We start from the raw sequence: 144,179 nt of genomic DNA on the forward strand, positions 1-144,179 counted from the left end.
AAAAAGACTTATTTGAAGGGGAAAAAAAGGGCATTTGAAGGACCTCACTACTTATAAGAAATGTATCTTCAGTTTAGAATCTACCAGCTCTTCTGCATAGTGGAGAAGCCTTTGGAAAGCCTGTATCTATTTCTCTGTTCTATGCCCCACATGGCATTAGTTATCAAAGATTCATTGAACAAAGCTACTTTTAAAGGAATCTTGTATAATTGTGACACACTATACAGGAAATTCCATGGAGTAGACACTTCAGTATGTCAGTTTGATTTATCAAATACATTTATTTCATGATCAACAAACAGTAAGCATAGTGAGATGTTGCATTCATCTTTCAGTCCACCATGTGAATTCCAAAAGCCTTTTTGTTCTTTTTTCTTGTCTTCTTAAGGATGCCCTTGATATTTGTTCTCCTAAAGTTCTGGTCAAAATGTGAAGAAGGCATGTAGGTCAGTAATTGTAGATATTCTCTCAATTCCTCCTTTTTTTTTGGAAGGGGGGAGATAAGAGTATTATCTGAAATTCTATCCCCCATAAACACACACCTTTCACATCCTCCCATTTTTCAGATACCTTGAGACCCTCCATCAAACACCCTCAAAATTATGTTGCCTCCAAGAAAGACCATTGGGGTATATTCTGGGTCTAGTCCAACTGATTTTTTCCATCATTAATTTTTTTTTCTTTTCTCATTGCCATTTCTGCTTTTCCTTATAATCTTGTATCTGGAACTGTGATGATAGAATCCAAATGTATCAGCTCCACTGTCGTTGATAGTAACAAGAATTTGATAGAAGCATTTTCACAAATGTTTTTCATCATCTATTTGTTGATGTCCTTCCAGATTCTTTCATAAGTGCCCTCAGGATGACTTCACTTAGTTGGACTTCTTGCCAAGCTTTTTTAAAAAATGATTTTTCCCTTCACTACTTGTCACTTTGTATTGCTAGCTTTTAGCAAAGTACCTGGCACATAGAGCTTAATAAAAACTTGTTGACTGATTGTTTTATGAGGCTCTTCTGCTTACAATTTTCTATTATCCTTTACTGTAAGATTTTACAAATTTATATTTTAAACAGATATATTTCTGAACTGTCATATCCCTCTGCTTTGCAAGGGAATGAAGTACATGTTGACTTAAGACAGTTCCTAGTCCCTTTTTTGTCTCTTCATTATAACAGTTGACTTAATTAGTTAATTTAGTTAATTAATTTACCTTAATTAATTACAGCTAATTAAATTCTCTTTCTTTAGGGAATAGTTATAATTTATGTCAATGTCCCTTCTTCCTTCTGTTTCCTCTTTTTTTAATATCACTAGCTAGTTTAAATAGGTCAGGTTCAAGTTTTTTTTTTTTTTTTTTTATTACATACCATATCTTTTTTCTCATTTTTATTCTTCAAGCTTTATATTAGTTTTGATTTTGCTCTATTTAGTGTTCTGATTTTACATACACCAAAAAAACCTGTTTAGAAGATGACTGGCTGACATATCAGTAACCATTCCTCTCTCTTCCATTAAAATATTACCAATTTAATTTTTTGTAATGTTATTTGGCATTTATCATGTCTTGACTCTTGTTTTGAAGATTTATGATACACGACATAGACATGAGGTTCTTGTGTGGACTACAGATCTTTGACCTCTTTTGTTTCTTACTTTTACATATTTCAGCATAGTTTTGGTTCTCACTCCATATGCTCACCTTTTTATTGGAGTCAGTGAGTATAGAAGTATATGCTGATTTAATCTGGAAGCTTTCTTTTTATCAACTTCTTTGCATAATTTCTCCACTTCGTCATCCTCTGCAACAGAAGTTGGCATATAAACAAGTTGATATTTTTATATATACTTATCATGAGCCCAGGGATACAAGATAACCAAATGTCCCATGAATTGAAGTTTCTCACTGCTTCTGAATGAGAGATAAACCAGCCCTGCCAACTCATTTAATTGCCTCTGTGAGAGAAACTGTGAGCCATCTTTCCACTTACATTTCATTTTTGTCTTCATTTCATTTATAGAGAAAATATCAATATTGATATGATTCAGCTTCTTCAGTAGTATAATCCCACTAACTGGTCCCCAAATAAGGGTCGCACATTTTGAATAACAACAGATTAGCTCATTTTATAGGTGGTCTAAAAACTGGGTCACTCTTAGGGCTCTCTTCTCTGCTGTCACTGTGGTTTGTGGTAGCCAAAGAAGCAAACAAATGAGATCATAGCTACATTGAGACAAAATGTTTACTATTATCAAAATGCTAGTCTTACTTCCTTAGGAAAGCTAATGGTATAATGGTTAGAGCAGTGGTTCTCAAAGTATGGTCTAGAGAATCCTGGGGAATCTCTGAAACCCTTTTAGAGGATCTACAAATTCAAAAATAGATTTTATTTCCAATATGGTAAATGTCTATAAATATAATCCAGATAAACAAAAACACTTTGGAGAGATCCTCAATAATGTTTAATAGGACAAAGATACTGAAAACAAAAGTTTGAGAACCACTGTTTAGAGTGCTGTTAAACATCCCCAGTTCCTTCAAGGGGTCCCATACAAAATGAGTTGCTGTCTGAGAGGAGATCCATACTGAGGTATGTGTGGACAATATATATTCTGAGGTCCCTTTTGACTTTCAGATTCTTTAAGTCATAGAGGAATTCTTTGTACTGCAGACAGGGGTGTGCTGTAAGCAGCGTGAACTAGCTCTCAAGGGCAGAGTGTTAAATTTTCATTAGGAACATCTACATCAGAAATTAGCAATGCTACAGATCAGGGTTTGATTTTTTGTTTTGTTGATTATCTAAATTTAAGAAAGTGATGGGACAAAAGGTTAATCCTGAAAATTAGACTTAAAAGTAAATAGTACAGGGGTTTTTCCTTTTCTTTTTTTCTTTTACTGAGGAGCTGGTTGTTAAATGTTTACTGTCACAGCCTTGCCTCAAAGCCTGCAGTAGCATCTAGTACAGACTAGGTGCTGGGTTATAGGAAACATGTTTCCTGAGATTTATCTTCACCAAGAACCACCTTCAGGGCTTTGCTATCTGGGGTCTTGAGTAATATTCCCAATTGGTTTGAAAATGGATTAACCATTTCACCGAGTCTCTTGTCTTTGAGTAGCAAGCCCTAATATCATTAATTTCCTGTTTTAAAACCTACTCAGAACTAGGAGTTTGTGAGTCCAGCATGTAAATGGAGGGGAAACAAGACTCTCAAAAGAGAATCCTGGCACTTAAGGGAAAAAAAAAAAAAAAGGTCCAGCCCTGCCACATTGGCAAGGCCGGGGTAGCTTTGCCTAAGAGACCAGCCCGCTTCAGTGGTTTGAGTTAGTGGAGTGTTTATGGGAAGGTGTGAGCAGCCTAGGCAGACACATGCCAGTTTGTCAACAAAAGAGCATTTCAGCGGCTGAGCCCTCCGGCGAGTTTATGATCTGAATGTGTGATCTTTCAAACACATTTCAGCTTTGTTTGAATTCCACTTGGAAAAGCAAAACAAAACAAAACAGGAAACCAACAACTATCAGGTAATGAAACTTCATTAAAATCAGAAGCAGTGGGTTTACAAGGAAGGGGGCAGAAGATTAGCAATGGTGCAAGAACATTCGGAGAGGTTGCCTCCCCAGCCCCCACAGCTGGAACCGGGCCATATTGCACATCTGCCTTAATCCCGCGGCTGCTTTTCACAGGAGCCTCTTAGGGGGAGGGCCTTATTTTGGATGCTCTCAATCTGAAGAACCGTGCCAGGGGAAACCCGGCTCCAGTCAGTGGCTGTTTGGTGAATACAAAATAGTTGCACCCTCCCCTACAGTTTCTACAGTTACTGTGAGCTGGCCAGAGAGAGGTGGTGGACTCTCCAAGCTACAAATGAGGAACTCGGCCTTCAGTGTCACCTTGAAAATCTCTGAATAGGCCCAATGCATATGCAAATTGGACACTTATCTAGATAAGGCTCCTGATTGAAGAGAAAAAAAATGCTAATAATAATAAAAACAGAGGGGCTAAAAACTGAGAAGCCAAAGATATGGAATCAGGGCAGTCCTCCAATTCCTCCAGAACCTATGGTCTAGAAGACCTAGATGAGTATCTATCCCCATGCAGTATCCTGAGGACTCTCCTGAGTAAAAATGTCAGAAAGAACTTCCTCATAAAACAATTAATGTTCCCTAGCCGAGCAGCAGCCAGGTGGACAAAGGTTGGAGCACAGTTCCTGAAATAAGGAAGATTCATCTCCTCTTCCATTATCTTCTTGAGTTCAAATGTGACCGCAGATAAATTAACTAGCTGTGTGACCCTAAACAATTCACTTAATCCTGTTTGCCTCTGTCTCCTCATCTATAAAATGAGCTAGAAAAGGAAATGGCAAATTAGGCCAGTATCTTTGTCCAGAAAACACCTAAAGGGGTCACAAATAGTCAGGTGCGACCAAAAATTACTCAACTACTAGTAGAGGAGGGGCCTATGGATAATGTTCAAGGCTGTATGATTGTCTTTTCCTGGTCTTCTCCTAAAATAAAATATGAGGCATTTTACAAGTGGAATATGCAGTCCAAATGGAGAAAATATGGCAGACAATTGTATGATCATCAAATGATCATTTGCATATAAAATCTCATCAATCCTCTTAAATAATTGTCATTAAAATGTTTAAAAATTGGACTCGCTGGCTTGGATTAAGTTTTCTCTTTCAGTTTCTCTTTAATTTAATTCCAAATAGTATGTTTTTCTCTGGTATTTGCTTCTTTTTACTTCCATCGCTGGAGGTCCATTTCCCTGAGTTTGGCTAAAAGAAATGTATCAGGAATGTGAAAATTCATCCACCCCCAAACTCTTAGGATGTTAGACCCCAGTGACTGACATGTTCTTTTGTGTTCCAGATGTTAGGTTGTGGAGGGGAGGCACTAACAACAACCAAATCTCTCTTTTCCTCCTGGTACCAACCAATTTTCAGAACCTCCCTGAAAACGGTCCCTTTTTGCCCCCAACTCTAAGCCTTTTTTCCTATCGACTTTTAGCCAACCTTTATAACTTACTTTCTATGCTATTTTATATAAGTACATAGGTTTTCTAAGTGATATTGTGAAACGTGGTCAAAATTTAAGGCTTATTGCTTAAAAGAAGAAATACTTTGTTGTTGAGGAGTTAGGAAATTGGAATTAGGAAAACCTGGGTTCAAATTCCTCTGCATACATTTATAGGCAAGTTACTCTTTGAACCCAAGGTTTGCCTATCTATAAAACAGAGATAAAATAGCACTCACTCTAAAGAGCTATTTGTAAGGATCAAATAAGTATATTCTAGAAAGCACATTGCAATTTTTAAGGCTACCATATAAATGTCAACTATTATTTTTCTAGAAGATGACTCATGCTAAAAAATAAAGAATCTATAATTCAGCATGGCCAAAACCCCTTAAAAGTGGTTCTACACTCTGCAGTAGTTTTACCCTTTACTTAACCTGAACTAATTTTTTATGTAATTCAAGTGGCACTTTTATTTTTTGGTAGATGATGCCAAAATCTTTTCTTCTGGATTTAAATCTTGGGCCTCCCTGGCTCCATAATATTTCTTTATCAACAGTAGGGTTTTTTGGTTTTGTTTAGTTTTGTTTAGCCATTTCTGAGATCTTTGGGTCAAACTACATTCTGCATATGTCTGAAAGAAATGATGAGGCTTTTTTGGGTGCTGATCTCTATTATTTGGGGTTGTTGTTACTGTTTCTGGATGCCCTGTTAGTATTCTTTAAGAACCTCAGATGGCTCTATAAACAATTTAGCATAATAAATTTGATTCGAGATGAGGCCTGATTATTACTTTCCCAATCTGAGACTGTAGATTTCTGACCTGTATTCTGGGTTCAGAGCAATACAACTACAGATTTCAGGTATTCCTGTATAGACCTTAACTCCCATCCTCCTTCCCTGGATAAAGGTTACCCTGAGTTGTCCCTAGTCCAAGAGCTGGAAGGTTTCTATGCACTAAGTTCCTAACCAGGGATTTTCTGGTTGGATCTTTTGCCCAAAACTTCCAAGTCTCTGTCTGCCTCTGTGTGTGGTCAGGGCTAGAAAAATACCCCTTTAATTTATTTCTGATCAAAACTGATCTGGCAGGTTTTAGGGTTTTTTTTTGTTTTTGTTTTTTTCTGTTTTTATATCTTTGCTGGAGCAGTTGTGAAAGAGCTGGGTTGTTTTGTTCTATTAAGTCTGCTATCTTGAAAAGAGTTCTTATCTATTTTTTTTCCCCTGCCACCAAGAATATCCTTAATCCAGGGTTCTAAAAACAAGGTGAGAAAGATGAAGGTTTGTCACTGTATTTCTGAGATACTACCTCTCATCTCACACACAGTAAAAAATGTATTGGAAACTCAGCATAGAAAAAAAAAAAACCCAAACTTAGAAGATTTGGAAAGGTTTTTTTTTTTTTTCTTTACATTTCAAAATAAAATAGAGTAGCAGCAAAGATAAAAGAGAGGAAAAAGCAGAAGTGAAACTTCAATAAAATTCTGAAACAGAATTAGAGAACTGGGAAGGCTTAAAATGTAATGAAACAACCAACAAAAACAAATCTGTTTTTCAAACGTGTCAGAGAGGGCATCTCAGAGAGTATAATAGCTTTTGCCTCCAATAATGAAAAATTCAGGTGGTCTTCTTGAACTTTTTGCCCTAACACCTTGAAAGTCAGCTACATATCTGGTAACCACTTTTGTATCTCTAACTGATGGCTGCTAGAAAGCTAATGTGTGTTACAAAAAGGTGCTTGATGCTCTGGCTGGGACCAAGAAATAAGAAAATGGTGAAAAGGACATGGCTGAATATTCCAGATTCTCCAAACATTACAATAATATAAGACTTTAGTATATTGGTTCAAAGAGTAAATAGGGGAGAGTTTTGCTTTAGAACTTATAAACTTATTTTTCTGTTGCAGCCAACAGAACAATCAGGTATTTCTGCCAGACAATGCTGTTATTGAAGTGAGTGTATGCTTCGGGGCATGCATGTAAGTATATATCTGTGTATGGGTATGTAAGTGGGAGGGGAGTAGGGGAAGAAAGAACAGATGTATAGATATGCAGCTGTGTGTGAGGGGGTGTAGAGATTTATTTACAGTTTCATTTAATATTTATTTTATTTTTTTCTTATATTTTGATCCAACTGGTTTTCTTCTTTCCCTCCCAATCCCATACTAAAGAAAACCAACATTTGACACAGATATATATGTGAAACTATATAATTCATAGTTCCATAGATCATTCTTTTTCTGGAGGTAGATAGCATTTTTCTTCATAAGTCCTTTTTAGTTCATTTAACTATTTCTATAACTCAGAATAGTTTAATCATTTAGATTTACTTTTTTAAAAATATTGCTGTTACTGTATATAATGTTCTCTTGGTTCTGCTCATTTTGCTCTTCATTATTTCATGCAAGTCTTTCTATGTTTTCTAAGATCAACTTGTTCACCATTTTAACAGCACAGTAGTATTCCATCACTATCACCATATTTAGCTATTTCCCAACTGAGAGGTATCTCCTCAGTTTCCAGTTTGTTGCCACTACAAAGAGAATTGCTATAAATATTTTAGAACATGTAGGTTTTTTTTCTTTTCCTCTAATCATTTTGGGGAATAGACCTAATAATGGTATCACTGGGACAAAGGGTATACACAATTTTATAACTCCCTAGATATAATTCCAGATTGTTCTCCAAAATGATGAATCAGTTCACAATTGCATCAATAGTATATTAGTGTCTCATTTTTTCCACATGCCCTCCAAAATTTGTCATTTTCTTCTCCTATTATTTTAGCCAATCTGATAGGTATGAGATGGTATCTCAAAATTGTTTTAATTTGCATTTCTCTAATCCATAATGATTTAAAGCATTTTTATATGATTATATGTAGCTCTGATTTCTCCTTCCAAAAGCTTCCTGTTCATATCCTTTGACCATTTATCAATTAAGAAATAATTTATATTCTCATAAAGTTGACAAAGGTCTTTATACATTTGAGATATGACTTTTAATCAGAGAAATTTTCAATAAAACTTTCTCCTCCAATTTTCTGCTTTTTAGTCTTGGCTACATTAGTTTTATTTATACAAAATTTTTTAAATTTAATGTAATCAAAATTATCCACTTTACATCTCATGATGCTCTCTATCTTTTCTTTATTCCTAGGTTCTTCTATCCACAAATTGGATAGGGACATGTCCCATGTCCTTCTAATTTACTTATAATATTTCCTCTTTATATGTCATGCATCTGTTTTGACTCTATCATGGTAAATAAATATATTGGTCTATACTTTGTTTCTGCCAGATTGCTTTCTAGTTTTCCTAATCATTTTTATCAATCAGTGAATTTTTATCCCAAAAGCTTAAATCTTTACATCTGTCATATACTTAATCATTTACTACTGTGAAAACTTTATTTACTCTATCTCACTAATCTACCATTCTGTTTCTTAACTAATTCACAGATAGTTTTGATAATTTTATAATTTTTTTGCTACTTTATAATACTGTTTGAAGTAAAAGGCATCCCAAAATATCAGAATTTGAGAGGGACCTCAAAAATATTGGAGTACTAGACAGGTGTTGTGAGGTGTCTCAGAAGAATTTGAAGGTTTAGATCCATCTCCAAGTTATGGAGCAAAATTTATTGTAATTATAATGCTAATTAAAGTGGGCTAAATTCCAAAAGAGAAAGATGGCAAGGAGCAAGCAGGTAAATTTATAGAGACTGGTATGCTAATTTTATGACTTAAAGATGGAGTTGAGGAGTGGTCAGGTTTTTACTTTGTGTTCAGGTGCCTCCCTACAGTTTTCTGGGCAGAACTCCTGGATGGAGGGGAGGGACAAAGGTGTGTTTTTAGGCCTGAAACATCACTAAGTCAAATGGCACTTTAGGTACCTCATTATTGATGCTCCTTAGCTCCAAGCATCCCATTATTACTAGCTAGCAGACTGACAGCCTACAATCTTTTGAACTTAGCATCCTTGCCCTTCCAAGGTAAATTAAGGCAAAATAGCCTCAGGGAAGAAATACAACATTCCTAAGCAAAGATACTTGGAGGTTATCACTACATCACTTCTAAAAACTGCATTACATCAGTACGTTTTAAGATCTGGCACTATTAAACTGCTTTCCTTTATATTTTTCCTCCCATTAATTCCTTTGATATTCTTGCCTTTTTATTCTTCCAAATTAATTTTGTTATTATTTTTTTCTAGCTTAATAAAAATAGTTTTTGGTTATTTATTTAAACAAATTAATTTAGGTAGAATTTTCATTTTTATGATATTGACTTGACCTACCCATGAATAATTAATACTTTTCCAATTATTTAAATCTGACTTTATTTGTATAAAATGTGCTTTATAATTGTGTTCCTATTTTTTCTGAGTTTTTTGGGGGGGCAGGTATACTCCCAGATATTTTATATTGTTTAGGGTTATTTTAAAAGAACTATATCTTTTTGCAGGGCTTCATAGTGATATATAGAAATGTTAATGTTTTATGTGTGTTTGGTTTATATCTTGTTACTTTGATAAAATTATTGTTTCAACTAATTTTTTAGTTGAATCGCTAGGATTTTCCAAGTAAACCATCATATCATCTGCAGAAAGAGAGAGTTTTATTACTTCATTCCCCATTCTGATTCCTTCCATTTCTTGTTCTTCACTTATTATTGCTAGCATTTTTGATACAATATTGAATAATTCTGGTGATAATGGGCATACTTACTTCATTCCTTACTTTACTGGCAAAGTTTCCAGCTTATTCTAGCTTTAATAAAAGTAAATGTTATATTTTATCAAAAGCTTTTTCTATCAACTATTTAATTATTTCCCCCACATTTCTGGTACAAATCCCATTTGATCATAATATATAATCTTTATGTTATATTGTTGTAATCTCCCAGTTATTATTTTATTTAAGATTTTTGCATCAATATTCTTTGGTAAAATTGGTCTATAATTTTCTATTTCGATTTTGCTTTTCCTGGGTTAGGTATCAATACCATATTTATTCCATAAAAGGAATTTGATATGATTCTTTGCCTATTGTTCCAATTAATTTATTTAATATTGGAATTATATTTATGTTTTAAGTTAAAAAGGATATTTTCTCTTGAGTGAAATGATGGTGGTTCTATCAAGTAAGCCTATGAGTAAAGTTCTGGAGTAAGATTTGCAAAGTTAAAATGTAGGGACTAATAAATCCCCTGGAGCTATAATATGGTGATAATAGCTTATAGTTACAACTACAGTGATAAACCATCATCATTATGACTGAGCCAGTTAGATCTATGGGACTTTTCTAGAAGCTCTGCCCAGATAGGTTAGGAGAGTTCCCCTCATTTTACTTCAGAAGATTTTCTCCAGAGTCCTTTCTTTATCTAGGACCTTATCCAGTCCTGGAGACAAGGTAGCTTCATTGCCTTGCTGTTCTCTCCTGGGAAGCAACACTTAGGCTACTTTGTGTCACGTGTTTTTAAAATTAGATCCTAGTTGTTTTTGATATTTAACTTATTATGATGTATGTTTTCTTTAGTAACGCCCAGAGCACATTTTAACAAAGGGCACAATTTAAAAAAATTATAATAAATTAGGCCCTGGAGGTTGACAGCTACATACTTAAGAAATGCATTTCAAAGGTATCCTCAGTCCCATGACTTTAGGAAATATCTGTACATCAGTACACCTGTCTGGGCAGCTGGTGTTGAGATGAATCAGGCATCTGGAGTTGCCGATGGTGACAAAGCTTCGCTCCCCTCAGCAAAGAATGGCCGCTGTGTCTTTTGGGTCTGAAATAAGCAGTTTCATTTGGAAGCTACAAACTAAGTGATCCAGGGACTATGATTTTCCCCAACTATTAAATGGATATAGCTTGGGAAGATGCCAGATACTGGACAAAAGAAAGGCTTCTTTCTGAGTCTTTTTGCCCACAGAAGCTAAAAAAATGCCATCTTTTTTGAAGTATTGCTGTTATTTAGTAGTGTCTGACTCTCTGTGAATCCATGTGGTGTTTTTTGGGCAAAGATACTGGAGTGGTTAAGTCATTTTACAGATATGGAAACTGAGGCAAACTGGCTTAAGTGAGTTGCTCAGGGTCACATAGCTAGTAAGTGTCTAAAGCTGGATGTAAATTCAGATTTTTCTGACTCCAGTCCTGACAATCTACATACCTGACAAAATTTTCTTCTTATTCTACTCTCAGTTTTATCTTTCCCTTGTTTTGCAGCATGGCAGGGTGTAGAGATTTTTAGCCTTGGTGTCCCCCCCCCCCCAAAAAAAAAAGATTTTTGGGTAGATTTCAGGGAGTCATTGAACTTGGAACTTTAAATAATTGGGTTTTCTTTATAATACTATGTATTTTATTGTATTCATTTAAAACTCTTTTGGATGGGGGGGAGAGGAGGAGAGAATGTTTCTTTCTGTCTCTTCCAGGTTGGAAGGACAGATGCCATCTATTGTAAGATCCTTAGACTGGTTAATACAGAAGCTTGGACCTGCTCTTTCCAAACTGGATTAGTTTGTCCCTGCTTTGGGGCTGCCACACTCTTGCACCCTGATGGTCACCTGAGGTGCCAAACAATTCAGATACCCAGTTTTAGTCTGCACTTCAGAATTCTCAAAGAATCCAACAGCCTCAGCCTTTCCAAAAGGCAGGGATCACAACAGCTAGAGGTTGCACCAGAATCTATCCCTGGTAAATATAAATTAATTTTACAAACTTCGTGACCTTGGTCAAGGCATTTGGTCTGAGTCTGAGGCTCAGGCAATCTTCCTTGAGGACGAAAAAGGTACCCCAAACAAGTTACATTTTACCATCCCTACTTTATAGGGATATGGTGAAGAAAATAATTTGTCAACTTTAAAGTGCTATATATGTAAGTTGTTTAAAGTGCTATATAGAAAGGTGTCAGTAATTAATTTTTCGTTAAAATAATGGGTTCTTTCTGTTAAAAATGAATGAGCCTACCCATGTGATTTTCTTTTCTTTTAAATTCAGATTGAACTCTTGCCTTTGATTTAGGTATAATGGCCCAAAGTAGACTTCAGTCTTATCTTTTCACTAAAACTCAGACTTTTTAATTAAGAAGGACTCTAAGGTTGAGTGAATTAATTAATAGTTATTGTCCAAAGCTAAAGAGGTAAATGCAGGCATTGTATATAACACTGTTTCTTATTAGCATGCTAAAATTTGTCAGAATACTCTAAAGGAAAACTCTACTGCAAGAAATCAATATTTTCAGCATCTGTTGTTCTTCTGTGACTTTCCCCCCCAATCTGTCCCAGTTACTAAAACTGGGACCCCAGGTGGGGACAGTCCTCACCACCTCTGCAATTAGTAGGAGGAACCATGTACCTCTATGAAGAAATGGGGAATTTGCTTTCCTTTAATTTATTCAGGACAAGGTTGAGATTTTTTTTTAGAGAAACATACAAAGTCATAGAAATGAATGAGATGAGAAAAAAATGGGATTGTTTGTTTTTAAATGCTAAAACTTTCAAATAACTCCAATCTAGTTAATTTGGTTTGTAGTGCTACTTCTGTGATCAACACTATTGTTTTCTTTTCCTTACTCTACCTGAGAGAGTGGATCAAGGTCTGATTCTTAGCCCAAGGTAGATTAGGTTGGGTCATTGACAGAACTGGTGAGATTCTTCTAAAACCTTTTTACTCTCTTAATTCTATGTCTGGGCCTTTAAGTGAATGCCTCTGGTCCTGGACTATTTTGTATTTCATTCTGTATTCTTGGTACTTACAAATCCAATCCTGGTGCCTCACTCTTGGGTCAGAACAAAGATGCTGTCCTATCTGGCTTCAGGAGAGCCTCCCTTAGGCTTTTAGATCATCATATAACAAGTCAACAATTGCTCCTTCTCCCTTCCTGAACATCTCTGTAAATCGCCCAAGCTGCCCCCATCCATCTCTTCTGATCAGTTTGCAGAAAATATAGCCCTGAGATGTTTGTGAAGGCTGGCTTTAACCTCGTGGTAGGCAACATTTCTTAGGTCTGTGCAAGCCCTGTGACACAGATAGAATTTCAAGGGGGACATCCCCAAACTATGGGACAGATAGGATTACAAGCCACGTGAGAATTAGGACACGCTGCTGGCCAGTTGCTCCAGCAACATGGGCAGCTTGAGCATAAAGCTTTCTTTGTTTCATGCATAATGGACAGCTTAATATTGGCGACACGGCCCCTGCCATCACTTTGAGCTTAGCTTTGAAGACCATTAAAAAAAGTGTTTATATATATATATATATTTGTTTCTTTTTGTTGTTATTACTGCTGCTACTGCTACTACTACAAGGACTATGTTCACCTCCTTAGGTTAGGAACATTCTCTACACCATACTGTTTATGTGCACTACCACTCCAGTGTTATCTCTATTGAAAAAAAGAGAGACCAAGGGGAGAGTTTTCTTGTCCTAAATTTAGTCCTCAAAAGTTAAGCAAACCTAAAATAATTGTTTGGACATGTATACTTATATTATATTTAATTTATACTTGAACATATTTAACATGTATTAGTCAACCTGCCATCCGAGGAAAGGGGTGGGGGGGAAGAAGGAGAAAAGTTGGAAAAAAAGGTTTGGCAATTGTCAATGATATAAAATTCCCTTGCATATAACTTGTAAATAAAAAGCTATTAAAAAAAAAAGTTAAGCAAACCTGATTTTTATACCTTTTGCTCAGATTCTTGCTTTCAGGACTACTAGAAGCTCCTGAAAATACTGTATTGTTGAAATTCAACTTAAAGCTTACTTAAAAATATCTAAATCCAGTCTCCCTTTTGGCTATAGAGTGGCATTTATCTTTTTCTGGAGCATGTCTGCACCAAGTTTGTTTACTCTGATGCACAGACACTTATCTCCTCTTTCCTCCATTTTCCAATTATGTGTCCACTGTGGAACTCTTATTTCCTGTTTGTGAGAGATCTCTAATTCTCCATTAACTTGTGGTATAGAAATGACTGTCATATCCTGAGAGCAGTGAATAGTCAGGATTTTCTTAGCTCAGGTCATGAACTAGAACCACATCTACAGGTTCTTTTTTTTAAAGATTGATCATGTATTATATTGTATTTAACATATAATTTAACATATTTAACATGTATTGGACTAGGGAGGGGTGGGGGGGAAGAAGGAGAAAAGTTGGAACAGAAGGTTTTGCAAGGGTCAATGTTCAAAAATTACTCATGCATATGTTTTGTAAATGAAAAGTTATGAAAAAAATATTGATCATGTATGCTCCCTCAAGATAATATTATCATTCTGTTATTTTTTTGTATGTGTATGAGTTTATAATTCTAACATTTAAAATATATCTCAAAGAAAGAGCCAGGCCAGGTTCAATCCACAAGTAGTTTCTTACAGTGGCATATTATTTTCCAAGCGTGGTGGATTTTAATAACATGACTTAAAAAAAAAAGTTATTTAAGTCTTTTCTTATCACTACAAAAGTAGGACCTGTGATTTCATTGATTCAAGAAGTGTTTAGTAATGAAATAACCCTTTACCAATGGAGAGCAGCAGTTATTCTGCTTTACTTTCTTGGTTCACTAGGTGATTAAGTGGCTTGTCCAGGGTTTTATGGATAGTGTCAAAGGTTGGGCTTGGGCTAGGGAGTCACTTTAATTCTGAGACTGATTCCCTAGGCACTACCCAACACTATCTCTCATTATAGTTTTATTTTTTTCAAATTTGTTTTCCATGAAAAATCTATTCTATCCTCACCTGTCCTCCTGAAGAAAAAAAAATTTCCTATAATAACTATGCATAGTTCAGTGAAACAAATGCCCACATTGGCCGTGTCCAGATATTTGTGTAAGTCTGCTCCCTAAACCCTCCCTCTGTCAGAAAGTAGTTAGGTTAATTCCTTATGCTTTTTTAATACTGTAACATGGGTTTGCTCTGGCCCCACTTTCTGAAGGCTGGTCTGTAGGTAATAATTTGTTCTCCCAGGTTTCATAGGCTTATAACAATGAGGGAAGCACAACAGCTCTGTAGACCTTCAGTTTGGAGGTCAGTCTAATACCTCTCCTGGTCCACATTCTCCTAAGAAGCTTCCCAAACACTGAGCTAGTTCTGACAGAGTGTGTCACTTGCAGGAAAACGCCATGTCACTGAGCAAGTCACTTAACCACTGTCTGCCTCAGTTTCCTCACCTGTGAATTGGAGATAATTATAGCCCTTGTGTCTCAGTTCTGGGGAAGGGGAGTGACATGACCATCAGTTGTAGTTGACAGAGCACATGTGCCTGACAGAAGGCACACAGAACAGGGGGTGGGGGGATGCTGTGCTGCTGATGGGGCTGCTGAGAGACCTCTGTAATATGGACTGCAACGTCGGTGTGCAGGCAGACTGCAGCTGTTTGTCTCAGTAGTGAGGATCTAGAAGCAAGAAGTAGGGCATTTGGGTGAGGGGGCTAATTTCAGAAAAACCTTGAAAGACTTGTATGAACCGAGGCTGGGTAAAGTGAGCAGAAACAGAAGAACATTGTACGTAGTAAGAGCAAGATTACATGATAATCAACTAGGATAGACTGGCTCTTTTCAGCAATGTGATTATCTAAGACAATTCCAATAGACTCGGGAGGGAAAATGTCATCTGCATCCAGAAGGAGAACGATGAAGACTGAATGTGGATTGAAGAGTATTATTTTCACTTTTTTTTCTCATGGTTTTTCCTTTTTGTTCTGATTTTTCTTTTACAACGTGACTCATGTAGAAATACATTTAAAATGATTGTACATTTTAACCTATATCAGATTTCTTGGTGTCTTGGGGAAAGGGGAGGTAAAGGAGAGGGGAAGAAAAATTTAGAACTCAAAATCTTATAGAAATCAATGTTGAAAACTATCTACATGTCATTAGAAAAATAAAATACTATTAAAAAAAAAGAAGTAGGCTATTTGGAGCAAAAACATCGTTTGGCTACATTTGGAGCTCTCAGACATGCCATTGGGGTGATAGATCGGAGTCTCGGAACAATTGTTATATCTGAAAAGCAGCCTTTGCCATCTCAGATTTGCTCATACTGGAAAACTGACTCCCCTCTCACAGGGAAAGGAACAAGCCCAGCCATACAGCACAGAAGATATCTAAGGGAAGAAAATGCAGAGACAAAGCGCCCCTGGCTGCTTTCTTTGAAGTTATAAGAAAACCCAGAGCCATGTCCACGTACCAGAAATATTCCGGGAAGCCCAGACACAGAAGTCATGCCCTTCTTGCACTTTGGAGACTTATTAAGACGATTGCCATTCTGACTAGCCAAAGCTGCTCAAAGGTAAAAGGTTATTGTGTTCAGTCTAATCATTCACCAGAAACAATCACCTCCCTTCTTCCTCTTCAACTATCTCAGCTACGTGCTGCCATTGTTCTCCAAGGTTGCTGTTGTAAGAAATGACTATGTAGTCACTTGCTGCTCTCTGTACTCTTGCTCTTCGCTATTAGGCTATCGTTTAACCTGTGTGTCATTCAGGTCCTAAACCCTAACCCTTTGAACCCAGTTTCACTTTTGGCATGTCTCAGACACCTCATGGACTCATGCCCCAACCCAGGATTTCCCCTAGAAACTCCCCTCCCTCTCCAGGTCGATGACTCTTCTTCTTTTGGGGAACCACGGGGATTGTCGTCCTCCCTCCAGATCTTAGTTGTCCAGTCTCTATCCTGAGCACGAGATTGCAGCTCCATCTTCCCCCCCCCCAAATGTCTCTCTCATTCTGGGCCTCCATCACCCTCTGGTTCCTCAATCCTCATCCCTATGGGGGCTGCAACGATGCGTCCAACTGTGTCCCTGGGGATTCAGGTCTTTCTTGGCTCTGTCTCCTGATCATTAACACTTATCTTTATCTTCCCCTTTAAGGGCCGGGCCCAGGGATATAATTTACTGAGCATGCTTGGACAGGCCGTCTGCATTCTCCCCTAAGTTAAAGAATTTGCACCACCTGCAAATTATACTAGTATGGTGGCCTTTGCACGGACGTCCTGCCCTTTCCTGAAGTCACTGGGGGATCACCTCATTGCTCACCAATCCCAGGACATCGTACATCAGGCAGGCCCGCAATAACTTGCTGCTTCTTTTGGATCCTCAATTAATGACCAGGTAAGCAAAGTTCATGAAAGGTACATTGAGTGGAAAAAAGGGACAGGTTACCATCTGAGGTCAATGATTAGGGGTAAGTTATAGTCCATCTTCCAGTTAGCACAATTACCTTTCTCCCACCCACAAAGGCATCCAGTAAGTCTTTGCCAAACTTACACCACCAATGAATCAAATCTCTACCTTTTGCAATAGCTTCATTGGCAGCTGTCTCCTTCCTTTTAGGCTTTGTGCTACTTAGCTCCAGGGCTCATTGTCTTTGTCCTATAAGCCAGTGACTGCTGCTGTCTCCCAGCATCTGTGTTATTTCCTGCTTTAATTCAAATACTCACTAGAACTTACTCAGAAAATGCTGTTTCTGCCACTACCAAATTCTATCCTTCTTCACCATGCAGCATGGAGATCCCGTCTTCCTCCTGGCTATTGCATGTGTAGGAAAAGACCACCTAGTTTCCTTTGGAACAGCCCCCTGCTACACCATCCTCCTAGGTCATGCTGTCTTTTCTCAAACTTCAGCAAAGCTATTGCTACCTCCCTGGTACATCTGGTGAAATCTCCTGTTCACAGAAAAAATCAGTTATTTTCAGGTAACTACTATGGATAGTTCTCTAGGCAATAATATCTTTTTCAGTTGATCAAGTAACAACATTATCACCTCAATTTATATAAAAAATAAACAATTTCATAAGCATCACACTTTCTCTAGATCCAATTTACACAGGAGCAGGAGGTTCTATCTGCTGCTATGGAAATTTAAGGGAATGCACTGGTTTGAGATGAGATATGGTAAATTGGGAAAAACCTTCCAGATTCAAAATCATCTAAACCCACAGTTTATAGTCATAGAATCATAACTGGCAAGGGCCTTGGAAGTTATCTAAGCCAACCTTCTCATTTACAGACCAGGAAACTGAATCTCAGCATTGCTCAATGACTTGTCCAAAAAGTAGCAAAATATCAGAATCCAAGTCCTCTGACTCCCATTCCAGCACTATTTTCTCTATATCACATTCACTGAGAGGGGAAAAATAGGCTTGAATAGTTATCCTATAAATTTTAGTGTGGTCTGAGTACTAAGAGATAACTGTAATCTAGCCTGGTCGAGTCTGTGAGTTCCAACAATGGAGCCTTTGTTCTTTTTCAATCCCCAATTGTCTTTCCTGATCCTGCCTTCTTGTTTGCTGAATGGCCCAGATTTTCTCATCTTCAGGTGTTTCCAATTAATCATAGATGCCCCATACTGAGTCATGAGGCAGCCTGGGAATCAGAAAAATATATGTTCACTTCCTTCTTCTGCCTGATACTAGCTGTGTGATCCCTGGGCAAGACATTGAAGTTTTCAAGACTCATCGTCAGTCATTAAGACCATTAAGACATTGCAGAAGGGTTCCTGATCTGCATTGGTAGAACTGGGGGAGGGAGGGGAGAAGTTTCCTACATGAGTAAAATAACAAGTCTTCTCCCCACTGCCCCCAGCAAAAAAAAAAAAAAAAAGTTGAATTTCTGGTTTGTTTACCAGGGAAAAACATGGGGAGCATCTTATTCAGTATATAGACTCCCAGAAATAGTTTCCAAAGGTGGAATGTATTATGATATAATTGGGAAAACTTTAAACTCTATTTAACCCCTTATCTAATCAAATGTAATCCCTTATCTGACCTTAAATCCATTCTGAGGGAACATAACTTGTTCTCTCTCCCCTGGGGGACTAAGACAATGGAGAAGGGGCTATGTCCAAGAGAAAGGCTTCAATCATCAACTCTAATAGTCGGGAGACAGATCTGGGACAACTCAAGGGAGCGGTTTCTCCTCTGTTCAGTGTACAGACTCTCAGAGGTAGTTTTCAAAGGGAAAATGTATTGTGAGATAATTGTGCCTGGTCCCTCTCCTCCCCACTCACCTCCTGGTCTTGGGAGCTGTTACTGTTATCTCTACTCCTTCGCTGGGAAAGTTTCCTAACTCCTCCTCTGCTCTGAAATCCCCAAAGGAAGACGCGAGCTATGGAAAACTCAGTGAGCACAGCACACCGAGGTGTAAACTGCGGGTGGACAAGAGACTGGGGAGAAGGTGACACTTCCCCGGGGTCCCCCTATTTTAGCTTCTTACCTAGATCCACTGGAGTGCATTCACCCGCCACTCACTGATCACCGGCTCTAGATGTAGTTCTGATTATCCAGGCATTCTAGTCCACAGACCTAAGTCCTGAGTCTGAAAGATAAGTATAACTCTGAGAGGCTCTGGCTATTCTGACCCAGGCTTTTCTCCTTGTTTCCCATGTTTGTTTGTTGGCTTGGGGGGAGCTGAGCTATACTATTTTTTGTTGATGTTCTCAATAAAATTTTTTAAAAGATCATAAAAATCAAAGAAAAATCCTTTTCTTATTATAAAAACAATAACCAAAAAACAAATTCAGAAAGAATCTCCTCCAGTGTTGCAGGTAGGAATGTTAGTAAAAGCACAGAAACTGTTGTCCTTGTTTACAAACTCTATGTACCATTGACTTGTGGGGGAGACGAGGCCATGAAAAGCAGTAGCTGAAATTGTTGAGATTGGGGGTGTGTGGATTAGCCACCATGATGAAATATGGGGTGAGACCCCAAATATATTGGGGCTATAGGTGAGTGTTGGAGTTATCCCAAAAGAATTTGTAAGCATAGATTTCCAAACAGAGGGCAAAGATTTTATTATGCTGTTAAGAGCTGGGCTAAATACATAAATCTTTAGCAAGGAAAAAAGGGTTTTAGCATTTAACAAGGGAAAAGAAAATTCCCTAGTGGAACTCAAAATTAATCAGGAGGAAGATAGCATTAAGGGAGAAGACACCACAAGATAGGAGTACTCCATTGACCAGAAGGCTAAATTCATAAAGAAATTAGTTGTAATAAGGAACATACCATTAACTGGTAACAACCAGTCCCCTTAAACCTACTTCTTTCCCTATTTCTTTTGAGGGGACCACAATCTTTCTTGTCACCCAAAATGCAATCCTGAAGACATCTTTGACTCACCCTGGTCTTCCCAAATCTAATCAGTTGCTCTGATTTACCTCTTTAGCATCTCTGGCATCAATCTCTCTCTATTCACAAGTTCACCTCTCACCTGGACTATTTGCAGTAGCTCTTTATTGAGCATTTCACCAAAGCAACCTCCAAAGAGCTTCCAATTTTTTTTTCCCTAAGGCATGAAACCATACCATTCAAAAACTGTCAGTACTTTATACATGTAATTGACATCATATTGCTTGCCTTCTCAAGAGTTTGGGAAGGAATAGGGGAAAGGGAGAGAATTTTGATACTCAAAACTTAAAAAAAAAAGTTGAAAAATTTTTATATGTAATTTGGAAATATTTGATCAAATAAACACATATTAATAATTTTAAAAAAAATTATCAATAGTTTCCTATTGACTTTAAAATAAAATACTAACTCTTCCAGAATCTAGCTTCACTCTCTCTTTTCAGACATTTCATATTTCTCTCCATTATTCACTTTCTGTATGTTCTACAGCAGGGTTTGAAAATTTTTTTCCACTCACAATCCTTTTCACCTAAGAAATTTTTATTTGCAGGTTACCAGATCTCATATGGGATTGCAAACTACCAGAGTTTAAGCTCTGTAGTATCACCCTTTAATGCTACTTTTTTCTTTATTGTGTCTATCTTTTTAGTACTTTTTAAAAATTCCTGTAATCTGAAAGAGTGGCTTCTTTAAGGAACATGGCTCCCAAATATTGCTCTGCCTTAATCTCTCAGGCAAACTAGACTTCTAATTATTCCCTAAATCCAACATTCCCTGTCCTGTTTCCCTCTTTGACTTTGCACAGACTGTCTCTGTGCCTATAATGAGCTCCTTCCCATCTTTCACAATCTTTATATTTTTTCCAAGGTTCAGATTTAGGTAAAATCTCATATGGGATTCCTTTCTCCATCCCACCTCCAACTCTAATTCTTAATACTCTCCTTCTTTAGATTACTTTATCTTTACTTATACGTACATGTTCTATTCATCTCCCTCACCCCCTACCCACACACAGCTCCCTCTAGAATAAAAACACTTTGAAAGTAGGGGCTGTTTTATTTTTGTCTTTGAATCCTTAGCATCCAGCACAACGCCTTGCCCATAGGACATAATTCAAATACTTATTAAATAGAGTTAAACTGAAGCCTACATACCATCTGGCCTTTCATGGCTAAGCACAGCTCCAATGTGGAGAAATGAAGCATCAGTGGCAAGAAGCCATAGTTTATACTCAGAATAATGTCCTAATACAGAGTTAGAAATCAAGAATGCCTTGAAATTCTAGAAAGTATTCTTGTAGTGTTGAATTCTGTTTCACAGAACTTTTCCAGCAGAAGATAGCAGAGCTTTGTAATGGTTTCCTTTTCATGGGGGAAAAATACATGGTAGAAATTCAGTAGGCCCTAGGAAAGAATACTTTAGGACATAACTTTGGAGTGTTGCATATTCCCACGATGTGATGCTGATACAGTAGTCTAAAAATGAAAGCATGAAATATGCATGCTGTATAAATGCCTTTTAAAAAAATGTTCTTGTGGACTCCATAAAGCTTCATTTGACACTATTTTTTCTCTGTTTTAAAGATCTTATCTTTATTTTTGGATCCTTTATTGTGTAGTTTCCACAGTCATGGCTAGCAACATGTAAGTTTTCCTTAAAGGCATGTTCCATCAGAGTCTGTATTGAGCATAGCAAACTGGGGGTTTATGAATAGTCATACTCCTAGTTTGCTTGATCTTTTTTGGCATTTCTGACTTGTTCTAATGCTTTACTATTTCTCTCTTTACCACATCTCTCTCAAATGACACTTTTTATCTAATGATACTGTATTAAGGTTGAGAAAGGGACCCCAAAAGTTTGGGGTCATAAACCTCAGTGTCATGAGGTATCTCAAAAGACTGCAGGCTTGAATCCATTTCCTAGTCAAGGGACAAAGTTTCTTATCATTGTAATGTCATTACAAGTGGGCTGAATTCCAAAAGAACTAGCAAAGTCCCATGAGAGAGGAGACCCCTTATCCAGTTTTCTATCATTGACATGCTAATTCTATGGCCCAGAGGTAGGGCCAGGGCCAGGCAGTGGTCTCCTGATTTTGGTTCTCACTGACCAGATTATCAATCAGCAGTGAATTAAAGAGTGGTCTATTCAGAATCAGACAGATTGTTATTCTTAGATTGGGAGCGGAGAAGTGCCTGAGACAGACTCCAAAGCCAGAAGATTTAGGATTACTGACTTATTGTTAGAACAGAAGCCCCCTCCAAAATCAGGGAATCTCAAAATCATTGCTATATCACATCAATACTACTACTATATTAGTTTAGTTCCTCCTTACTGCTCACCTAAATTATTGGAACTACCTCCTGATTTGTTTTTCTGCCTTTAGTCTCTTTCCATTTTAGTCTATCCAAAACACTGGTTTTGGTTTATTATTATTATTATTAAAGCTTCTTATTTACAAGTTATATGCATGGGTAATTTTTCAGCATTGACCCTTGCAAAACATTCTGTTCCAACTTTTCCCCTCCTTTCCCCCACTTCCTCCCCCAGATGGCAGGTAGTCCCATATGTGTTAAATATGTTAAAGTATATGTTAAATACAATATATGTGTACAATTTATACATTTGTCTTGCTGCACAAGAAAAGTCAGATCAAGAAGGAAAAAAAAAACCTGAGAAAGAAAACAAAAGTGCAAGTAAACATCAACAGAGAAAGAATGCTGTGTTATGGTCCATACTAAGTTCCCACTGTCCTCTCTCTGGATGTAGATGGCTCTCTTTACTGAGGAACATTGGATCTGGTTTGAATCATCTCATTGCTGGAAAGAGCCACATTCATCAGAATTAATTGTTGCTGAGCACAATGATCTCCTGGTTCTGCTCATTTCACTCAGCATCACTTCATGTAAGTTTCTCCAGGACTCTTTGGAATCATCCTGCTGGTCATTTCTTACAGAACAATAATATTCCTTAATATTCATGTACCACAATTTACCCAGCCATTCTCCAATTGATGGGCATCCACTCAGTTTCCAGTTTCTGGCCACTACAAAGAGGGCTGCTACAAACATTCTTGCACATGTGGGTCCTTTCCCTCTTTTAAGATCTCTTTGAGGGGCAGCTAGGTGGAGCAGTGGATAGATCATCAGCCCTGAAGTCAGGAGGACCTGAGTTCAAATGTGACCTCTGACACTTAACACTCCTAGCTGTGGGACCCAATTACCTCAGGAAAAAAAAAAATCTCTTTGGGATATAAGCCCAGTAGAGACAAAGGGCATGCATAATTTGATAACCTGAGCATAGTTCTGATGAGGGGAGCCCTGAAACTCTCTCTCTGACTTGGGAGGGGGCCTTGAGATAGAAACTCCTTGAAGGAGAAAGTCTCCTGGAACCCTCCCCTCTGCAAAAGACCCGCCCCAGGGAATGAAGACAAGTCCTTCATTCTGTTAGATGGCACACCCTCACTGAATACTCACTACTGGTTCCGCACTCTATTGAGCTGGAGATTAGTCCGGGCCCACTCATTCAACTGGAGATTCTCTATTTCAACCCGAACTGCCCCAGCCTCTAGCCAAAGTTTTAATATAAAAAGGGGCAACTGGGCTCATTCCTTGCAGGGACCAAAGCAAAGGTCTTCCCTTGGCCTGGCCGCCTGCGAGGACTCCCTGTCCTCTGAGAGGACATTCTCTTTTCATGTTATTCTCTCTTTGTCTCTCAGACATTTCCCTAACAGGACCACACCCTCTTTACCTCTCTGTCAGGATTTCTCTGATAGGAGAGTTCTCTGCCAGGAACTTTATCTCTCTCTACCAGGACTAGACCTTTACTTCTCTGTTGGGACCTTGCCACTGAGGAAGCTGGCCTGCAAAAGCTGACTTCTCAGTCCCAACAAACTTCTTTTGCTAGTCTAACTTTTCAGGTTTGTGAATTCTTTTACAAAGGACCTGGGCCCACCAGAAGGGGTTCCCACAGCTCTCTGCCCTGCACTGAACCTCATCAGTTCCAAACTGCTCTCCAGAATGGTTGGATCTGTTCACAACTCCATCAACAATGTATCAGTGTCCCAGTTTTCCCACATCTCCAACATTCGTCATTATCTTTTCTATCATCTTAGCCAATCTGAAAGGTTTATAGTGGTACCTCAGAGTTGTCTTAATTTGCATTTCTCTGATCAATAGTGATTTGGAACACCTCATATGACTAGAAATAGTTTCAATTTCTTCATCTGAAAATTGAGTGTTCCTACCCTTTGACCATTTATCAATTAGAGAATTATCCAACACATTGTTGCCAATGTAATGTAATATCCTTGAGAGGGACTGTCTTATTCACTTGAATTATAGCCTCATTGTTTAGCATGGTACCTGGCACATAGTTATGTTTATTTCCTTCCTTCTGTTTTTTCTTCCAGTGTCTTCCTGTTTCCTCTGGGATAAAATATAACCTCTTCTTTTTAAAGTTATTTAAAACAACTTTAAAAACCCTATATAAAACCGCAAAAACCTTGTCCTCCTCCCACACTCTGTGATGGCCTTCTGTCTTTGTGGTGGCTACTCTCCACACCATGTCTGGGGAATACTTTCTCATTACCTCCACCTCAAAAAGTTCTCTTCCTTTAAGAAGTTCAAGAATCAATTTTTGCATGAAGTCTTTGCTAACTCCTTCCCCCCATTCCCAACTGCTAGTTCCTTTCCTCTTAAATAACCTTGTGTTTAACTAATCTGTATATATTTGTATTTTTAAATTTTATACTTCTGGTACGTGTATTTTATATGCATCTTTTATGTTCTCTATTAGAATATAAGCTAATTTTGAGGAAAGATTGTTTCACTCTTTGTACTCATATTCTCAACACTTAGCACAGTACCCGGAACATAGTTTAAAAAATATTTGTTAGGGGCAGTTAAATGATACAGTGGATAGAGTACTAATGTTGGAGTCAGACACTTCCTTCTCTGCCGTTCTGAAGTCATTGTCTGGCAATGACCCCAGTCAAATGATTTCTCTTTCCACCTTTCTTGACAATAGTCCTTTTCTGGCCAATTGTAATTGGTGGGACAAAGCTTTCAATACTGGAACAGTTGATATAACTCTCTGAGCATGGTTAATTTGATGGTGCTTTGTAAGATTTTCACATTTTTGTTTTTATTTTTTGAAACTTAATGGCTGAATCCAATGTATATAGAAACTATAAGTTTCTAATTTCTTCATAAACATCTTGGAAAATTTCCTATAGTTGGCAAATATCTGAACCCCAAAGAATGTCAGCAATATAGTATTTTTTGTTCAGGGCAGTCAATCTTTCTGTTTCATAAATATTTCTCCATAGCAATTCCATGACACCTGGCAACTGTTAGCAGTCTCTTCATTACAATCAAAAGCAACAGCCCTTAAGCCCAGGGTCAGTTCGGGTACAGCAGTGGAATCCATAGTTATTTATCATAAGTTCTTAAGAGTGGAATTACATTGCCTGTGATTATCCAGCTTTAGCTGTATCCCATCCTACTCAACCAAATGAGTGTGTCAGATACCAGTGTGTGTACAGTATGCAAATAACTTTTCAACATGATTGAACTTGACTGCTGTAGACTCTATAAGGTACAAAATCCTGCTTTAAAATCACTGTAACATTAACTATAGAAACTCAAAAATGTACAAAACACAAAGCAATTCAATTCAGTTCAAATTTTAAAAACGCTCATTAAGTCCCTACTTATGTGCCCTGTGCTGAGGATGCAAATAGCCCCTTGTCCTCAAATAGCTTATATTCCACTTGGGAGGATGGAGGTTGGGTGAGGAAGAAAATGTTACATACACATGTATATAGGTAATTATGAAGTCTATACAAAATAAGTATGAAGACATTTCTGTGATGGGAATTAATTGCTAACCAAAAAAATAGTATTCCTAAGTTTCATGACAGTGTGTCCTTTCCCCCCAACCCCCAACCAAAACTCACAGCATAACACAGAACAGCTCTTTATTGGCTGAGTTCATCAAATTTTAGATATAAGTATATTTAAAGCAAAGAAAAAGTTACATAGAGATATAAAGACTATCCTCAAACTCAGGATATTCACTTCCCTTAATTAGCCTTGTTTTATCAAGTAGATAGGGCAAACTTCACATTTATTTAAAGAGGAACTAAAGCCTTTTAAAAATATTTATAATTATGACCACAGCAGAATCTCTGGGGCACAACTGCTAAGTCCTCCCAGTTCTAAGAATGCTGACTCCTCACCACTCAAATCCATAATCTAGCCTTGCAGAGATTTTGACTCTCTGAGGCATCCTTATAAATCTTAAGATTTGAGGTCACGTGTGAGGGCTAGAAGGATTAGGGTGGAGAGCGGGGGTGACCTTTGCAAAGTTTTGCTTTAGGAGCTGACAGTATAGATTTAGGCTATTGCTTAGAAGCCCCAGTGCTGAAAGGAGTGACATTTGAGGAGAATTTTAAAGAAAGATTCACTAAAAAAAATTTGTTGATGTTTTTCTGCCCATTTTATTTATTTTTCTGATACTTTAAGTTCCTTAAGGGCAGGCACTTGTATACCTTCCATGCCAAAAATGTCCTGCCAGTGCCATGCTAGTCACATGATATTTGTTAATAGAATAATAACTCTAATGAGCTGCATTTGAGTTATCTAATAAATAGGCTTTTCTTTTCCTTATATAGCACTACTGATCATTTCACATTTCAGTGTTGTTTCATTCCCAAATTCCTGCAGTCTAGATGCTCACAGATGGAGCTAGTAGTAGATAAAATGCTAGACCTGTATTCGGGAAGACAGACGTACTTGCTAGCTACACGACTCTGAGAAAGTCATTTAAGCAATGCCTGCCTCAGTTTCCTTAACTATAAATTAAATCGATCTATTTCACAGTGTTATTGTGAAGATCAAATAAGATAATATTTATAAAGTGCTTGAGACAGTGCCTGACACATAGTAAGTGCTATACAAATGCTTATTCCTTCCTCTTTTTCTTTATGGGACAATTACTGATAGTCTGTAAATATGATATTTAAGAATATTTATTGCTCTGTTTCTAATAAAGATTTAGAATTCATTCCCCATGTTCTAAGGTCTCAGTTACATTGGTTTAAAATTGTATGTAATCTTTAATAGCTGTGATTTTATTTAACAATGAAATGTATACACTAAAAAAAAAAAAGTTTATTCTTAAAAACACTAGGAAATGTTATCAGTGCTAACAGTTTTTTTTCATCTTGCAATTAAAACTCCTTAAATTCAAGCATAGTTTGCTTTACTGTATTCATTGAATCTGACTCATTGCATAAACATTTTTGGGTGTCATTTTTATTGAGTTCATTCTTAATGTCCCCATAGCAAGTTTTAGAAGAGAATTTGCTGACTTCTTGTTCCTTTATTTGATTCTTGTTACAACTTTTCTTTTAGCGAGTTTTATGATTTTAGCATTCTCCTCTTCCAGAATTCTAATAGCTTTTTTCCCCTTCAAAAATTTTTAGGTCCTATTTTGACCCTTCTCTAACTTATCTAGTAATTATCAATCATAGAATCACAAAATTTGAGAGTTGGGAAGACACCCCAGGTGCTACCTAACCCAACTAATTTCCAAAACAAATACCCATTAGAACACATCCAACAAGTGGGCATCCAAAGAGAGATGCCTTTGAAGCAGTCTATTTCACTTCTGGACAATTTTAGTAGTCAGGAAGATTTTTCCTGACATCAAGCCTAAATTTTTTCCTCTACACTTTCTATCCAATGTGCCTGGTTCTCCTTTTGGAAATCAAACAGAACAAGCTTTGTGCTTCTTTTTTCACACAAGAAGTCTTCAAATACTTGAATACAGATATCGTGTCCATGCTGAATCCAGACTATGATAAATGTCTATAGCATTGACTTTCACTATCTTAGTTGCCCTATTCTGAATATCTGCCAGCAAAACCTATTTCTTAAGCCATGGAGTCCAGAACTGGTAAATCAAGTAAAGCCTGATAAAGCCAGAATATTGTAGGACCATCATCTCTCTGTTTCTGGAAGCCATGTCTCTCTCTTCATATAGCTCAAGATTTTATTAGCTTCATTAGACAGTCATGAATTGATTTTATTATGCATGAAAATTTTGAGATTTTCAGATGAACTTCTATCTACCCATACCACCCCATTTTATTCTTGTAATGTTTATTTTTTTAAATTCAAGTACAAGACTTTAAATCTATCCCTATGCAATTTCATTTCATTATATTCAGTCTCAAACTCTTACCAGTCAAAACTCTTTTGGATTCTGATTCTATCATCCAGTTTATTAGATATTTCTCCTAGCTATATGTCATCTGCAAATGATGAGCATATCATCTCATGACTTTATCATAATCAATAAGTATTTATTAAGTGACAAGCACTTTGCTAAGTTCTGGGGAAACATGGGGAAAATATTATATATTAATTCCTGCCCTCAAGGAGTTTATGTTGCAATAAATACATGGTTAGTTTGGTACTTTGGGCTGTCTTCATCATCAATTATATAATTATTGAACATATTAATTTTATGAAAATCCCATTACATTGTTAAGACAAATTAACAGCTTTACATTGTTGTAAAGTCCCTGGGTTGGTCTCTTTCTGCTTGCAGAAAGCCTTTGCTAGCTATGGAAGACAAAGATGTCACTTCATCATGTTTAACTCTCCTAACGTCTTCCTGACTACAGGAAATGAAGAAAGATGCCATTCCATCTTTTCCCCCACACTGTTTTAAAAAATGTATTTCTTTATTTAAAACTTAAATACAAAATAGAAAATAGGAAAAAAACAGAAAAGAAAAAATTGTGATGTGCACAGAACATGAAAGGATTCAAAATATGTAACAATAAATTTCCATTTCAAGAAAGCATAAATAATGATAGAACATACTGTATTTGATGCCATTCTATCTTTTCTCTGTCTCTCTCCTAGTCCGGTTCAATTTAAGGAAAAAGGAGAATCATCATTTATCACTTTCTCCCACTGATCCCAATCCAATCCAATAAATATTTATTAAGTATCCACTATGGGCAGGATATTGTGCTAAATGCGAAGTTACAATGAATAAAAAATAAAGTCCTTTCCCTCAAAGAGGTTATATTCAAAAGGAGGGGGTAAACACAGAAAAGGAGTAGGGAAGCTGCTGGGAACAGACATGGATCTATCTGATAACAGGAGCATCTGGATTTAGTGGAGCTGAAACCATGTAGAGCAGCAGATGCAAAATGGTATGTGTGGTCATCTCATCTGAGCTGTCTAAAACCAGGAGAGAATTCCACCCTAAGGCCAAACCCCCAGTGATATTGATAATTCACTGAAACTCATTCTTCAATGAGTTTGACTAACAACTACCACCTGGGATTATCTCCCCCATCTCAGTGATACTGAACCTCTCTAGCTATCATCATCCCAAGCCTGTTCTCTGACTGGCCACTGCCAATCCTACTTTCACCCCTCTCCCAAAATTACACTCTAAAGTTATCCACCTCTCCTACCTTTGAAATGTGTGCTCCAGAGGTAACAAACACACTTTTATCTCATATTTTTTCCTTTCCTACCCTTCTATTTTCTGGTTTTCTTTGAGGTCTGTTTTCTCCTTGGCCACCTTTCCAGCACTGGCTGCATTTTCAGTTATTCCCTAATTCACTGATTGAGTAGGGGAGTTGGATTATTCTTTTTTTGCCTCCCACTGCCATTCCCTTTCCTTCCTTTCTTTCCTTTCCTTCCTTTCCTTCCTTTCTTTCCTTTCCTTCCTTTCCTTCCTTCCTTCCTTTTTTCCTTCCTTCCTTCCTTCCTTCCTTTTTTCCTTCCTTCCTTCCTTCCTTCCTTCCTTCCTTCCTTCCTTCCTTCCTTCCTTCCTTCCTTCCTTCCTTCCTTCCTTCCTTCTTTCCTTCCTTCCTTCCTTCCTTCCTTCCTTCCTTCCTTTTTTCCTTCTTTCCTTCCTTTCTTTCCTCGTTCCTTTCTTCCCTTCCTTTCCTTCCTTGTCCTCTTATCAAGCCTCAGGCTTGGATTTTCTCCACTATGCACTGCCTTTGCTGCTGAGCAAAATTTGAGAAAATAATAAAATCCTTCTGACTGGAACCATTACAAATTTATGTTATATAATCTAAGAGGTATTTGGGATGTTCAGAGAGGACCAGCATCTCTAGTGTGAGGGCTTATCATGCCTTTTTCAGGACTGTTTATCCATCTTTTCTGGCTGTTGCCTTTCTCAGTTCCTATATCAATAATAGACTCATTGATTTCCATCAATGTCCCATACTATAAGCATCTGTCTGTTTGTTAAATATTTCTGATGTGTTCATGTAAATAAAAAAAAACCCATCAAAAATGAAACCTGAACTCTGCATCATTATAGTGATCAAATTTGCTCACCAAGAAGTTATAAGAATGGATTTCTCTCCTTTGTAGAGGTGAGAGACAATGGAGGTAAGGTGGTACGCTGTTGGACTTGATTGATGGATTGATTTACTGAACTATTTTTTTTTCCCTTTCTTTTTTCCTTTGTCATAAGGTGGTGGTTCTCTGGGTTTGAGATTGGGAGAGATTACTTTGGAAACACTGGTGATATAAAAATTAAAGATATCAACAAAATGCTCTTGAAAAGAAAGTGCTTTGAATGTTTTCTTGTGCACATATTCACCAATAAGTCCTTTACTGCTTAATCCTTTAGTGCTTTTTTCAGTCCTTATAACTGCTTGATCTCTATAATATTTGATGCTGTTGACCATTTTAAGCATATCTTCTCCAGCTTTTGTGATAATGTTCTCTCCTAGTTCTTCTATCTATGCAAGCATTTCTTAAGCTTCTATATGGGACTGCACTTTATATCCCATCTCTAAAATATGCATTTCATTCCCTAAATATGGGTCCTCTTCTTTTCCTTAAGCTCTTCCTCTCTTCTGCTCTTTCTCAGTGATCTCATCAGCTCCCTTGGGCTCAACTATTATTTCTATGCAAATGATACTCATTATCTCTGTATTCAAACCTCATCCCTTGCCCCCTAATCTCTAACTGCAGCATCTCTATTGCTGATTAAGCATCTCTACCCAAATGTGCAGTAGCCATCTCTTAACTCAATATATCTAAGAGAAAACTCCTAATCCCTACCCCCATTTCTCTCCCAGCCCAGTCTTCCTCATAATTCATGAGGTTGAAGACCATAACATTTTTCTAGTCACCAAGGTTTGATTTCTAGCAGTCAACTTTACTCTTTTACTTTCAGCAATCAATAAATTAACAAAGATTTATCGAGCACCTACTACTGGCTGGGCAATGGGCTGACTAACTGCATGTGGTATTGAATGACAGAGAAGAGCTGAGGATGCCACCTAGAATATTTAGAGATATAGATATTTAGATGGAATTTAGATTCAGGAAGATCTGAGTTCAATTTTTGCCTTAGACACTAGTTGTGAGGTCTCAGGCAAGTCAAGTAACCTCTAAGCTTCAGTTTCCTCAATTATAAAATCCAGATAATAATAGCTCTTATCTCCCAGGGCTGTTGTGAAGATAAAATGAGATACACTTATAAAGAGCTTTGCAAACCTCAAGGTGTTCTATAAATGCCAATTATTTTTATTACTATGTAGGAGGCATTGTATTAAGTGTTGACAATACAAATATAAGTGACTACCACAGTTCTTACCCTCAAGGAGGAATGGTAGAAGACAAATATAAAGGAGATTTAGAAAATAAGGTCTAGGGAAGGAATGAAGAAATCCCAGGAGATGGCAGAGCTTTTGTCCAATGAACCAATAAACATTTATTCTGCACCCTACTATGTGTTGTTGTATTTAGAGCTGGGGATACAAAAAGAAGCGATAGTTCCTCTTCTCAAGGAGGTTGCAATCTAATGGGGGAGACAGGATGCAAACAAACATATACAAAATAAATTACATACAGGACAAATAGGAAATAATTAGCAGAAGGAAATCTAGGAGGTGGCAAAGAAGTAAAATAAATTGACCTGGAGGTGAAGTGAGTTATGACTGTTTTTGGAACTATTACTGGAAAAACTGAGGCTGGCTTTAAACTTAGGTCTTCCTGACTCCAGGCTCAGCACTCCATCCAATATTGTTTTAGGAATATCAATTTGGAAAAATGGGTTGGGGTTAACTAATCAGGAGACTACTGATATGTAAATAAGGCTTGAATTAGTGTTGACCTTGTGACTGTAAGAGATTTTAGACTGGACCTAGGAGCTAGGTGGTATGAGTGTGGAAGATTCCATCATTACTAGATATTTAAGCAAGTCTCCTTGGTCATGTTTGCTTCCCTTTAGCTCTTCAGAGGCAATCTGGAATAATGGAAGGAACGCTAGTTTTGGATTCAGAAAACAAGAGTTTGTATCTCAGCTTTACCACTAAGTAGTTGTCTGACCATAGATAAAATACTTCACCACTGTGCTTTGGTTTCCTTTTCTGTAAAACAGAGAAGATAGTACTATCTCACAGTATTATTGGGAGAAAATCCTTCCCAAATCTTTTGTTGTTATTCAGTCATTCAGTCAGTTGTGTGATTTCACATTTCTGTCCTGTACCATCTCTTGAAGTTTGTCCAAACTCATGTTCATTGCTTCCAGACATTATATATATATCTTCTGCTGTCTCCTTTTTCTTTTGCCTACAATCTTTCTCAACAGTCAGGTCAATTTTTTTCCAATGAGTCCCATTTTCTCATTATGGGGCCAAGATTTTAAGTGTCAGTGTTAGTATTTGACCTTCAAGTGAATAACCTGAATAATTTAATTAAATAACTGACTAATTTGATTCCTTGCTGTCTAAAATACTTTCAAAAGTCTTCTCCAACACCACATTTTGAAAGCCTGTATTCTTTGGTGCTCTTTTCCTCATAGTCCAAATCTCATAGCCATCCATTGCTGCTGGAAAAACTGTAGCTCTGACTCTATGAACCTTTGTTATCAAACTTTTCTTTCAAGGAGAAAGCATCTTTTAAATCCATGATTGCAGTTGCTGCCTGCAATGATTTTTGAGTCCAAGAACATAAAATCTGACACTGCTTCCCTTTCTTCTCTATTTCCTCAATTTGTCAGGAAATGATGGGCTCAGTTCCAAGATCTGAGTTTTTTTTTTTTTTTTTTTAATGTTAAACTTCAAGCCAGCTTTTACACTTTCCTCTTTCTCCTCAAGAGATTTAACTCTTTTTCACTTTCTGTTAATAGACTGGTATCATCTGAGATTGTAGATGTTTCTCCTTGAGAGCTTAATTCTGGCTTTTGATTCATCCAACTTGGCACCTTGTATGATGTATTCTGCATATGAGGTAAATAAAGTGACAATACATAGCCTTGCTGCACTTTTGCAATCCTAAACCTATATAAAGGATAATATATGCTTTGTTGTTAGTTGGTGCTTCAGACTTGTGCCAAGCTGAAGTGCTGGCAAGAAGCTCATGATCAAGGAAGCAGCTGCCTTTTTCTTATAGGGATTTAACCTCTAATTAACTATCCCCAGACCATTTTGCATTATTAGGGATTATAAGACTTTTAAGAAATAAAAAAAGAGCTCCCCATTAGGAAGAGGCTTTTTTGGTATAAAAAGGTTTTTATTTTTGTTTTTATTTCTTAAATTTGAACAGTTTGATGGATAACTTCCCAGAAATGGAATGGCAGAATTTCAAACATTTCTATTTATAACGTGTAGACAGGTTCCTGATTCTGCCTATTTATACAGTAGTGACAGGTCTTTAGACCTTAGTTTAGATTTAGTAGAATGCTCCTACCATATTTAAAATGGTCTTTTCTTGATGAGCAGGTGGATTTCTGGAAAACCTGGAAAGACTTACATGAACTGATGCTGAGTGAATAGTACCAGGAAAATACTGTACACAGTAACAGCAACATTGTACTCTGATCAACTGTGACTAACTTAGCTCTTCTCAGCAATACAATGAATAATCCAAAACAATTCCAAAAGACTCATGACCGAAAAGGCTATCCATATCCAGAGAAAGAATTATGGAATCTTAATGCAGATCAAAACATATTATTTTCACCTTTTAAATGTTTTTCCCCTTTTGTTCTGTTTCTTCTTTGACAACATGACTAATGTGGAAATGTTTATATGATCGAATATGTATAACATATATCAGATTTCTTGCCATCTTGGAGAGGAACAAGAGGAGAGAGAAGAAAAAATTTAGAACTCAAAATTTTACGAAAAAATGAATGTTGAAAACTATATTTACATGCGTTTGGAAAAAAGACTATTTAAAATTTAAATGTTTATTTTCTGGATTTTTTTTTAATCTTTATGTTTTCTTCATCATGCTTCCTACATCTTCCTCCTCCTCCATTCATTTTCCTTCTTTCACTTTGCCAAGAGTCTCAAATAAGGAGAAAGGGACAAGGGAAACAGGTAAAACCATCCTGCCACTAGTCCCTGCATAGACAGTTCTCTGACCTGGACAGCTGGTTTGTAGTGCCCTGGGAATCCTTTACCTATTGGAGAGCTCTATCTGGAAGTGCTTGATTGCTAAGCTGCTTGAAAGCAGCTTTTTGGGAATCCCTTCCTACTCCATCCCTCATGGAAGCCATTACAACAAGCTATTTTGGGTTTGTGAAGCAGAACTCTCCTGAGCCTGGGGATGGGCTTTCTCAGACTAGGGTTGCTGCTATCTTTGGAATTTATTTCCTTGGAGGTCCACGAGAGCCTGAATTTGGCAGCCTTCAGGACAGCATGCCTTCTATTTAGCTTTTGAATTTGCTTTTGTTTCTTTTTTTATCTCTTAAAAATTGGGGCTGTTCAGACCCTAGGGTATATATCTACATTGAGCAAAGCAGCACATTCAACAGAGATGGGGAAATGGCTGCTATTGAATTCAGCAGAATCATGAGCATTGTCCTGGGCAGGAACATATGAGATTTAGAACTGAGCTCATCAAGGCTGGAGAAAATATATATTTTCTTTAAAAGGAACTCAGCTTTCAAATGCTTTTCCTTCCTTCTCCTCCTCCCCTTGCTTAGGGTGGCACGTTTGTGAACCAGTGATATACATACCACCAACTCAAAGATAACTTATATACCATGTTTTGCCACTTTCCAGGTTTTAATTAACAATTCATGAAGCTAACATTTGTAAGAATTTAAAGGATCTGTCTCTGGGTTTTAATTGTAGGAAAACTGAATCTGGAGTTGGGAAATTTCACTCTTGATCTGCTGTGTTGTTTTTGGTGTCATTTTACTTTACCTTTAAAATTGTGATAATAGAATTATCTTCACAAAATAACTAGAGATTGATTTGTATAATATTTTAGCTAATATAGCTATGAAAATCACCAGTGGGCATTAGGGTGCAGAATTAGACAGGCAATTATATAAGGTCAGTATGTTGATTTTTAAAAATTTGTTACAAAAAAGGGCTTCTATTTGGAGAAGAGTATGAGTTACTAATGCTGATAGAGACACTAAGAGAAAGCAAATTTTAAAAATAAAAGCATGAATATGAAAATAAGAAGAAATTTAGAAGAGAACACAAATAAGGCAGTTTTTTTTCAACCTATGGTATTTAATTTTATATACATTTTTAAAAATGAATTGTAAAACAGACATATATAGTTTTATATACCATATTCTTTTTTCTCCTTTTTATACTGAAGTATTTATGTTAGTGATTATTGTTTAAGTTTATTTTTTAAAAGAAAATTTAAGAAAAAAGGTATTTTTCTGATAGGATGGTTAATGATGAGCCCAGAAGACACTCTTTCCTTGCTGATTTCTGCAGAAATAACAATGCTGACCAATCACCACAGCTTACGAATGGCTCAGTCTGACAGGACAGTAGTACACTACTTAAGGGCCCCTTCCCGGTTGACAAACTGAACCGGGGAAGCCAGGACAAAGACCAACTTTGGGAGGCTGAGCTGGTCTAACAATGGCTGGTTCCCTGTAAACCATCCTCATTCCTGCAGGTGAGGATGTGTATGTGTCAACATAAACCAATTCAAATTGCAGGTACAACTGCTTAGGAGTCAATAACAGCATCTTGTTATTATTGGAAGAAGCCTTCCTTAGATCCTGGTGTGTTTCCGTATTCATCTGCGTGGTAAGTTGAGAAGACTTAAAATCTTGATCACAATCTGATTCACAAAAGGAACCTTCTAGCAAGAATAAATTGTTTTGAATTTTCTTTTAATAACAATTAGTACAAGTTAAGAGTAATAAAGCACCCCAGGTCAAAAGAAAGAATTGAGGGAGGAGGAATCAACTAGAATGACAAAAAAATTATGAATGAGAATGGGAGGAACTATTTTGACAACATAAACTTAAAATATATAATCTCTAATGTATAATGATAAACTAAATGGTGTAGTGGATAGGGCACTGGTCCTGGAGTCAGGAAAACTTGAATTAAAATGTGGCCCCAGACACTCACTGACTATGTGAGTCCAGGCAAGTCACTTAGCTACATTTGCTTCAATTTCCTCATCTATAAAATGAGTTGGAGGAAAAAAATTAGCAAACAACTCTAGTATCATTGCCAAGAAAACTCTAAATAGGGTTACAAAGAGTTAGACATGACTGAAAAATTGACTGAAATACAAAATTAAGAATGGAAGTGGAAGAGTTAGGAAGTCTGGGTACACTTGAAAATTTTGTTTACTTCAAATGGTTTATTCTCTTATTGATTTACATTTAGTAAGCACCTACTGGTTATATTTTTATTCTGATAGAATAGTTAGTAGACTTATAATTTCATTGGTATAAGGACAACTTGGGTAAGGAAACTCACTCTACCAATACAGGTTAGCACCTATTCTGGAGCTAACTAGAGGTTAAGAAAGTTACCTAGGGGTACACAGATAGTATGTATCAGAAGAGAGACATGAATCTGGTCTCAGATACTTAATAATTCCTAGCTGTGTGACCCTGGATAAGTCACTTAACCCCAATTGCCTCAGCAAAAACAAAACAGAACAAACAGAAGAGGGACATGAACAGTTTTTCTGAATCAAGCACTCTCAGCACCACACTGTAATTTTATACACACACACACATACACACAGAATATATATATATATGTATGTATATGCATATATATACATGTATAGATAGAATGTATCTATATCTATCTATTTATCTATTTGTCAACTGATCTCTGACTTCCAAGTGATGGAGACATGGCCAGAACAAATAACCACAATACCAAATAAAACATGGAAAGGCACAAAACTCCACAAGAGTTCCTCAGCAAGGAGAGAAGATACTTCAGCAGACTCGTGGCAAGTGTTATAGTGGGGACCATCAGGAGAGTGAGGTAAGAAAGCAGGCAGGTGGGTCAGGGCCTATGGGGCAGTGATAGTGGAGCTGAGGTCCATTTGAGAGAAATTGGGTCAGAGACTCACAAGTGAGTAGGGGTGGAGGTGAGGGAACAAGGACTCTTCCAGGTTATTGATGTTCATGCTGAGGTGGATCCCTGATCATCTGTTTCGTGGAGCTGGACTCTCCTACACAGGTTTATCAAGTATCTGTTTTCTATCATTGTGCTGATTATCCTGTTTATCTCTTTTGCTCTCCCAGCTTTATGGTCAGTCACTTCCTTTACCAACCTTTCTGTAGGTTGACTTTCTTTAGAGTTTCCCCGTCTTCAAATTGACTTCATTCAGTTTCATTCTTGTGTGTAGGTTATAGTCAATCATGACTTGGATGTTAGTTCTTGAATTTTATGGAAGAATGCTGATCCTTCTTGGAGGTTCTGGGTTATTTTACATCCTGCCTCTTGTGAATACCATTTGCATTTCTGTGTCACAGTCAGCCAAAGAGAATGTCTCCATTGTACATTATGGAGGAGAGAGCAACCTTTGCTGAAGGTTGGCTGGGTAAAGATCTGGAAATTCTGGTTGTCTTTTTTTTTTTTTTTTTAAATCATTAATGCCATCTTATCCAGTAAACAAGATGCACTGATGATACAAAGTAGGGGCTTAGAGTTGAGAAGGGAGCCGACACACTAGGCTTGGGCAGGGAGTCCAGAATTGGGGCTTTAGGTTACAAGGAACTCTTTGCCGCAGGACTCGTCCCCAATTTTCCATCTGGTCCCCAACCTTCCTTGCTGAGTTGGGATGGCACTTTGGTTAGAATTGGAAAAAATTAAAGACCACAAGACCTGGGCATAGCTTCAGAATAATTACAAGACTAGGTGTCATAAAGCTTTGGCTATAGACTTTTCCCATGCCCATTTTTGGATCTTGGGCAGCTTTTAGGTCATTAAATTGTAATAACCCTCATTCCTTTCCTATGGGAGCTATGGTGGGGACTTGAGGACTAAGATCTCTGTCTTATTTATTGATCCTCCCTATTAATCACAATGTTTCAGGATCTGCTTGGGTCAGACTGCATTTAACAGAGATGTTTCTCTGGGTGGAGGGTCCTTAGGATGGAACAGTAGCTTGGCATATTTTTTTAAAAGTTTTTTTGGTATTGAATTGGACTTTATTTCCTTGTTAAAACAGATAGTATCTTGAAAAAGGTAGTAAGTATCAAATAAGTAAAAAAATAAACTGGGGGTATTGAGGAGAAATATTGTATTTGATTCTGTTTCTGATTTTTGTGATATTTTAGTTTCTCAAAGGATAAAATTAAAAAAAAATTCTACCCCTTTGTTATTCTTCATAAAGATTTTAAGATTTAAGCTACTCTCTGAAAAGCACTGGAGACCATAGGGTAAAATAAGTAGTTTACTTTCATTTTTAATAAAATTATGAAGTTTAATCATTTTTTTCTTAGAATTTCAATAACTTGAAAGGGAAATGTATAAGAATTCACAAGAAAGGTGAATATATGAGCCAAGGTGCAGATTATGTGAAAGTGGGTGGGATATAATCTGAAGTTCTGAATTCATGCCTCAGAGTTTGTATATGAAAGGATTAGTTAGACCTTGTATCAGGCAATTTTTTTTCTTAGAAAGAACAGCTAAATCCATACCCAGAACTTTACCTTCAGGTGACAACTGACATCCTTGAACCTCTTTTCACAGTGCTCTGCTAGTCTATCCCAGGGCTATCTCCCCTGGAATCTTATCACCACGGTGCCTGAATTCTAACCCCTGCAGTAGAGACATAGGTTGATGTTTTTCAGCTCCACTAAACCCAGATGCTCCTGTTATCAGATAGCCCCATGTCTGTTCCCAGCAACTTCCCTATTCCCTTTCGGTGTTTACTTCCTCCTTTTGAATATAAACACTTTGAGGGTAAGGCCTTTTTTTTTTTTTTTTTTAATTAATTGTAACTTAAGCATTTAGCACAATACCCAGCACAAAGTAGGTACTTGATATTTATTGGATTGGATTGGGATCAGTGGGAGGAAGTGATAAATCCCCCCAACAATTTTGTCCCAGGTACAAAAATTCCTAGGCTCTGTTATTCATTCTCTCTTCATACTGTGTCAGCAAAATTTTTGAAATGGTTTCATTTAGACTAAAAATAACTATTGCCTCTCCTGCTTGAGGATATACACTATCTGCACATGGTTTGGCAGGAGTAGGGGGAAAAAAATGACATTTTTACAGTGGTCTCCCCAGTGATCCCAATATTCTCTCCCTACATCCTTCCCATGAGCAGAGTACAAAGCCAATATGTGGATGGGACAAAGCTGTAGGGAATACAGCTCTGACTTGTCCTGTGTCAGTTTGTCATGAAACATCACTGGCTAAAGGAGTGGGTGGAGATAAGTTCCCATTTAAAAGGGTGCATGTTTTTTCTTTTCCTTACAATTCCAACTTCTTTCCTGAAGTGTCGTCTTGTATAGGGCACAGAATTGTTCAGAGAAGGTGGGATGGTGGTCTAACCATCCTGCATGTTTCTGACAGTTTATGACATTACTAAGCCTTTGTCTCTCTCTCTCTCTCTCTCTCTCTCTGTGTGTGTGTGTGTGTGTATGTGAGTGAGTGAGAGAGAGACAGAGAGAGAGAGAGAGAGAGAGAGAGAGAGAGAGAGAGAGAGAGAGAGAGAGAGAGAGAGAGGGGGGGGGTGGAGGGAATATTAATATGCACTTTAAAATCAAATTGTTTAGGTATGGAATTGGACATCCCATTAAATTGCCCCTTATGATATAACATCTAACCCTAGAATATGTTTAGATTGTAAAGGCTGTGCCTTGTCTACCATCCCTAAATGGTGGGGAGGGCATAGATGTCCACAAAAACTGAATGAGAAGTATATTGAGGGATCACCAACTCCCTCATGAAGGCATAAGAAATCAATCCAAGATTGCATTATTTTATGGCTAATGTGATGGTTCCTTCTTTTGCCAAACCTATCTGCACTTATTAGCTCTTTGTTTTAAAGAAAACAAGCTGAATTTTAAGTATAATTGAGACTATATAATAGTATGAGCACTTATAGTGGATAGATGCCAGCAATGGAATCAGAGACAGAGACAGAGAGGGAGGGAGGGATGAGGGGAATATTCAAATTCAAATTCAAATCCCATCAGTATGACCCTGAGCAAGTCTCTTAAATGCCTCAGTTTCCTCATCTGTAAAATGAGCTGGAAAAAGAAATGGCAAATCACTCCTGTATCTTCCAAGAAAACTCCAAAGGAGGTTGCAAAGAGTCAGAAATGACTGAACAACAGCAAAAATAAAAATAATGTGGAAAAACATTTGGACAAAACAGAATCAAAACTGAAAGATTTTGCTGCTGACAAATGTGTATAACAAAGGCAGGAACACAGACTAATTAGAAGCATAATAGTAATAGCTAGCAATTATACATTTAAAGTTGCAAAATACTTTTCAGGATATTATCTTATTTGATCTTGGCAACAACCCTACCTATGGTTATTTCCATTTTATAGATGAAGAAATTGAGGTTGAGACAAGTTAAGTGACTTGTTCAGAATGACACAGCTGCTAAGTATCTAAATTAAATTCAGGTCTTCCTGACTCCACACCCAGTGCTCTACCGACTGACGCCACTAGCTGCCTCTCACCTTGCCTGCTTAGCTTTCCTTCTAGTGGGAAATCATTTGCATGCTAAATCAGAGATCTTGCAAATGATTAAACCAAGTTAGTTATATCAGAATATTGCACTCTCAAACCGGGAAAAATGGTAGGGAAGACTTGATCTTACTCGGCCAATGTTCTGCCTGCCTTTTGGAGGCTAAGTGTGGAGGTTACTTATTACTAAAGAGCAGTAAGTCTAAGCTAATTAGGGAGAAGTCCTAGCTTCTGTGCCTGAGCAGAGGGACTATGTTCGGCAATGAAAGACCGGTGGAACCACGCCCAGCTTAGATCATGTCCGGGAGATGCTACATCCCACAAAGAGAAAGCTGAGTGAGAGCAGGGAGATATCACCAAAGACAGCCTAGGTCTTGCAGAATTGAGGTGTGAATTTTCCTCCCACTACTGTTCTCTGTCGATATACATTTCTAATATACCTGCCCTTCTTGTATGATTCCTTTGAATGCCCACTCTCCACAATGATGGTGTATATATTTGGGAGAGTGTGGCTGAGGCCTCCTTGGGAATGAAGAGTGGGGAGATAAAGGCAAATGCTTACTATTCCTTTTCATTAAATTGCTTTGAACCCATTGTGTCCACAGCTGTGTCCTTGAGGAAAATCAGCAAGTCAGTGGGGGTGACTAGATGAAGATTATAAAAAACTAATCTGGGGTTGCCAATTTGGGAGCTAATTTGTTAGAGGAGATACCTTTATCCAGTGAAAAGCCATAATTTATAATCTCCTATAGATGTTTACTTTTGTTATTTGTCCTTCCTTCTGGAGGAGGACTAAGACTTCAGGGAGGTGATGCCATGATTTAGAAGTGACATTCAATCACAGTTAATCAGGACCCAAACAATGACCAAATGGGACTTGGCTTGGGACCCAATGATGGTCAACCTTTTGGTTTTAGACCTGGTAATTAAAAAATTTTATTCAATTTCTCACTGCATTTTCCATGTGCTTCTCCGCCTAATCCTCCCAGGATAAGCTTATTTATGTCTGTTAATTCACCACATGGCTGCTAACTTCAACCCTGACTGATACTCCCTCCAGGTGCTTCCTCTGAGTGATGGGCTAGAGAATGTAGTATCAATCTCCTTCCAATGCCTTGCTTTATTTTTTTTGTTTTCAATCATTTCAGTCATGTCCTATTGTTCATGACCTCATTTGAGTTTTCTTGGCAAAGATGCTGGGGCAGTTTTGCCATTTCCTTCTCCAGCTCATTTTGCAGATATTTTCATAGTCATAAGTCTTTTTCCCTTTTTAATGGTCTCTTTGAGATACAGACCTAGTAGAAGTATTGCTGGATCAAAGAGTATGTACAATTGGGCATAGTTGCCAATTGCTCCCCAAAATGGTTGAATCAGTTTACAAACTCCATCAATACTTTACTTTTACCTGCTGCTCTGCTTGGTTTCCAGCCTCCTTTTGAGATTAGTTTTCTCTTTTAGATTGCAAACTCCTAGAAGGCAGAGATTGCCTTTCTTTTTATTAAATATATTCCTAGGGTTTAGCACTTTTCCTGATGTTTATTGGATTTTTCTCTAGTCAATAAACAACCAAGCAACACTTAAGCACCTGCTATATACACTCCATATATAGTAATTAGTTCAAGTCAAAGATATTTAATAAAACACAGTTAGAAAAGCATAATTACATATGCTATCAGTGGGGAGAAGGGGCATAGAAATATAATGAGTATGTATGGAAGACACACATGTAGAGAGCACTTATGTTTCTGTACCTTAGGACTAGGGGTGACTAGCACCTCCAGGATCTGCTGATCAAGTTGTCCACCTGGCAACCAACTCTCACCTGTGGTTTCACTGATCTTCAAAAAATGAAGGATGAATAGGACTATTGCTTCTACTGAGCCTGCATATTGAGCCTGGCTATATCTTCTGTTAATTATATATATTTTTTGTTTTGTTTTATTGTAAATATAAGGATTCTAAAACATATAAAACTCAACTAAAATTCATTAAATGTATAAAATTGCATTATATTAACTTTGAAAATATGTAGTACTTTTTATTACTGGACTTATCAATGTATATATTGTGCATATCTGGACAAATTAAAATTGATTGTAGCTTAAGCTTTTCTGAATACTGCACTGAATGCTTATATTCTCTGTCCTAGAATAATATTAACAATTTTTTTCAGGACCAAGGGCAAACTTTTAACATTTATGGATTTGAGTCTTATCTGGTCATAGATTCTCCCAGTCTTAATTACTCATTTGTTTTTCAAAACTTCCCAGGATGTATCTCCATTCAAGGATTCCTTATAATTCACATAACTCTTAATTTTAATTTTTACTCTTTTTCATTCAGATGGGCCTTTTTTTAAAAATACACTTTGCATATATACTAACTTACCTTTAAGAGATTTGTATTAAAAAAATTTAATATTTTTGTTTTCCCCTGTTACCTGTAAAACAATTTTTTACATTTGCTTTTAAAACTTTGAGTTCCAGATGCTTTTCCCCCCCCCCCCCCTCTGCCATTAAGAAAACACATGTGAAAGTATACAAACATGGGCAGCAAGGTGGTGCACTGGATAGAACACCAGCTCTGAAGTCAAGAGGACCTAGCTTCAAATCTTCCTAGCTTTGTGATCCTGGGCAAGTCACTTAATCCCAATTACTTCAGGTTGTTAAAAAAGAAAAAAAAAACCTTCAAGAAAAATAAAGTTAAAAAAAATTCTCTTCAATCTGTATTCAGACACAATTTTGGGTTTTTCATCATAAGTCTTTCAGAGTCATCATGGATCTTTGGGTTGCTGAGAACAGCAAAGTCATTACAGCCGATCATTCTACACCACTGCTATACTTTGTACACAGTACATTTCACTTTTGAGTGCATGGAGGACTTTCTAGGTTTTTCTGAGAGCATCCTGCTCATCATTTCCCATAGAAGAGTAATATTTCATCATAATCATATAGCACAATTTATTTAACCATTTCTCAATTGATAGGCACTTCCTCAATTTCCAATTCTTTGCTCTGAGAAGAGAGATGCTATAAATGTATTTGTACATAGAGGTCTTTTTCCTTTTTTCAAATCTCTCTTGGGATTTATGTCCAGTAGTGTTATTGCTAGGTCAAAGAATATGCATGACTTTATAGCCCTTTAAAAAATAAATATGACTTAGTTTCCTATACACTTGAGAAATGAGGCCTTCATAAGAGAAACAATTCAAAATTCTTTTCCCAATCGCTTTTGTTAACTGTATTTCCTGTTTGTTCTGCACTCTCCTTTCACCCTAACCCTCCTCAAAAGTTTTGTTTTTGACCCTCAACTCCCCCAATATACCCTTTCTTCTAACACTCTCCCTTTCTTCCTTTCCTGCAGAGTAAGATAGTGTGTGTTACTTCCTCTGAGTCAATTCTGATGAGAGTTAAAGTTACTCACTCCCCCTTGCCTCCCTCTCTTCCCCTCCACAGTAAAAGCTTTTACTTGACTCTTTTATGGCAGATAATTTATGCCACTCCACCTCTTCCTTTACCAGTACATTTCTCTCAGACCCCTTAATTTTTTAAAGATATTATCCCCTCATATTCAACTCACACCTGTGTCCTCTATCTATACTCCTGACCTAATAATGAGAAAATTCGTATGAATTACAAGTATCATCTTCCCATGTAGGAATGTACAGATAAACCTTATGATATCCCTTTCCTGATTATCTCCTTATGCTTTTCACGAGTGCTGTATTTGAAGGACTGACATTTCTTTCCAATTTTTATTGTGGCTTTATCAGCTTTGCCTTTACTAAGCCTTTCTTCATATACCTCCACTTCTTCATTGCAATTACTACCCTTATTAAATACTGTTAAGCAGGACATTGTACTAACCCCAATCCTGAATTTTTAAAAATTCTTTCTCTTGGTCTCTCTTTTACACTTAAATTGATTTTAGTTGTCATTAAAATATTTTCTCATTTAAAGATTCTTTAGAAATGGTTGAGTCTATTAAGATATAAAGATTCTTCTCTTGCCTATAGTTATATCAAAGCTTCTTAAATTGTGTGGCCCAAAAGGAGTTCTCATAACTGAAAGTGGGGTTGTGAAAAATTTGGCAGCATTAAAAGGTATCAAATATTCTGCCAAGTTTAATTCTTTATGTAAAAATAAACAAGCACATCCATCTCAGTATGCAAATTTGCTTTCATTTTAAATAAATGGTAAAATTATATAGATACCAAAGAATTGTTTTAAAATAAATTTATGATTATCAGTAAATGTTTGATTTGTTTACATTAATAAGTATACTTTGTATACTTATAAGTATTGAGACTCCAATACACTTGGAAAAAGATTAAGAAGCCCTGGGCTATATGAGGTAAGGACTTAAACCTTTATCTAGTAAATTTGCACAGACAATATAAAACATTCGGTATAAAATGTCCTCTTTTTCTCAAAAGTTATTTTTATCAGAATTTCCCAGTTCTCTCTTTAACATTAGCTTCAATAAACAAATACTTAATCATGCAAAATTAGCAACTCATAATGGTCCAATTGGATTTTAAGGTTTTCTGAGTTTTCTTTCCCAAACAGGATTTATTACAACCATAGTATTTTTCTAGACTGTGAATGAGAGAAGACTCTATTTCAATTAAAAAACGTGGTAGATTATTTTGTCTTGTTTATCTACTGAAGAAATGATTCACAATTATTAAGCTTAAGTCCCACAAAAGACAAAGCAAAGGTAGCATTGTCAAGAATTGGCCAACGGGTGAAAGTTGTGATTTAGCCAAAAAGAGATCACATGTTTTACAATTGATAATACCTCTCTAGAAAGAAATAACTTTTTGATCTAATAACAAAGAATCACTGAGGGAAGACATGGATAATTTACTTAGACTTAGGGATAAAGCACCATAAACAGAATGCCATGGAAAGAATTAATTTACAAGTTAGTAAGATGCAGGGATGAACTGCTAAAGTAGATTAAAAATTGACTTTGATATCAAGGAGTGGAACAGTTTGGGATGGATGGATCAGAAAACTCTAGGGATCGATATAAGGAACAATTTTATTCATTTTATATATCAATGATGAACATGCAGTAAGTTTGTAATACAAAACTGGAGGGAGGGACAATCAATACAAAGAAGTAATGAAATAACTTGGGTAGTCTAGGAACATGAGCAGGTAAGTGGCTTATACAATTCAATGTAAAGGAAATAAAAAGTGACAAGGTTGGTTAGTGCAAAGTAACATGAAATGTTAATATCTTCCACAAAGGTTGAAAAAGGAAAAATATGAAGTGTACAAATAAAAACAAAAGGGAAAAATGTAAATTATTCAGGTACTGAATTTATTTATAGTAAAAATTATAAAATATTTCTGAGAAATTATTGTTAATACAAAGTCAAGGATATGAGCTTTCACATATGTGAGCAACAGATACAACTTTAGCTATTGGAGATTTAAACACATGAGAAACTAGTTAATTATGAATTTTAAAATGGGACTTTTTTCTTTTTTAAAGCAATTGGGGTTAAGTGACTTGCCCAGGGTCACACAGCTAGAAAGTATTAAGCATTTGAGGTCAGATTTGAACTCAGGTCCTCCTGCCTTCAAGACTGGTGGTCTATCCATTATGCCACCTAACTGCCCACTCTGAGATATATATATATATAAAACATTTCTATCTTAATGATGTTGTGAAAGAAAAATTAACACCAAAAAAAAAAAAAAAAACAAAACAAAAACCCCACAAGAAAAAAGCAAACCAAAAAAAAGTGAAAATAGTGTGTTTTGATCTACATTCAATCTCCATAGTTCTCTCTCTGCATGCAGATGCCATTTTCCATCCCGAGTTTATTGGGATTGTCTTGGATCAGTGCATTGCTGAAAAGGGCTGTCTATCATCATGTAATCTTACCGTTACTGTGTATAATGTTCTGGTTCTGCTCACTTCACTCAGCATCAGTTCTTTAAATCTTTCTTGAAATAAGCTTGATCATCATTTCTTACAGAACAATAATATTCCTTTAAATTTATATGCCACAACTTAGCCATTCCCTAATTGATGGGCATCCACTCCATTTCCAATTCTTTGCCACCATAATTTTTTGCACATCTAAGCCTTTTTCCCCCTCTTTTATTTCTTTGGAATATAGATCCAGTAGTTCCACAGCTGGATTAAAGGGTATAGAGTTTTATGATCCATTGGGTATAGTTCCAAATTGCCTTCCAGAATAGCTGGGTCACTTCACACCACCAACAAAGCATTAATGTCCTACCTTCTCCCACATCCCTTCCAATATTTATCATCTTTTCCTGTCATTTTGGCCAATGTGAGGTGGTACCTCAGAATTTTTAATTTGTATTTCTCTATAATCAATAGTGATTTAGGGCATTTTTTCCACATGACTATAGATGGCTTTAATTTCTTCATATACAAATTGTCTGTTCATATCCTTTGACCATTTATCAATTGGGGAATGACATATTCTTATAAATTTGACTCAGTTTTTTATGTTTTACAAATGAGGCCTTTATCTGATATTTTTAATGGAACTAATTAAAGTCATATGCAAGAGTTTTAGGATATAATCAGTATAAGATTGAATAATTGGGATGTTTGATATTTTTCATCCACAAAATTGAATACTTCCTGTTACCTTAGCAAGCTTAATACTAGTAATTAAAGGATAATTATTTGATGCACCTCACCATATTTTAGCTTCTTTACCATTAGTGGTAATTGGACTACATTTTTTCTTATCAATAGGTTTACCATTTTTAAAGTCTGAAATTTAATAAACTCAAGATTTATATCTTATCCAAAACCTGTATTTTAGTGAATATTGAAATTGAAAAAAAAAAATGCATGTTGCACATTATCTGCTTTTAAATGATTTTACAATATAGTGGGAAGAAAAAAAGCAGAATATACATGAAACAAAGTAGTAACAAAACCAGTACATCATTGTTAAATTATGTAGTATTACTTATTCTATAAGTAATGCTATCAGAGTTAATGAGTCTAGTCTATGCAAAAAAGGATGAAGACTTGAATGGTACTGGTTCTAGTGAGACTTGAGAGCATTTTATACATGTAAGACAAGTAGTGGAAATAGAATCAATAATTCCTGACAATTAGATATTTAGGATAAAGGTGGAATTAAGGCTTGGGTGAGATCATGATGTCATGAGGAGAAATAATCAGGGGGAGGAAGCGATTGTGAGGGAGATAATTTGTTTTAGACAAGTCTAAAGTATTAGCAGGTCTCTTTCACACAGAGCTATCCAAGCAACAGATAGAAATATGTAACTGAAGTTCTGAGGAGACTTGGTGGGTAGAGATATGGATTTAGGAGTCATATGAATTGAAGTGATAATTGAGGCCATGGGGGTAGAAGAAATAAGCAAGAGTCTAAAAAGACAACCAAGGCTCTAGCTATTAGCATATAGAGAAATGGGTTATCTTGGATAGTTTGACACCATCATCTAGTGGCTTTCTATAGAGGAAAAAGATGATTATGTTAGCACTGCCAAGTCCAGAGGATTAAAAAAGAGCAACCATGGGTCTTATCTCTGCAACTCTTAACAGTAGCTAGCACAGGGCATCCCTTAATATTAACTGCAACTCGATTTCTTATGTACTGTAGCAATTGTCATCGACAAACTGACATTAAGAAATCAAAATAGTTTTGTTTAAACTCCTTGCTAAGATTTGTCTAAACTTAAGAAAAAGCCATTTCCTCTCCTTAGATCAATTATCTTGATTTCCAAGAAAGATGAAGATATATTTTCTTTTCAAAGAATGGCATAAGGTCAGATGATATGAAAATAAAGGATCACAAATCAAGAGTAGGAAGAGAATATGGGGATATTCAAGTCCAATATCCTCATTTTTACAGATGAGGAAACTGAGGCTGGGAGGGGTCAAGTAACTTGCCGCAGGCAATGTTTGAGGCAGTATTTTAAAGTCTAGCTTTCCTGACACCAGGTACTAGACTACTTTAGTTAGTTATACTGATTGACTTAGTCCATCAATAAAAACATCTTGGACCCATACTGTAAGCAGAACAATGAGGTCAGCTGTTTGAGTTGCATTAGAGAAATTGCATGGAAATGTTGAATTCAGTTCAACAAGCATAAATTGTCTATCACATGCCAAGCAAATTCTACAAAAAAACCAAAACAAAACCAGTCTGTCTTTCAAGTTTATATTCTATTTGGTGGGAAGAGAAAAGGAATAGCTTATATAAAGTTATATACATACAAAATAATTTCTGGGAAGAATATCAAATAATTGAAGGAATAAAGTCTTTATGTACCATTTGTGTTCAATATCTTTAGCTTCCACTACATGAAAATAAACCAAAGGAGATAACCATTTGTAATGAATAATTCCACTCAGGAACTCAAAGGATGTCATTTCAAGACATCATTTCTGTGTGTTCATGGTTTTTAGATATGTAAACCAGATTCCTGTCAGTTCCAGGCTTAATGCAACCAAAAGGCTAAGTTAAAAAGACAATCCTTACTAGACAGGTGCTTCAGCAATGAGATGCAAAATGAGAGCTGTTTCACCAGGCAAATTATTGTTAGTCAGAGATTACCTAGTCCAGTGCTAGTGGTTCAGGGGTTTTACAATCCAGGAAAGTTTTCTATTAGAATTTGAGAATTGAAGCAAGATAGCTTGCTTTAAAATATATATATGGGAGCGTTATGGATAGCATTTTCACCTCTTCCTCTTTACTGCTTTTTTGGCAACCAAATTTATAACTTGTAGGCAGATAGTTCTTCCAATTGGCAAACAGGTCAAGTATGTTTTTCCCCTCTGGGGTGACTGAATAAGGTCCAAAGAACTCAAGTAATCTAAAACTGGCCCAAATGAAATAAATGAAAACGCTCCAAAAAAGAAAATCCTTTTACTATGTTACCTTAAAAACCTTCTGTTGGAAATGCTTATTTTTTAAAAAAAGCATTTGGCTCAGCACCAAGGGGGATTAAGCAGCTTGGGAAAATGCAACTTCATGAAAAATAAAAAATGCTTCGACTCCAGAATTCTACTTCACTTATGACATACAGTATATATGGGCAGACATAGGTGGAGACTTATGTGTGCAAATATATACTTGTGAATATATAATTATATATAAATTAAGTGTTTTTCATGTTTTGGTTGAGCAGAAGAAACTTCACATTTTTATGTGTGCACACTGGACATTCTTTTTGTTTCCATCCTTGTCTCCGATAAGAGGCGGCAAAGCCAGAAAAGGATGAGAAACCGGTGGCTTGTACAGAAAAGGAGAGCAAGAGCGAGCGAGGGCGAGGAGAGCGAGGAAATCCTCCTCCAGCCTCGGAGGGGGTGTCTCCCCCAATACCAGCGCCCTCCCCCCGGGCTCGTGGGGCGGGTCTGGTTTGCTCAGCAGCAGCAGCGGAGACGACGGCGGCAGTAGCCGCCCCGGGGCTCAGCCACTGCCTCTTGGCAGAGGAGCTGCGGGGTCTTGGGCTGTGCGAGGCCCAGGGGAGATCCAGCCACCGCCAGGATGGAGGAATCGCCGAGCGGGAGCCGAAGCCACAGGGGACGGATTTCCTCTTCAGCTCAGCCCTCCTCCCTAACGCTGGCGCCTGGCGGGGCCTGCACGGCTGGCTCCGAGCGTCAGCGAGGCGGGAGAGGCCTGGACCTCGGACTGGGGAACAGCAGCCGGCAAGCGAGGCGGGCACAGCGGGGTAACGGGCGAGCAGAAGCCGCGCTCGGGAACCGACGCCGCCGCGGTCGCTCATTGTCTCTCCCCTTCCACCCGGGGGGCAAACAGGAAGTGAAGCGCCCGGGCGAACGAGTGACGGGCTCCCCAGCCAATGAGAATGACCGGCGGGGAGCGTAGTGGCGAATGAACGGGGAGAAGAGGGGCGGGATTTCCGGGCGGGCTGTCACCCTCTTCCCCCCTTTCGGGCTAGAGGCTCCACCTTTTGTGTTTCCCGCACAGTCAATCAAAATAGGAAAAAAAATCCCCCGGACCGCTCCGGCCGTGTCCGCCGCCGCTTCCCGCATCCTCTCCCGCCGCCGCCGCCTCCGCTCCTCACCATGTGTAAGGCGGCGGGGAGTCCCGCCTGAGGTGCCCTAAACACACTATGACCGGTACGTAAAGCAGAGTGAGCGCACTCCCCGCTGCCAGTCCCAACCACCCCGGGGCCGCCGCCGCCGCCGCCGCCTCCGAGTGTGTGTGTGAAGCTGGGAAGTGTGAGTGTGTGCGGGGCAGGGGGGGAGGGCACAGCCTCCCTCTCTGCTTTCTCCTTTCCCCGGCCACCGTCTGCTCTAAGAATCCCGTGTCACCCCAACCCCCGAAGCGCCGTCCCAAGCCTGGGCCCCGAGTCCCGCTGGGAGCGCAAACCTCCGGTGTGCGTGTGGGTGACCGACCGTGAGAGAGGAGAGAGCGCGAGTGAGAGCGGCGAGGAGGGAAAGGGGAGGAGAGGAGAGGAGAGGGGGCAGGGGCAGCGCGGGGAGGAGGAGGAGGAAAAGAGGAGGAGGAGGAGGAGGAGGGTTACAGGCAGCCGAGGCGGGCGGGGGGAAGGGGAGGAGGGAGGGAAGGAAGGAGGGAGCGAGCCACTAGCACGGGGTGGGGGGGAATGGGGGAGAAAGAGGGGGAGGGGAAAGATTTTCAGTCTGGGCTTACTATAGTAATTTCTAGCTCTCACCGCCCGGCCCCCTCCCCCTTCCTCCCCCTCCCCCTTCCCTCCTCCCCCCCCCGCGGCGCCTACAGCTCCCGAAAAGCCTGTGAAACAAGAGGAAATGGCTGCCTTAGACGTGGACAGTGGCGGCGGCGGCGGCAGCGGCGGCGGCGGCGGCGGCGGCCATGGCGAGTATCTGCAGCACGGAAATGGCGCGGCGGCAGCGGCGGCGGCGGCGGCGGCGGCCCAGGTAAGGAAGGAGCTCCTCCGGCCCATACCCAAACTCCCCCTCGCACTCTTTTCTCCTCCCCTCGCCTCTCCCCTCCCCTCCTTTCTCCCTCCCTCCTTTCTTCTCCTCCTCCCTCCCTCCCTTTCTCCCTCCTGTGCCCCCGCCCCCGCCCCCGAGGAGCTGGCCCGCCCGAGGCGCCGACGCGCCCAGGCCCCCTCCCGCGCTTTCCCTCCGCCCCCCCTCCCGCGCCTTCCCTCGCTCTCCCCTCCCCCTCCCCGCGGTGCCCTCCCGGGGGGTTCCGGGCGGGCGGAAGGTAGAGGCCTGGGCGCGCAGCTCGCAGCTGGTGGGGTGTGTGTGCGCGCCGAGAGCGAGAGCGAGAGCGAGAGGGCGGGCGGCCGCTGGAGGGAAGGAGTCGCACTTCCTGTGTGAGCCGCGCTCGGCTGTAACCGCCACCCCCTCCCCTCCTTTCTCCTTTCTGAACCCGCCCATTGGGGGTAGGACACTCAGCCGTCACCGCTCGCTCTACTGGCCGCTACCTGCAGCAAGATAGGGCCGCCATTGCCCGACGACGAGGAGGAGCCGGCCGCCGCCGGGAATCACCCCGCCGGGGCGGTAAGTCGGGCGCGCTCGGCCCTGCCCCTCCCCCTCCCCCAGCCCGCCTCCCCCCTCCCCGCCCCGGCCTACCCGGGGACCCCCCCCCGCCCCCGCCCCGGCCTGCTCGCCGGCCCCGCGTTTTCGTCCTGAACTAGGGAGCTGGGGAAGGTAGGGAAGGGAGCCGTTTTGTTTCCTTTTCCTCCTCTCTCTGCTTAAATCAGGAACCAGCCTGGGCTTCCCCCTCCATTGTCACTGCAGCACCTCGCTGGGAATGCTCCACAAAATGAAGCCTGGAAAGGCGGGTGGGGAAGAGGACTCACTCCAAAATGGATGTTGGAGCAGTTCCTCGCAGTGCTGCAAACTCCATAGCCCAGCGCTGTGTGCTGATGCATTTGTCGGCCAAAGTAGCCTCCACAGAGCGGAGTCTTTGTTGTTCCCTGGCTTTTTTGCGTTTAGGGCTTTTCCTGCTGGAGGGCTAGTCGATTTCACAGTCTTGATTTTTAAATCGTAGACAAAGTTAAGGCTTCCTCTTTGTGAACGTTTAGACTTGTTTTGCTCTGTAGAAGAAATGCTTGCTATTTGGTGATCAAGCACATTGTTCGATTCTACCATTTGCATACCTGCAACATAAATGGAACATTCACGTGTGAAGGAATGATGAAATTTAAACATCAACATACTAAGAGGATTTATTTGTCTTTAGAGATTTAATGTAAACAGCAACAATAAAAATCAAGTATTATATTTAAGAATTTTTACTTTTGTGCATGTTAATCTGTGCCTATGATTTTGTCTGCCAAAACAAATCACATGTCCAAACCTGGCGCTGCATTGATCATTGTTTAGGATAATTAGGACTGCCAGTTTGACAGATTTGATTGGACTATTGTGATGTTTTCATAGTATTTTGGGACTCATTAGGGTGGGGGGTGAGGGTAGACTGAAAACTGGTAAGTTTAGAATGAAGGTCCATTGCAAATTACCTGGAAACAACTTTTAGAACACTTGAGTTTTGAACTTGAGGCAAATAGTATTTGAATTACATAAAAACCTTAGGATCAACGAATGTTGCTACTTTAGTAACTTCAGTATATCCTACTCATTACAGTTCTGGTATCAACCAACATTCTTTGGTTATAGTGATTGTGGTAACAAGCCTATTCGTATTTTTAAGATATTTTGATTATCCATTTTGTCAATAAATACTTGCTATATTTAAGGGACCTCTGTAGATTATCAAGTTCAATTTAAGATTTCTGATTGTTAAATAGTTTTTATATTATAGATGTGCCAAATTATACCCTAGAGAGATTTGAAGTACTTTGCTAAAGTGAAACAAAGGATTCGACTGTGCTTTAAAAAAACACAATTCATTTTAATGCACAAAAAGTGAAATTTAAAGGTTTTTTTTGTGACAAAAATAATAGATAAATTCTCCTTTAAAATGATTTGAAAGACAGCTGTTGTGTGGTAAGTTAAATATTGATAGTCTCTTGATAGATGATTTCTAAGTATCAGTAATTTTGTTCTGTTTTACCATCCTCCAAATGACTCAAAAATGGGTCCAACAACTAAAAGAAGACTATTGTAAAAGTAAAATTGTGAAGTTGATTTCTCTTTTATTTACTTAATTTTTATCTGTTTAAAGTAGAACACAAATCTTTTTTTAGTTGGAACTTAGCAAGCTTCATATTATTTCACAGATGGGAGACTGGGTAAACATACATGTATGTCAGTCATACAAGTAGAAGGATTTTGTGTCAGGAAAAAAATTGATACCTCCTCTGCTTCAAGTCTTTCAGCTCTTCCCTTGGGCTCCTTGATATGTACTGTTAGCAAATTTCCTGCCAGGTGAATATGAAAAAGAAAGAAAAGTAATTTTTGTTTGGCACATGTGCATAAAAAGTTTTTATTTTGAGTAAAATTTAAGACTGGTTTGAATATCAGCCTTAGGAAAAATACTTTTCTACTTAAATGAATTTCAGACTTTTTTTTCATAAAAATAAGATACTTTGGTCCCATGGTCAAAGGTACTTTTTATTTAATAAACGTTTATTGCCTAAGTACTTTAAAATTTTGTCAGTATGAAAGATAGATAGCTTATTAGTATACTTTAGAAACCCATGTGCATAATTTAATTTTGTTGGGTTAAATATTTAACATTTTGAAGGGGGAAAAAGGCGTTTGAAAAGCCAGATGGCTAAGTAGAGCTTTGATTCTGCTGCTTTGTCAAGTTCAGTATAACCTGGGTCTCTTGGATCTTCTCCAAAAGGTTTAATTACTCAAAAATTCTGTTCAGAAAAAATATTGGTAGAATCATAGATGCAGAGCTAGAAGACCACCTTGGAAATCCTGTAATCAAGTCCTTCATTTTCTGTGTGATAACTAGACCCAGGCAGGAGGTGAATTACTTGCCCAAGGTCATATAGGTGGTAAGTGGCAGAGCTGAGAGCTCATGGTCTCAGTCAAAATCCATTGCTCCGTGTAAATGTGATCTAGGTCATAGACAAGTCTCAAAGACACTTACAGCAAGAACCTGGTGCAATTTTGTCTTTATTTTGGTACTACTTTGGTACCTTTATTAAGAATGTAAATCAGGAAGTTGAAAAAGGTAACTTATTTACAGCAGTGTTAATTCACATAAATTACACAAGAAATTTGAGGTTATTAGTTTTAAGATTGACTGTACTCCATATACATACATTACTATGGACAGGTAAATATGAAAGATTGCATGACATGTAAGTAAAGGTTTCTAATTTAAATTTTCATTGTTAAGCACAGAATTTCTTAATGAGTGCTTTTTTGAGTAAAAACTAATGGTACATTTTTAGATTGGTTTTTATAAGAGGAGAACTCAAGCATTATTCTGTTAAAAAGGGGGTGATTTTATTATCTAATCATTATAAATTATATTAAACTAAGCATTTGCATACTCTAATTATTAATAATCAGTTACTCGGAATCTAGTAAATCAACAAACATTTACTAAGTGCTTATTATTGTCTGCCGGGTACTATGCTAAGGGTTTAGCTGCAAAGAAGCAAAAACATCTAAATAGTCACTGACCCAGAGGAGTTTACATTCTGATAGACACAACATTTAAATTAATATCACATACAAGATATATAGAGTAAGGAAGATAATCTTTCTGGAGGAACTGGGAAGGCTTCATGTACAAAGTAGCATTCATCTTGAAAGAAGCCAAAGAATTGTTTAAAGGATTTCTAAGATTTGTAGTTGATTGGAATATATGAAAAATTTCTCTCCTCCTTCACATCCTGCTGACCCAACATAGGTTTTCATTTCCAGTTCAACTACTTTTTTCCCTCTCCTTAGCAACTTCTCTAAAGCAGTTTGAATAGGCAGAGAAGTTAAAATAGTGATTCCCTGATAGATACTATAGATATATTCCAGGAGTACTGTGAATACTTAATTACTTACAGTAGTCTTAAGAGTTCTCTTGTCTGCAGAGAGAAAATCCATCTCCCATCCCATATTTTAATGCTTGGTTGCTCTGGAGAATGCAGCTGCAATGAATTGCCATAGCAACCAAACTAACGTTGGTGCCACCTCTGGACTATCTTAAGCAATGGGTGGTTGGCTAGCTGAGTATGTATTATGGAAGGATGGCTTCCTCATTTAGGGTGTTACGAATTAATGGGGTTTCAGAAGTACTAATTTTGAGAAATGGCATCTTCCAATACAGATTTTATTTAAAATTTCTTAAAATCATTTATTAACAGAAAAGCTATCCTAGGAAATGTGACAACTTTCCCCTTTGAGGCTTTAAAATTATTTTGGTTGACCAGCAAGTACATTTTACCCTTGTGGAGCACAAAATGCTTCCTTTTAAAGGCAAACTGAAAAACTACTCTCTCTTCCTTTGCCTGTGAATTCTTGAACCTATATCTTTTTATTTTGCTTGTTTCTTATGGTATTTATTTTAGTTTATAAAGCATCACACACACAAGGATTTTTTGTAACTCACTTTTGCAATTCAAATGCAGTTGGATTGTCTTCAATATCCACTTGAGTTTTTACCTAAGCTATGACTTAAGTGAATTTCTAGGGCTTTTGAGGTAGGTAGAGGTTAAATGATCTGTACATGGTAAGGTATCAGTGTATATTGTTAACTTTTAGAGTTATATTTTTAATAAGATTCCTTTTTAAATTGTTTTGGATTACAAAACTATATATTTCCTTTGAAATGCCAAGAGGATTCCATGTGAAGTATCCTCAGAAGAAATTAATAGATTATCATTTTCACAATTCTTTTTCTATTCTAATTTGATTTAGAATACTTCTCCTTTAGGCTAAGTCTAAAACAGCTAAATTTAATAGGGGTAAATGCAAAATTCTACATTGGGTTCAGAAAAATCAACTTTACTAGATTGAGAGGGTGTGGTTAGATAGTATTTCCTCTTCAAAAAATGAGTCTTTTAGTGAAGGTTTAAGTGCAGTATGAGTAAATAATATAGAATGGAAGCTGAGAAAGCTTCAGGAAATACGGAATGAAGATGAGAGTGTGGTCTTTCTTGATCAGACCATATCTGGAGAATTGTGCCACATTTTAGGAAGGAATTTCTTGTTTAAAATATTTTGTATGTGGTTTGTATTTATATACTATATGCTCTCTCTCTCTCTGTGTGTGTGTGTGTGTGTGTGTGTGTGTGTGTGTGTGTGTGTATGTGTATGTATGTATTATATACTGTCTGTCTATCTGTGTATCCATCTATCTGTCAATATCCTCTCCAATAGAAGGTAAACTTGAGGGCTGGTACTATTTCATTTACGATGCTAGCACAGTGTCTTGTACACATTATCCAGGAAGATGAGTCCCTTATGAGTGCTTTTCTTTAAGGAACTAGGTATGATAGAAGAGACGATTGAGAATGGGACAGATAGGGTGTAAAAGTGGACAGAATAGGCATCTTCAAGTACTTGAAAAACTACTATGGAGAAGGGAAGTTAAGGGAAGTTTTGTTCTGCTTAGTTCTAAAAGGCAGAACTAGTAATAATGGGTAGAAATAAGGAGCAAATTTAAGCTTGTATGTAAAGAAAACTTTAATAACGATTTAAAGCTATCCAAAAGTGAAATAAACTTCCTTAGAGGAGGTAATGGGTAGTGAATTATCTCATTGGAAATTAACTGGATGATTACTGATTGGTTATGCTGTAGACATGGTTTGGAGTAGGTGGTCTACAGGGTCCCGAAGTCTGTAAATTAAAGTTGTTATTTTTATAATTTTAATCATCATAGTAGTTATAATTCCCCAAAGTCAGTTTATTTTTAGCATTCTTTGTATGAATTTGTTTATTGTCTTACTTGGAAAAATTATATTCTCTCCCCCATATGATGATTTTGTTGTCAAGAAATCTTTTTTTATTAGAAGATTGTAGGTTATGTAGATTGGCTTGGAATAAGTTTCGTTTAGCTATCCATGTTTATAGGAAGTGGGTAAACATGTAAAAAAAAAAACCCAAAACAAAACAAAAAGCAAACCTTCAAAAAGGATGTCCAGTAATTTCCCCCATGGAAAAAAAAGAAAAGGAAAGATTTCGTAATCACTATTTAAAATTGCCTTGCTTTTAATAGAAATATTGACTCCTGTAATAAATTCTTAAGTACATTTCTTTTAATAGTAAGCTAGGGTAAACTTTTGAACATTTTGCTTGAAAGTTAATATTCCATAAGTATATTTAGATAAAAGATTTAGATAATCTTTTAGTTGATTTAAAACAGATATTGAAATGTAAACCTGGATTGCTACTGTAGCATTTGGAAAAGGGGGAAAAGTAAGATTTGCCATTCAGATATCAGATATAATGTGTTGTGCCTGATACTTATTTTAATTGTTGTCTAAAGTTTTATATTTTTTGTTTGCATCTTATTTAAATATTTGATAGGCTTTTGTATTATTTTATATAGTTTATTTAACATTCATGTGTCATAATCCTCAGTAGAGTATGAGAACCATGTAAGGAAGGATGCCATGTCTTAATCTGAACTTGATACTTTTCCATTATTTAGCATAGTGTTTAATAATTTTTTATTTGAATTTAATTTAAAAGATCATTGAAAAATATGGTATGGTGAAATATAAAATTTTGGGCTTTATTTCAACAATAAAGATAATCAAATTGATTTTTAGGAAATGTTCTTAAACATGATTTCTATGACTTTTCTGCTAAAAGTCATCAGGTGGTTAGTTTGGGTTAGGAAAACTGAAGAGATGTAAATTGAATTCCCTTATTTTAATTTTATGGGATATTGTAAGATACATGGCTTTCTGAGTATTTAGATATGGGAAATGAGGACACAATTATGTATGGGGAGTGGTTTAGCTATCTAGTGTATATGTTCTCTTAACCAGTACTCTTTCTCAAGGACTTGACTATCCAGTTTTCAGGGCAAATCTTTTGTGGTGTTTTAGGCCATTCCTTTCTAAATTTTGACATTCTTTGGGAAGAAATACAGGGCAATAGCTAAGATTTTTGTAATGCTGTTGTAGATCACTAGTTTTTATCATGCATAGTTGGTATATGCATAGTATCATGCATAGTTGGTAATCTGCTCTAGCCTGCTTTTCATCCATGTTCCGCATATTCCCTTGGCTTCTTTGGAAACCCTTTGGGGAAGAATTGTGACTACTATGCAGTAACCTTTGTCGTTAATTAAATGGAGTAACTATAGGTCACTTATACTCCTTTATTTGAAAACCCATTAGAAAAGGGCATTTTTATGGATTACTAATAGAGGAATTGTGTGAATTTGCTCTAGAATAGCATAGTACTAATATTCTTATAGAACTAGTTGAATCACAATATGATCTGAGGACCTGGGATAGAATTTTGATGCCATTAATAGCATTCCCTAATTCAGTATGAAATTTTATACTATGTATTGCAGAGTGGTGGGTGAAATAGAGTGAGTGTGTTGTGTGTGTTGTGTATGTGTGTTTTGTAGCAAGAATACAGTTTTAGTTTTTAATTTTTCTTTAAAAATTTCCCAGCCTTAATATTCTAGTTGTATTTTACGTTCTCCTCCACAATTTATAGACTGTTTCATTGTATTATATTGTACCTCAGATCTGACCAATTAGTTTGAAGATTGCTACTCCAGTAGTGTGGTAATGTAAAATGACCTTTTATCTTCAGATTTGAAATTCATAGCATTAATGTACAGACCCTATTTTTATAATTTAAGCAATTGAAGATAAATTTGCAGTAGTATTTTTAATGTATTTTACATTATCAAAGAAGAAGTCAGTCAATGAGCATTTATTAAATCTCTACTGTGTTCTAGAAACTGTATTAAGTTTAGGCATACAAAGAAAGGTAAATGGCAGCCCCTATCCTTTAAGAGCTCAGTCTGAGAAGGAGAGACAACATATAAACTATGTTGAAACAAGCTATATTTAAAATAAATAGGGAATAATCAGCAGAGAAAAGGCAACATTACTGATATTATTAGTGAGATTTGGACTGTGAATTATTTTTTCCAGTAGTGATGATAGGTTTGTGTTGAATTATCTTTATAGCACCTCTTGATCAGTGGCATGTGATAACAGACTGGCAGTGGGAGATCAGTTTGTGATACTTTTTTTTTCATGTACTATTTATGAGCATTAAATTCATGACTTTGGCTTTTTTAATACCTCAAGCAGTAGCAATTAATATAGTTCATACATTGCTACAATTGACTATAAACTCTATTATGTTAATTTTTAATCTTAAGTGGTAGGATTACTACAATTATTTTACAGGATATGTATAGATTGTTGGATTATATATGTCATATAACTTTTTTTTTTTTTTCTGCGTCCAGACAGGTGACTTGACTTCTGTACAACTAGGAGAAACTCCAAACAGATGGGAGGTTTTGCCTGCAACATCCACCAATATAAAGGATGAAGCTGGTAATATAGTACAAATTTCAGGTACTGCCACAGTAACTTCAAGTGGGCAATATGTCCTTCCCCTTCAAAGTTTGCAGAACCAGCAAATATTTTCAGTTGCATCAGGATCAGATTCATCTAATGGTACAGTGTCCAACGTTCAGTATCAAGTCATACCTCAGATTCAGACAACAGATGGTCAACAGGTCCAAATTGGTTTCACTGGCTCGTCAGATAATGGGAATATAAATCAAGAAAGTGGTCAAATTCAGATCATTCCTGGCTCTAATCAAACATTACTTGCTTCTGGAACACCATCTTCTAATATTCAGAATATTTTATCACAGAGTGGACAAGTCCAGGTTCAGGGAGTTACAATTGGTGGTTCATCTTTTCCTGGACAAGCCCAAGTAGTTGCTAATGTGCCTCTTGGTTTGCCAGGAAATATTACCTTTGTACCGATCAATAGTGTTGATCTAGATTCTTTGGGACTTTCCAGCAGTTCTCAGACAATGACTGCAGGCATTAATGCTGATGGACATTTGATAAACACCGGACAAGCTATGGATAGTTCAGATAATTCAGAAAGGACTGGAGATCGAGTTTCTCCTGAAATTAGTGAAACTAATACTGATACAGATTTATTTGTGCCAACATCCTCTTCATCACAGTTGCCTGTTACTATAGATAGTTCAGGTATATTACCACAGAACACCAATAGCTTGACCACTTCTAGTAGTCAGGTACACTCTTCTGATCTTCAGGGAAACTATATCCAGTCATCTGTCTCTGATGAGACACAAACTCAAAATATTCAGGTCTCTACAGCACAGCCTATTGTACAACATCTACAACTCCAAGAGTCTCAGCAGCCAACTAGTCAAGCCCAGATTGTGCAAGGCCTCACACCCCAGACAATCCATGGTGTGCAAGCGGGTGGCCAGAGTATATCCCAGCAAGCCTTGCAAAATCTTCAGTTGCAGCTGAATCCTGGAACCTTTTTAATTCAGGCACAGACAGTGACCCCTTCTGGACAGATAACCTGGCAGACATTTCAAGTGCAGGGGGTCCAGAACTTACAAAACTTACAAAACTTACAAATACAGAATACTTCTGCCCAACAAATTACTTTGACACCTGTTCAGACTCTCACCCTTGGTCAAGTTGCAGCAGGTGGAGCCTTGACTTCAACTCCGGTTAGTCTAAGCACTGGTCAGTTGCCAAATCTACAGACAGTTACAGTAAATTCTATAGATTCTACTGGCATACAGCTACACTCAGGAGAGAACGCTGATAGCCCTGCAGGTATGTATAATTTAACACTTGGACAAAATAATTTAAAAATGTAACTGTAGTACTTGTATTATAGACTTGTATGTCTATGTTATGCCTTAGATGAGGCATGTGATTTGTAATTTATGTAAAAAATTATTTTTAATACTATCAAAATTTTTAAAAAAGTGATGTATTTAATTTTTTGCACATTGATAAAATTGATAAATTTCCAGATTGCTTTCTGCTTTTTAAACTTTAAAAAAAAATTTCTACCTGGTGCAATTTTCAAATACTGTTAACTAGTGGCATTTGCAGTTTTCAGCTTTATATCTATCTCCATACTTTAATCTGGACTAACAAGCATTCATTGTTTTCCTTTTTACTTCTGTTGGATACCTTGGAATTGGGTTAGGTATTTTTATGAATTACTCTGTTTTTCATAGAGATAACTGTGGAACCTGTGTGATATTGGGAAAGAACACAGGAATGATTGTCAAGAGACACCTGGGTTCTGACCCTATCCCAGTCACTACATAGCAAGCTGTTCACTTCCCATATGCACCTCTTTCTTCTAAATTCGGCAAGGTAAAATTAATAGGGATAAATGTCATGCACTTAGGCTAACAAGACAATTGTGGAAGTATTATTTTGGGGGGCACATGGCTAGAGAATAGGCTATGTAGGAAAAAGAGGATTTTTAGTAATAGCCACAAGTTTGGCATAAGTTGGTGATAAATACATCACTGATCAAAAAGTTAATGAAATCTTGTATTAAAGTACAGTGCCCTGAACAGGAAGAATTTAATATACCATTGTATTCTATGCTTGTCACATTGTATGCTTTTCAGGATTATATTTGTTTCTGGATCCCATTTTAAGAAAAGTAATTTTGATAATTTGAAGTATGTCTGAAGCAGTTGGGATGTTATATAAATGCAAAATGTGAGAAACTGCTGAAGAAATGGAATGTTTCAAACTTGAAGAGCTTCAAGAGGGACATTCAATTCAATAATTATAAACATGAAGTGTCTACTGTGTACTACGCACTGTTAACAGGCACTCAGGATCCAAAAAGAAGCAAAAGATAGTACCTGCTTTGTTGAGATTTGATTTATTGGGGAGAGGGGGTTCTTAAGTCAAAATCTAAGATTGGGAGGCAAATATATGAATAATCATTAGAAATATCTGAATATAAAATGAACTCTATTGTTTAGGTTTAAAGTTCTCCATTCCTGGAATCAAGCAGAGATTGATCTTTTCCCAGGGATCACGTAGATGAGATTCATGTTTTGGGCAGGATATTGGACTGAGTGGGTCAGAAGGCCCCTTCTGATGGGTCATAGACAGTTCTTGCTTTATATTAATGGAGTGTTTTGCAAAACTCTTAAAGAGAAATTACCCATGAAAGTGGGGAAGGGAGAAATGAAAGGGAACAGGAAGGGAAGCATGCACCTGTAAAGGGGAGAAAGTTGGACATGGACATAGATGGAAGAAGGCTAGCAGCATTTAGCAGGGCTGAGGACAGATGTGCAGTATCTGAGCCAGAAAGCAGACAGATACCCAAACCCAAGGTCAAGTAGTGGAGTAGGCACAGGACTCCTTCCTTGTCCCTAGTGGAAGTCTCAAGCCAGATTCCCTCTACTCTTCTTTTGCTTTCACTTGGAGGTTTTAGGTTTTATTTATTTATTTTTTTAGGTTTTTTTTTTTTTTTTTTTCTTCGGTGGGGAAGGTGGGAGCCTTAGAACATTGAGCAGAATGGCAGGAGTAGAAAGGAAACTCGGTATTGTACAATATAGTTAGCTAGTATTTAAATGCAGATTTCTTTCAGAATAATTACTATAAAGTCAAATTGACATAAGGTGAGAGTGGTCAATATTAAGTTCTATGACTTAGTACTAAGCTGAGCTTTAATTTTCTCAGCTGCAAAATGAAGGGGAAGACTGTCCCAATTCCAATATTTTATGATCTATCATTTTCTATAAATTTGCCTTGTGGGCGTCATATTTGGATAAATCTCTTGACACGTCTGTTGCTCAATTTTTGTTGTAATATTAGAAATGAAATTCTTTTTTAATAAGTCTTAAAACTAAGTTAGACATTAGCAGTGTTATTTTGTCATTTGGACAAATTTTTTGCCAAATGGTTTTGAGCATTAAAGCATTACTGTGAAGTTACATGTTTACATAAGCCTTGATTACTTCTACTATTTTTATATTTAAGCCTTTATAATAGTTGTAATATTATACTGGTTTGTGATGGTTTTCAGTCATTTGGAATTAGGGTGATATTAATTTGACTTAATGGTGGTGCTTTACTGCCATTAAAGTGCTGCATAACTCTTTACATTTTAAATTAATTTTGTTTTGGGGGGAAAGGCTCCTTTGACAATCAGGTACCCTGTGGTGGCAAAAGAACTTGGAGTAGGATTCATTATTCTACACAGAGCACCTTCATATCAGTTGTACCTGGTTAAAAGAGAGCTTTTAAAGAAATCACAGATAACTTCAAATATATATTCTTTAAGCCTATCATATAAACAGTTCTTTCAGCCTGTCATAGGAAGCTAAATAGTTGTGATCATCTCAGGAGAATTTATTTTTGACTTTATGAATTTATATTGGTTCCATAATTAAATTTATAAGAACCAAAAGCCTTTAGTTAAAGTCAGATAATATGTTGGAATTACTTTCAAAGTAAAAGTACCATATGAATTGAGTGAGAGGTGAAATTATTTTATAGTAGTACTTCAGTAGTTTGAAGAAAAATAGCAATAAATGCTATTAAAAGAGTATGCAGTGGAGTTTGTTTCTCTTTCAAAGGAAAGTTGAAAGGATGAAGTGAAAGATAAAGTTGCAAAATACAGATAAAAAAGAATATGGACTGGACCTAAGTTGTCACTGATAAAAGGAGCTCTCCTGAATGATGAAACTCAAGCTAAGTTAGATAATGGATAAAATACTGTACTTGGATTTAGGATGACCTGAAGTTGACACTTAATCCTGCCTCTGACACAGAACAGAGTAACTTTGGGCAATTTACTTAATATTAACTCTTTGTTTCAAATTTTTTATCTGTCAAATGAAGGATGAAAATTTATGGGCTTCTATTTGAACAGATCTAAATCTCTCTGATCCTATAATACCAACTCAAGTGGGAAAATTTTCAGAATCTTGGTCATACATACCTTAGAGTCAGGCAGCTATCTGGTTTCAGAATAGGAATTAGAATGCTAGTCTTTCTAGTGCCAGAACCAATTCATCATGCAATACTTCTTCTGAAAGGAACAAAGATTAGACAATATACAGAATTTTTAGTGATATAGGCAATGTGTGGGACCTTTTAATCTTGAGATTGTTAGGTAAAATGGTAGAGGAGTACCTTAATTTTGTGTGGTTTCTTTAAAAAAAGTTGGAATGATGAAAGTATGTTGTATGCCTTAGTATGCATGTGCATCTATACTTTTATGTGAATAGGCATTCAAACCAAAAAAGTGCAAAATCCATTTGTTCCCCTACCTTCCATAATAATAGTACTCAATAAGCTACTAAACATGAGCTACTAAAAAGCAATATGTACATTATTGGTTTGCATTTTAGTGTTTTCTAAGTATTTGATTAATATAAAAATTCTTTTTCCAGCCTTATTTTCAAATCCATAATAAGCAGGTACTCATTCTATTGTGACTTTGAGGTTTTTTTGACTTGGAATTTAACAGTTATCATTACTGTTGAGATTTGTTTTATCTAAATAGTGTGTCATTCTTTAAGACTAGCTTGGAGGAGATGTTTTAAGATTCTTCTTTCTTTTTTTTTTGAAGAATTGTATTTTTAAAAAATATAGCTTCTTTATTAATTCATTGCCCATACAGAACTAAAAGTTAAAACAATAGATCTTTGAACCTACTTATTTTAAACTAACATATTGAAGACTTGATGATGGTAGGTCTGCTAATCATCTTCTAGTTTTTTTCCTGACATTTCTATTCCTCCTAGCCTTTTTAACTTTGATATTTTCCACCATAATCAAAGGGAGTGTCTTTTAAGATGTTTAATTTATATTTTAAAGTGACAGCATTTACTCATTTATTTACTTGCTTATTCATTCAGTTTTTTTATTTATTTAAGGGAAGACATCCAGACAATAGAACTAAGATGATTGTGGAAATTAATGATTTTCAAGATTTGGTGAAATCAAAAAGGAACAAAGCAAAGAAGAAAAACAAAATAATCATGCCTTTGATAGAAAAAGAGGGAGTTTGGCACCAATAAATAGAATCCCTTGTAGTATTGAGGAAGAAATGGGAAAATGCAAATGACTTTATGATCAATCAGTTTTAAATGATCAATGCTTGGTTTGTTGTCCTTTGCACTTAAAGACGACCAAAATGTTATCACTGTGTTAGAGTTGAGTTACAGTGTGTTCCCAACTGTGGCTGATTAGATCAATACTAGCTTGGAATGCTCTGCCACAGATTAGATACAAATAGTCCCTATGAACATTTGGGGTAGCTTCTCTAATTTTGTATAATTCACATTTCTTTTGGGCTAAATCAATTTTGCTTTCCTAATAGAGCAAAGCAACTTCTCTGATGAGGGCATGCCATGTTGGATCGTTCTATGCCACAGTGTTTCCCATGTCATACAGTTAGTTCTAAAAGTTCTTAAGAGAAACCTTGAAAGTATTCTTGTATTGCTTTTTCTGATCTTGTATTGCTTATGAGCACTTGCCCTATGTGAGTCCTCCATAAAATAATTTTTTGGTAAGCATACATTTGATATTTGAACAGTGTGGTCAGCCCAGTTGAGTTGTGCTCTCTGCTTGACAGTTTAGTTCGAGAAAGGACTGGTATCATATTCTTCCAGGTGATCTTTAGTTTCTTCCTAAGACAATTTAATGGAAGCTATTCAGTTTCCTTTCATGATGCTGGTAAACTGTCCAGGTTTCAGAGATAGAACAAATGAGGTCAGCATACTGGCTCTGTGGCACTTCAGTTTGATAGGCCAGTCTATTACTTCTCCTCTCCCACACTTTCCTTTGGAGTCTCTGAAACATTGAGCTAGTTTTGGCAATGCACATGTCAATCTCATTATCATTGTGGATATCCCTGGAAAGTATATTGCCCTTGGAGAAAAACTTACCACAGCATTCAAAACTTCATCATTTATTGTAACTGGTTTCACATATAGATGGTGTGGTGTTGCCTGGTGAAGAACCTATGTTTTCTTGGTGTTGTTAGGCCAAAATTAGCACATGCAGGGGGCGGCTAGTTGGCGTAGTAGATAGGGCACCAGCCCTGAAGTTAGGAGGACCTGAGTTCAAATCCGGTCTCAGACACTTAACACTTCCTGGCTATGTGACCCTGGGCAAGTCACTCATTGCCTCAGCAAAAACAAAACAAAAATACATGCAGCAGAGAATTGATCCATACTTTGTTGCATCTCAGCTTCAGAGGCTGCATTGAATGTATAATCATTTCCAAACAAAAAATCATGCACCAACATTCCCTCCACTCTGTTTTGGCTTGTAGCCTTTTCAAATTGATGAATTTGTCATCAGTGATATATCTGACTTTGATTCCATGTTTGTCCTCATTGAAGCTGTTTGACAACATGGCTTAAAAAGTCATGCTAAAAGACATGGGAGCAAGCACACAGCCTTGTTTCACTCCATTGGTGACTGTGAAGGCTCGAGGGAATTGCCCAATGTCCTGAACCTGGGCAAGCATACCATCATGAAATTGATATACTATACTGATTAACTTTTCTGGGCAACTGAATTTTGACATTTTTCCACAAGCCCTCATAATTGATAGTATCAAAAGCCTTGATCACATCTGCAAATGTTGTGTGCAGACCACTGTACTGCTCATGGAATTTCTCCTGGAGTTGTTGGACAAGAAATACTATATTGACTATTCCTCATTCACTTCTGAAGCCATGCTGGCTCTCAAGATAGATTACCTTTTTCTAGGTGTTGGGTCAGCCTGTTAAGAACTCTGGCAAGAATCTTGCCAGTAAAGAATGAGAGAGACCCCCTCCCCCCTTGTGATTGTCACAGGACAATCTATTCCCTTTATTTTTATAAAGATGGACAATGGAGGCATTCTTGAATTCCTGGGGCATAACTTCCTCATGTCATATAACCTGGAAAATTTCAGTCACCTTTTGTAGGAGAACCTTGTGAATCTCAGCTGGGATAGATAGAATCAGCATCTGGTGCTTTGTCACAGGAAAGTAACCTAATAGCATTCAAAGTCTCTTCTTCAGTTGGAACTTCACTTAGGCAGTGATTGATATCAACTTGAGGTAAACTTAATAGCTTCAGCATTTATTGATGAATGTTTGTTGAGAAAGCTATGGAAGTGTTCAGCCCATCTCTCCAGGACCATGTCTTTATATCACTAATCAGTGTGGCACTCTTAGCACTGAGTAGTTGAGATGCATCATAGATAGGTTTTTGGCCCATAAATAGCCTTTAGCTCATCATAAAAACACTTTGGATTGTTGCTATTAGTGTAAAATTTGACTTGCATCTGCCTTCTTACTGAACCAAGAATCCTGCATCTTAAGTTTTTTTTTTCCCCCTTAGTATTTATTTATTTTTAATAATTATAACTTTTTATTGACAGAATCCATGCCAGGGTAATTTTTTACAACATTATCCCTTGCACTCGCTTCTGTTCCGATTTTTCCCCTTCTCCCCTTCACCCCCTCCCCCAAATGGCAAGTAATCCCAAACATGTTAAATATGTCACAGTATATCCTAGATACAATATATGTTTGCAGAACTGAACAGTTCTCTTGCTGCACAGGAAGAATTGGATTCAGAAGGTAAAAATAACCCGGGAAGAAAAACAAAAATGCAAACAGTTTACATTCATTTCCCAGTATTCTTTGGATATAGCTGCTTCTGTCCATCATTGATCAATTGAAACTGGGTTAGATCTTTTCTTTGTCGAAGAAATCCACTTCCATCAGAATACATCCTCATACAGTATCGTTTTTGAAGTATATAATCATCTCCTGGTTCTGCTCATTTTGCTCAGCATCAATTCATGTAAGTCTCGCCAGTCCTCTCTGTATTCATCCTGCTGGTCATTTCTTACAGAACAATAATATTCCATAACATCCATATACCACAATTTACCCAGCCATTCTCCAATTGATGAGCATCCATTCATTTTCCAGTTTCTAGCCACTACAAACAGGGCTTCCACAAACATCTTGGCCCTTTCCCTTCTTTAGTATCTCTTTGGGGCATAAGCCCAGTAGTAGCACTGCTAGATCAAAGGGTATCTTTGTTTTGCATCTAAGTTTTGATTGTACATTACTTTTGATGGAATTGAATGCTACCTTCTTAGAGGGAATAAACTATTCTACTAGTATATTTTGTGGAGTTCTCGTTTTTTATTTACCAGCTTCTGAATTTTCCCATCATTTTCATCAAATTGCTCTTGTTTGTTTGTGGGTATTCAGACCCTTATGGGCAAATGCAGTGCTGTACACCAAATCTATGAAAGCTGCCCATTTCTTTTCTGTTCCACTTTTGCCAACTGTGTGTTGGCTCAATTGACCCCCCAAGTTGTTGACAAACTGTTCTCTCTCATGCGTTCTAATCTGTTGATATTCTTCTAGCAGTCTTTTTGCCTTGGGACTGCTACTGAAAATATTCAGCTTGGAGAGGATAAGTCTCTGATCAGTCTAGTACTCTACACTATACATTACCTTGGTCACTCTTACATCGTACAATCATAGTCTATTAAATGCTAATGTTTAACAGGGGTGCATCCATGAAGTTAAATTGTGTTTAGGTAAACAGAGGATGGTGTTGGTGATGAGGTCATGAGATGCATAAGTCTTCAGTAATAAATGACCATTGCTCCTGCTGTTTCCAACTCTATTCCTCCTTGCCATGTCTAATGCCTAATCTAGCATTAAATCACAAACTTGTCCTCTTTTCACTCAGTGATGATAAAGATCTCCAGGTCTTCATAATATTTACTTTGACCTCACTCTCATCATGGTGGGAGCATAGGCACTGATGATGGTGGCATGGCGTTTTCTCACAAGCAACAGTCACATTGCCATGAAGCTGTCATTCACTCCTTTTGGAAAGCGTGTGAGCTTGGTGACTAGGTTCGTTTTGATGGCAAAACCTATACTAGTTTCATGGTGCTGCTCCCTTTCATTGTGGCCACTCAAGAAAAATATGTATCCAGTGTCTCCTTCAATAAGTGGCCTTGTTTGTCAGCCTTGCTTTGGATGCAATACTGTCAAGTTTTCTCGCAATAAGAGCTGCTCTTTGAGGTCTGCTAGATTTTGTGTTCATTATGAGTACATTCCATGTACCCATGGTGAGTGGAATCAACTTTTCAGAATCAACTTTACATTTTTTAGTGTGTCTACCGCAGAATGGGACCCTTGCCTGCTATGGTAATCAGACTAAGTTTGGATAAGTAGACAATTTTTATGGCATCTTTTCTATGGGAGGTGAGCAGTGTGATCCTTAAAAGACTGTTCAGACACATAAGGAGCTGCTGAATCCCACAGCTGCTTCTAGTCAGATGACGTTATGGCTTGGGCTACCTGTGTGTAAAGTTGTGGCTACAGCTCTCACTGTATACACATCTGCTAATTCGTCACTCTTTATTGCCACAGGCCATTGAGATAGGTAGAAATGGTAAAATGGTATGATGATGTCTTTTGATTAGTGCATAAATTGAATTTAAGTGAGCCTCCATTGTCCTGTGGCAGGACAAAGTCAAGACAAGTGGTGATGATTCAAAATCCAGTGGATAACCTTGATGTCTAAATAAGTTGGAACAAATTGTTCTCATTCCCCCATTCCACCAGGGAAAGTCTTCATATGCCTTGGGGTAGAGACTCCTTGACGCACCTCTCAGGGTTTGAGACCTCAACCTGATCTAGCTAGTCTGGGTGTGGCCACTTTGCATGCAATAGTTTCTTGGAGCCACCGGTGAGGGTTAGGTGGATCAGGGGGACACCAAAGCTGGAAAGCAGCTCTGTAAAGAGCTTGGTAGCTTTTACACCAGAGGTACTAGACTTCCCTGGACCCACCCTATACCACAAATAATCAATAAATCTCAGAGGAAACTAGTGTATAAAAAAGGGAACATTCTGGCCTTTGCCAGGTAGACTCTTAACTTTTCCTTTTTCTGAATAATTGTATAGCTTTTCTCAAGACGTAGTGTCTTCATCTAAACATTTTGTGAGGAATTTTATTTAGATTTAATTAATTTTAATTAGGTATGGTTTTATTATTTAGATTCTTTGTTTCTCTGCATTATGCTAAAACATTTGAATATATCCAGCGGTAGTAAATTTTAAGTGATCATTAATAATTTTCACAAAAATACATTCATAGATAAAATTCAGGTAAGAAAACTACAGATTTCTTTTCATTCACCCCAGCTTTTAGCACGGTGCCTGGCTCATAGTTGGCAGTCAGGTGTTGGATAGAGTACCTAGTGTAGAGTTGGGAAGATCTGAGTTTATATGTGACCTCAGACACTTATTAGCTGTGTGATCCTGAGCAAGTCATTTAACCCCATTTATCTCAATTTCTTCTCATGTAAAGTGAGCTGGAGAAGGAAATGGCAAACCACTATCAGTCTCTTTGCCAAGAAAACCCCAAAGGGTCACAAAGAGTTGGATACAGTGACTGAACAATAATTGTTATATAATAGGTGCTTAATATTGATGGTTTGGTCCTGTTTTGCTCAGGGAATTTTTAGTTCCACTAAAAAGTTGGATCCTCATTTTAACTCTTGAGAGTCACATTGTAAGTGACTTAAAGGGACTTTACTATTTATATTTATATTATTTACTATTTATATTAAGTAAATATTTAATGTTGTTTAGATTTGTTTTTGAATATGGTTACCATTGTAGTTCTTGGACTGTCATTGCCTCTCGTTCTTGCTACTGGACTTTCCCATTGCTTTTTTATATTGTTTTGATAATGTCTTTTCCCTCATGACTTCTTGTGTTCTTTGGTAGCATGCCTCAAACTACACATATAATATCTTTACAATCCTCTTTGGTTATTATAGGATTTGAAGCCTTAGTAGCATTGGGAAAGTATTGGTAAACTCTTGTGAAAGCAAAAAGTTTGGGATTTTCAAGAGTGCTGAAAACATTTGATTCTAGCCCTTTTTATGTATCTAGTGGATTGATTTACTCTTCTATTTTTTATTTGTTACCAGAATTTTCTAAATACTGCTTTACAATTGAGCTCTGATAATGCCAAACCCTTTTCATTCTGTCTCTTGTTAGAAAATTAGTCTTTTCCTTTGATACTTGTTTTATATTTGTAATATCCTTTTAAATAGTAATGGAGGTGGTGCGGGGCCTCTTTGCTTTACCTCTTTTTAATAAGAAAACTTAAGTGTTTTTCCACTAGAAATAGTGCTAGTTTGTGCTTTTTTTTTTAAGCATACATACTTTTTTATGCATTTAAAATGATGTAAATATAATGATGTGATTTTTACTGTTATTAACAAAGTTTTAAATCAAGTTTTTTTCTATTTTTTGGAAAAGTTTATTTTTTGCATGTTTGATGTGATTCATACACCTTATTTTGGATTAGATTTTTGGGAGAAAAAAAATTAGTACTTTCTAGTACTTAGTATTTTCATTTTCCCTTTCTAAAAACTAGTTGTTTAGTTTATTTTTTACTTAAATTTTTTAGGGCATTTTACATTTTTGTATATATTTTAAGACTTGTCAGTTGCATCTCCTCACTCTCTTGTATCTGTCCCTTTATATTCTTACCATAACTAATTCTAGTCTAAATCCTACTCATCTCCAACCTCAGTTTTTTGTAATAGCTGCATATAATAAATCTCTTCTCAGTTGAGTCTTTTCTGTCTCCATCTATCTTACATATAAATGCCTAAAGTGCATGAGTGTTTTTTTTTTGTTCTCAAGATTAAGGGGATACTTAACTGCTTTTAGGATAAACTATAAACAGCTCTGTTTGGCTTTTAAAGCCCTTCACTACCTAGCTCCAGCTTATATTTCCAGCTTGCATAAAACTATATACTTCAATTAAACTATCCTCGCTGTTGTGTATACAATATACTTCACCCCCTACTTCTGTACCTTTGAAAAGACTGTCTCTTGATTCTTAGGAATGGTCCATTCTCTTTTACCTCCTATAAAGGCTCAATTCAACTATAATTTTCTTCAAATTGTGTTCCTGATTCCTCCATTCACTAATTTTCTCCCTCCCCTCGTTTTGTTTTTTGGGGGTGTGGGGACATATCCAATATTGATTCAGCTTTGAACATGTATTCTCTAGTCTTTTCCCTCATGACCAGTAAAATGAATAAAATGTAAACTTCTTGAGTGCAGGGATGATCTTACTTTGTTTGACTTTCCACTACCCAGCATGTAGTAGGAACTTAAAATACTTGTTACTTGATATTCATTTTATTTCTATAAAATTGAGTATAGTTGTTTCCTATGATTTTCTTAATTGTACTATTTGCTGTTTTAAGTTTCTTTTCCCCCTCTTCTCATTTTTGATGAAGATATTTTAGTTTCTTTTTAAAAATCAACTGAGTTAATAATTTAGTTCATTGATCTATTAAAAGAACAGCTCTGTTGGTCCATCTAGTTAATTTTCTTTCAATTTTGATTTTTCAGAATTTTTACTTTGTGCTTATTTTAGACTTACTGATTTTTTAAAGGAGTTTTAATTTTTTATAACATTCTGTTTAGTTTGATAACTTTTTGTTTCGTTTTGTTAATATCTGAAAGAGACAGTATGATATTACATTTTGCTTATAATTGAATAGCTTTTAATAAAATTGAATTAGCTTTTTCTTTTAAATATTTGGGTGATCTATTGTATTTAATATAGATGATGTTTTGTTATCTATGGATTTTATAGTTTAGTTTTCTTGATAGTATCTGTGCGTGAGAGGACTTTATCCAAGATCATGAGTCCCATTTTTATTCTTTTGGAGTAAAGTGAAGCATAATTTATTTCCCTTCTCATTTTAACTGTATTTCCTAAGTATTTTTTCCCTTAGTGCTAATAAATGTTACATTTTAAAATCCATTTTTTAAAACTTCTTTGATTTTTTTTTTTTTTTGGAGCAATTTTAGTCCATTCAATATACTTGTTTATCCTTTATGAAATCCAAGCAAATTCTTGAACTTCTTTTGCTTGAAATAATCAGTTTTCAGTCCCTTCGTCAGCCTTTATCATTGTGTCCAGACTACTTGGTTCTAACATTTATTGAAAAAAAAAAAAAAGATCTTTTTAAGACTTACTTAATACATAGGACTGATTTACTCCTGAGGAATGACTACTCCTGTTCTCCCTATCCCATCTCCAATGTAATGTTTTTGTTCCCATGGTTTTTACCTTTAGCTATTCGGTTTTAAGGAAAAGGCACCATATTACTTCCTTTTTTTCTTCTCCATATTATGTTCCTGGTGTGGTGCTAATCACATTATAGATATATTTTCTTCTGATAATATTTATTTCATTTTAGGTGACTTGTTTCTTCTTGGCATCTTATGTGATATTTTATTTTGGAGTGAAGGTCTGAAGCATCATTACTCTGTTTTAGGGTATATTAAACTTGAAGTTTCTCCTGAAAGTATTCTGATCTTGTTATCTGTATTTTACACTCTAATTCTAATATTTTAAGCAGTTTTTTTTTTTGGGGGGGGGTGGGAGTGATTTTCTGAAGGCTGGTATTCATACTCACTATTCTTGTTCTGGGTCACCAATAAGTCTCAGAATTTATTAAGTTCTGTTTCCAAGGTCTGTTACTTTGCTTAGTAGAATATTCTTCCTGTTTTGCTGTTTAAAATTTTTTTTTTCCCAGATTTTGCATCTTTGAATCTTTATCTTAATTTCTGCCTTTCTTTTTCAGTATCCTGGTATTTATTGCTATTTTAAAAACTCTTACAGCATTTTTATACTGTTACTTCTCATTAAAATTTAAATATTTTTGTTCATTCAGTTCCTTTTAAACATTTTACTTGAAATAAAAACCACCAAATAAAATGAACATTTGTATACATAAAATAGAAAAAGAGGGGTTGTACTTGAAATTATAAAATTCTATTACAAATAACTTTATTTTTCAAGTATGTAATTAAATCAACACATAATTTTTTCCCACTTTAAGTTTTCTTTTTTTAAAATAATAGCTTTTTATTTTCAAAATATATACAAATAGTTTTTAACATTCACCCTTGCAAAATGTTTCAAACTTTTTTCCTTCCCTTCCCCTATTCCTCCCCTATCCCACAAGTAATCCAATATATATTAAATATTTACAATTCTTCTATATATATTTCCACATTTATCATGCTACACAAGAAAAATCAGTTCAAAAAGGGAAAAAAATGAGGGGAAAAAATCAGGAAAAAATGAGGAAAAAAGTCAAAAAAGAAGGAAACAACAAAAAGGGGAAAAAACTATGTTGTGATCTACAGTCCTCTTTTTGGATGAGGATGGCTCTTCCCATCACAAGTCTTATTAGAATTGGTTTGAATCACTTCAATGTAGAAAAGAGCCACATTCATCAGAATAATCATCCTGCTGATCGTTCTTATAGAACAATATTATTCCATAATGTTCATATATCATACCTCCATTCCCCAACAGATGGGCAGTTACTCAATTTCCAACTAATACAAAAAAGGCTGCCACAAACATTTTTTGCACATCAGCATGTAGCTTTAAAAGATGGGTTGTTTGTGTTTCCCTCGACCTTTTCCCTGTTCTCTTCCACATATTTTAAAAAGTTCTTCATTGCTTCTTTTTTTCTTTTTGAGAGTTAGGTGAATACAGTTGCTAATACCTTCTTTTCCTCCTGTCTTCTCACATAGGGAAATTGTCATTGGTCCTCCATTTTGTTTATGATATAAACTTTTATAGTAAAGTTATGAATCCGTCAGGCATTTATTGTGGTAAATGGTGCCAGGTAGTGGTCTGTACCTAATTTCTGCCCACTAACTTTATTGTTTTCCCAGGATATTGCATTCTTAAACATTGAGTGTTATGTAGCTAATCTGCTTAAGTAATCAACTTCTTTCTCTCTCTCTCTCTCTTTCTCCTTCTCCCTCTCTCCCATTTCCCTCCCTCTTTCTTCTCTCTCTTCTTTCTCCTCTCTCTCTCTCTCTCTCTTTTTTTTTTTGGGGGGGGGGCTGAGACAATTGGGGTTAAGTGACTTGGCAGGTCACACAGCTAGGAAGTGTTAAAGTGTCTGAGATCAAATTTGAACATGTGTTCTCCTGACTTCAGGGCTGGTACTCTACTACACCATCTAACTACCCCAACTGCTCCATTTTTTAATCAACAGGTTTTTAATCTACAGGTTCTAGCTGCCACTGCATGGAGGAGCTTTTTAATTGGAACAAATTTTTTTTTTTTTACCTATTTCTCAGTTTTTTTTCTGCTTTTTGTTAGGATTTTGTGAGGTATCCTTCCTGACCCCCCCCCCTTTTTTTTTTGTTATTTTATTTTGTGTATTTCTTACACTTTTGAAATGATGAAAGGCAACTGAATTTAGATATGACTATTGCCTTTCTTGCTAGAAGTTACCTTTTTTATTATGTAATGTACATATAAGTTTAAGCTTCCTCAATATCTGTCTTCGTTCTTTTGAATCAAATGGCTTTGTAAAATTAACAGATACATTGAAATCTCAGCTCATTCAAATGAATTGAATTACCATAAAGTTTTGGTCTTCTAGAAAACTATCTACAAAAACCTCCAGTTTTCCCTTATAGTTTATAATTTTAGTTCATGCAGAGAAGAACATTCTCATAAAGATTTTAGAGAGATAAGAAACAGATAGGATAGTTAATAATTGCTATCATTTACTTTTTGTTGTTGTTGTAAAAGTATCATCTTGTGACCTTTATTATTCTTTTTGCAACTTTATTCTCTTTGCTATTTCTTCAAAATTGGTCCTTCTGTGTCTATGCGGTGATTCCTTGATTCAAGGATTCCTTGAATCCTTACTGGTTCCCATTTTAACAATAATCTTAAGTCTGTGCCATGAATTATTTAATGGTACCTTAGGTAGTAAATAATTATCCAATAACAAATATATTTTTCCTTTATGACAACATGCTTCAAGTATTGTTTTAAATTTTGCCAAAAAAAATTTTTTTGCAGTGTTTTAAAACTTATGATGAACATGATTTTTTTTGCTTAGGCAATTGGGGTTAAGTGACTTGCCCCCAGGGTCATACAGCTAGGAAGTGTTAAGTGTCTGAGACCAGATTTGAACTCTGGTCTTCTCACCTAGGTGCCCCTACATGATGATTTTAATGTTTGTACAGCAGTTTTATCAAACATTGACTGCTTTTAAGTGTAGCTTATTCTTGTACTTTCTCAACCTGTTATCAACTTGTTTCCAAACCACTACATGACATTTGAGAGCAAACTCATTGCCAAAGGGTTGTTAGATAAATATGCGTGTCTTCTTTGTATTCTATACAGCAATTGCACTAGAGCAGCTCCCTAGTATTCCTTTGTTACTTTGTATCTCATCAGCTATTAATCACATGTATGAGTATGAGGAAAGTATGCATTCTTGCAGCACAAAAGTCAGTTTAACTGAAAATAGTGATTGTTGGATGTGTTTTACAAGCCATCTTAAAGCCATTATGTGCCATCACAAATATTCTTCAGAATTTAACCTTATTTCATGAACTGTTTCTGATTTTAAATTTATCCTTTGCTTATGTTGCTATTTATGTTAGATTTTCTAATGAACTGATTGGAAACACTGGAAAGTCATTCAGTAGAGTTTCCTGGAAAGGTTAGCCTGTGTGCCTGTGGTAGAAGATATGAAGAAATTAATTACAGTGGTGAATTTATATATAATTGATCTTAAAAAAAAGGAGTATATGCAAATGAATTTTAAGTATCTTTGAAGCATTTCTAACTTTTAACACAGAACAATTAGCTAGGTGGCACTGTGGATAGAGAGAGTGTGCTGAGCATAAGAGTCAGGAAGACTTAAAATTTTCCTGAGTTCAAATCTGGCTGCACTTATGTGACCCTGGGCAAGTCATGTCATCCTGTTTGCCTCAGTTTCCTCATTTGTAAAATGAGCTGGAGAGGGAAATGGCAAATTACTCCAATATCTTTGCTAATAAAACCCACACTGGGGTCACGAAGAGTTATACAGGAATGAAAAATGACTCAACAACACTCTAACCAGTAGAAAAGTAAATATTTTGTTATCATTTGGGAGTGATAGCTAGGGTAGGACCTGAGTTGAGTCTTGAATGATCGACCATCAAAATTCTGAGAGGAAGGAATGAGGAGGAATTGTGTGTTTAAATAGTGAAGGCATAGAGACAGAATAATACTAAGTTTGAGTATTAGCAGTTGGAGGTTTGACTAGAATATAGAATATAGAATTCTATATCTAGAATATAGAAGGACAGTACTGTGAAATAGTCCTGGAAAGGTATAGTGGATCCAGATCATAGTCTGTGTGTGCGAGGAGAGGGATAGGGAAATGGTCAAGCCCTGTGTCCTAGGAAAATTATTTTGCTAGGCCCCTTGAGGGCAGGGATCCTCTCTTTTTGTATCCTCAGTGCTTACCACAGTATCTGGTACAAAGTAGATGTTTAGTAAATGCTTATTGACTGACTGGCAACTATGTTGGATACATTGGGGAGAGACTAGAAGCAATTAAGAGACCCCTGTAATAATCTAGTTAAAAAATGGTAAGGCCTTGAACTATATAGTGCCTATATGAGCAGAAGGAAGGGAACAGATGTAAACATTTGATCCAATCCAATAAACATTTATTTTGCGCCTATTCTGTGACAAGTATGGTGCCAGGCCTTGGTGATGTGAAGACCAAAAAATCCAAAAAAGCCCCCAAATCTAAACAACCCTTTCAGTTTCCCCTAAGGAAAGCATTTACATTGCAGATGGGAAGAGGCTGGGCAGGGAAAAGGCAATGCCTATCTAAAATATATGTCAAGTAATTTCAAGTCATGTAAGGAAGAGCACTAAACTAAAACTTGGAAAGGTAAACTTTTAAGAGGTGGACCCTGCTCTGTGCTTTAAAGGAAGTTAGGGGATTCTGTGGGCCTGAGGTGAGTCAGATTTAAGATATTTTTATCCAAAGGCAGTAGGGAGTGACTGAAGCTGCTTGAGTAGGACAGTGACATGGAACTTGTGCTTTAGGAGTATTGATTTGGCAGGATATGAGTCTTAGATAATGGGGGAAGAGCAAAATTAAGAGGCTGAGGAGGCTATTAGGACTCTAGGATAGAGGTGATCAAAAGCCTGAACTCTGCTGGTGGTTATTTGAGAGAAAAGAAAGGGAAATATATGAAATAACTAGGGAATAGTATCTAGAAATACAGTAAAATAAGTCAAAAGTGGTTGATTTATTATGATGTCTGAACAAGAGAAAGGGCTATTTGATTGAGTAGTTGGGAGATCATTGGTAACATTAGAAAATCCAATTTCAATTGACTTGTGGTTTTGGAAGTTGAAGTTGAATTACATGAAATTTAGAAGTGAGTCAGTAAACATTAAGTGCTGGCTGGGCTGTGTGTAGGACAAGGCGCTAAACTTTGGGATTACAAACATAAAAAAACAGCCCTTGTTCTTAAGGCTCTTACAATCCAATGGGGAAAGATACCACACAAAAGGAAGCAGTAAGACATGGGAGGGAAGGTACCCAATGTTAAGGTGGGGAGAGGATGTTGGAAAGTTCCAGAGAAATCAAAATATAATGTAGCTGGTAGGAAATGGGGAGAAAAACTGCTGCCCGCCTTCTCTAAATAGAAGCCCCTGGAGTCCATAGCCTTGTCCTTCAATCAAAGGAGCAGAGGCTGCTAAAGTGAAGCTGTGAGGACCAGGCAGATTTATTCTTGTAGCATGAATATTTTCCTGAAAGGAAGGCAAAATGAAATGATCCAAAGAAGTCTCACAGTGCCAAGTAGTTGGTGGTACCTGGGAAAATAATAACACTGACCTCTTAGGGTTGTTGTGAACATAAAATGAGATAATATTTTAAAATTTGCTTTAAGTACTACATAAATGTTAGCCTCTATCATTATTATTGTTACACTAATAATAGTTATTGTTGGTTCTTTAAACAGTATTTTATAGATGTATTCATATAACCCATGTGTATATATTAGTAGTAGTATTCTTATGTGTACATAGTAAATCATTTTAACTGAAATTTCTTTCTGCTGCTTCTGCTGAGTTTTATACAGAATATATAGCATAATGTAAAGAAATACTTATGATTTATATGGACTTTTTTTTTAACAACTTGAGTATTTTTTTTTTGTGAAGTTACTGTTTTGATTAATTTTTAGTTGATTCTTTAGGGTTTTCTAAATATATCATTATTCAGTTTGCACAAAGTAAGAAATTTGTTTCTTCTTGGCCTATTTCACTTTCTTTTTCTTGTCTTATAATAGGTAACATTTAAAGAATGATATTTAATAGTGGTCACAGTGGTCATCTTTGCTTTATTATGATCTTACTGAAACGGCCACCAGTTGTTGGTTCTTGTTTTATACTACTTACTTTTATAAAGAAACATTGTGTTTTCCATTTCACAAATTCTTGTTTTCCAGGTTGGTTGGTTTGTTTTTTTAAGCAGAAATAGATATTTTGTTAAACCTTTTCAACAGTACCTACACTGCTATTGAATGATTCAGAAAAGGTTTGTATGGATTCTTTTCAGGAAGACAAAAATTTGTGAAATATTTCATTGTTTTGTATTATTTGTTTTATGGCATGGCTCTCAGGAATGTGGATAGGAAAGAATGCTGGGGAAATATGAGTGATGTCAGACATTTAAAAAAATAAGCCTTTTCAGCAAATATTGATAGAATCATGATTTTTGTTCTTGTTATTATTTTGGTCTTTTATAATTTATCTTATTCTTTCTTAATATTGAATAAGCTCTGCTTTCCTGGTAAACATTATATCTAATCATCAAGTAAGATTACTTCTTTTGCTATTTTTGCATAGTTTGTGTGATGTTGGAAGGAATTATTCTTCAAATAGTCATTAGAATATTTTATTAGAATCCATCTGGTTTTGTGTATTTTCTTGCAGGGGAAGATGCACTTATGGCTTGTTCTGACAAAAATAAGGAAGTTTAGAGGAGAAGTATGGTTAAGCAGGAAAGTGAGTTCTTTTACTATATTTGGTAGAGATGTTAAGGGGCCATCTATGTAGTGGTACTGACCAAGCAATTGATAAAAGTAGAATCCAAATGGAGTTCCTGAGAGAAGTGCTAGGTGTGGATCTAAGAATCTTATATCGGGGCAGCTAGGTGGCGCAGTGGATAGAGCACCAGCTCCAAAGTCAGTTCAAATCTGGCCTCAGACACTTAACCCTTCCTGGCTGTGTGATCCTGGGCAAGTCACTTAACCTATATTGCCTTACCTGGGGTGGGGCTGGGGTGGGTGGGGGGAATTTTATCTAGAGAGATGAGCATTCTACATCATCTTGGTTGACACTCAATATTAGTGCAGCACATGATATGTAATTCAGGAAAGGAGATGGAAATTAGAAGTGGTCACATAAGTAGGAGGTCACACCTTCCTATAGACAAAGAAACATTTTTATTAGCAGTTGAGGATGTCTAGCCTCTGAGAATGAAGTTGAATGGCAGGCAGGAAAGGAGAACAATATTCAACCAAGGAGTCAAAAAAAGGAAATGGATTTCAAGGGTAGAATTAAGTGGATGGTCCTTGGCAAGGAATTTTTTTCCCCTGAGGCTGGAGCAGAGAAGAGAAAGAAGGGGGAATGAGGTAGAGGTTTTTTCTGAGGCATGGTATAAGCCTAGGTAGGTAGGCAGGCCACTGTTTTCTCAGTAAAATCCTAGGAATAAGTGAAGGCCTTTTTTGAGTGGAAGGGGGTGTCACAAATACTTTTTTGAGATTTCATCTTAGTTGTCATTCCCTTTTTCTCACAAAGTATGATGAGTATTGAGAAATAGTGGTTCTGGTGGTGGTAATGATGATAGATAACACTACGTACCAAACACTGTGCTGCAAATATTTTAATTGATTCTGATGACAACCTTGGAAAGTACATAAAGTTGTTATTCCCATTTTACAGTGAAGAAACTAAAGCAAACAGGTTAAGAGTTGTCCAAGATCACATAGCTAGTACATGTCTGAGACAGATTTTTAACTTGGGTCTTCCTGACTTTAGGCCCAGCACTCAGCCCTCTGCATCACTTAAGTGGTATTATCACTGATGTATGATATCTACTTTTTTAATTTTCTAGTTATTCTAGGTGGCTCTCTTTATATGTTGTATATTAGAGTAACTTTCTTAAGAGTAGGGCTATTTTTGTTTTTCTATTCCCCACTGCTTAGCATATAGTAAGCACTCATTATATGAAAGTCAGAAGATCAATACCTTTATGCAGTTGTTTTTTTCCTCCCAATTCTAATTTAAAATTTTTCTTGGGATATTCTGGCTTCTTGAGAAATGATCAAGGACAACGTTGTGATTAGAGAGCTGGCTGGGCCTCAAGAATACCTGATTTCAAGCTCTTCTCAGCAATGCTGCGTTGAGTCCAAGACAATTTCAGTAGACTTGGAATAGAAAATGTTATCCTTATCCAGAGGGGCAACTGGAGATTGAATGCAGATCAAAGCATGCTATTTTTATCATTTTCTTTTTTTTTGGTTTGCTTTTTCTCATGTTTTTTTTTTTTTCCTCCTTTGTTCTGATTTTTCTTTCACAACATGATAAATATGGAAATATGTTTAAACTGATTGTGTTATGTAAAACATGTCAATAGCTTATTTTGGGGGAAAGAAATAAGGGAGGGAAGGAGAAAAAAATTGGACTCAATCTTATAAAATAAATGTTGAAAACTATCTTTACATGTATTTGGGAAAAAAATGGAGTAGGCAGAATACCTGAGTTCAAATTCAATCTCAGATGCTTCCTTGTTGTGTGAGCTTGGGCAATTCTCTTAGCCTCTGCCTGCCTACTTTTCCTTATTTGCAAAATAGATGAGGGTAAAATGCAATAATATTTGCAAATGCTAAATTTTTTGTTTGTCTTATCCTTCATAGTTTTGCATTATTTTATTTGTTAAGGGCATACTGTGTGTAGTCTTTACATTTTCCCCTCTAAAATATTTATTTTCAGATTATATTTCTCGGTGATACAAATGCTGTTTTTCTATACTTGGGAAGTATACTTTTGCTGATGAAGTTATTTTGTGACTTTCCATTGTAATGCAGTTTTCAATCCATTCAACTTTTCCAAAGATAATAGTGATCACCATTTTTGCTATAACTAATCAATCTGAGTGTACTATACTTACATATTATAGTTATATCAATAACCAAACATTTCATGATATCAAAACCAAGTCAGGTTTAATTTTTTATTATTTTTAGTTTCTCTTATCAGTTATTATTTCTTTATATGTTAGGTTATACATGTATATTAATTTTAAAAATATTTACATATGAGACATGTTGGAAAAGAAAAATCAAAACAAAAGGGGAAAACCACAAGAAAAGGGTGGGGGAAAGGGAATATAAATATAGTATGCTTCAATCTGCATTCAGTTTCCACAATTCTCTTTCTGGGTGCAGATGGTATTTTCCATTCCAAAGTTTATTGGAATTGCCTTGCATCACTGAATTGCTGAGAAGAGCTAAGTCTGTCATAGTTAATCATCAGAATCTTGCTGTTACTGTGGACAGTATTTTTCTGATTCTGTTTGCTTCTCTCAGCATCAGTTCATGTAAGTCTTCACAGGCTTTTTTGAAATCAGCTGTTCATCATTTCTTATAGAATAATATTTCATTACTTCTCCAATTGATGGATATCCATTCAATTTTCAGTTTTTTGCCACTGCAAAAAGAACTTCTACAAATATTTTTTGCACATGTGAATCTTTTTTTCTTCTTTATGATCTTTTTGGGATACAGATCTAGTAGTGGCAGGTTATGTATGGTTTGATAACTCTTGGCATAATTCCAGATTATTAGTTAACCTTAAAAAAAAAAAAAAAAAACCTTCAACAAGGTCTTTTACAAACTCTAGTGACTTTTTGATCTTCATCAGTGTTTTTGATAGGGTTGCTATACCCTGAGCCCATTCTCAATCACTCAAGTTATGTTTTTTTATTATGGAGGATTTTGCAAGAATTTTAATAGAATTTCTCTTTATATATTTTTTTTATTCTTTTCAACCTATAATAGTATATAAGCTGCAATTACTGTAGTGTTCTGTAGATATCTTGTATTGTGTAAACTGTGACATAACACAATTAAGTCTAATGACATCAAGTTTCTTGTTGCCAATGGATATTATATATAGAAGAGCCAATTGAATTAACTCCTTTAATGGCTTCTCAGGATGGAATTTCTATGAGTCATCTATTCATTTACCCATAAATTCTAATCTCTTATAGTTTTATTCATATTGAGAATATAAGATTGGATGAAGTTTGGTTTTCCTAGTAGAGTCATCTTGTTGGGAAAAAATATTTTTCACATTAAGGTACCAGTGGTTGAACAAATGTTTGCTGATAGTCTTAAAAATTGTCTTCTGACCTCATTTCTACTACTCAAACATTGAAGAAGTTGAAGGAGGCCACATAAGATTATTGGCTTTTTTTTTTTTCTTTCTGACATTCTTTGGTCAAAAAAATTCATTATCTTGTGGTTGACCTTGAAACTTCTCATTTATTTAGCTACCTGACTGGTATCTGGAGAGTTATCAGTCACCAGGCTGTATTCTGTAAAATATTGATTGTTACTTAGCCACTTTGGGGATAATGATGCAGAATAAAAAAATCTTTTAAGTTGTTGCTATTTAAATGAGTGTTGATATGATTTTAATTATTTTCTGGATTTCCTAATAATTACTGCCTATGTAATCTTAAGTTAAAGTTGGTAAGTTCAAGTGTCTTTCAACTCCAAATCTTAAAATGACACATCTTTGTTTTCTTTTAAATTGTTATTCTAATTTTAACAGACATAAGAACATTTTCATATGCAGAGTAGAAGAGAAAAAGATTGTATGAAACCTGAATCTCTATGCTTTGTTTACTAAAAAAAAAAAAAAAAGTATATAATGCCTTCATGTTAGTTTCTTTTTTTTAAAATAACTTTTTATTGACAGAAACCATGCCTTTTAATGTAATTTTTTATATTATCCCTTGTACGTACTTCTGTTCTGACTTTTTCCCTCCCTCCCTTCACCCCTTCCCCCAGATGGCAAGCAGTCCTATACATGTTGAATACTTCATGTTAGTTTCAAATCTGTTCTTGTCTGTTGTTTTCTTTTTGAATTTTAAATGTTTCAGTGGTTCCTTCTCTGTCTCTCTCTGTCTCTCTCTGTTCATTCTTGTTTCATTTCTTCTGTCCCTAAAATTTCCTTCCTCTAATAAAAAGACAGTCCTTATAAGAAATACAAATTATCAAGCAAAACTAATGAACACAGTTTTCAAAAATGTACTTTTGTCATTTGAGTTCAGTCTCTGCCAGGCTGTGAATAGATTGGTGCAGTGGTCTTTTTAGTTGTGGTTGATCACATTTAGGGTTTTAAAATAGTTTTTTTTCCCTTTAAAATATTGTTATATAATTCTCCCCCCCCCCTTAACTTTGCTTAGTTCATTCACTCTGTATAAATTAATAAAAATTTTCTCATGTTTTTTCTGAAACTCTTTAATTTTCTCATGGTTTAATACCAAGCCAGTATTTAAAAAATATTTTTATACCATGGAAAATTTTGTTTTATAGCTTAATAAAGCTATTATTCTAATTAGAAGATTGACTTTGGGGTCCTCTAATTTAAATGTGATAAATGGAAAGGGTATAGGAATTTCATCTAAAATGATGGGGTCATTTAGCTAATGGGTAAAAGCAAGGATCTTAATTACAATATTATGGAGATGTCTTTTGCCTGTTACTCTTTGCAATGTGAATAGATTAAATAGGAATATAGTTAAATTCATGAAATGTTGGGTTAGATTTGTGTATTATGAAGCTTTCTGAAAGAACATGCTGAAAGAATTTACAAATGTTAATCACAGTGACTTGTGTGGAAACAGTGGTTGAAATATGGCACAGCAGGAGATAGGCAAATGTTGTCCCAATATTCACAAAAATGGAAGAAAATGGTTAATTTAGATTATAGAAGAGCAAACTTGATTTTTGTTTTTGGTAAATTTCTGGAACATAATATTTAAAGGAATGTTTATTGAACTTAAGGAAGGAAGAAATAATCCTTAAGATGGGAATTTGTGAATTAAGTAGGAATTGTACTAGATAATTTTGGGGATATATATATATATATATATATTTTTTTAAAATGAAAACTTATTAAGAATGTACCATATATAACTAGGCTTTTAATAGCTTTAAAAAAAAATAAAAGAATAAGACAATTTCTGCTTTTAGGAGCTTACATTTAATTTTTATTCTGAACTTTAGTACACTTGAATTTGAACACAAAAACATTTCTGAGTATTTTATATGTACGTGTGTGTGTGTGTGTATTTAATTTTTCTTTTCAAGTATATGATAAATTCAACTTTCAAAGATGTCTTTCTTGTTTCTGGTATACTATGAATCTATTACAAAATGGACTTCCCCTTTCTCTCCCCCTGGGAGATTTTCAATGAGAGGAAAAATAGTAGGCTCTTTGAGCTGTTTAATAAATTATAGCTTGCATGGAGACAAAAGAAATACTTAGATGATTCTTTGATATTCCTGCCAATTACATACGTTTTACAGAGTTCAATATCTCAAATTAACCAATAAGTTTCAGAGGAAAGCAAATGACTAAGTAGTAATGAATTGTGTCTGTGCATGCTTTTGTACATAAATGTGGAGAGAAAAATAATTGTACTCTGGTTCAAAACTGAATAAAAGAACAGGGTTCTAATTTGCTTTATAAAATAAATCAAATTATCTGATTTTACCTAGGTATAGTGGATGTCAAGTTAACATTCTGTGTGAATGGATATTTTCTATATTTACCACTTTCTCTGTGTTACAACTTACATTTAAATTTTACAAAACTTTTCCCCCACACTGACCCTGTGAAATAGATAGTATAGATATCTATTGATAGTATCATTATCCCCATTTCACAAATGAAGATGATAAATGAACAAATATACTATGTAGTAGGAAGTACAAAACTTGAAAATAAGATAGTGCATAAATGATCCATCATGTACCTGTTTAGCTATTTCATTTTTATTTTAATGAGATAGGTAGTGAGACATTTTAAAATCAGAACTTTCATTTCATAAGTTTTGCCTTTCAAAGTATTTTTTTCCTTGCCTTCATGTGGGAGCATTAAAAATAATAAGAAGATTTTGGCATGGCTGGGGGGGGGGGGAGGGGAGGAGGGATCTAAAGGGAGGAGAGGACATATAGTATGGATAGATTTGAGTGGACAGGAGATCGTTGTTTGCGAAAAAATTCTGTTTTGCCAGAATTTTCCTCCATAACCCTCATTCTCTGATTGGCAAGGAATCACTGTTGGTCAGGAGTATCCTGACAGCAGTCAGGAACTCCTAGTTTATTGTGTTGTTTTAGTTTGGGGGAGAAATCTATTTAATTCTTAAAAAAAAATTGTTGAGATAGTCTGTTTATTTTTATCTAGTACCTTAAAACTTTGAGTGAAGAGTACAGACTTCTGAAGACATGTTCCCACATCAAAAAGAGAGGTAATATACCAGTTTATGGAACAACCATGTTTCTGGCAAAGTTCTGTGGTTCTCAATCATTTCCCCTATAAATTGATTTATTTTCCAATTAGAGGATTGAAACTGAGGACCTATATGAGTTATGTGGGAGGTTAAACAGAGAAGACTTCAGTTAGGTTAATGATAGTGGACATTAGGAAGAGAACTAGATAGAAACTGTAGGTAAATAATCTCATATCCCATCTTAAAGTAGAACATAACTTTTAAGCCTTGACCAACTGGCAGTTTGGGAAACATTATATGACTGTTAGAATTATTTCTTATGATTTGATCATGTAGAATTTGTTTTCATATAGACAGTTTTAAAAGGCAGAAAAACTTAAGAGCAAATGAAGTGAAATAGGTTAGAGAAAAAGGTGTAGACTTGATAGTAAATTATGTACTTCTTTATAGGTTAAGGGGGAAAAAATAGAAGTTACCTTGAAAAACAGTCACTCCTTAGGTCCCTTTCTCAACAGATAGAGGTATATAGACTTAAAAGTGGAGTTCAGAAGCTAAACAAATGCTGATGGATTCGGGGAGAAAGAAGAATTATTTTAAATTGATTTTATTATTTCTGATTTCTGTGGTAGCAGATTAATTTGTAAAAAAGTGAAATTTAAATAAAATCTTTGCTAAAGGTTTTAATTCCTTTCCAGACAACTGAAGACAAGCTATTAAGAAATTAACCATGTTAATAGTAAATTTAGTGTTATCATCTTAAATTAGAAAGGATACAGTTGATATTTTAAAAATATTCATAAGAAGCTTGGCCGTATGAGCTAATTAGAAAGTCCTAATTAGAACAAAAATCATTTACTTACAAACTGAGAACCTTAGAGGTTTAAACAATATTGTGTCTAATTCTGTTTGTTTCATGACAGGTGAAAGAAACCTGTTAAATGGAAAATATAAATAAAATAAACTTTGACTCAAATGAAGCAAATTCATCAGCATTCTAAAAAAAAATTGAAAGCAGAGAAAATTAGACTTTGACAAGAACAACAAAATCCTAGTGATATGCTATTGATAACAGAGAATGTCTCATTTTATCCAAAGTACCTTAATTCATATTTATCTAGTATTATTTAAATTAAATATGAATGCTTGATTTAGTTAATAAATCAGTTAATTATAGTATAACATTAGCTTTCTTGATATGTTAGTAATAGGAATATATAGAACATTTATTTTGGTGGCATACTAATCTTTTTAACAGTACAGGCATGGTTTGGAAATATTCTGTTGACTTGTGAGCTTTTTTTGCCTACACACATAATTGCATAGAGCCCCTTCTGAACAGTCAGGCTGTCTTAGGTTAAGAACTTTGGTAGCTATATGTCTTTTCCCTACCCATCTTCTATCTTCATGAAGCTCAGGAATATACATTGAATGTGTCCTTCCTTTTCAAACCTTTTTTTTTTTCCCCTCATGAAAACTAATATTCCTAGTATTGATAATAGGAAGTTTGTGACCGTTAAATATTACATGTATGTCTCCCTCTTTAATTCTTTGCCTCCTTTCCCTCTTTCATTTCAGAAGGGTTTCATTTTCTGTCCTCTCATCTCACATTTTTTTCCCTTTCAGCATTTCATTTGTAAATTCTTGACCTTAATCGTGGCTCCAAAAGTAATAAACTTGTATCAAGAAAAAGGAAAAGTTTTAAATTCTGAGGTGAAATTAGATATAATATCCAGTGGGCTTTTGAAAGTATCCAGAAATATGAATAAACCTACAAAGGTTTCTATATGCCTTACTCTAATTAAATCTGTGTTTTCTTGAGCCCAAGTATTCAGCATTAAATGTTCACTATTGTGTTGTATATTATGCCAGGTGGTAGGAACACAGACAAAAACCAAATTTGTTCTTGCCTTTGAGGAGCTCTCAAGATGTGAGGGTGTGTGGGTGGGGGTTAGGGGAGGAGTGGATGGAGGTATGTATGTGTATAGATAGGTAAGTTGGTTGATTGGTTGGTTAGGAGATTACAGGGTCAAAGGGAAAAACGGATAATGCATTATACACGAAACAGTAAGTAAGCACAAGTTAGTTGAGCAAAGATAACACTCCAGAATGATTAAAGAATACTTTTTTCAGACCAGGTGATACCTGGGCCAATTTTTGAAAGAAGACAAAAGATTCTGAGAGACACAGAAATGAGGAAAGAATGAATATTCTTTCTTTATTCAATACATTATCAGTATATTAATATAATCCTTAATTTTTGTTTTCTATTTTATTTGACTAGATTTAACAGTGGTATTATTGACCATGTGTTTCATTGTAGAATGTTTCAGCCACATTGACTTTTATGGATTAGATGGGAAATGAAAGAATCATTCAATACTTGTTTCTATTAGGAAAATTCATCATAAGATCCAAATAATTGATTTGAAACAATAATCAATTTCTGATTTGAAAATATACAGGGAAAAGAAATGACTGGAAATTGGAGAGGTGTGATTTTAGTCATAAAAATAAGTAGACTGTTTTCAGTTAGATATCCAAATTTTGAGAGATTCTTAATGAATAGGAACGAATTTTGTCATTTTGTCAAAAAAAAATAGAAAATTGAAGGCATAATTCAGCTTCATTTTATCTGATCCATAATTAATTACTTCTTTGCCTTCCTTTTTTTCTTACTTTTCCCTTATCCCTTATTCATTTACTGTAAATAATGATATCAAAATAATCAGAAAAGGAAAATTAAAACTATTTAAAACAGCAAAATGAATACTTGAAAAAAATCATTTGGCAAAATTATTTTCTTTATATTCCTACATCTATCTTATTGTCTTTTTTGGAATGGCTTTTTCATTTTTTCTTTTTGACAGTAGCAAATTATGTTTTTGTTTAAATTTAATATGGTACCATATGTGCAGGTGTCTAGAGGCTTTTTTTTTTTTTTTTAATTGGGATAATGAGACGTAAAGGGTGTACTGTGGTAAGGTAAAAGTAAGTAAAAATTAAACAGTCTTTTACTCCATATCTTCCGTATTTGACCATTACATAAGGTAATTTTTCACATTTCATTTCCACCTTGTGGACAACATGAAGCAAAAAAGTATTAGTTTATCTTTTAAAGCCTGAAGTTTAAAAAACTTATTTTAACTATGCTGATTCTTCTTGGCAAGGTGAGAGATAGAGAAACAAGTGCTCACCTTAAGAATCTTTTGGAAATTGAACTCAACATTAGGTCAGTTCTAGTTACCTTCTAATATCTTGTCCAGTAAAGCATTTGCTAATTTAGATCTGTAGTTCTTTCTTTTCCTTTGTAAATTGTATTAATGCTTTTTAAATCTGTCCTTTCTTAGTATTAACTTAGTTGATAAGAGACTATCTGTCCTCTCCATGTAACTAAGAAAAGTAGTTAAGTAAAACTTATCACTATCTAGTGAATCTGATAAGCAACATTTCTCTGCTTAGTCATCATTTTGTCTTTTAGGGTCAAGATTGATCATAAACTGAAATCTAAGCTATCATTGTTCTTGTTTGCATTATTAATTATGCATGATATTCTTATGGTTCTACTTTTTTCACTAAATTGGTTTATCTTAGTTTATTATTTATTAAGGGAAAGTAATGTTTATATTCACATGTCATTATCTATACCCATTTCCAAATGCATGGGTACTCATTTCCTACTTTGTTTCCAGTCTTTGCTACTACAAAAAGTGCTTTAATTAATATGTATGTACATGTGAGACCTTTGTTTCTCTTCATTTTCCTAGGAATTCTGATAGTGGGATCACTTGATCTAAGAGTTTGAAGAGTTTAGCATCTTATTTGCTTTGCAAGTCAATTTACAATTTTCACCAGCAGTATATTTATTACTGGGTCTGACTTGCCACGACTAACATTAAGTAACATTTTTTTTTTTTAATAACACTTCCCAATTTGATGAATATAAGGGTAAAGTTTTCAGACTTGTTTTAATTTGCATTTATTTTTAGTGATTTGGGGCACTTTTTTTTTTTTTTTCATTTGGTTGCTTGATAGCTTATGTTTCTTTTGAAAAATATTAGTTCATATATTGAGCATTCATTTGTGCTATAGTTATTTTTTCTGTAGTAATAAATTTTTAATAAATACAGAAACAAATTTATTTTGAAAAATCCCATAAATTTACATAATTTTTGTTTGTATATCATCTACCTTTGCTACTATAGCCTTTCCTCCATTCTCTTCTCTTTCCCAAATTATCCCTTAAAAAAAATTATTATGCAAAACTAATGTTATATGCAAGGGAATATAATCCCTTATGTGCAAAGAAGCAGGAAGATTTTTTTCCTTATCTCTTTTTAGGATCAGACAACAATAAAATAGGTAGGATTTGAAAGGAAATTAATTGTATAAAATACATTATGATATTAAAAAATTCATAGCCCTCAGATTAAAAATCCCAACTTTATGGTCCTTTTTTCTTTTTAACATTGTTTTTCACTTCTCTTTATCTACTACAGTGGTTTTCCCATCTACTATTTAGAATAAGTCCCAAAATTTGGTACTCGTTGCTCATTTTTTTCACTCCACTTAAATTGTAAGGTCCTTAAAGGTGTAGGGATCATGTCTTAAAATTTTATGACTTCTTCCCTTGTGAAAATGCTATCAATATTTATGTCATAATTGATAGATTTTTACAGTTATATTTATAATGACTTTTAAGATTTGAAACCTTCCCTCTTTATGTAGTGCTTTCAGATAGGAAGTTTTTAGAAGAGAAATTAGTGCATTGGAATTTGACCCAGATTTGACCCAAATTAACTATTTGGCCAATGGCTTTTTTCTAAGAAATTATTTTTTATTATATTATACATAGTGTCTTACTAATGTAAATAAAATTTAACATGATAACCTATTTTCTGTTCAATGAACTACTTCTGATTCCTATTTATTCTTTTTTTAGATATAAGGATCAAGGAAGAAGAACCTGATCCAGAAGAGTGGCAACTCAGTGGCGATTCTACATTGAATACCAGTGATTTAACACATTTGAGAGTACAGGTGGTAGATGAAGAAGGGGACCAACCATATCAAGAAGTAAAAAGACTTCGACGTGTAGCCTGCACCTGTCCTAATTGTAAAGAAGGTGGTGGGAGGTATGCAGATGTAAAACTCATCCATATTAACATATACTAAAAATGTTTTTTAAGGAATGAGAAATTGTTATAAATGTCTCATCTATATTTGCAAAGTTCAGATATTAATGTGTATTTTATTTGTTTAAAAAAGACAAGTGTAGATGATTAATGACTAATTATTAAGAGACTTGACCTATTTTTTAAAAAATCCTGAATTATCTTTTACATATTTAATACCCTTTTCTTTACTGTCATTTATTATGTCTAAAACTTAATTTTTTTTTTTTAAACATTTTGACTTTAATCAATTCAAAGACAATGTGTTAGTGGATACTATTGTTAAGTCCTATATCAAAAAGTGGCTCATATGCAAAGAAATTTTATTCAAGATTTTAAAATAGTGAAGCTAAATTCAGAACATTTTTATACTTAAAATCAATTTCAGGAAGTTATATTTTCTTTAAGAACTTTGTGTAGTAGGTTGAAAGAATGAAATTGACACAATTATTTTAAGTCAGTAATGAAACGCTGTTTTTCATCCTGGTTTACTTCAGATGAACTTGATTGATATCAGATATTTTGCTACATTGAGAATAGTCCTATCAGTGAATTTGTAGATAAATATATCTGGTGTGATCCTTAACATTACTATATAAATCTCATTATCTGACTAAGACATTTTCAGGGACTTTGTTGTAATTCTATAGTTTCAGTTATTTGTTCTTTTAAAAAAAATTTACTGCTTCGTGTGTTTCTGTGTCTGTATAAGTATAAGAGAGACAGAGAGAAAAATATTTTAGTCAAATTCCATTGAAATACAAAGCCAAATATTTGAAACTGTCAAAATTGTAGCATGTCAGTAGGACTTTAGACCCTTTGATTAATTCTGACAGTATTTGACTTGAATATGAAGTTTCACAATTTGTTTATTTATAATGTTGCTGATGATTAAGTGATCTACATCAGCAATAACAAGACACATGTGTAAATATGCTTAGAATATAAAAATATATTCCTTGGTACAGATTTTTACTTTGCTTTTTAAGGGTACTCTATAAGTTTGAATTAGAAGTCATGAACACTGGGGTAAAGCATAATAGCAACGGTTTGGGAGCACTACATTTCACTGCTTCTGTTTAATGATTTACATAGACATTATATAGATCTGTGGGATACGAACACTAATCTATAATTTTCAAAGTAAAGCAAAAGAGTTTTGTATTAATAAAATTCTCTTTTTCTTCTCTGCTTCTCACATTACTATCTTATCTCATCCATCTCACGCTCTAATATTGTCCTATATTTTTACACACATATTTTGAAGAAAAATTGATGTTAAAAGAGTTGCTTTTTGTATTTTTGTACCCTTAAACTTAATATTGTAAGAAATCTTATTTTCCTTTGTGATACTTAATAGCCCTCTTTATTCAATGGCACACTGCATAGTCACGTACTGTTAAATCACTTGAGGGCAAAGTAGACACATAGGGACCTAAAATAGGAACTTAAAAAGATCAGTTGAGAATAAGATTGGGGCTAGAAAGTGTCAGGGATGTTAAAATTATGGGAAGATTTATGTGTATTCTCTTACATTGTTAAGAATGACACTTTTCTTGCCTTCACATTTATTCTCATTAGTTCTCTAGATGTCCTTGTAGAATAAAATTTTCCTGTTATTGAAGTTTTATTTAATTACAAAAGTGGTACATTAGGAACTACATTTTTCATCCCACATACTTTCTGCTACCTTTTGCCCTATGTACATGCTACTTACTTGCCTATGAATGCTTTTCTATTTTTTCCTTATCTAACTGAATATGCTTTCCCCAGGAAAATTTTCCTTGGAAAGCCTATATCGGTTCCTGTATTCAGTAAGTAGTCTTATCCTTGTGCTTCTAACTTAAATTTTTTTTTTTTTGGCAAAAAAAGCACATTTTACAACTTAGTATTTCAAAATCTACAAGCTTAGAAAGAGATCAGAATTGTGTGAACAATAGTAATTTGGTTTTCTGTTGAAGTCATTTATTGGGGTGAATTGAATACAATTTAGGATGACAGACTAGGAGTCCAGGAAGATCTCCATAGGTTAGAATGATGGGATAAATCTAATAAAAGAAAAATTTTCCAGGAATAAACATAAAATTGTATGCTTGGTTTAAAAAAACGCAAATGAATAATTTGCCAACAGTTTGTGTGAACAACATACATTTTAGTGAACTATAAAAAGCAAGATCAGTCAACAGTATAACAACCACCAAAAACTGTTAATATGCTTATTTTAGGCTTTAGAGAAGAGAGGTTTTGGTCCAATATGAAAGATGATGGTTTTTGTGTATTCTTCTGTGTTCAGATTACTTCTACAGTATATATGTCAATGCTGAGCACCATGTTTTAGAAGTTATATAGACAATGTGGAGCATGCCAGAAGCTAAGTAGGATTGTGAAAGGACTGAAAAACATGTCATATATGAGGATTGATTGAAGGAACATGATACAATGTTTAGCTTGAAAGGAGAAAGGTGTCTATATTGGACATGATTAGACACTTTTGAAGTGTCTAAAGGACTATTTTTTTCTTTTGACTGAGTCTGGAAATGCAAATCTAGCAGTTTATATGGAAGTTACAGACATATTTAGGAAAAATTTAACTAGCAAATTAGAGCAGTTCACATTTTCCCTTCCCAAATGTACTTCTGATTCAAAATAAATAATTTTCAGAATGTGGGCATGATATTTAGTAATTATGTTTTCCAGGTAAATAATTATATTACTATGTCACCTCTTCCATATATGTTTTCACTCATTAGGCAGTCTTATGATCTGTAAAAATTAAACAAAAACTTTGTAAACTGAAAATGGCTTCTAAAATATTGTTAAAAGTTACAGTGAAGGGGCAGCTAGGTGGTGCAGTGGATAGAGCACCAGCTCTGAAGTCAGGAGGACCTGAGTTCAAGTATGATCTCAGACACTTAATACTTCCTACCTGTATGACCCTGGGAAAGTCACTTAACCCCAATTGCCTCAGCAAAAACAAATGAACAAAAGTTACAGTGACTCGTCAACAACTACTAGCTTATATATAACTACATAAAAGACCTATATTTAAAAATATTGAAATTAAACTTAGGTTGAGAAAATCATATTTTATAATCTTTAAAAAAAAAATTCCAAATCTTCAAAAAACAAATCAGTGCAAGATATGTTGGATTTTTTGGGATAGTAGTTAAATTAATTATTGAATATAATTTTTGTTTGTATATTTTTTATATGATGAAATTAAATTATTTTTAAAATGTGGAATTGATGGAAAATGCCAGTTTCTAATTTCTTTCAGTCCTGAGTTTTGCATGAAATTGAACATGATAAATTGTGAAAACTATCAATAAGCTTTGGTTTAAAAAAATTTTTTTTCCAATTATCATGTACATGTGTTTTTTTATCTCTGATTTTTTGTTTTTATTTAGAGGTGCCAATCTTGGGAAAAAGAAACAACATATTTGTCATATACCAGGATGTGGTAAAGTTTATGGGAAGACGTCACACTTAAGAGCTCACCTTCGTTGGCATTCTGGGGAACGTCCTTTTGTTTGTAACTGGACGTTCTGTGGGAAAAGATTTACTCGAAGCGATGAATTACAGCGGCACAGAAGAACACATACAGGTTACTAACATTTGTTTTTAATGAATTAAAATGTAGAGTGTAGACCTACTTATCTTTAAGATTAGGATCTTTTTAAAGGTATAATGAACATTCAAAATCAGGGTTTTTTGGTTTTTGGTGGAACCAAAAGCTAGTGATAGTAAAGATATATTAATTTTTATATTCAGTGGCATCAGTTGAAAAAGATGTCCACTGAATTGATCATTGCACATTAAATCCAAAGAATTTTATTGGTTTTATTCATTCTTTGAGATAAAGTTTATGATTAGAATCTATTAAAATCATTGAAGATTTAGTCCCATTCTTTTGCTATTATGATCATTCTTTCTTTTAGCTCTAAAAATTAGTTTTCTTCATTTACTCAAGACACTATTTACTGAATAAGTAATGTTCCCTTTTTTTGTTTATCTTCCACATTTTTATTGTGGTAGATAAAACATGTTTTTATTGATGGTTGGAGGGAAAGAGACAAAAATTATAGTGGTTTGATCTTGATCCTCAGCATTTTTTTTTTTATCATTATGTTTATGCACAAATTGATGTAGGGTTTCTTATTTCTACTGAGGTGTAACAAAAAAAAAAATTTTTTTTTGCCAGTCCCTTACTGAATGTAGTGCTTGAATAGAATGTGGTAATAAAAAGGAAAAAAAAGGATGCTCTTTTCACCCTCATAGCTTGCAGTTAGTTGCCATTAGTTTAAGGTTTAAGGTTTTATCTATTAAAAGTGAACATGAAAATGCATTTAACAGTACTTGTTCTGAAGTTTCTGTAGTACTTAGAATGGTATGAACATACATGAAACAATGGTAAAATATGGAAAATAGTATCTAGTTGAGTGCTTCAGGAATGGATATGGAGATATGAGCCAAGACCAGAAGTGGAAATGAACTCCATGGGACCCTAACAGATTGGTCTCAATAAAACACTGAGTCTTTGGGGAAATGGTAGGATCAGAATGGTGCAAACTATGGACAAACTTGAAGGTTAGGGAGAAGATTTCTGATCTAAATTGTGGAGCAGATGATTTTTTCTCACTGTTGCTACTTTTGCTGTCTCCCTCTTCCCCCAAACAAAAATCACCTGAGTTAGTGCTGAGTTTTGTTGTTATTTTAGCAGGGTTCTAACGAAATGCTATATATAAACAAGATGCATTTGGCATTAATTTGTGGAATGAATGAGAGAGGGAAACTTGAAATTTTGTAATAATGACAATTGGATATAAGGTGATAAAGAATAAAGAAAGAGGCCAAGTCAAAGGGACGTGTGTTTGTTTCCAAAGAAAAAGAAACAGGATTTGATGCCTTGACTAAATTCTCCATAGGTTCCAGAACCTTGACTTACAAGCTTTTATTTTTCTTAAAGTTGCCAGTCACTTCACTTCCTAGGTTTCCCTTTTTCATTTCTGCTTAGCAGAAAAGTGACAAGTAACCTGGAATTAGGAAGACATGAATTTATATCCAGCATCAGACACTTTCTAGCTGTGCGAGCTTGCACAAACCTTTGTTTCAGTTTCCTTTAACCATAAAATGAGTATAATAATAATAATAATAATAATACCTGTCTCACAATTTTGTTTTAAGTGTCCAATGAGATAAACAACTTAACCCAGTGCCATATACATTGTAGTTGTTACATAAATGCTTATTCCTTTTCCTCCCCTTAGCTCCCATCAAATTTTTGTCACAATTTCTTGGCTAACACCCTATGATCTTCTTTTCAGAATTCTCTATGAGTACTTTTCATATCTTTAATTTCTGAAGTTGGTTTCCTTAAAAACCTATTTTTAAAAACTTTTCTAAGGTTTTCACTGAGGCTTAAGAGGCAAGATTATGAAAGGACATTTGGCAGTAGGGTCAAAACTTGGCCTAAAGCAAATTATTACACTTTTACATCTGCTTGAGGGAGGAGATAGCATTCTTTTGGGGCAATGAATTTATTGTTTTAAAAAGTTTCTAGTAATAATCTATTTGTTTACTTGGAAGAGAGATATTTACCCTAGTCTTAACTTTGAAAGCACAATTACCTGAAAATAGTTTTCTTGTCATTTTAGTTTGCATTCAGATTGAGGAAAACAAAAAAACCCACAACTTTCTTTTTCTTTTTCTTTTCTTTTTTTTTAACTGGCAGGTGAAAAGAAGTTTGTTTGTCCAGAATGTTCAAAACGCTTTATGAGAAGTGACCACCTTGCCAAACACATTAAAACACATCAAAATAAAAAAGGTATTCACTCTAGTAGTACAGTGCTGGCATCAGTAGAAGCTTCACGAGATGATACTTTGATTACTGCAGGAGGAACAACACTTATCCTTGCAAATATTCAACAAGGTTCTGTTTCAGGGATAGGAACTGTTAATACTTCTGCCACCAGCAATCAAGATATTCTTACCAACACTGAAATACCTTTACAGCTTGTCACAGTTTCTGGAAATGAGACAATGGAGTAAATATTACACAAATACTTATTCATTGTGGTTATTTTTATACAGTAGTGAGAAGAATATTGTTCCTAAGTTCTTAGATATCTTTTTATTGATGTGCAAAAATTTTTGGATTGACAGTAACTTGGTTATACATGACACTGAAATGCCTTACTTTGTATGATATTCCATAGTATATTAAAATGGTAAAATTGCATGGGTTTTGTAGGTACTTTTGGAATCTAGAAGAGATGAAATTTTACCAAGTTATATAAAGAGAAAAATGAATTTAACAATGGGAATGGTAGTCTAACCAAATGCATCAATCCTGTGTGGTTTAGTGTAAAAATGAGAACATGTTGGTATTTATCTATTGTAAGATAAAGAAGTTGGTGGATGAAAGAAATCATGTTATGATAAAAGAAATTTTGTAATTTTCTTGATGACTGGAATTTTTATTATGCATAACTGACAAATCAAGTTTCCAAGCAAATGTTACCTAGTGTAGGCTTTACTTAGCTCATCAATTTGTCATTTTGAAGCTAATTATTTTAATTAGGTTAACTATGTACAATATTTTAAGCATTACTCTTGTAAGATTTTGAAAACTACATTTTAACATGGAACTCTAGGGATAGTCACCTTTTAAATCCTGTTGAAAAGCCATGTTTAAGATTTAATTTGCCAAAATGATGTCTTGTTAATATTATTCTTTCAATAACGAAGTTGGGCAATATAACCAATGTTTAAAAAAAGCTTAAAATGTATAGATTGAGGCATTTGGGTGGTAAGAACAATGTTGTGAATTATCCCTTTTCTTGAACATTGGAGGACCAAAAATAAGGTGTATTGCGTCTTAGCAGTGATTTTTTTTTTTTTAATTATCAAATCTTGTTTCCAAAAACCATCTGTCTGCCAGGGCCTTAAAAGCCATCATGTAAGTTACCAGTAAAGTATAACATATGCAAACATAACAGAAAAATCACTTCCAGAGTGACAATACTCCAACCACATGGATATTAGTCATAGAAAGCTAGAAGTTATATGAGTTTTGTTTTGTTTTGTTTTTTAAAGAAGTTTTTTTGGCTAGGTAGTCAGTCTTGCACTTAAAATATCAATCATTTTCTTTCTTTTTTTCCTTTTTTCCTTTTTCTTTTTTTTCTTGCTTTTTCCCTTAAAATTTATATGTATTCAATACACTTAAACTGAAAAACATATATGTTTTTTTATTATGCTGTATTTTCTTTTTTATAATTATTGTTTATATTTTCAATTATAGAAAAATGTACAAAATAAAGTTACATTGCTGGTCTGTAAGTGCTATACCATTTTCCTAAAATGTACACCAATAACTGCAGCAGTTCACCTATTTACAAAAATTTGAAATTCTGTTCATTTGTTATTCTTAAGACCACCTCAGATTTAAAGGCTACCTTATTGTACGTTTAAAGTGTATTATAACAGTGTGGTAGTTAATAAAACACTATTTTTTTTCTTTTGAGTTGCTGTATTCCTATGCCTTTAAAGTACTGCAGTGGTAAGATTTGTGAAAAATTTGTGACTTTGGTTTTCTTTCAATATAGATTATAATGAACTGATTTATTTTTAGATTCCAGATAGAGACTCTAATAGATGCTGAAATTATTCTGCTGGAAGTGTATTTATTTGGGAAATTTGTAGATGCATTGTCTAGACATTTGACAATTTGTTTTTGCTTACCAGTAGTTTTTTCTTTATGGGTAGATGAGTTGGGTTGTTTGTGTGATAAAGAAGTGGGGGGAAGTCTTCCAGCCCACCCACCAGCCCTACACCAGGTTGATCAATGCCAATTTGTAACCTTTACTGCTGTGACCTCTGTTACTTACTAGGTTAAGGGAGCACAAGCACCTTGAGAGTTCACTGACAATCATGAATTTGTGTGAAGGTCCAATAAAAAGGTAATAATGCCTTTAACACCTACCTCACAGGGTTGTTGTGAGGGTCCAATGAGCTGATGTATGTAAAGCATTTTGCGAACCTTAAAGCACTATATAAAAAGACAACTATTTCTATAAAAAGGATATGTTTCAAAGAGATATACTTCAGCAATGTTGAGAGTTAAGATAGGAGAGAAATGCAAAAAGTTAAATTTAATCTGATTTTAAGTTCTTACGGAAAATCATATTTCTTCCTTGTATAGGCAATATAGAAGAATCTCCTGGTTTTACATTAGGTACATACATATAAATAAACCTTTTTCATATAGGACATCACTCCCTGAAGAGAGGACCCACTCCTCCCATCCCTGAACAAAATATTACCATGTATATAAAGCTTGAATTCATAAAAAGTCAAAAAGCTGTTTGAACCTGGGTTTATAGGGCTTAACCACTAGTCAACAGTTACTTAGAAATGGGAATGTATATTTCAGAGAAATATTGTGGTCACAAATAATTATTGACCTTGTAAGAATAGTCACTGGAGAAGAATTTTTAAAAATCAGTTAAATGTGACTTTAATGTTGTTTGAATTATTTCCGAAGTAAAATGGATACTTTGTTGTCTTCATGTCTCTTTTTACCTGTGCATCTGTATTGTCACCATAGCATAGGCAGTTCAAGGAAGGTAAGTAGTTTAGGAATTTTAATGCTGTCTGAATCAGGTGTTTGAATTTTGAAGGCTCTTTCGACTACATAAACCTGATAAACTATAGATCCTTCTACTGACTGAGATATCAGAGAAATATTTAAAAATTAGAAATTGTTCAACCACACACCAGATGCTACATGTTCCCTGACTCTTGACCATTAACCAGATAAAAGGTTTGTTTTGTTTTGTTCTATTTAGCTTTTTTTAAATCTACCCCACTAAATCACACTGGTTTGAATTTAGGCCATCACCAAATATAGGCCATACTCATAACAACGAAGACTTTTGAAAAGAAATACATGGACAGAAGTCATTCAATCTCTTAATTTCTTTGGTGTAAGGATCCTGCTAGAGGAAGCTCTTACCAATGCAACTAAACCTGCCATTTGCAACTGTTCAGCAACAAGTGATTTGAGAGTTCTCTGAGGCACTAGAAGTGGTGACGTGCCTAGTATCCCTTTGGTAGTAGATGTGAATGTCAGAGGCCAAGTTTAAACCAGTTCTTCCTGACATCAAGGCTGGTTATGCATCCACTAGGTCACTCTTGCCTTTTAATAGGTATGTGTCTGGGGAGAAACAAATACAACTTTTATTTGCACAAATTATTCCCTTAAGAAAAACAAAATGGGGTTCTTGAATCTTATTCTGAGAGCAAGCTGTAGTTTAGTTGTTTCTGGTATAAAATTCATTTTGTTTGGAGCTGTCCATGCATATTTTTCCAAAAATTTTTTGATGAAATAACTTGTTTCTGAATTTTTTCTTTTGTTAAATGGCTGGATTTATTGTCTTTTTGTTTTGTTTTGTTTTGTTTTTTGTTTTTTGATTTTTTTTCATTTACTTAAGATTTTTCAGAATTAACTTAATTGACTAGGTGGCTGTCCTTTCTAACCATAGGAAAATAGTAAAGAATTACAAGTGTGCCTCAGTTTAAGAAAACATTAAGAACATTGATTATTATTTTATTTTTACCTAAAAGATATATCAAAGGGATTCACTTCCAATGAAATTTGTTTACAAAAGAATTTGAATAATTCCCCTTTTAAAAAATATTATAATATTTAAAAATGCACGTTTCTAGGTATACAGCTATTGGATAAAACAAGGTAAGTAGCCTTAGTCCTTGTGAAACACTCTATGACATTTGAGATTTTTTTTAAAAAGTACCTATGACCTTAAGTGAAGTCCACAAACATTACAAAATGTGCAGTCATTGTATTAAGGATTAAGTGATCAATTGAGATCTAAGAGATCCAGGATTCAAGTTTGACCAAATCAAAAGTTTTTTCATCTGTAAAATGATTTTTAAAAATTAGGTGATCTCTAGAGTCCCCTTCAGCTCTGGTAATCTATCAGTCTTCCTACACTAGTCTGGCAATATAGCTATAATCCAAATTTCACAACTCACGATTTAAGTGTGATGGCATTACTTTCATAAATATCCTGTCAAATCTAATGGAATCATGAGTTGAAAGCTTTGCAGATGTCTTAAAACTAATAATCACTCTAAATGATGTCCAAGTAGGACAAAAGTTCAAACACTATTGAACTTTCTGTTATGTTGTGTATTACTTAAATAGGTCACTGGCCAGGCCTTAGAGATCTTTTTTGCTACAGAAATAATTTTCAGCATTTGACCTATAGTATTTGTTATTGTGCAAATATATCTAGAAAGAATAATCTATAGCAGATGTTTTGATTTTCAGTTGTTGGCTGCATGAAGTTGGCAAGATTCATTTTTAGTGTGCAATTAGGGCTTATCATGAGTGACTAATAGTACCTATTGTCAGTCAAAGAAAAAAACTAAAATAAAATAGAAACATTTTGGGACTGATTTTACTAAAATGTCAATTTATCCTGTATAAAAAGTAAACATAACATTTTTGCTATTGGTTAATAGATATCATGAATCTGATTTGTGTTAATACCATGTGTTGATACAATATGTGTTTTGATCTTAAATACGGAATTTTTAAAAATATACTTGTTCAGTGGGTGGTTTTGAACTAATGGTTCCAAGAAGAGAGACTTAGGGCAAATCCATATTAGATTAAAAAGCTAAGTAAATTCTGGCCTTGCTTCAGTTAAAAAAACAAAACAAAACACTTAATTGGTTGTTCTAAGTCTCTTAAAATGGTTTATTATAAAATCGAACATCAATACAATCAATCTTATTTTGCAACTGTTTACATTTAAATAAATGAAATTTATCCCCATAATATGTCAACTTTTCATTCAATCAAATCTTCATTAGGGCTCTTTTCTTTTCCATTCATTTTTCTTAAATGGGCATAGCTAGTGTGCTCTTCTGATTGTGCTTTTTTGCTCAGCATGATTTCATAAAGATTTTTGCCATATTTCCTTATATGCCTCCTAATTATCAGCAACAATCTAATTTTCATAATTGAGAAAATTAGAATCTATCCTTAACACACTTAATTCTGTATAATTCCTCTCCCCACCCATTACTGTCCCTGACTAAGCAGGAAAGTAAAGCTTGTTTATTAAATACCTATTATGTACATTGCACTTTTAGATTCTGGAAATATCAAGAAAAAATAAGACCAATATTCTCTTCTGGGGTCTTAAGAAATGTAAAATATAGTGGGAGGAGTATAAGACAAAGAGAGGCAGCCTTGGTCATGAAGGTCTGGTATCAAATTATATCTCTAATACTGCCTCTGTGGTCCCTTATGAATATGACCTCATAATCTTTCATTCCTTTCCCCAACCCAGATAATTTTTTTTACTGTAAGTTGTAGATAAAGGTTTTCTAGCCCAGTGCATACCAGTGGAATTCTAGGCTTGTGCTGTGCATGGGGCTCCCCTCCCCCAATGTGGTGGAGGAAATCCAAGGGAAAGAAAACTTGATAAATTTGAACGGGGTCTTTGAACTGGGATAAAACTGGTGCAGTTTGATTTTGACATGCTGAGTTTGAGATAACCAATAAAGATATCCAGTATTTGGAAAGATGAATTTTGTGGTTGAAGATAGATTTAGACACTCTTCATAATAGTATTAACTACAGTGATGTACTATGTAATGTTGAAAGAGAACTTAGTTATTAGATATCTTCAAAGGAAGAGTTGGTCCTTTTTGGAGTGAGAAGAGGCTGTGCACTTTCTTCATTGGAGCTATTTGGGCTCTGGGGCAAGATGAAGATCAGGACCATAAAAGATGTCCTTGGAGGTCTCAATTTGGCTGAGACCACAACCATTAGCTAATTAAGGCTAGATAGAAATTGAAGCAAACGATTGCTTTTTACCTAGTCAAGGAAAAAAAAAAATCCCAATCTGGAAGGGATCCTTTCTTAGTGTTTCTGCCCAGAACAGAAACAATTGCTATTTACATTCATTCTGAATGACCCAAAACTGACCAAGTGAGACTTGGCTTGGGAGCTAGTGTTTTGGTTTTGAGGCAGGATTCTTAAGAACTCTGGTAACAGGGAAGAAAGGATGGTCAACTAGACTAAATGCAGTGGAGAAGTCTAAGGAAAATGAAGTAGTTTCAACAAATGGAAGGAACAAGTTAGAAGTTTGGTGCAGAAGGGCAGGTAAAGGATTGATAGTCTGAGGTGGAAAAGTATTTTGTGTTTTTTAATATGCAAGGAATGATCTGAATATGCTTGTAAGAGGGGAAGGAGCCTGTAGAAAGGGAATGGAAGTTTGATGATGAGTGAAAAAGATGAATGAAGAAGCAAGGTGAGGAGGCAGAATGGAAAAGGGTGAAAAAGGGATTACCACTGAAAATAAGGAAGGCCAACTCCCTTAGGAAAAGATATTTGAGGACAAAGTTGCTAGATGGCATTAATCATTTAAGCAAAAGTGGGTCTTTTGTAGAACACGATGGGTAGAAATTAATTGGAATGGAGAAAATTTATGGTAAGTGCCCCCTGTTTCCAGTGAAATGTTTATATAAAGTTGAATGCTCTGGCATTGAGAGTCCAGTTGCATTTTAGAAAGCATAAATAGGTTTGGGACCCACCTACAGTTTATGAACTTCACTAGCATCTTTTGGCTCCATTGGACTGGGACTGGAGGATGATTAGCAGATGCAAGGGTAAAAGGTTGAGGGGATTTGACTTGTTACAGAATAGTAAGGGAAGAAAAAAATGGCTTCTTGAAGATCAGGTTCAGGATGTCAGGTAATAGATTACAGAACAAAAGTAAGATCATAAAAAAGGAATTTGAATTAAAAATCTTTGGCTACATTGCTGTTTCAAATGAGCCTATCCTCGAGGGTGAGTATACTATAGTGGAAGATTGAAGGGGTAAAGAGAGTGAAGCTGTCCAAGTGAATATTGGGGGGTAAATCCACCACTATTTCAAGAAAGATGGGAGCATGTTCTGAAGGTCAGCATATGAGGACAATGATGAAGAGAGTGATGGTAAAATAACTTATTTGAGTAAATTTATCAGAAAATGTCTGAAAGGGACAAAAATGAGTTAGTTGCAGAGCTGGGATCCGAATCCAGTCCTGATTCCAAAAGTATCTTTTTCCACTCCACAGTATTTCATCTGCATTATAAGAAATAATAACAGCAAAATAATATAATCAGATGTAAGCATAGTAGAGATTAATCTTATGTCACCCGGAAGGATGGCTTGGAGGGAGGAGAAAATTATTAGGAAATCTTTGCAGTTGTGGGCTATGATGATGGGGACCTGTAACATGATGGAAATTAAAATAGAATTATAAGAGATTACAGATAGGATCAATAGTTTGGTAATTGAAAAGATTTGAGAAATGAAGGTAAAGAGAAAGATTTTGATATGGAAGACTGAACACTGGTGCCACAGACAGTATAGTCAGGAGGAAAGGTTTGGAGTTAGGGAAAGGGGCTGAGAAAGCATCCAAGATACTTTGTGTGACCCTGGGCAAGTCATTTAACTGTATAATGGGGATAATGATAGTATCTACTTCCCAAGATTATTGTGAAGCACTTTAGCATAATATAAATGTTTATTCTCTTCTATATTGAATTGATTTTAGATTGAGGATACTTGTATTTTATCAAAAGAATTCCTATAGGTAGTTGGAGATGCTTTTCAGGAGCTTAAAAGGTTTAGGACTGGAGATCTAGATTTGGGAATTGTTTTTGTGGGAGATAGTAGTCTCAACATATGGGTGTGAATGAAAGGCTGTAATCAAACAGAAAAGAAAGGCTTTAAAGCCAGGCTAATGCTTTTGTATTTTATCTTAGAGGTGTATGGGAGCCAAGAAAGCTTCTTGACCAAGAGAAGGACAGGATCAGATTTATGCTTTTAAAAAGATTGTTTCTATAGAGGGAGAGAGAGTATAAGTAGAGAGGCCAATTAGGAGACAATCCACATGAAGGAAGTAAATTTAAGGACCTATCTGTCAAGCACTGTATTAAGCTCAATTGATCCTCTCCAAATTCCTGGGACTTATTTGTCCTTTATTCTCCAAGAGTACCACTGTAAGAAACAAAATATCTTACCAAGAACGCCACTGACTCACTGATAAATGTAGGAAAGATTTATTTCACATTCTTGCAAGAATGGGTACCTAGATGAATAGACATACCTTTGAAATTCCAAAGGCAGCATTTTATTTCTTATCCTGGAAGCACAAGTCCCTCCCCTGATTGCTCATTAATTGGATGTTACAGGATGAATCTCCACCCCTCCTTATGTAACCAGTCTCTGCCCCCAAGGAGCTAAATTACATTCTTTTAGGGAAGATAAACTCCACCCTTGATTATTCTTTGATGTCTTTGTGGGTTTCAGTTTTCTAATTTAAGTTTTGTTTCTCCAATTTAATTTTCATAACTTTGGAAACTGAAAATACTCATCCATTTTTCACACCAGTAACATCAAGAAGGTAATTATCCCCATTTTTCAGTTGTAGAAATTGAGGCAGAAATTAAATTGTCTGAAATGGGATTTGAACTCAGGTGATCTGACTTCAAGTCCAGTACTGTATGCATTGCACCACCTGTTAGTTCTTTGTTCTCAAAGAGGACCACAGCATCAGTAAGGAGATGTCATTGATGGAATATAATTTCTGGGGGAGACTGCACTAAAGCCCCCTGGCGTTAAAGTGCTTTTGTTCTAACAATCTGTCAATGATTCTAAAATCTTTTAGCTTTAAAATCTGATCCCCAAGGTCCCTCCACTTTAGAGTTCTATTGTATTAACAATCTGTCCGTCAATGATTGTGAAGGTCCTCTGACCTTGGAATATATTTCTTACCTTAGATTTTAGGGAAGATGATATTAGGGATCCTGAGGCCCTCTGACCTTAGAGTGCTATTGTTCTGACAATCTGCCTGTCAATGATTCTAAAGTCTTCTAGCCTTAGGATAGTCCTAACTCTGTTGATCAGTAATAGATAACCAAATTTCTGAGACCATTCCTCAGTTCTACCTCTAGGTCATAAAAATTATATCAATGACATGGAAAACTGGGTGAATCGGTTCAAGCCTGCAATTTTTTTTCAAATTAAAGCTTTTTATTTTCAGAATGTATACATGGATAATTTTAGACATTCACCCCTACAAAACCCTGTGTTCTAATTTTTTTCCCTTCCTTCTCCCCCCTCCCCCCTTCCCCCAGTGGACAGATGATCCAATATATGTTAAACATCTGCAATTTTTTGATGCATATTTCCACAAATATCATGCTGCACAAGACAAATCAGATCAAAAAAGAAAAAAATGAAGAAAACAAAATGCAAGCAAACAACAAAAAGTGAAAATACTATGCTGTGATTCACACTCAGTTCCCACAGTCCTTTCTCTGGGTGTAGATGGTTCTCTTCATCATTGAACAATTGGAACTGATCTGAATGTCCATATCCATCAGAATTGATCATCACGTATAATGATTTCCTGGTTCTGCTCATTTCACTTAGCATCAGTTCATATAAGTTCTCTGAAATCATCCTGTTGGTCATTTCTTACATATTCCATAACGTTACCACAATTTACCCAATCATTCTCTAATTGATGGGTATCCAGTTTCCAGTTTCTTCCACTACAAAAAGGGCTGCCACAAATATTTTTTCTGCAAATTTTTTGAAATGCCCTTGGACAATGGTCTGTGACCCCCAACGTTTTGGGGTCCCTTCCCAAACTCAATTTCATGGCTTGCAAGTGAATTATTCTTAAATGAAGTAGGGTTGTGCAAAATTACCAATATCTCTCCTCCTGAGCCATCTGGGTCCAGCAGCAAGGTTGGGACCACTGAAGATGGCCCTGGATGTAGTGGGAGGATTTGGCCTTTTTAAGAAACGAAGTCAAATAGCCTGTTTTGCCTAGAGAAAACAGGGAGGGAGAAAGAGAGGGAGGAAGTAAAGCAGGAAAAGAAAGAAAGAAAATTAGTCTGGAAGGGGAAGGCCTTCAGGGTTTTTACCCCAAACAGAAACATTACTGTCACTCCAAAAGTTGGGGATCACAGTCCAATATCATGAGATGTCTTAAAAGAATTTTCATGCTTGAACCCGTATCCAAGTCAAGGGGCAAAATTTATTGGGATTGTAACATCATTTGAAGTGGGCTAAGTTTCAAAAGAATTTAGCAAAGAACTTGGAGCAGGGAGACACATTCATCCAGTTCTTCATGTCATTGCTGTGCTAATTTTCTGACCTAGAGATTTGTAATGACCGCGTATTTAAAATCAGCTGGAGTCAGGAATTCAGGTTAAGGGAAAAATCTTCAATCTTTATTGAAGTGATGAGGTGAAAAAAGATTGCGATAGCAATATGGGCAGCTGCGACAGGAAGCCAGCTAGCAGAGAGAGACCTGAGCTGAAATGCCATGCCAATCGCAAACCCAAAAATGCTCCCAGTCTCTCCTTCCTCTTCCTTTTCCACTCCTCTGCCTCCACCCACCAAAATCGTCATTTCCTATACAACACATCAGTTCTTGCACAAAGAGTGAGCGGGGGCCATTCTTTCTCCATGCTTATATAGTAATAGAGTATGGTCCAATTACTATTTAGCCTCATGTGCTTGGGACCTCAGTGCATCAACTCAAGCCTCAGCCCATTACAGAGATTGAATTGAGGAGAAGTCTCAGGAACTTAATTATGTATCACCGACTAGCAGATCTAGGAGTAACCTAAAGCCAGGAGACTTTAGAATCATTGACATTGTCAGAACAATAGCATCCTAAGGTTAGAGAATCTCAGGTTCTCTACTATATCTTCCCTGAAGTCTAGAGGAAGAAATACATTCCCAGGTCAGAAGACTTTTATAATCATTGATGGACAGATTGTTAGCAAAATAGCATTCCAAGGTTGGAGTTGAGGGAGACCTCAGGATCACAGATTATGAAGCCAGAAAACTTTAGAATCACCGACAGATTGTTGGGACAGAAGCATCTCAACGTCAGGGGGACCTCCCTAATGTTGTCTCCTTAGAAAGTATACGCCTTCATTTCCCTTCTCAAGCAGTTTGAACTCCCAAATTCATTTGGGACAAAGAGACAGAGAGTTCATCTTCTGGAGCTGCTTTATGCTAATGAGAGGTGTAGAGCTGTTCCTGCTTAGGGGGTCCAAACTAGGGAGGGGAGGCACATGATTTGCAGATGGCAACAGCAGCATCTAGGGTATGTTGAGTGTCAGAAACAGCCGATGGTATTCAGGTTGAATGAGTAGTTGGAAGTCCATAGCTTGGATACTGAAGGAAGCAAATCTCATAAGTAGGTTAAAAATGCAGGGGCAAAAAAAAAAAATAATAATTACAAATAAAGTTAGTAGGAATAGCTAGGAACCCCACCCAGAGAAAGGCTGGCAGGTGAGATGAGACTCATGAATGTCTTGTGACTAGCCAACTTTCTCTAGGATCCTCTCAGTACAAAGTTCAACCTTCCCTGAGCTGTTGATGTACATGCAATAGGAGGTATTGGCAAGGGCCAGACCCCACCACTGCAGGCAAGAAGATAATCCAAAGCCAGCCTGCTGTCTAAAACCATGTTAACAACAGAGTCCAGAGATTCTTGGATGTCTCAGAGAGGGTGCAGTCTCATTGGCCAGCTGGTTGATTGTGGCAGGGTTGGAGAGGATATTCTCATGTTCTAAGTATCCTACCCTGGGAACCAGCATAACTGTGCCTTTCCTTAAATACCAAAGAACCGTTCCCCCAGATCCCTGCTTTTGTTTGAAGGGGTGAGGCCAGTGTTCAGAGCAGTGATGTTATACACAGTGAAAGGAGCACTCAAGTGGTCTAGGGCAAACACCATAATGTTTAAAAGGTGTTAAGCACTGGGTAGGGAGGATGACAGGTTGAGGAGGGTTCCAGTCAGAGGCATTCCTTTTAACAGGTCCCTCAGAAATTTCCAAGTAGAATGGAGAACCCATTTTACAGAGAAAAGCACATCCCTTCGGTGCATAGATGGTACCTGAAGTCAAGTTCTGTAGCAGCTTCCTAGTTAGTTGTCCCCAAGGACAATTATAATTGCAAGACATTATACCAATAGGAATGTTAGTTCTCAGGAGGTTATAAAGAAGCTTCAAGGAAGGTCGTGTAGAAGCATTATGAGTGAGTTTGCCAGAATAAGTTTAGGGTGGATACCCTACCACTCTAGGGATGGTCCATAGTTATAGATACAGTGAGTTCTGACCCATCTGTACAACTAGTACAGCTTGCGGAGGTGAAATCGTGGCAGGTGTGAGCAGGGTTGCACTCGCTTGCTCCAACGGTATCAGTGGCACAAATCAATGTCCCAGCATCTGGGATGTAAACATGGCCATTATGGGCCACAGGGACAGTTTCTATACCTGTCATATAGCTGTTGAGATATGGGGGTAAGAGATCTTTTCCAGCAAGAAAACGAGATAGTCAGGTTAGAGTTATTCCCCTGGGGGTGGCTAGTACAGATGGGGTGGTATCCAGGGTGGGGGTGGTAACATTTGGGAATGGAGCTTTTGCAAGTAATGTATCAAGTCCCATGTGGCTATCTTGATGTTGAGGGCAACCCAACAATCCTGAATGCCCCCATTGCCCATGGAGTTCCTTAGCCTAAGGAGTTATTTCCCCACTGGCAGGGGCCCACGGAGTGCCACCGAGAGAAAATACTAAGAGCAAAGCTCTCATCCTCATATTGTTGTTAAAGGTATAGCTGGAAAAAGTGGAAAATAACAAGAAAGTCACAGTGAGGGAGAGAAACACATAGGCAATTTCACCTTTTTCCAGTATGTTTCCAGTGTTTCCAGGAGTTTTGTGGAAGAGTCGTTTCAGGTCCTCTCTGGGTTCATAGGAATATTTAGTGATGCTGAGGGAGAAGTAACAGAAGTAGCACTTTTAATTCTAGAAATATGAGTCCAGCTAGGGAAATCTTTGACGTTGACTGAAGTTGAAATAGTCAGAATGACCTTATATGGTCTTTTCTACTTTATACCCAGAGGGTCAGCATCTTGAGCCTTCCAAAATTTTAAGTACACCATGTCCCCTGGATTTGCAGAGGTGACACTCTGGGCGTGAGCATCTGTAAGTTTAGGGAGATGTTCGTTTGCATCCTCAGAAAAGGCCTTCTGGAATGTACCAAGCTGTATGGCAAAGTGAGGGATGCTCATTTTGCTGTTCTGGGTCTATGAGACTGTATCCTGGGTGTGTATCCCTCCTCTGGTGGGCTTCAGGATGGGGGGTTTAACAGCCCTTTCAGGATTTTCTTGTGCACAAACCGGGCTTGGTTCTCCTAGCTTGTGACCAGTGAAAATAAGTTTCACAAGATATTGGAGAGCATTTTTTCCTCTGTGAGTAGCTTGGTGTAGGCTATAGAGAAGTTTCCACTGGCTGGCCTCTGGCATTAGAAGTTGGCCTGAAGGTGTTTGAAATCACCCAGGAGGAGAAAAGGTTGCCCCCCCTTTCTTTAGCAAGGGCTTGCTCCTGAGAGCTCTGAAAGAGTGTTGGAGTTGGGTGCCATGGTCAGGAGCAAACGGGCAGTAGCACAAGAGGCTAAATGTCTAAGCCTGTTTCCCTTGCCCTACTGTCCTTCACAAAACACAAAAGAAACCTCTTTAGTTCCATGGACAGCTTGCCATAATTGTTTTGCTGTCAAAAATCCCCTTTCTTTCCATATAGCCCCATGAGCATGCAAAATATGTTAGAATCAGTATAGATGTTCACTCTCATTCCTTTCCCCTATTCTAAAAGTCTGAGGGCAAAAGTGCTCTGAACCTGGTGGGGAGTTAGAACCTCCAATGGTTGAGCTAAGAGGCTTCCCCAATTAGAAAGGATATGGCAGCTAGCTCTAAGGCAGGGGGATCACCTCAAGGACATCAAGTTTCTTTGAGAAGTAAGCAAGGGCAAAAATGTTTGTGGCAGCCCTTTTTATAGTGGCAAGAAACTAGAAACTGAGTAGATGCCCATCAGTTGGGGAATGGCTGAATAAGTTGTGGTATATGAATGTAACGGAATATTATTGTTCTATAAGAAAAGATTAGCAGGATGATTTCAGAGAGGCTTGGAGAGACTTCCATGAACTGATGCTAAGTGAAATGAGCAGAATCAAGAGATCATTGTACACGGCAACAAGATAATTATGTGATTATTAGCTGTGATGGATGTGGCTCTTTCCAGCAATGAGAGGATTGAGGCCAGTTCCAATGATCTTATGATGAAAATGAAGATCTGTACCCAGAGAGAGGACTGCAGGAACTGAGGGTGGATCACAACATAGCATTTTCACTTTTTGTTGTGGTTTGCTTAAATTTTATTTTCCTTCTCATTTTTTTTTTTCATTTTTGATCTAATTCTTCTTGTGCAGCAAGATAATTGTATAAAAACATACGCCCATATTGGATTTACATATGTTTTTACCATGTTTAACATATATTGGATTTCTTGCCATCTAGGAGAAGGGGTGAAGGGAAGGGGGGAAATTGGACACAAGGTTTTGCAAGGGTCAGTGATGAAACATTTTCCTTGCATATGTTTTAAAAATAAAAAAAAAATGTCAATTAAAAAAAAAGAGAGAAATAAGAGATCTAGAGTGGGATTCCAGAGACTGAGTCAAGACCCCTAGGACCTGGCTCTGCCTTCCATCAATGTATAGAATAAAAGGCTTTAGGCCAGGGCAGAAGATTGGTTTAGCCTTCAGAGTCTTAAAAACCTTGGCCTAATTAGGGCTTCATTTGAGGGGAATTGTGTCAGGGCCTTGAATAGAATTGTAGAGGGGCTTGTCAAAAACTAAAGTTAAGTATGAAATCCAGCGGTGCCCAGGAAAGTACACAGCCATTTCTTTGAGGAAGGTTCAGGGAGGGATAAAATTGCCTCTCTTCTTCTCTGGCCCAAATACTTAACAGACTGATAGGGAATGTGATAAAAAAAAGTCATAGTTCTGGAGGGAGGGCATGGAAATTATGGGTTTTTTTATCCAGAGAAGCCCCTCGAGTAGGGCTGCAGAACAAGATATCATCTATATATTGGATAGCCGGTGCCTGTTCAAATATGTGGGGGCTATCACGGAAGCCCTGAGCTGCCTCCATGTTATGGATATGACTGCCCATGTTAATTGATGGGGGGTTATGTTCCCCTGGATTTGCCCCTTCAAGGGCAAAAAGAAATTGTGAACTTTTATGCAATAGTATGCAAAAGGAAGCATCTTTAAGATCTAAGGTAGAAAACCATTGTGTCCCCTGGGATACTTGTATTGGGCTCATGGCTTTTACTGACCATTTGCTCTGATTATAAAAATTTGACAAAAGAGGAAAAAGCGGGACATGATTATAATAGTATCAAAACAGGTCCTTCAGGTTTCAGCATATACGTGACGAGATAAAGCTTCCTTAGATCTGTTTGACAACCAGTCATGCAGAAACAATTACACCTCGGAGCCAGACTTGAGAATAATCAGGTAGGAAACAAAGAAACAGAACTGGGAAACTGAGTCAGACGGATGCCAACTTAAGAAGAAGCTAAAGTTGTCCTCCCAGCTCTTGTCCAGATAAGGTGTCCACTCTGAGTAACTTATGATATTTCTTTGGAATGGTGAATTACTGACTTAATGATCAGGCAATCAAATTTAAAACTCAAAAGAATGTCAGATACAGTCCCAAGAGATTTTATCTCTAATAGCAAATTATGTGGTCTTCACAACAATAATCATTTCTCTTTACAAATCAGAAAACTAGGCAGAGATAAAAATAATTTGCCATAAGTTACATAGCTGATACATTTCTGCAAGTGAAACAAAGAATGGTGGTAGGCTTGCCAAACGCAGAGGCTGACTGGCTTTCTTACCTCACATTGCCATGCTGGATGTTACCAGGGCTACCCAGATCCTTCCCAAGCAGTAGCTGAACAGAACCTGTTGAAGGCTGGGGTGACGAGCCGGAATCTCCCTTTGATAATAATTTCAGGTACCAGGTTTCAGAAAATGCTGACCATGGAACCTAACTCCCACTCCATCTTTATTTCCCCAAATTGGGTTGGGGAATTATTTGGGCAAGGTTGTGTGGGGTTTCCACAGTTTTGCTGCTTTCCCTATTTCTACAGGTGGAAAGAATTTGAATTTCCCTATAGTTCCTTAGCATTCTCTTTTCTTAATCTATTCTGAGATAAAAGGATTTAGCAAATAAAAGGGCTTGGGCTACATTGATCTTGTTAGCAATCCCCACAGCTGAGATATACTCAGGACTCTAGGGACTGAAGTGGAGAGGGTCCCTTATTACCCTCTAGGACCCAAAGGAGCAGAAGGTGACTCCAGACAAGATAGGAATCAAGGAAGGGTTAGCAAAAAGTTGCTATTTACCTAGTTGGTTTTTTTTCTTTTTCTTTTCTCTCAGAATGGGGTAAATTTTTGGAATTATCCCCAATGTTTCAGGAATTTTTTTCTTTCAATCTTAGTAACTAATTGCCAAACTTCTTAATCATTGCTCTCAAAACTTTGAGAATCTGCTAAGATGTTATTTTAATTTTAATTAGCTAACTATTTCTATAGGCCCCAGTCTGGCCAGGGCTGTGGTCCTCAGGAAAGTTAGGCTTTTTCCCATCAAGGATGTTAAGAAATCTTTCTCAACATTCTACAGCATAGAAGTTTTTTCTTGCTAGCTGTGTTTTAAATTTTTCCAGGTAACAAATTCTAGCTCACAGAACAAATATGACACAGACATTCTGCACAGAGGCAAAGATACAGACAAAAATAACATGAAAGAGAACTGTCCTATCTTTGCCAAAAGCCATCCTATAGCACGTTGTCTCCTCTGGCGTCCCAGAGAAGGTGAAAAGGTGGCAAGAATTTCCAAATCTGAGGGTCTCCAAAGAAAACTTGCTGATCATGGAGCTCATAACAACCCAGACAAGCCTTCTCCCAGTTGTTTGGGGTGTCCCAGCTATATAGGACTGAGGGAGAAAAAAATGGGGGGCTTACCTTGACAAGGAAGGAATCAAGCCAAGGGAGGCCAGACTCTCCCTGTATGGGCCACCAAATGTTAAAGTTGTGAAGAGGGTCACAGACCAATGTCACGAGATGTCTCAAAAGAATTTGCAGGCTTTGACCCATATCCATGTCAAGGGGCAAAGTTTATTGAAATTGTAACGCCAGTTGAAGTGGACTAAGTTCCAAAAGAATTTAGCAAAGAACCTGGAGCAAGAAGACACATTAATCCAGTTCTTCATGCCCTTGATATGCTAATTTTATGACTGATAGATAGAACTGAGGAGTGCTTTCAGGAATTTGGTTATCTATCACTGACCAGCAGATCTAGGAGTGTCCTAAAGCTTTTAGAATCATTAACAGATAGAATGTCAGAACAATAGCATCCTAAGGGTAGAGAATCTCAGGATTTCTAATATATTTTCCTTAAAATCTAAGGGAAGAAATATAACTATATTCCTAGGCAGACTTTTACAATTATTGACAGACAGATTGTTATCACAATAGCAATCCAAGATTGGGGGGGGAGGCTTGGAATCATAGATTTTAAAGCCAGAAGACTTTAGGACCATTGACAGATTTTTAGAGCAGAAGCACCCCACGGTCAGGGGGACCTCCTTACTACTGTCTCCCCTAGAAGCTATACTCCTTCATTTTGAATCCAAAGACCAATTGAGGATTGGATTGGGATCCATTGTTGGCCAATCTAGGAGAACCCAAATAATTTAGGTTTAAGGCATGATCCATAAAAAAAGAAATCTCGTATGTAAACCCCGAGATATCTTGTTAGGTTTCAGCAATCAAAATTAACATCACTTTGGGCAGAGCACCCACAGGTAAAGGTATGATTCTCTATCTGAATAGCAGGAGGGAAAGTGGGAAGGAAGTGATGAGAACTCCAGATCAGCTTTTGGGCTAGACCAGCTTATTTTCAGGAATTGCAAAAAACAATCCATCCATTTCCTCTTATCAACTTTGCTGGGAACTAGTTTCTCCAGACAGTCAAGTTAGCATCTTAAAAACAGTTTTTGAAACAACCTGGAGGGAAATTCTGTTTTTCTCCACCTTATAATGGTCTCAACATCTCAAAACACATTCTTGTCACTCCTTGGATCTCAGTTTTATTTCCTCCTCCCTCTGAGATACCAAATTCCTTCTTGGTTTCTTCCCTTACTCTCTAGTTCCTGTTCTCCACTCTTTTGTCTCCCCTGAGCTATACAAAATTGTGTCTTTCAAAGGCAAATTACTCTTCATTTATGGCTCTGCTTTGCCTAATTGTATTTGTTCGATCCCATATGCTTTTCACATAATAAATAGCAAAATATCTGTGATGAGTGTCTTGTTATAGCTCACGTCACAAATCAAATCTCTATTATATTATTTTCATAATCTTTTATAATTATGCTCTCCCATATCTACTTCATATTTCTACTCCATATTACCACTCTTAGTACTTTTAAAAGGAAGAAAGGAAATAATTTATTAAGCACTTATCATGTGCCAGGCACTGCACTAAACCTTATGAACATCTCATTTGATCCTCACAAAAACTCTGGGACTTGTTTGTCCTCCATTCTCAAAGAATACCAATGAAATCAGGAGGGTAATTTTCAGTTGGGGAAACCAAGGCATTCAGAAGTGACTTGCCCCGTGGGATATTTTACTCAGGTCTTTCTGACCAATCTAACCTTTATCATCTACCTATCTATGTGAGATGATTAGGGTGTGAACTAGAGTAGTGGTCAAATGAGTGAAGAGAAGGGAACAGATATAAAGGATGTTCCTTGAAGATCAATTAATTGTTAGACTTAGCAAATTGATTGAGATGAGAAGAGGGTATGGACAATGGGGTACAATAGAGAGTGGGAATGGTAAATATGAAATAGAGCATATGAAAGACAATTTCTCCGTGGGAGCACCCCATGAGGTTGGGACATGCTCTTAGCTGGTGGGCTAAATCCTGAGAGGGTCCGAGCATCCAAAAAAAAAAAAAAAAAAAAGCAGTAAGGAGGAGAAGTGGGGTTGGGGAACATAGTGGAGTTAAGAGAGATGCCACAGGGCATGGGGGAAAGACACCAAGAAGCAGAGAGCTGTGGCCCAAAGGAAGGCAGTAGCCACCGAAGGGCCCGTGGGTAGATTTTATAGGGAAAATTTAGCTTCAGGGACATGACTGGACTTCTGATAGGGCACAGTAAGGTGAGACTGTTTGAGATCTCTACCCAGGGTGGGTCTCAGGAGTTTGACATAACTTGGATTTCAGACAGGACCACCTCCCCAGAGTGGGGGTGGGGGGACTATGGAGCTAAACTGATCTCCATCAGAGCCTTCTCTCTGTGGGCTTACAGGATTCATTTTTATCAATTCCTTTGCTAATGGCACGGAAGACTTCATCAGAACGATCCAGCCAAGGGGACTGAGATACTCAGATTGGAGTACTTTTCCTGGAGAACTTGGAAAAGACAATGTCTAGTCATAATATTAGAAGAGGGTGAGTGTGAAAATTTTGAAGAAATTTTGAGAGTGACCTGGAGGTTGATAGTTAATAATAGGGTAAAGATCCTATAAATGGACTTAGAAGGACTTAGAAGATGGGAAAAGACTGGTCTGGGAAATACAATGGTCAGGAGAGACAAAAAAAAAATAAAATCTGTGCCTTTTTAATTTATACACTTGTTCTTTCATTGCATTCATTTATAAATATATCCCATTACCTTTCCTATTCATTAATTCTTCCCTTATCATAGATTAAAAAAACTAAGCAAAAAACAATCCAGCAAAATGAATCAGTACAATGATGATGTCTGAAAATATGTAACATTCACATCCATAATTCTCCATTTTTTTAATGATAGGAAGGTCATACACACACACACATACAATTGTAATTATCCAATGTTTGATTTTGTTTTATTATTCTTTAAGTTTCTTATATATGTGTTTTTAAAAAATTTTCCTGGTTATACTATCCTCCACATCAGTACATATAAGTCTTCCTATATTACTTTGAATTCTTCATGGTTATTGTTTTTTGGTGTATAATAATATTCCATTATATAGTTATCACTTTCACATTGCAGGGGTTAAAAATATGGTGCCCCCTTCATCTGGAAAATTCATGTAAAATTTTTTTGGCCCTTCTTTGTGCCAGAGAAGAACTCTGAATTATTAAAGATAAAATATGTTGATATTATATGATATTATAGATATAATTTCTGCATTTCTGAGTTTCTAAACTTTTTCTGTGTCATCTGCAGGCCTTTACATGTCGTATGTGGCTTTCACAAAACTTCCGAAAAATTTCCATTTAATTTCTTATGCCTACCCAGGATACAGTGAAATCACAATGGGGAAAATAGCAATGTGAAAGGGATTAACTGTATTCATTTTTTTAGCCAGTTCCCATTCACTGGGTACCTCCTTTTTTTTTTCCCCCATAAATGAGGCTATGTATACCTTAGTATTTATTGGATATATATTTTTTTGTTTTTGACATCCTGAGTATATGCCCATCAGTGGAATCTCTGGCTCTGGCTCTGGCTCCATACATTACCTTGTTGGCCTTTGAGTCAGGCAATTTCTTCTAACTGGAGAAAATTTTGGCATCCTTAGGGAAGTCTTTTACACTTAAAGCTAACAGGTGAAAGGAACTTCAGTAGAAAAATTTTAGGTTATAGAGGAATCTAAGACTAGAATGGAAGTTCAGAAGGGCATAGGAAAGGAGCAAACCAGGTTGGAATGGATCTGTATTGATCAGAATAGAGATAAGAATAACTTCATTTCTTTTTCTAAGATAGATATTCTATATCTTCTTCTGTTGTGCAATTTATATTTTTATAGGGCAGCTAGGTAGCATTGTGGATAGAGTGCTGAGCCTTGAGTCAGGAAGACTCATTTTTATAAGTTCAAACCTAGCCTTAGACTTAATAGTTGTACAATCCTGATCAAGTTGCTTCATCTTGTTTGCTTTAGTTTCCCCATCTGTAAAATGAGCTGGAGAAGGAAATATAGCAATCCACTCCAGTATCTTTGCCAAGAAAACTCAAATGTGGTCACAAAGAGTCAGACATGACTGAAATGACTGAACAATGATCCTTTTCATTTAGATTGTTAATTTTGTTCAACGTAATTGGACAAAATAACTTAATAATTGCTTTATTTCCATGTCCATTGGTTGTATGTTCATTCTTTCCATATTTTGATACTGGTAACTTAGTTTTCTTCTTTCTTTTTAAAAATCAAATTAGCCAATGGTTAATCAATCTTTTTCTCTCTCCTCCTTCAACTTGCCCTCCCCCCCTCATAAAATCTGCTTCTACTCGTATTTATTAATTTTAAATTTTTAAACTTTTAATTTTGTTAATCTCTCCTTTGATTTTCAGGATTTCTGTTTTCCTGTTTAATGAGTATTTTTAATTTATTGTTTTCTTAGTTTTTTTTAGTTGCATGCAATTGATATGATTCATTGATCAGTTCTCTTTTATTGAAGTAACCATTTAGAGATACAAAATTTCCCCAAAGTACTGCTTTGCAATATTCCCCCAAATATTGATTTGTTGATTTATTGTTGTTATTATTTTAACTAATGATTGCTTCTTTGATATGTTTTTTGAACCATTTTTTTAATTTAAATTTTAGTTTATTTAATAATAATTTTGTATTGACAGACTCCATGCCAGGATAATTTTTTTACAACATTATCCCTTGCACTCGCTTATGTTTCGTTTTTTTCCCTCCCTCCCTCCACCCCCCCCCCCCAAGATGGCAAGCAGTCCTATATATGTTAACTATGTTGCAGTATATCCTAGATACAATACATATTTGCAGAACCGAACAGTTCTCCCGCTGCACAGGGAGAATTGATCCATTTATTTTTTAGGATTTGATTAGTTTCCAATTAATTTTTAATTTCTTCTTTAAAGCTTCTTTATTGAATATAATTTTAATTGCATCACAGTTTGAAAGGATTACTTAATGTTTCTGCTTTTCCATATTTCTTTGTGGTTTTTAATACCCAAAGAAATGTTCAATTTTTTGTGAAGGTGCCATCTATATCTAAGAAATTGGCATATTCCTATTTATTTTTATTTAATGCTGTCATATCTAACTTTTTAAAAATTCTATTCATTTCTTTAATTTTTCTAGATTGGCTAGATTTATTTAGTTCTGCTTTTTTTGTTTTATTTCAAGTGTCTCTCTTGTAAACAACATATTGTTGGATTCTGATTTCTAATCCATTTTTCCTTTTTGCTTCCATTTTATAGGTGAGCTCATTCCATTCATACAGTTTTGATTGTTAAATCGTATTTCTCTCTATCTTATTCTTCTTCCTTTTTTTAAACCTTATTTTGTTTCTGACTACAACCTCCCTTAATCTAACATCTCTTATCCTTCCCTCTCTCCCTACCTTTTTCTTAGCTCCTTCCTCTCCTACTTCCTTGTTAAGTAAGATGAATTTCTCCATATATAGAAATACATAAATACACACACACACACACACACACACACACACACACACACACTTATTTTTCCCTCCTTAAACCAATTCAGATGAGAATGAGTTTCAAGGACTGTATCTCTCCTCTCCATCATTTCCTTCTCCGTAATGTTCTCTCTAAAATGTAATGTTCTCTGTTGAGGTTTTCTTGGGGTGTCTGGAGGCAGCCTTCGTTTCAGTTCAGTAATCACCACAAGTGCAGCCAGGAATCAAAGTCCAAATCCTTTATTGTCTCTTTCCAAGTCTTGTCTCCTTTCCTAGGGCTATAGTCTCATCTCTCTCCTTGGTTCCAAGAGCTTCAGCTCCTGCCTCCTTCTCTGCCCTCTGAAACTCCTCGAATCCAAAGGTTTGTGTTTCAGCCTCCAGCCACCACAAAGGTGGACAATGGAATGAATTTGTCTCAGCCTCCGAGAGCTTCTAGTGCGCTTGCCATTTTTGGCCCTGAGAGCTTCTAGCTTATGCCCCACATTGAGTACACACCAATCATTATATCACTAGGAAACCATTATTTGTTGTAGGATTAAATCAACGCTATACTAAATTGAACCATTGTCTCCTCAGTTCCACTTAGTACCTTGTTTCAAATTCTGGCCCATAACATTTTTCCATAGTAAAAAATTTTTCCTTGTGTATCTTTCTTTACATGAAAAAATTTCCCCCATTTTTCCATTCCCTTTGTTGTTTTCCCAGTGCATCTCTCTTTTTCACCTTTTCATTTTTTTTTTTTTTGATCATTCCAACAAAATAAATTTACATTCATACTGTCTAAATAGATTCCTAACTGCCTTAATAATGAGAAAGTTCTTAGGGGATACACAAATTATCTTTCAACATAAGAAATTAAACTGTTTGACATCTTATGACATCTCACTCTTTTTAAACTTTGTATACTTCCCTTGAGTCTTGTACTTGAATGTCAGATTTTTGATTCATTTTCAGTCTTTTCATCAGAAATGCCTGTAGTTCTCTCTTTACACACACACACACACACACACACACACACACACACACACACACACATCCATTTTTAAACTTGTGTGATTATAGTCAGTTGTGCTGAATAGGTTATTCTTAGTTGTAATATTAGTTCCTTTGACTCCTGGAAAATCATGTTCCAAGCTTTCTTTTCCTTTTTAATGACAGCTACTGAATCTTAAAGGATCCTGACTGTGGTTCTATAGTTTTTGAATTATTTTTTTTATGGCTGCTTTCTGTATTTTTTCCTTCATCTGGGAGCTATGAAATTTGGCTATAATATTCCTGGAAGTTTTTTTTAGGGATTTCTTTCAAGAAGTGATAAGTGGATTTTTTTTTTTCCTTCAATTTCTACTTTTCCCTCTGGTTCTAGACTATTTGAGCACTTTTCTTTTTTAATTTCTTAAAAATATAATATTTAGGCATCCCTTTTTTTCCTGATCATGGTTTTTCAAGTAGTCCAATAATTTTTAAAATTATCTCTCTTTAATCTATTTTCTAGATCATTTGTTTTTCCAATGAGATTTTTCACAATTTCTTCTGCTTTTTTTCAGTCTTTTGATTTTATCATTTCTTGATGTATCATGTAATCATTAGTTTCCATTTGTCCAATTTTAATTTTTTAGGAATTATTTTCTTCTGTGAGATTTTGTACTTCTTTTATCATTTGGCCAATTATGCTTTTTAAGGAATTATTTATTCAACTTCAGGAGTTACTTCTTTTTGTGACTTTCTTTAAAAAAAAAAAAAAAAAACCAAAGCTGTTTATTCTCTTTTGATAATTTTCTTGCATTGTTCTCATTTCTTTTTTTAATTTCTTTGACATTTAAAACATTTTTTTTTTCATTTAAAAAAATTTCTTTATTTAGCTCTTCTAGGAATGCTTGTTGGGTTTGTGTCCAATTTTCATTTTTTTTTTTTTTTTTTGAGGCTTTGTTTATACATGTTTTCAATTTATGGTCTTTTTCTGAGTTTATATATTGAATTTCCTTGTCACCACAGTCAATTTTTATGGTCAAGTTTTGTTTGTTTGTTTGTTTGTTTGCTTCTTTTGACTTTGGATTTTATGTTGGATTTGGGTTCTGCTTACCTTTGAGGTTGGGTAGATATCTGGTCTGAGCTTTTATCTATTATATCCTTTGCTATTTTCACAGCTTAGTGAGTGCCTTTAGTTTTAGAAGCTTTCAACATGGTGTGATTTAAAAAATTCTGGGTCATAATTCCAGGGCAAATGGGGAAAGGTCATAGTCATGAGGGGAAAAAACAACTACTTGTGTAAAGACTAGAGAATAGACTAGGAAAATGGTGATCAAACATCTTTTCACAGGTAGGCAAAAAAATTGCTGCCTTTACTTCACCATCTTGGCTTTACCTCTCCCAAATGAATATTTGGGAAGGACAAAATATTATAACTATGGATCTGATTAACTAAAATGGTTAGATTGTCTGGATTTGGAGAAGCAGTATTAACAAACCTTAGAGTGGTATGTTGACAATATGGCAGGGGTATAATAACTTGATTGACAGAAATTAGACAATGGAAAAACTGCCCCCCCCCCAAATCCTAATGAAATGTGGAATAATGGTATTTTGGAGAATATTATCAAAGGTTCTCATGATTGTCTTGCCTTTGACAGTGATGACTATAGGACTTCTTATAGTATGTTTTCAATACTGCTCACTGTCCAGGTCACCATCATCTGGATGATATTCAGTTTATTAGTCCTTCCTTAAATATGGTACTTGAATATAATTGTCCATATATTCAACTAAGCACATAATAATACAGTGGGACTTTTATCTTCTTTGTTTTTGTACACTAGTTCTATGAATGATTTAATATTACATTAATTTTTTTTTGTCTTTTGATACATAATGTTGATCCTATTGAATTTTCAGTTAGCTTAAAAAATGTCTAAATTGTTTCCATTTTTCTAGTTCTACATGTGATATGTACATATATATATATATATATATATATATACACATAGATATGTATATATATATTTAATTTTTTTTACACAAGACTAATTTGTAATTGAACTGGCTAGGTTGTGGGGTTGTTGGTTTTTTCTTTGGCGGGGGGGAAGGAAAAGTTTCTTATTTCAGTTGAATCATCTTCCTTATATTCCTTGACCATTATTTTAAACCTATTTTTTTTTTCTAAATTCTCTGAAATATACTTTTTGGGGTTAAGTGACTTGCTCAGGGTCACATAGCTAGGAAGTGTAAAGTGTCTGAGACTAGATTTGAACTCAGCTTCTCCTGACTTCAAGGCTGGTGTTCTATCCACTATGCCACCTAGCTGCTCCTGAAATATGCCTTCTTAAAGTTTAAATATCACCATTTGACTGTGCTTACCATTATTCTTCTTGATTCTTCATTGCCTCCCAAAGTTCCCTTCTGTTTCACTTTATCAATTGCTGGTCAAAATTAATTTCAAAGTAACAGTTCCCCTCATTGTCTTTTCTACCTTTTGAGAAATCAAATTGTTGAATAGTCGAACATTTCTTGTACTTTTCTTCTTTTAGCCTAGTGAAATTTCTAGAAGATGCTATTTTAAAAAGTATTAGAGAATCTACCTTTAATAACCTTACAATCTATTTGGAGAGAAGCCAAATAAGAAGAGAACTAAAGATATAAAGCATAAGACATTAAGTGTCATGAGTTTGGAGAAAAAAAAGTCAGCCTAGTCTCTGGTAATTGGGGAAAGATTTATGAGAGTTGAAGCGATCCTAGAAAGACCAGTAATAATTCAGATAGGTGAAGAGGAGTGTCAGAATGGAAGGCAACCCAGGGAAAGAGAGCAGCAAAATGGGGAATATATAATAGTCTGTAATAAGTCTAGTAGGCAGTAGTATGAATTTATTTTGGATAAATGTATTATGAATATGAGGAAAACTTGAAAAGCTCCCCTCAGGCCCCAAACTTCTTCCAGAAATGAAAGACCAATTTTTAAAATTCTAGTATTCAGCCAGTATCGTATGATTTGAGTCATTGAATATCATTGGGTCCAAAGTCTTGAAATTGAATGATTTGCTCTGAGAGTAATGAAGAGGCTCATCATATGAGCAGGCTGTATGTAATACATAACAAATAAAGCATTTAGAAGATTTGGAATAAAATGTCACAAAAAGCAATATGGACAACAAAGAAAGTATGAGTTGCCACCTATTGAGTTGGTCTTTGCCTAAGAATGGCATTTATTGTGTTCTTAAAGCTGTCAATTAGTGAGTAAATATGAGCTGATAATATTTCTGTCTAATCAAAGTGAACATTTGACTTTCAGCATGAACATGTTCCTAAGGACCAATGAAGATGCTCCTAAAGCGCCATTTCACTTGAAATCAATATTCTCTTTCAATCTCAGCTTGCTTGGGTTTGACTTAAGTTTTAGAAGTTTGTGTAATTCATTACCACCAACCTGGATAATTGCAGCAACCTTGAGATTGCTTTTAAGCCAGAGATAGGATGATTCCATCTTTTGACTGGCCATTTCTTCTAATACCTTTTCCACACCAACGTACTAGGCTGGCAGGATTGTTAGTGAACAAGATCTGAGGACTCAATCCCCACAGATAAATCATCAGGTCCTCTCTTTAATCTGAAATTCAAGGGAACAAAGTTTAGATAGGCCTAGATGTCATTTCATAATTCATTTGAGTATTATATCAATCACTGCCTCTAAATTATGTTTACTGATTTTGTTATCCTTCTTGAAAAGGGTCACTAAATAATCTTTACAGAACTTTGTTATGTAAAGTTGGATGGAGAAAGCACTGGACTTGAAAACTGAATTCAAATTCTGCCTCAGATATTTAGCAGCTATATCCATCCAATCATGTTTCAATTGTATTTAACTTTTTATGACCCCATTTGGGGTTTTCTTGGCCAAGATACTACTGGACTGATTTGCCATTTGCTCCTCCAGCTCATTTTACAGATGAGGAAACTGAGGCAAACAGGGTTAAGGGTCCCATAGCTAGTAAGTGTCTGAAGTCAGATTTGAACTCAGGAAGATGAGTCTTGCTGACTCCAGGCCTGATGCTTTGTGCACCATGGTGTCACCTGGCCGTCTTTAGTTAGTGTAGCACTTGGCAGAGCACTTAACTTTTCTTGGTCTCAGTTTCCTTACTCAGTTTACATTAAAACAAAAAGGTTGAATTCAATATCTTGTAAGATACCTTCCAATTCTAAATCTATGAGCCTGTGGGTTAATCAATCTCTCAGAGCCTCAGTTTCCTCATTTGTAAAATGAAGATAATAATATATTACTTGATAAGGCTGTTGGGAAGAAAGCATTTTATAATCCTAACTTATGATTTATGGTTTGGACTGCCTGATTCATGATCAGAATCTAGAATTGAACTGCTTAGATATTACAATTCAAACTGACTCTTCTACACTTTCAATCGTGTGTGTGTGTGTGTGTGTGTGTGTGTGTGCCTGAGCTGATTATTATTGCCTTCTCATTTAATTATTCATAATTTGGTAATTGTTTTGTCTTAATTCATTTTTATCAAGGGCTGCCTTTTCAATATCCATTTCTGAAAAATCTTCCTATATGTGAAATGATTATCTATAAATTAGTGAAATAATTACCTATAAATTACCTTAATATTTATTAGTGAAGAGACCCTATCCAGATATCTGTCAGTCATCAAGGGTTTATTTAGAAGCCATGTGATTTATGGTATTCAACTAAATCCATAGGTTTATTCTTCTTCTTTGGGTTTTCTGATTAGCTGTTCTTTCCAACTTTAGCCATTTAATGGATCCCAGTAACTCATAAGCACAAGAATTCTAAAATGAATGCTTTCCTTGGCAATGGGCCAGCGTCTTATTTCCCTTTTCACTATGTTGCTCCACAGAGAGGCTAGTTACAGTTTATTAAATAATACTTTCTTGGAGATGATAAAGCCTTATCATAAGAAAACATGATTTAATAAGCATGTTCAAAGAATTAAATATTTTTAGTGAAGCAAAATTTCTGGTTATTATAGGGTCAAGTAGAAAATCCATTTTGTTTCACCCCTGTGTTGAAACTTTCTAAATCTATTGGTCTGCTTCCTGCCTAAATAACTGGAATATGCTAATAATAACTCCATAGGATTTTAATTTTGTTCATATGATAAAAATTTCTTAAATACCTACAGTGCTTAAGAATGCCAATTCTTAAATAGCACTTATCTAAATAAATAGTTTTATAATTTATGAGGTATTTAACTCACAATATTTTGGGGAGATAGGTAATACAAATATTTCTCCCATTTTATAGATTATAATATCATAGATTTAGACCCTGATGGGAATCTTGGAGGTCAGTTACACCAATCTCCTTGTACAAAAAAAGAAACTGAGCCTACATTAATATTATCATAGATCAATTTGAGTATTTTATAAAATGAAGAAGCTAAGACCCAGAAAAATTAAGTAATGTATTCAGACCTCAATATCAGGGCTGAGATTTGAATTTGAGTGATTTAATACTCTTTTCTTTGTATCATATTGCTTCTATGCTCCCAGATTGAGGCTGTGCTTCTACTACATGATGCTATTTTTCATAGTGCAGATCATTGAGTTGAATATTTGGAGAGTCCAGGATGTCCTCAGGAAGTTGTTTCTTTTCCTAATAAATTCCTTATGTTATTCAAATCTCCTACTTACTCAGGTTACTCATTTCCCATGGCCTATTCCTCTACCCTACCATAGCTATTACAGACAGAAATGGTTGTACCCTGGATCTCACTAATGGGTCACTTGCGTGTTTGTGAATTCTGAAATTCCTTTATCTGATGATAAAATTGTCATTCCCACCTCTTCCTTAGCCTTATAACCTCAAACCCTATTATTCATTTTCACTGTGACCTTCAATCTGTAGGTCCCCCTCAGCTTTTTCCCAGGCCATCACCCTTGCCCTAGCTACCTTCTCTCTTCTCTGTCTTCAACCTTTGGAGACTCAGTTCAACTTTATATATTCCTCTTCTCTTGAGTTCCCTCTCTCTGTCCTATCAAGGGTCAGTCTTGGATTATTCCCAGTATTGGTCTTCACTCCTACTTAATTGCTGTCAAATAAAATTGGAGAGAATTGTGAAACAATATTCACTATGTCCACTAGAAATTTATATTACAGAATCTGATGGGCCTGATTTCTCACTGAAAAGACTGAGTCCATTCACCAATAACTCTCCCTTCTATCTTCCTCATTTTGAATGTCTCAGTTGCCTATTGCTACTATGTCCTCCTTTATCTCAATCTCATTTAAAGAGGGAGGGTACCTTGCCAGGGTAAAGTCCACTACTGTTAGAGTGAATCCATTCTATTTCATCTTCTCCAGTAGATTGTCCACTCTGTCATCTTTCCACTTGATCTTCAATTTTCACTGTCTATGGGTTGCTTTCCTACTGCCTAACAATATACCTATTGTTCTTCAAAAAAACCTGCATTTGAGCCATCCATCCCTACTAGCTATTGTCCATCCCATTCCTTTTGTGATCAAGCTCCATGTCACATCTAATGTCCTTTTCTCAATTCTCATCCTTTTTGACTTCTTTACAGATTTCAATATTGTTTATTGATCACCTCCTTGGTGCTGATACTCTTCTAAGTTTCTGTGACATTACTCTCTCATCTTATCTGTCTGAACATTCCTTCTTGGTTTTCTCTGCTGAATTTTCATCCAGATCATGACTACTAATGGTAGGTTATTCCCAGGGCTGTATTCTAGGCCTTTCTCTTTCTCAAGATTATTTTACTTGGTGGAATTTAATTTCTTTTTTTTTTTTCTTGCCCATCTTATGCTGTTTTTCTGGTTATATATGTACCTTCATTTTTTAATACACATTTCTTTATGAATTATATTGGGAGAAAAAATTACAACAAAAGGGAAAAACCATGAGAAAAAAAATAGAAGAAAAAGGGAAAAAAATGAACTTAGCATGTGTTGATTTGCTTTCAGTCTTTAGGGTATTTTATTTCTGACAAACTATTTTCTGCCCATCAGTTGGAGAATGGCTGAATAAATTATGTTACATGAATGTAATGGAATATTATTATTCTATATGAATGATGAGCAGATTGCTTTCAGAAAAGCCTGGGAAGACTTACATGAACTAATGCTGAATGAAGTGAGCCCAACCAAGAGAACACTGTACACTGTATGATGATCAACTGTGATCGACTTGATTCTTTTCTATAATGAAGTGATTCATCTGCATTAAAAGAGAGAACTATGTAAACTGAATGTGAGTCAAAGCATAATATTTTCACCTTTTTGTTGTTGTTGTTTGCTTGCTCTTTTGTTGTTGTTTATTTCTCATGAATTTTTCCCCTTTTGAACTGATTTTTCTTGCACAGCATGACAAATATCAAAATATGTTTAGGAGAACTGCACATGTTTAAGTGAAATTGCTTGCTGTCCTGGAGTGTGGGAGGTGAGGGAGAGAAAAATTTGGAACACAAGGTTTTGCAGAGGTGAATGCTGAAAACTATCTTTGCATGTATTTGGAAAGATAAAATACTATTGGAAAAATTATTATCTCTATGCTGAGAATTCTCATACCTACTTAATCCAACTCTAATCTCTCTCAATTTATAAAGTTGCTTTTCCAACTGGCTATTGGATATCTTGATGTCTTGTAGTTTATCCCAACTTTTCCAAGACTGAGATCGTTATCTTTTTCTCCAAGCCCTTCCCACTTCTGAATTTCCTTATTACTTACTGTCTAAGCCACCATCATCCTCTGTCACCCAGACTCATAATTTAGGTATCATCTCCAACTCTTTATTCTGATCCTCCCTATCCAACTCACTGCTAAGTCCTATCAACTTTACCTTTCTAGCATCTCTTGTATAGATTTTCTTCATACCCTATTTACTGCATGTTTTGATTATCACAATAGTATGTAGAGTTGTCTTCCTGCTTTAAATCTGTCCCCACACCAGTCCATCCTCTTCCACCCAGCTGTCAAATTGATCTTTCTAAAGCACAATTTTTACCATGTGACCCCTATGCTTGTTAAATGCCAGAGGCTCCCAATAACTTCCAGGAACTATATATATATATCTTTATTTATATATGAAATCTTTCATTTGGCTTTTAAAGCCTTTCATAAGCTGACCCCTTGCTAGTTTTTCCCTTTCTCCCCTTTCCCTATTCTTTGCTGTTTCTTGAACTTGGCATTCCATCTCCTAAATTCTGTTTATTTTATGGACTATCCTCCATGTCTGGCATTTTCTCCCTCCTCATCTCTGCCTCCTGGCTTCTCTGGCTTCCTTCAAATCCCAGCTAAAATCTCACTTTCTACAAGAAGCCTTTCCAAATCCTTCTTTAATGTTAATGCATTCCTTCTGCTGATTATCTGCAATTTATCTTATATGTATATATATACACACACATATACACACACACACAGACATATATCTTGTTTGTACATAATTGATTGTATATTGTCCTCTGCATTAGACTGTGAGCTCCTTGAGAGCAAGGACTTTTGTTGTATCCTTAGTATTTATTCCATAGAAGTGCCTGGCACGTAGAATGAATTTAATAAATCCTTGTTCAGTAAATCCAGGCTACCAACTGTAGCTTTGTTTGGCCTTTTCCCTTAAAGGTGCAGTGCAGGGACAATCTTGGCTTACTGATGGATCTAGTGAATTCAGTCTTTGCCATATTGGTTACTCTGAATTATTTGGGTCAAAGATTTGAGTTTAGTTATCATTTTGCCTGAATTCTTTGGTTTCTTATACTCAGAGAACAATCTATTCCTTTCATTTAAAAGTTATGTGAGGCTGAAATAGGATTCTTCTCTTCTCCCCACCATAAAACTTGCTTTTCTCCAAGCTATATCCCAGTCTTGCTAACTGTCAACAGATGTAACATCTGGAACCATCATTCAAGCCAGCATGTGAGATCCTAAAGTGCAGGACCTGGGACTACTTGGCTTAGTTAGTGTCTTCTACATGAGGGCAAATGAAAAACATTTGATGATAGTCAGAAAAGAAACACATGGGCTTTCTTGTTTATGCTTTAGTGTTCAGCTTATTGCCAACTGGATATACCAAATCCAAAAGAGAAAAGCAAGGAATTTTAAAAAATATTGCTAAAGAGAAAAGCCTGGTCAGAAACTGGTCTTTGGCAGATGCTTTAACAAATTCACCAGCATGTTGGAGTCTAAACTGTTTGATATGGATCCAGGAACATACAAAGCTACTGTAGAGGTAGGAGAAGTTGGATGTTATCCCTGGAAGAAGTGAAAAGGAGCCATACTGCATTGTGGGCCTTTCACTGAGAGGGAAAATGCTGCCTAATGGATGCAGGGACTCCATCATTCAACTAATGTGGCAGCCCAACAGTCTTTCTGGCATGTTTGATGAAATACCGGCAAGACCTGAGTTGGCCAACAAGACCACCATCGATGTATACAGGCTCTGAATGTAGGCAAGTTGTTTAGTCTCTCTGAGTTATCGTTTCTTCATTTTAAAAATGGGCATAAAATGTTTGTGATGAGTACTTCAAAGGACTGATGTAAAGGTCAAATGAGATGATAGTTGTAAAGATCTTTGAAAAGCTGAAAGCAGTTATCAAAATGTTAGCAAATTATGATCATAAGGGAGTATAATTTATTGGAAAAAAAAATCTAGCTTTGAGTTCATGTTCGATCGATCTCTGTCCTAATATCTGAGTGTCCAGGGACAAATCACAGACCCTGATTTTATGCAAGGGGAGAGTATGACCTCCCTCAATATGGGAAGATGCTTCTGTAACAACTGTTCTTGTTATGTCTACTTGATAAGTACTCTTTTGAAAAGCTAATCATTTGGCTGATAATCCCTGGGAAGCAGACTAGAGGCAGGCTCCTGAGCAATGTTCCTAGAAAATTCCATTCCCCTTAAGGTTACTCCTGAAATCCTTAGAAGTAAGGAGGGAGGGAGCTGGGTCACTCTTGGCACTCACCTCATTAATTCAAGTAGGAGTTGAGGAAAACCAGGAAGGGTGCTATAGTATCAATTAATAGTTTTGAAAAAAAAAAAACTCACTAAATAAAAATAAAGGAATGATGTAATGAAGAAAAAGTCACTAATAAAAAAAATCCTTTTTAAACTCTGAAAAGCAGATAAACAAATTTCTTTCCCTATACTTTCATTAAAGTCTTTTGAAAAAATAAAAGCTCTGGGATCTGTATTCCAAAGAGATCATGAAGGAGGGAAAAGGATCTATATGTGCAAAAATGTTTGTAGTAGTTCTTTTTATAATGGAAAGGAACTAGAAATTTTGAGTAGATGACCATCAGTTGGGAAATGGTTGAATAAATTGTGGTATATGAATGTAATGGAATAGTAGTGTTATATAAGAAATGATCAGCAAGATGATTTCAGAGAGGCCTGGAGAGATTTACATGAACTGATTATAAGTGAAATGGGCAGAACCAGGAGATCATTATACACAGTAACAGCAAGAGTATGTGACGATGATAACTGTGGTGGACTTGGCTCTTCTCAATAATGTAGTGATTCAAGGCAATTCCAATAGACGGGATGGAAAATGACAACTGTATGGAGATTGAATGTAAATCAAAGCACAGTATTTTCACCTTTTATTGCTGTTTGTTTTTTTCTTTCTTGTGTTTTTCCCCTTTGGTCTGACTTCTCTTGCACAACATTATGAGCATGGAAATATGTTTATAAAGAGTTCACATATTTAACCTATATCAGATAGTTTACTGTCTTGGGGAGGTGGAAAGTAAAGGAGGGAGAGAGAAAAATTTGGAACATAAAATATAAAAAAATGAATGTTAAAATTATCTACATGTATTTTGGAAAAATAAAATACTACTGAGGAAAAAAATTAAAAACAGAAAAATAAAAATTCTGGTGTTTGGGGTAGTTGTGTTTGCTATATACATGGATGATTAAGCTTTAATGATATTGTGAAAGATAAAAAGCATGAATGACTTTGTAAATGATATTTTGTTTGAATACTGATAAATTTTTATAGAATATCAAAATAGCGAAAAACAATCTAAAGTTTCCCTCATCTTTCTTATGAAGCACAATAGAAAAGAGCTTTGGATTTGGAGTCAGAATTATTGCTTTGTTACTTTCGTTAGATGTAACTTTGGATAAATCAGTTAAGCTCACTGGGTTTAAATTTTCTTATGTGAAAAAGAATGAAAGTACAGCACTGGATCACCTCTTAGGTATTCTCTGATTGTATGTATGTGTGTGAAAGAGAGAGACAGATACAAAGACAGAGATAGATAGATAGATAGAGAGAGAGAGAGAGAGAGAAAGAGAAATGTTGAACATAAATGTTTTGTTATTGTCAATACAACCTTCCTGAGAGAAGAAAATAATTTTTAGCCTTGCTAAAACTTTTACTCACCTTTTTTCCTTTTTCTTTTTGCTAGCCCTTGCTCTTCCATGAGTGAAACCATGAAACCTTGAAATACTGCTGTTTATTCTACATTTAACATTTACCTAGAGAGATTATTTTTGGTGTCAATGATCATTAAAGGCCCAAACAAGTACGTGCTGCTAGCATGAGTTACATTTGAAATTTTTGTTTAAAGTTTTGTTTTGGGTTTGACTTAAGCTTATCTAGGATTTGTATGTGTTTGGCCAGCATAAGGTTAAAGTCCTTTTTAAAAAAATCATTATGGTAAAGAAGATTTTTAGAATTACAAGTGATAATGGGGGTTAGTAATTTGACCCACAATTTCATTGGGGAGGACATCTTTCTAGCAATGCAGGGATGGTAGCTTTTCTGCAATGTAAAATCTTAGAGAATTATGTAGGATACTGAAGGGGGTTTGGTGACTTCTTCAGAATCACACAGCTCATATGTGTCAGAGTAATAACACAAATTATAGAAGAACATCAGGATTTGCTCAGTGTTCAAATCTTCTAACGTTCTCATAGCAACCTGATCACCATAGGAGAGAGTTGGCAGTGACCTACAATTGAATCAGTATTTTATTTTTAAAAATATAATCTATTTAATATTTTTATTTACCCCAGTTACATGTAAACCATTTTTCACATTTGTTTTTTAAAACTTTGAGTTTCAGATTATTTATTTATTTATTTTTTTAAGAAAAGGAAGAGAGGTTAAGATGTAGAAAAGTTTGTTTTTTTTCAAGCAGATTGGTGAAATTTTTTTTTTAATAGTTTTTATTTACAAGTTATATGCATGGGTAATTTTATAGCATTGATAATTGCCAAACCTTTTGTTCCAATTTTTCCCCTCCTTCCCTTTACCCTCTCCTCCAGATGGCAGGATGACCAATACATGTTAAATATGTTAAAATATAAATTAAATATAATATATGTATATATGTCCACACAGTTATTTTGCTGTACAAAAAGAATCGGACTTTGAAATAGTGTATCCTATCCTAAGCACAAGTCCCTCCTCTGATTCACCATTAATTGGATGTAACAAAAGTTACAGGAACTGAATCTCCACCCCTCATTGCATAGTCAGTCCCTGTCCCAAGGAGCTTCCATTCTAGAAGAGGGAAGATATGTAGGGGCAAAGGACAAAAGATTCTTTTCAAATCTCAGACTACCACCCAGATCTCAAAAGCCAAAAAGGAGTTTATATTCTTACATTCTTTTGGGAGAAGATAAACTCCACCTTTGATTATTCTTTGATGCGCTTGTAGATTCAGATTTTCTAATTTATTTCATTTTTCCAATTTAATTTTCATAACTGTGGAAACCAAATAAATGCCTATCCAATTCTCACAATTTCCCCCTTTTTTTCTTTTTAATAATTTGGTTTCCACATTCTTTTCTAACTCCTCAAATTTGGCTGATACTTTTTTACATCCCACTTCATAAAAGTCTGTTAATCCCTATACAGATCTCCTTACACAAGGAGGAAAATCAATCCCTGAATTCTCTGCTAATTTTTCTCACAGGGATGTATTAGGAGTGTCCTCCTTTTCCTGCCAATAACCTGTCCAGAGTCATTCTATTTTCCTGTGCCATTCTGCTAGTGGCATCTAACTACTCTGCTATTCCCTTCATTGCCTCTTTGGGGTAACTTATGCAATAATATTTGCCCACTAGAGTAGGAATGACCCAAATCCAGAACTAACTATATTTCTATCCTTGAATTCATTAGTTGCTATCCTTGACTTTCTTCAAATGCCAACATAAGAAGAGTAGCCAATTGGATTGGTGCACAGGTACCTACTCAGTTCCCAAGCAAAGCAGGTTTGAGAGTGCTTAAGCGAGCATTTATTAAGTCCTTATGGTGCGCTGGGTTCTGTGCTAAGCAACCCAGATTCAGAGAAAGGTGAAAAATAGCATCTTTCAAGGGGTAGACAATATATAGACAATAATGCAATTAAACAAATGCAAATTATTATGTACTTCCAAGATACAGAATAGATGCAAGATAATCTGAGATTTTGCATAAAGGTGGGACTTGAGCTGAGTTTAAAAAAAAAAAAAAAGTGGGAGTCATTTGTGAGAGGACTGAACATCCAGCCATGGGGTTGAACCATGGTGCAGCATTCCAGTAAGTGCCGGAGATGGGATATGGGTTGTCATGTACAAGGAATAACACTGTAGGCCAGAGTAATCGACATCAGAGTGATTTAGGGGAACACATGGTAAGAAAACTAGAAAGGTAGGAAGAGGCCAGGTTGTGAAGATCTTCAAATGCCAAACAAAGGACTTTGTATTTGATAGTAGAGGCAATAGGAAGTCATGGAAATTCATTTAGTGACATGTTGTGACATGAATGGGACAGGGAGTCTTGAGGTAGGGGGACCAGTTAAAACGGGAATAATCTAGATAACGAAGGCCTGAATTAGAGCTTGTTTGGGAGGGGTGCTAGACCCCCTTACCCAAATTAACCAATCCCAGACATCTTCGGCTACAAAGAGAAAGCACTTATTTAGTCCCTGCAGGGAAAGGGCCAAGCACACCACACTGGGAGGTATCTCAGCTCCCAACAAGCGCCTAACTTGACAAGCCGGAAGCAGTAAAGCTGGTTAAATAGCAAAAGACCCCAGCCTTTTCATTGGATGGACTAAAAGGAAGTAACCATCATTGACCAATGACTACAATGCTGTCTGCTTCCTGAGGATTACGTCACTTCCTGTTGCTGATTTAGGGTCTGACCTTTAGAGACCTCTAGACTTAGAGATCATCTGACATCCTGCAGCCTGGGCCCGAGGCCGGATATTCCAGATCTGCAGACCTCTGGGAATAGGGATCATGTGACTTAGGCCTAGTCTCCCAGACTTCCCCCGTCCCATTCAGGCTGAGGGGGGAAGGGAGAAGGTGAGTGGAGAGAAGGTTTCATGTACAAGAGACGGTGTGAAGGTAGAAAGGACAAGATTTGAAATGTAGGGCAAGTGAGAATGAGGAGTTGGGGATGACCTCAGAGTTGTGATTTGGGGAGCATAGTGACACTGTCCTAGGGAATTTCACAAAGGGGGAGGGTTTGGGGCAAAAGAAAATGAGTTCAGTTTTGGAAATACTGAGTTTGAGATGTCCGTGGGATTTCCAGCTTGAGATAGTGAAGAGGAAGGTAATATGTGACTGTGGCTCAGAAGAAAAGGTAGGGCTGATGTGGAAATCCTTGACATTTTGAAAGAACTGAACCCATTGGAGCTGACAGGACTGTTAAATAACATAGTATAGAGTGAAAAGCAAAGAAAAAAAGATAAAGGATAAAGCTTGGGAGAACACCCATGGTTACCAGAGGTGATAGGGATGAAGGACATACAGCTGAAGAATGGTTGTATAGATAGCGAAAGAGTCATGAGAGAACAGTATCACAAAAACCTAGAAAGGAAGATATATCCAGGAAGAGATAAGTTGTGTCATTTGTTGTATAGAGGTCAAGAGGAATGAAAACTAAAAAGAAGCCATTAACACTTCCTAGCTGTGTGACCCCTAGGCAAGTCACTAAACCCCAATTACCTCAGCAAAAAAAAAAGAAAAAAGTCATTAGATTTGACAACTAAAAGATTATAGGTAACTTTAAGAAGGGTTGTTTCAAAAAAAAAAAAAAAAAAAAAGGGCTGTTTCAGTGGGTTTTGGAAGCCAGATTGCCTAGGGTTAAGAAGAGAATGAGAAGGGGAAATGGAGACAATGCAGATGGCTTTCTCAAGTAGTTTAGCCACAAAGGGGATAAGAGATATGGGATCATACATAAATAAGGGTGATAGAATTAAGTGAAGTGTTTTTTTTTTTTTTTTTAAATTAAAGAATGTGACACGGGCACATATGTGTGTGGCGAGGAGGCAGTAGATAGGGAGAAATTGAAAATAAGAGAGTAGGGAGGATAGATGGGTAAGACAATACCAACGAGAATTCATTTATTAATCTAAGCCTTCAGTGAAAGAGGAAGTGGTTGAAAATACCCAAATGAATGGGGCAGCTAGGTGGGGGAGCAGTTAGAGCACTAGCCTTGAAGTCAGGAGGATCTGAGTTAAAATTTGAGTTCAAATTGGTCACTTACTACTTCCTAGCTGTGTGACTTTAAGTAAGTCACTTAACCCCAATTGTCTCCTCAGCAAAAAAAAAAAAAAAAAAAAATATATATATATATATATATATGTGTGTGTGTGTGTGTGTGTGCCCAAATAGTATAGAGGGCAGGGTTTTTCTCATGGAATAGTCTCACATTGTAAAATATGTAGGCCCTTAGCTGAGAGGTAGGACATTGTAACATTTTAGGATATGAGAGAGATGAGAATCTTTGAACTAACCACTATGGAAAGTGAATAGAATGAGTTGATTGAGGGAAGGAATGATGTTTGCCCTGTTGCAATGAGATTAGATGATAAATATAAATTGGACTCAATTAGGATACTTCTGTGGTTTCTTCAAGTTCTTCAAAAACAATGAATAGAAGAAAAGGAGGCAAATATTGTGAGGAAGGCATGGTTAGGTTTGACAAGACATGATCAAGGATAGGACAAAAGAGGAAGGGATCTTTATAGATAATAAAGAGTTGCACTGGTTCATCAAGGGCCAAGATAGAAAAGAAAGGAGACAGTTGTCAGTACAGGTAGTAGCTGGGAAAGAGACAGAAGGATAAAATAGAGGTTATGGTGAAAATAAAGAAAAGGGTTAAATGTTCTAAGGCACAGGTAAAGCTGTAAGAATAAAAGATTATCAGATAAAATAATTTCAGAACTTATGAACAAGGAAGAGGAATATTTAGGGGTGATGGAAAGATCTATGAGCATGATCATCTCTGTGTAGCTGTGGTGAACAGAAGAGTAGGTCATGGGAATTAAGTAGATTGAGGAATTGAGAAGTTAGGAAATTTGAAGTAGTATTGATAAATATATTGAGGTTCCCCATTATGGGGGCAGGAAATAGGGAGGAGAGAAACATTCTGAGTCAGGAATATAACCTGATGATGGAAGGAGAATGTTCTGGAAGTTGATAAAAATCATCAGGATCTGAATAATATGACAAGTTTAGATGGCAGAACTCCCAAGGGTGGTAGAGGGAGAGTAGTCTAGAAATGGCATAGGGAAAAAATGGAAGAATAACAGATTATGACTAAACAAAGAAGGCAGTGGGGAGCAAGGAATGGTTCAACTCCCCCTCTGCTAAAAGGGGAACAAAGAGCTATTTCACTTAATTGAATTAAACAAAGAAATTTCCACATTTAGTTCAGTTGCCAGAAATAAGATTAAGTCTCTTAATTTCAGGTAATCAAAATCTTTCCTTTGAATTGGTTAAGTCTTTAAGTGAGACCAAGAACTTGAGACCAATACACTATCATAATCTTATTTCTTATCACCTGTAACACCACTGAGGCCTTAGTACAGAATTTCCATGTACTCTATATGAACTCTCTGAAGCTCAGCTGGCAGAGTATGGACCTGACCATATTATCCCTCATTTTCATCTTGTTTACATAATTATACTCCCATACATTGGCATGGATAACAAAAGTAAACTTTTGAGACAAATTCCCATCCAATTTGTTTCTCTGAATCCACATTTTCCAATCTCCCTTTCAATTATATTTGTTCCGTGGTTTGGGTTAAGTAGACCACATTGTTGTCTAAATTATTCTCTAACTACCAAATTGGTAAGTCTCAACTCATCTTTTGCATATTTTCAGACAATCGGTCTTTTAGTATGTTCATTTATATTTTTATTATAATACGTATGCATAATTACATTTCTGTTTATAATATACTTTGTTTCAAATACATGTTATTTTTTCCTATTCCAAAGTTAGTTAAGTGGTCCTTAGGTATTAATATGGACTATCAATAGAAGTTTTGCGGGGAGGACTTTGCTCATGTAACTCTGGTCTATTTCCTTCCATAAATTAACTGGCAGGGGCCTTCCTTGTTTTTTTGAGATGGTCAATTATTTGAGGATGGTCTTAAATTCCTTTGAATTGCTTTATACAACCAAATAAATACTGCTGAAAAGCTAAAGCCCCTTGAGATTTTATTTTATTCCTATTATCAAAATTGGTTGCACTGAAGGGATGCAGATGATGTACGCTATGGCTTGGTGAATATCTCATTCTACTGCAAAACTGGCTTTTTGGTGGTAGTGGTGGTGTTGCATTCAGGCTAATAATAAATACCTCTGGTAACATAGAGCTGCTGCTAATGAAGCATAGACTGAATCCTTAGGTTGGAAAAGATAAGAAAAACAAATACAAGAAACAGAGAGAATCCTGAAGAACCTTTTTTAGCCTAAAAGTTATAAGGAAAACCAGATCAAAGGAGTTTTTGCAAAGCATAGGATTATTCCTCTCCTCCTTTTAGTTTCATCTAATCTTTTCATCATTTACTTATAATTTATGACAGTCAAGACATTGAATGATGAAGTGGAGAAAGGTACCACAAGATTCAAGAAGAGATGTCCCGATTTAAAAAAAAAATAGAATTGATAAGTATATGTCAATGAGCATGACTTTGATTCCTTGGACTGTTCTAGAATGGTTATTAAAGAGACAATTGATTGAACATATGGAAAGGGAAGTAGTGACTGCAAAAGGCCATCGTGGCTTCCTTCAGTACAGTTTTATGCCAGACTAATTTCATTTATTTTTCTAATAGGATTCATAAACTGGTGGCTGAGGATAGTGCTGTAGATGTAGTTTACTTAGTTTTTAGTAAAGCATCTTATTGTTCTTGGGGAGAAGCTAGGGAAATGTGAATTAAACAGTTACATAATTGTATTCATTAGCAATTAGTTAGATGGTCATTCTCAAAGAGTAGTTAAGGGTTTCATGTAGGAGTATGCTTGGACAGGCTCTGGAGAGCCAATTTTTAAAAAATAATAGCTTTTTATTTTCAAAATATACACATGCATAGTTTTCAACATTCACTGTTGTAAAACCTCGTGTTCCAAATTTTCCTCCTTCCTTCCCCTCCCCCCTCCTCTAGACAGCAAGTAATCCAATATATGTTAAACATGTACAGTTCTTCTATACATATTTCTACATTTACCATGCTGCACAAGAACAATTGAATCAAAAGGGGGGGGGGGAATGAAAAATAAGAAAAAATATCAAACAACAACAAAAAAGGTGAAAATACTGTCATCCACATTCAGTCCTGATGGTCTTCTCTCTAGATGCAGGTGACTCTCTCCATCACAAGGTCCTTGGAACTGTCCTGAATCATTGAATTGTTGAAAAGAACCGTGTCCATCAGAATTTATCATCACAGAATCTTGCTGTTGCTGTATACTATGTTCTCTTGTGAAGAGTCAATTGTTAAATTTGTACTGTGAACATTTATACCTTGAAAATCTGTAAATAACAGACCAGAGCTTGGTTGATTGTTTTGTGGCTTGTTTAGAATTAGGAATATGATAGGTAAAGTGTTAAAGAAGATTAAACTTTAAAAGGGTCTTTTATGTTCTAAACAACCCCCTTCCCCTCAGCTGTTAAACATTTGCCAGAACTCCACTGGTTTGATATTAACATGGTAGGTCTCTAATGGAGTACTCCATGCATCTGTACTTGGCCCTGTGCTATTTAATTTTTTTTAAATCAACATCTTTCATAGAGGCATAGAATAAGCATGCTCATCAAAATTGCAGATGTCATGTATCTAGGAGGGATAGCCAAAATACTGGATGACAGAGACATGCTCTGAAAAGATCTTGACAAGTTAGAGCATTGAACTGAAGTATTAAGATGAAATTCAACAGGGATAAATGTGAAATCTTCCATTTGGGGCCAAAATAAATAAACTTTATAAATACCCAATGGGAGATAAACAACCATTTGTCTGAAAAAGATCCAGGGGTTTAAGTATGATGGGGCAGACAAAAACCAAAACCCTACAAACAATGCCATTTTAGGCTGAATTAAGAAAGCCATGATTGACAGACTAGAAGTGCAAAAGGAGACATATATTTTTAGTCATGACCAATGTGTTGATTTATTTTGCTTGACTATGCTTATTTGTTACAGGACGAGAATGGAGGGGTGGGGAGAAGGGGGAAGAAGAATTAGAGGGCATATAGCAACAATGATGCCAAAAAACCCCTCAAAACCCAAAAGTTAATAGGACATTGAAAAGGTGCCTAGAAGAGATTCAGAAGGAAGTTCAAAGGGAGACAAAGACAAGCAAGATAGCTTTGGAGCTTAATAGACTGAATTTATTAAATACTTTTTAAAAAAGGTTGTCCATCATAGAGATTGATATGGTAGCAATGGCAAATGGTAGAAAAAGTGCTTATAGACATGTGCAGAAAACTGGTCACTCAAGGAAGTCTATGACTTCAAGAATATGATTCTTGTAGAAAGAAAGTTCTGGTAATGAACTTGGAATTCAACAGAAAGTTATACCTATTAGGGAACTTAAGAAGCAATGCATAAAAGGAAAAAAAAAAAGACTTTCCAAGATGGGAAGGTCCCATAGATCCTATACATATTGTCTATGGGACTTTGGGTAAAATATATAATCTTCTACTGAATCCTGACAACATTCCAAAACTATACATTATAGGTGGGTTGACAATCTCCATTGCGGGAAAGAATTCCTCAAATCTGAGTAAATCACAGATCCATACTTTTGGCAGTGGATATATTGTATAGTGAAGAGTATTCTGGTCTTAGAGACAGAAAGACTTGGATTCAAAGTTTGAATTTTAAGATTGAACCCCCTTTCCCCAGAGACTTTGTATGTCTAAGGAGAGATCACACTTGCATTTTAGGGAGAAGAAGTAATTATTGTAAATCATTAAAAAACAAAAGCTATTGGAGTTCAGTGAATTCTGATGATTATGGGGATCATTCTACTGGGAGCTTGTGAACAATGGTAATAGAAATCTCAACCCCTCAGAATTATTCTTAGGAGAATAGTAATTGTTGTTTTCTGGGACCCCCAAACTTCTAATTCTAGTGAGAATTGGGAGAGTAAATTCAGAGGAAGTGCTAAATTGGGAAAAACTTCCTAACAAATAATATTGCCCCAGAGTAGAATGGGTTGCCTTGAGAGTTCATGAATTTTCCCATTCATAGAAATCCTTTAGCAGAGTCTGAATGAGCATTTATTTTCCATGTTGTAGTATAAATCCTTTATGGGTTGGGTGAAATGGCTGCTGAGATCTCTCATACTTCTTAGATTTAGTTTTTTTATTTTTTTCTTAGGAGTGTGAAATGAAAGGTCAGGAAGAGTTGCGTTCAGATCTAACTTCTGATCTATATTTTTTAATGTGATATTGGACAGGACTCTTACCTCTTAATGTCCCCTGACAAGATTCCAATACTATTAGTTACAAGTGAGATGCTAATCTTCATTGGGGGAAGGATTTTCCATTTTGAGAATTTCCTAAATCTGATAAAAATTACAGATCCATACTAGTGATTATACACCTTTTTATATTGTATAATATATAATAAATGTGAATATGAGTCATGAATAATATAATAATTATATATTATGCAATATAGTAAAGAGACTTCTGGTCTTGGAGACAGGAAGATTTGGATTGACATTCACTTTTAACACTTACTAGTAAGGTTTTGTGACTTAAGGCAAAGAATTTCAGACCTTTCTCTAGAACTTTGTTCACTAAATCATAATTAAATAAAGATTTTCTTTGGTAGAAGGATTTCCCATACTGGGAGTTTCTCTCATTAACCTATTTTTGCTTATGTGATTTTTATTTCATCCTTGCACATAGCACTTAATTTTTCATATTTTTTTTGTCTCTGGTCCACTCAAATTATACATTATGGCTATTGACTTTTCTGATTTGGATTGCAACATTCCATGGCCCAGGTTCTCATATATAAAAAGAAGGGTTGGATTTTGAAATTTTGTTAACTTGGGGTTCATGAACTTTCAAAAAAAAAGTTCTAATAATTGTATTATGATAATTTAGCTTTTTGTTTTGTTTTGTTTCAGTAATCTTATGCATTTCATTTACTGCATTTAAAGACATTATTCTGTGAAGAGTTTCATAGGCCTCATTGGACTGGCAGAAGGGTCAATGACACAAAAGGTAAATTACTATTGGATTGATGATTTCCACGGTTTTTTCTAACTTTAGTGTTGTGAAAGGCATGAAATTATGTTGTGAAATTGAGAGGTAAGATGTGAAGTTTATTCATTAATGCTGAAGCCATTGATGATGCTACTCTGTAAGTAGCTATAGATACAAATATTCTTTTGTGTATCTAATTAAGGATAATAAAGTGAGAATATGAGACTTTTCTTGCTGTTAATTAGTCTTTCCCAATTTTTTATGTTTCATTGTCCTCCTAAAGTCTCTTATGGGAAGTCTCGCAAGAGGTGTTTTTATGAAGAAGTTGTAATTTTTTTTTATAGTTTTCACTGATTTAGGCCAGATTCATGATCCACAACCATACTTGCTATAAATGGGCAATATAGATGAAAAAAAATTTTGTGCAAGGAATAACAATTTCCCCCCTTAGAGAATCGCTTAGGAACGATGATTAAAGACTGTTTAGTCTGGTTTTCTACAGCTGGAATGAAAATGACAGGTGATTATGAAATACATAAACTAACTTTCTGGACATCTAACTCTGTCCTTTGCTTTAACAGCTTAGGCCCCTTTCACATATTTTTAGAATAGAGATTCTAGCTCACTGGTATATTGATTGTTTTTAAACAGTTCAACCT

At 36.0% G+C, this 144,179-nt stretch overlaps 1 protein-coding gene and 1 long non-coding RNA gene across 2 annotated transcripts; both read left to right on the forward strand.

Annotated features, from left to right (window-relative positions):
* The first annotated feature begins 6,589 nt into the window (after positions 1-6,589).
* On the forward strand, positions 6,590-43,584 carry LOC127557794 (uncharacterized). The gene is made up of 6 exons (XR_007952626.1): positions 6,590-6,685; positions 6,918-6,989; positions 16,074-16,296; positions 16,876-17,115; positions 36,108-36,198; positions 43,569-43,584. It is a non-coding gene; the product is annotated as an uncharacterized LOC127557794 (long non-coding RNA).
* Positions 43,585-50,344: 6,760 nt separating this feature from the next.
* On the forward strand, positions 50,345-100,125 carry SP3 (Sp3 transcription factor). The gene is made up of 7 exons (XM_051991071.1): positions 50,345-51,204; positions 51,827-51,984; positions 52,462-52,575; positions 60,389-61,763; positions 92,378-92,570; positions 96,017-96,213; positions 98,341-100,125. Exons 1-7 carry the CDS (start codon positions 51,198-51,200, stop codon positions 98,655-98,657), a joined length of 2,361 nt encoding a protein of 786 aa, XP_051847031.1. The 5' UTR covers positions 50,345-51,197; the 3' UTR covers positions 98,658-100,125.
* The last annotated feature ends 44,054 nt before the right edge of the window (positions 100,126-144,179 follow it).

The sequence above is a fragment of the Antechinus flavipes genome, chromosome 3 (assembly GCF_016432865.1).
Source record: "Antechinus flavipes isolate AdamAnt ecotype Samford, QLD, Australia chromosome 3, AdamAnt_v2, whole genome shotgun sequence".
In the NCBI taxonomy this organism is placed as follows: Eukaryota; Metazoa; Chordata; class Mammalia; order Dasyuromorphia; family Dasyuridae; genus Antechinus; species Antechinus flavipes.

Coding starts and splice junctions, on each gene's coding strand:
- SP3 (XM_051991071.1), top strand. Junction 51,985..52,461: donor CGGCGGCGGCGGCGGCCCAG/GTAAGGAAGGAG, acceptor CATTGGGGGTAG/GACACTCAGCCGTCACCGCT. Junction 61,764..92,377: donor GAACGCTGATAGCCCTGCAG/GTATGTATAATT, acceptor TTCTTTTTTTAG/ATATAAGGATCAAGGAAGAA.